General features: G+C 45.4%; 8 protein-coding genes and 1 pseudogene across 11 annotated transcripts; 4 read left to right on the forward strand and 5 right to left on the reverse strand.

Moving 5' to 3' along the window:
* The first annotated feature begins 1,087 nt into the window (after positions 1–1,087).
* On the forward strand, positions 1,088–4,145 carry duox2 (dual oxidase 2). Its single transcript, XM_056282519.1, has 7 exons — positions 1,088–1,239; positions 1,586–1,643; positions 1,764–1,898; positions 2,169–2,376; positions 2,474–2,688; positions 2,848–3,038; positions 3,510–4,145. The coding sequence occupies exons 1-7, from the start codon at positions 1,093–1,095 to the stop codon at positions 3,522–3,524; spliced, it is 969 nt and encodes a 322-aa protein (XP_056138494.1). The 5' UTR covers positions 1,088–1,092; the 3' UTR covers positions 3,525–4,145.
* A 1,373-nt stretch (positions 4,146–5,518) lies between these two features.
* On the reverse strand, positions 5,519–15,573 carry apba2a (amyloid beta (A4) precursor protein-binding, family A, member 2a). Its single transcript, XM_056282459.1, has 11 exons — positions 14,407–15,573; positions 14,042–14,122; positions 13,707–13,746; positions 13,459–13,604; positions 10,074–10,160; positions 9,750–9,935; positions 9,338–9,517; positions 8,876–9,088; positions 8,238–8,357; positions 7,807–7,947; positions 5,519–5,590 (listed from the first exon to the last, which is right to left on the reverse strand). The coding sequence occupies exons 1-11, from the start codon at positions 15,571–15,573 to the stop codon at positions 5,519–5,521; spliced, it is 2,433 nt and encodes an 810-aa protein (XP_056138434.1).
* A 2,348-nt stretch (positions 15,574–17,921) lies between these two features.
* On the forward strand, positions 17,922–28,753 carry fan1 (FANCD2 and FANCI associated nuclease 1). The gene is made up of 13 exons (XM_056282209.1): positions 17,922–19,130; positions 19,213–19,353; positions 19,787–19,988; positions 20,087–20,320; positions 20,462–20,593; positions 22,664–22,772; positions 24,786–24,905; positions 25,057–25,221; positions 25,323–25,485; positions 25,585–25,688; positions 25,774–25,968; positions 27,578–27,706; positions 27,885–28,753. The coding sequence occupies exons 1-13, from the start codon at positions 17,942–17,944 to the stop codon at positions 28,020–28,022; spliced, it is 3,021 nt and encodes a 1,006-aa protein (XP_056138184.1). The 5' UTR covers positions 17,922–17,941; the 3' UTR covers positions 28,023–28,753.
* Positions 28,754–29,802: 1,049 nt separating this feature from the next.
* Positions 29,803–58,983, forward strand: LOC130113810 (disintegrin and metalloproteinase domain-containing protein 10-like). The gene is made up of 16 exons (XM_056281455.1): positions 29,803–29,925; positions 41,471–41,621; positions 43,541–43,659; positions 43,805–43,963; positions 44,533–44,633; positions 44,915–45,073; positions 51,412–51,504; positions 51,618–51,801; positions 52,548–52,711; positions 52,844–53,027; positions 53,389–53,539; positions 53,737–53,920; positions 54,028–54,136; positions 54,241–54,461; positions 54,732–54,858; positions 55,726–58,983. The coding sequence occupies exons 1-16, from the start codon at positions 29,859–29,861 to the stop codon at positions 55,935–55,937; spliced, it is 2,385 nt and encodes a 794-aa protein (XP_056137430.1). The 5' UTR covers positions 29,803–29,858; the 3' UTR covers positions 55,938–58,983.
* Positions 58,984–64,909: 5,926 nt separating this feature from the next.
* On the reverse strand, positions 64,910–70,051 carry LOC130113633 (aquaporin-9-like). The gene is made up of 6 exons (XM_056281192.1): positions 69,835–70,051; positions 69,454–69,580; positions 67,622–67,759; positions 67,273–67,391; positions 66,311–66,528; positions 64,910–65,888 (listed from the first exon to the last, which is right to left on the reverse strand). Exons 1-6 carry the CDS (start codon positions 69,910–69,912, stop codon positions 65,681–65,683), a joined length of 888 nt encoding a protein of 295 aa, XP_056137167.1. The 5' UTR covers positions 69,913–70,051; the 3' UTR covers positions 64,910–65,680.
* A 121-nt stretch (positions 70,052–70,172) lies between these two features.
* On the reverse strand, positions 70,173–90,428 carry LOC130113632 (cingulin-like protein 1). Of its 4 annotated transcripts, XM_056281188.1 has the most exons (19): positions 90,261–90,428; positions 88,157–89,221; positions 87,980–88,074; positions 87,029–87,137; positions 86,812–86,907; positions 86,545–86,693; positions 86,219–86,360; positions 85,874–86,086; positions 85,569–85,775; positions 85,357–85,461; positions 84,484–84,636; positions 84,034–84,204; positions 83,394–83,546; positions 81,019–81,108; positions 80,043–80,126; positions 71,552–71,676; positions 71,156–71,264; positions 70,902–71,065; positions 70,173–70,776 (listed from the first exon to the last, which is right to left on the reverse strand). In XM_056281188.1, exons 2-19 carry the CDS (start codon positions 89,168–89,170, stop codon positions 70,701–70,703), a joined length of 3,255 nt encoding a protein of 1,084 aa, XP_056137163.1. In that variant the 5' UTR covers positions 89,171–89,221; positions 90,261–90,428; the 3' UTR covers positions 70,173–70,700. The 4 variants fall into 4 exon arrangements, with proteins under 4 accessions (XP_056137163.1, XP_056137165.1, XP_056137164.1 ...); XM_056281190.1 differs by lacking the exon at positions 83,394–83,546; XM_056281189.1 differs by lacking the exon at positions 81,019–81,108.
* A 2,272-nt stretch (positions 90,429–92,700) lies between these two features.
* LOC130114423 (transcription factor 12-like) lies at positions 92,701–104,057 on the reverse strand. Its single transcript, XM_056282301.1, has 12 exons — positions 103,989–104,057; positions 101,396–101,495; positions 100,672–100,802; positions 100,481–100,586; positions 100,299–100,369; positions 99,832–99,928; positions 99,629–99,702; positions 99,312–99,485; positions 96,322–96,433; positions 95,961–96,120; positions 93,684–93,913; positions 92,701–92,843 (listed from the first exon to the last, which is right to left on the reverse strand). Exons 1-12 carry the CDS (start codon positions 104,055–104,057, stop codon positions 92,701–92,703), a joined length of 1,467 nt encoding a protein of 488 aa, XP_056138276.1.
* A 3,309-nt stretch (positions 104,058–107,366) lies between these two features.
* LOC130114598 (THAP domain-containing protein 6-like) lies at positions 107,367–115,094 on the reverse strand (annotated as a pseudogene).
* Positions 115,095–121,109: 6,015 nt separating this feature from the next.
* Positions 121,110–136,829, forward strand: LOC130113670 (DNA-binding protein RFX7). Its single transcript, XM_056281247.1, has 9 exons — positions 121,110–121,118; positions 123,553–123,638; positions 124,681–124,803; positions 125,381–125,497; positions 126,913–126,997; positions 127,105–127,312; positions 130,055–130,350; positions 130,483–132,735; positions 132,772–136,829. Exons 3-9 carry the CDS (start codon positions 124,694–124,696, stop codon positions 133,879–133,881), a joined length of 4,179 nt encoding a protein of 1,392 aa, XP_056137222.1. The 5' UTR covers positions 121,110–121,118; positions 123,553–123,638; positions 124,681–124,693; the 3' UTR covers positions 133,882–136,829.
* Positions 136,830–137,247: the final 418 nt, after the last annotated feature.

A 137,247-nucleotide genomic window follows, 5' to 3' on the forward strand; every position in this document is an offset into this window, starting at 1 on the left:
AGATCCATTGAGTTGCGCGAGTTGCCCTTCGAGGAAGTCCGCAAGTCCCGGTGGACACTTGTTGAGGACAGCTACGGTAAGGACGAGGCGAATACCACAACACTTTACAGCCGATTTATCGAACTCGGAGCTGCGTTTTCCATTTTATTTTATTTATTTTTTTTAACCATTCGTGCGGAAGAAAAGGGCTAGCAGTCCAATTCCAGACCAGAAGTCCCGTACCACAGCCCGTACTTCTAACAGGTAAGCGCACGGCCAAGTTTGCCCATGCAGGCTAAGGTGAGCTGGGGGGTGGGTGGGGGGATCGGGACGCTATAGATAGGTAGACGACCCCTTTTGTTCTTTAATCGGAAAAGATGGGTATGGAAACGAAGGCTTACCAGATTCGAGGGTGACGCGTTCCCGTAGAGCGTTCCTGGTGCGCGTGCGGACGGCGCACTGGTTAGAGCGGAGGTGTTGCGCAGCTTATCACGCAGCTTATCACGCAGCTTATCACGCAGCTCCCATTAGGTTAACGGGAATGGCCCATTCCCAGGAAACGCGTCCTCCTCCCTAAGTGACATAACAGGCGCCGGTGGGTATAAAAAAAGAAGTTTACATCCGTTCATCATTTACAATTCCCGTCCCCATTACAGCCAGGTGAGACCCTTCTTCCTCGTCGTTCTTTCCTCTCTCTCACACAGTCGCCAATATTTCGTCATTTGTCTGCACACTTGTAATCATCTTTTTTGTGTGTGTGTGTGTGTGTTTGTATGTGTATGTTTCCATGTCTAGTCTTTGAGGGTGCTTATTTTACATATGGTCAATCAGTTGCGCCGGATCACAAAACTTAACACGTTCACCGTTTTCACTCTCTACCGAACACACTGAGCGACAAGTGCGCGTAAATCTTACATTACGCGTTCCCAGCGCGCAGCGGCGATCCCCGCCCGCCCGCCAGCCCGCCCGCACCTCACCTTATAGCGACCGTAGGTAGGCAAGAAGGGCTGCTAACGTCTCAGTGTCTGGAGGTAACCGAGAGCCCGGGCACTAACACTGTCTTCTCTGTTAACGCCTCTGGTTTCAGCTGCGCCTGTAAGACCCGGAGGGAAGATGACTTTCTACGATGACATTTACCCATTCTACCCCCGACAAAGGACCCCCTTCATCTTCAGCGGCCCCTTGCTCGCCGTTATTCTCGTCTTCCTTGTGTTAGCAGTCAGCTTCCTTCTCATTCTGCCAGGGATACGAGGCAAGTCGGTAAGTGCAGCCCACGAGGCATTGGGGAAATCAATTTAGTAAGACTGCCATAAGTCCAGCGTGCAAAGTAGGGGGACTACAATTTCATGTGCTCAATTAATTGTCTTCACCTTCTTGGTTGTTGACCATTTTCTCTCTTGTCTGTGAATGTTCTCGTCCATCCAGGTCATAGTTACCCAAAGGAATTGAATCAAGGGCAACTGGACTTGGTTATATACCCGTGGAGACGTTTCGCCTCTCAGCTGAGAGGCGAAACGTCTCCACAGGTATATAACCAAGTCCAGTTGCACGTTTTCTCTCTTGTTTTGCGAATAATCGTTTATTTACTGTGTTTCCCTACTTGTAGAGGTTGCTCTGGATGTTCCGAATAATGATCAGCTCCTTCATTGGTGCCGTTATAGTGGGTGAGTCTGACATATCTCCTCTGAAATCATTAGGGGTTGATGAATTGCTTTTCCTTGTCCCCCTCCCCCTCCATGTCATTGCCATGGTTAATGATTCACCTTGCTGTCCTATTTGCACAGCAATCAACTTTACTTGTGACTGGGCTGAGGCCAGAACAACCGCCAATGCAACCTACAAGTCCTTCAGCAATGCAGTGGTTAACGCTGAGATTGGTCTACATGTTGGACTTTATGGCATCAACGTTACACTAAGGGGTAAGTCGTCGTCTGTGATGTGAGGATACTGTGCGTCTGCAATCATCCCCACTGTGTTTCTGAAGGCGTGCATTGTGCTATAAAAGGAGCTCCATTGAGTTGCACAATAAAAGGGTCCTTTTGGTTTCTATTGTAGAAACAATGATACGTTCCCTTTCTGAAAATAAATGCGGTCAATAAATGCAGTCTTAATGGGGCTTATCATATCAGTGTTGCGATAAGCAAATAGACGCCTGGACCATACCCTTAACTTTTCTTTGTTTCACATAGGAAATCCTGTGATGCAATACAATGAGACCATAGACTACAATGAGATGTTTAGTTGGCAGGACAGTATTGAAAAAGACTACGAAGAAGCCTTGGAGAAGGGCTTACCAAACCCCATCCTCTACATTGCTGAGAAATTTACCCTTAATAGCCCATGTGGCCTCATATTCCAGTACAAATACTCTGGACGATATGCCTCTGCTACTCTCTGGTAAATTTGAATTTACATCCATATCCTGTTGGTATCCAGGTTATATCCATATCCTGCTGATAAAACGTGGATTATAAAATGGTTCATGCTTCCACAGGACTGCATTTTGTTGCTGGGTGGTTGCCAATATCCTGCTGTCCATGCCAGTTATTCTGTATGCTGGTTACATGATGATGGCCACTGCCGCCTTCATCTTCTTCTCCGTGGCCTCCTTCTCCACCATCATGAATTTGCACCCGTGCATTTTCTCCATTGGAAATGGCTTTTTTGAAACAGAGTACAGCCATTCATTCTGGTTGGCCATTGCCACAGGTAATAAGATGCCTCCAACAAAGAACTGATCACAGAGCAGCTTGCTTGGTATTGCTCCAGTATTCAACATACAACACATTCCAATGTTCAGCACTTAATACTTCAGCATATAACGCCAACAAAAGGGTGAAGCTTTATATTAAGGCTCATGTCTTGCAGGTGCGCTGTGTGCTGTCATTGGAATTCTGCTGGTGGTGTTTCACTGTATGACACCAGAAAAGGTGAACGAGGCCTTCAGCGTCGGTCTTGACAGTTTCGAGGATGAAGATATGCATTATGGCGAAGGTTACCTGAATTCAGTTTGCTTTGATGGAGTGACCACTGCACCTTCGCTGTCAAGCAGCACTATCGTAAGTGTTTAATGGTACCCTCTGGTAGACGGAGCCACGTGTTGGCACAGTACAACTGTAGCCTTTATATGGAAGTCACTATATTTCTACTGCTTCTGCAGCAGTTATATGTCGTGGACTTACAGGAAGTGGCCGAAAAATTAAAAATCCAGTTCTTCATCGAGCAGTCAGAATGCACAGCAAATTGAACCACGGAAGCGTGTCGGGTTTTGAGCACAAATACCAATTTACTCACCCTTCGTAACGTTTGAAGAGTGACGGGCTGCAGTGGTCATAGCCGTTTTAATTCAAGTGGGTGTGAGATAGACGAGTGAAGGTTTGACTTCGGTGTTAGCCACCACTTACTTCTCAAAGCCCATGCCGGTATCCTTGTTTACTTCACGCAAACCTGTGTGAATATTAAATTTTAAAGATGCATTTTATATCCACCTCTGTTGTTTGTGTACTTGAATAATTTTGTTTGTGTTTCAGGAACACATATCATGAGGCTGTGCAGGAATTCCCCCAGGCAGCGTCTACAGCTCAAACTTCAATTTTCCATCCATTATCCAAACCGCTTACCCTGCTCTCAGGGTCACGGGGATGCCGGAGCCTATCCCAGCAGTCACTGGGCGGCAGGCGAGGAGACACCCCGGACAGGCCGCCAGGCCATCACAGGGCCGACACACACACAAACATTCACAACTAGGGACAATTTAGTACGGCCGAGTCATCTGACCTGCATGTCTTTGGACTGTGGGGGGAAACCGGAGCACCCGGCGGAAACCCACGCAGACACGGGAACTTGAATTTTGTTTTCCTTTTTTCTCTTGCTGAATGTGCTATAGTAGCAACGTCTCTCTGTTCAGATGGCTTGTAATTCTCCATATGAGCCTCTTGTTTCTGTAAATAATGTACATAAAAAAATGCTATAAACTTTTTGTAACCGTTTAATGTTCATTGTTATATTTCAATAGTGCTAAACACCTCATGAAGTCGTATGGGATCCATACGATGGTTTCACATCGATCCATGTGTCTTATGACTCCATCACCGGCCAACTTGCGTTTGTCACAGTGGAGAATGAGGCAAAGCACAAGAAAAATGCCATCATTTGACTGTAACCAACACGACACGGGAAATAAACTATATTTTTGCTAAAACATGCAAATTGTCCTGGTGCAAATTTGTGTCTTCACATGTGCTAAACTTTGCGGCGGGGTTTCGACTCGAACCGTTTGTGACTCCCCTACCGTCCGGCTGTGTAAGATCTGGGCAAATGTGAAAATAAGCGAGAAGGGATAAACGCCATTATTATTTTGCAAAATATATTTGGATAATATGAAATCCAGGCAAACACACATCCTACAGACTATTTAAAAAAAAAATTTGCAAGGGTATCTGGATGACATGAAATAAAGCAACGTCAATGTTCAACAGTAACTTTGTATTCTCAGCGTTGGATATACATTCATTTAGTCATGTACATTTTGATACAATCTTATACTCGATGGTAAAGATGATGATCACAAATATGTCTTGCATGAGTAGTAATATCTTTGGCCTTCAGTATCACCACAACACCTTCAGTTTAGTGCCCCTAAAGTCTTTTAGAGTATTATATCCTTTTAATACTGGACCGTTTGTCGGGTAAGATTGAAATGAAGGCTTATTCAGTGATACTTCAAAATACATTACAGTAATTTAATATAGTAACATGCTTAACTGGTGTAATTATGGCCATCTCAACCAAAACGTTGTGTAAACCAAACTATTTACATAGAATTACAAGTAGAACTTCGTACACATTATAGAAAAAATGAGTAAATAAAAAATAAATGTGCTACTTTATCTCTTCATAAGAAAATAATCACAACCCAACATTTATTTCTCTTCCGTACCAGAAACTCGCACACAGCACCACTGACAGCTTATTCACATCATGAGGCCGTTATGAGGGTGTAATTCAAGATAAAATGTGAAAACAAAATGAACTTTTTAGCGTGGCAACGGGAGGCAACAAAAAAATTTAAATAATAGAAAAATAAGTTTTACTTATCCCAGTGAGCCGCTCTGACCGTCCCGTCCGCCTTGCAAGGAAGGCGTGCAGGGCTGTGGTGGGGGGAAATCCATGTAGAGTCATATAACCCCTTCTGCATACGAGACCTGGTAAAATTTTAAGGTATGCTGATCCAGCTCCAGTTCACCCCAAAGCGACAGACACAGGAGTGTCCAATGGGCCCTTGTGACATCTTTTAAAGCGGGCCCGTTTACGTTTTGCGTTCAGCTTTGCAGACCATGCAGCGCCCCAGAGACAGAGCTGCATGGGCAGAAGCACCGAACCGCAACACTGAGCAGAGCAGAGTCTCAACTCTGATCTCGACCAGAGTTGTTTTACGGGGCCGACTTACCCAGATGGATCCAATGACGGTGACCCTTGACACACACCCCCCCCCATGCTTTTGCAGCTCGCTAGTCCTATGCAAAAGGGGTAAAAGTCTCTATATGTAGATAGGTGTCTCTTGTCCTGTTAGCAGTCTGTACATCACTGCAGGCATGGTCTTCATGTTGATCTAGAAATGGGGACAGAGATGAGAAGAGAGAAAATAGCCCTTATGATGACAACTTTGTCCATTTAAGTGGTTAATTATCAAAATGAAATGGTTAAAAAAAACTTTTTTTGCCCATGACAAATATGCAATAAGCGCTGGAAGTCTTTAGTCGATATGTCATATGAGTTGGGTAACTTATTGACTCAGTGAATCCTAACAGATGGCAAATTAAGCCTCTTAGCTGAAAAAAAAATACCTCATTGTACTGGCAACATGTTACGTGTTTACAGAAATACAGGTTAAGTTCGAACACAGACCAAGGCTGGTTCATTACTGACTTGTCACACACCCCCCCACCCACCCATTATCCAAACCGCTTATCCTGCTCCAGAATCCCCTGCTGTTGCGGGGATGCTTGAGTCTATCCCAGCAGTCATTGGGCGGCAGGTGGGGAGACACCCTGGACAGGCCGCCAGGCCATGACAGGGCGGATACCGCCTGGTCAGTCATTCTGTAATTTGTCACTTAAATTTCTGCCCCTGAATTTGGGATACATCTAATTTTTGGTCGGTCCCTTATCTAAATACAAACCATGGGCTATGGCAAGCCCGTTTAACCTTTATTAGCTTCGACAAGATATCTGCAATGATATAATTTTATGGCAAGCCCTTTTAACCTTTATTAGCTAGTCCCGCCTCCAAGCGATGTAATTACAGATATCTCAAACGTCATTTCTCCTAGTCAAAATAAATGTTTAAAGGGCTTGCCATAATGGGCAGCCACCATAACAGGAATAATACTTTCACTACATGGTCAAGAGTATGTGGACACTTGTTCGACTTACATCTCATTCCAAAGCCGTGAGAGTGAATGAAGACTTGGTCCCTCCTTTGTGGCTACAACAGCCTCAGAGGGTCAGTGAGATTGGGCACTGATGTTGAGCAGTCAGGCCTGGTTCTCTGTCGGGCCTTCCAGTTCATCCCGAAAGTGTTTGATGGGGTTGAGGTCAAGGCTCTCTCTGTGCAGGCAACTCCAGTTTTTCTCATACTGATCTTGACAAACCATTTCTGCATGGACCTTTCTTTGTGCACCAATGTAGTGAATTCAAGGGGAAGCCATGAATCCGCCGCAGCTGAGAATCAAACCCGGATAGCCCGGACCACGGGCGACTGCGGTAACCGGTCAGCTAAAGGGTCCGACCCTTGGGCAGCACGGTGGCCCAATGGTTAACGCTGTTGCCTCACAGCAAGTAAGTCCTGGGTTTGAACCCCAGTGTTGTCCAACCTTGGGGGTCATCCCAGGTCGTCCTCTGTGTGGAATGTGTGCATGTTGTTGCCGTGTCTGCGGTGGGGTTTTCTCCGGGTGCTCCGGTTTCCCCCACCATCAAGAGAAACATGCATGTTAGGGTTTATACTCCTGTCTGTGCCCCTGACCGAGGCAATGGGAAAAGAAGTGGAGTTGGTCCCCGGGCGCAGCATGAAGGCGGCAGCCCACTGCTCCTAGCTACACAGATCACAGCCAGGATGGGTTAATTTGCAGTAAATGAATTTCCCCAAGGGGATTAATATAGCAAACTTAACTGACTTAATTGTCATGCTGAAACAGGTTAGGGCCTTTCCCAAACTTGCCACAAACTTGGAAGCACAGAAATGTCTAGAATGTCATCGCGTTAAGATTTCCCTTCACCGCTTCACTGGAACTAAGGGGGCGAGCCCAGACCAGGAAAAAAACAGCATGGCAGATGCCAGGAGAGTGCTACCCATTCTCAAGGCGTCAGTAACAGCGTTCCCAGTTGACTGGGGCAGCTCTAGCAGGGCAGAAACGTGATGAACTGATTAATTGGACAGGGGGCATCCTATGGCGGTACCGTATTGAAAGTCACTGACTTGTTGTTGTAAAGTATGACCCACTGTAGGGCCAGGGTGCTTGATTTCATATACCTGCTGGCAATGGGCGTGGATAAAATATCCATATCCGCCAATTGGTATGAGTCCACATACTGTTGGCCATGTAGTGTATTTCTCGTAAGCACGTTTCACAAATCCTTTGCAACGCTTTTCAGTATTCTGGCCAATGTTTTTACTCTGGGGTTTCCTTTCAGCACAGGTGAAAACTGTCAGTGTCAAAGAAAATAACAGCCAATTTGCTTATCTTATACATTTTGAGGCAACCGTTCATTGCAAGGTAACGTATGGTGTTGAGTGACACTTGCGACGTCGTTTTACGGTAAGTCTTACCTCACCAACTGCAACAGATAAGGTCTGAACAATCTTCTCGTGGGCCATCGCCACCACACTCCGGCCATTTATTTCGATGATTCTATGGCCGACCCGAACACCACCCCGCTCTGCAATTCCACCCCGCATCAGACTGCATATCTGACAATGTGGTCACAAGATTACTTATCTCCGCAAAGTTAACGCCGAGTATTCTGTACTACCAACACAGAAAAACATAAATTACTGAGGGACAAACTTGCAGACAAGGTGTACATCAGCTCAGATCTCAGGGTTCAGAGGTTTAAACTCACAAACCCACACATATAAAACACATTACTACTCTTTTTAAATTGTGTGCCTATCAGAAACTGACCGATCACCCATTTTGGATTTCAGCCTCAAATTTAGAAACATGATCTTCTACTACGTTGTGAAAAGGTTTCACTCACGATGCCATTCTGAACGCTGAATCCCAGCTGAAACTTGAGGTCCGGTCTCTTGATGAGGACAGTGGTGACAGGAGGGCAGCTGACAATGCTTAGTTTAACCTTCACCTGATTCTTAAGCCCCTGAAATATGGGAAGAAAACATATATATATAAAAAAGAAAACAACATCCTGTGATTTGTATTATGCATGTGTATGTGTTCCTGTGCTCTTGTCCAGATATCTTTCTGAAGGCCCGTTTGCGTTTTTAACTGTGTGAGTGAGGAGATCTTTTCTGGTCCTCACTTCTATAAGGGTCTATTATAGGGTTGACGGTTGGGTTTAGGGTTAAGGTTAGAATGAGGACTAGGTTGAGGTTAGGGTTAAAGTGTAGAGAATGAGTGCAGTCAATGAGAGCTCTCACAAGTGTGCATGCATCTCTGTGTATGTGCACTGATGTGTATGTGTGTCTGTAATATATTTTTGGATGGAATCATGTTCTCTCACTATATATACATATATATACAGAGAGAGAGAGAGAGAGAGAGAGAGAGAGAGAGAGAGAGAGAGAGAGCGAGAGAGAGAAAGGGAGAGAGTGTGTGTGTGTGTGTGCATGTGTGAAGTCATCAGTTAACACAGGTGTTGCTTGATATGCCCTGTACCTTAATGATACCCTGGCAAGTGGCCAGTGGTAGCCCCACTAGGCTGGTGTCATTGATGGACATGATCTGGTCGCCGACACTGAGCTTTCCAGAGCGGGCCGCAGGACCAGTGTTCAGCATGTTGGCCAGGATGACGGTGGGTAGAATGGATCCCCAGCCGGACTCCACTATCACCACACCGAGGCTCTCCCCTTTCTGCTTCTCCACACACAGCTGGGAATGCGGACAAAGGGAGCCATTTTAGCCATTTCAGCCTAAGCTCTGTGTGGCAGACTGGGGTGTGGACCAGTTGTCCCTAGTTAGCTCAGGACAGATAAATTGGTCCCACGCCCCACTCTGCCACACCCTGGTTTTCGAGCAAACCTCAAGTTTTCCTTATTATCTAGAATCTAGATCATCGTCTAGGTTTGCAGCCCAGGCACCAAAGGCCAGTCTCCCGGAGAGAAGAAGAAAGTCTCGCACCTCTTTACAGTTGTCCGAGTTTGAGAAATGGACGAGGTCATCGTTGTACATTTCCTGGGAGTTGATGATGTCACTGTATTGCTTCTGACTCAGGTCCTTAGGATTGATTCCATTGGCTCGGAGGAATTCTCGGTAGGCAACACTAAAAGCCTGACCAATGGATTGTGCAATGAGCTGCGCCTACAGGGAGGGGAAGGTTTGGAGAAAACCAGTCAGCGCAAACGCTATTGCAGTTAGCAAAAGCTCAAAAGCTGAGATAGAAGACAACATGTTGACTCAAGTGACCACAGGACAAATAATTCACCAAAACACGAGAGCCACGAAAAAGCAAAGCTTAAAATGTAGTTAGAATTTTACACTCGTTCACGGTTTGACTGTTGGAGTTTGCGATGTAAAAGCAGGCAACACTCACGTCCTCCGACTCAAACACATAGCAAATCATTCTGTACTGGCTCTTCTCGTCACCGGTGGAGAGAGAGGCTTCTGTAAAGTCCTGTGAAGCTGCCGGAGACATGCGCCTCCGTGCCATCAGAACCACGATACTGCCAATGTCTGCGATGTAGGAGATGGTACGCAAGGCACTGTCCATCATTGTCTCCTATTTGGAGTAAAAAAAAAAAAAAATCATATTGAGTATTATAAATGGTCTCCTGTGTACACGGCTTTACTGAAAGGATTAAATGCTGAAGTGATCAGGGATCTACATTTATCACCAGTATAACCTGGAACTGCTCACCTGTGTGTCGGCATTCAGCACTTTGACAGCCTTAGTGGAGATAAAAAGGTCCACTTCAGTGACCATCTGAGAGTCTTCATCTTGAGCCTGCGAAACCACAAATAATAGAATGAATGACGGTGGCACAGTGGTTAGCACGGTCGCCTCACAGCAAGAAGGTTCTGGGTTCGAGCCCCGGGGTAGTCCAACCTTGGGGGTCGTCCCGGTTCGTCCTCTGTGTGGAGTTTGCATGTTCTCCCCGTGTCTGTGTGGGTTTCCTCCGGGGGCTCCGGTTTCCTCCCACAGTCCAAAGACATGTAGGTCAGGTGAATCGGCCGTACTAAATTGTCCCTAGGTATGAATGTGTGTGTGTGTGTATGTGTGTGTGTGTGTGTGTGTGTGTGTGTGTGTGTGTCGGCCCTGTGTGATGGCCTGGCGGCCTGTGCAGGGTGTCTCCCCGCCTGCCGCCCAATAACTGCTGGGATAGGCTCCAGCATCCCCGCGACCCTGAGAGCAGACTCAGCAGCTCGGATAATGGATGGATGGATGGATGGATATGGCAATGGATTTCAGATTTCAGATTGATTTTAATTTGAACATGCTAAAATAACAAAATAAAATACACAGGCAGGAATACAAGAACAAATGGAAACAATAGTGAACATTTTTTGCAAACTCTTTGTAACAACACAAGTAATAACTGGACCATGTTGAAAAAGGGCGTAGGATGAAGTAAAGAACTTTGCTGGTCCTACCCCTTTCTTATACTTTATCAATCAAATCAAACCAAAACAAAAGTGGGAAAAAATAAAAGCAATGCCAATGCATAGAGATAAAAAAAAAAACAGTACAAGTCAAACAAGGCACCTCACACGTCATGTATCATGTCATGTTATTCCATCCTATATCTACTCAATATGTTATTTTTAAAGAGTTGTTTGAACTTACTTATTGATGTACCCATCTTCATTTCTTTTTTACAGTTGTTCCATAGACCGACTCCTTTGATGGATATACAGTAAAGTTTTGCATTTGTCCTCACTGGTTGTTTTTTGAATATACATATTCCTCTGAGATGGTGTTTACTTTCCCTCCTTCGGAACAACCTCTGGACACTGTTTGGTAACTGCTGATTTTTTACTCTGTACATGATTTGAATTGTTTTGAAGTCAACCAAATCCTTAAATTTTAGTGCTTTCAGTTTGATAAAGAGTGGGTTTGTAGGCTTTCTGTAAGTGGTTTTGTTTACAATTCTTATGGCTCTTTTTTGAAGGATGAAGATTGGATCTGTGTTTGTTTTATGTGTGTTCCCCCACACTTCCACACAGGACCTGATGTATGGAAGTATGAAGGAGCAGTACAAGGTGTATAGTGCTGGTTGATGCAGGAGATCTTTGACTTCATATAGTATTACAATTGACTTTAATATTTTTGCTTTAATATACTTTATATGTGGTTTCCAACATAATTTATTGTCTATTATTACTCCAAGAAATTTGTTTTCTGACACCTTTTCGATTTCTACATTATTTATCATGAGCTTCTTGTTTGAATTTGTTGACCAATTCCCAAATATTGTGAATTTCGTTTTGCTTAGATTTAGTGTTAGTTTATTTGAATCAAACCAACTCTTTAGTTTCTTCAATTCATTTCCTACTGTATCCAAAAGTTGTTCCAAGTTGCCCCCACTGCAAAGCAGGTTTGCATCATCTGCAAATAAAATTATTTTTAGTGTTTTTGAAACCTCACATATATTATTGATGTACAAAATAAACAACAATGGCCCCAACACTGAGCCTTGAGGAACCCCGCACTTAACCTTCATTAATTTTGATTTATAATTATTAATTTGCACATATTGGTTCCTATTATTTAGGTAACTGGATAGCCAAGAAAGAGCTACTCATCTGATTCCAAATTTTTGTAGTTTTATTAATACTAAGTCATGGTCAACCATATCAAATGCTTTTTTTTAAATCTAAGAATACTCCTACAGCATATTCTTTCTTTTCTATAGCAGTTGTTATCTCTTCCACAAAATCAATGGGTGCAGATGATGTAGTCCTATTGGTTCTAAATCCATATTGTTGTTCACACGGTACATTAGGTTTTGTGATAAAGTCACCCAACCTTGGGTAGAACCTTTTTTTTCCAGTATTCTAGAGCAGTGTTTCTCAACCGGGGGTCCGCGGACCCCTAGTGGTCCCTGGTGTAATTGCAAGGTGTCCGTGAAAATAAAATATCTTTAAAAAAAAGATCCTATGACATTTATAGAAATAGGATTATTTTACTCAAATGTGACTGAGATCTTTATCTACCTAAACTATAAAGGGTAACAGGACTTTTTTCTCTAATTACATCTGTTTCACAAGTGTAATTTATTATATTTTAATAAGAGATCTCGCTCCCGTTTGCATTGTTAAAAGTTACTGCATAAAAATTCTGTTGTTACATCTATCTGAAAGTTACTGAATACATATTCTGTTTTGTTACATCTATCTGAAAGTTACTGAATACATATTCTGTTTTGTTACATCTATCTGAAAGTTACTGCATAAGAATTCTGTTTTGTTAACTATATCTAAGTTACAGCTGAAAGCTCTTATTTGTGCCCCAAAGAGTGAATAAATGCTATAATGCAATTTAAAATGCAGTTTCTACTGTTTCTATCAAATTGCAACCCCCCTCCCCCAAGATCAGGTGGAGGGGTCCTCAGGGTAGATCAAAAATACGCAGGGGGTCCAGGACCCCAAAAAGGTTGAGAACCACTGTTCTAGAGAGTTGTGAAAGCAAAGAAACAGGTCTGTAATTTGAGAGAGTGTGTCTATCTCCAGCCTTGTATATGGGTACGACTTTAGCCGTTTTCATTTTAGATGGAAAACACCAGTTTCCAGAGATTGATTGCATACATATGTAAGAGGTTTCACCACACACAATAATATCTTTAACTAGTGGCATTTCAATACCATTGCAGTCTGCTGACTTCTTACTCCTAAATCTTTTGACAATGTCAGCAATTTCTTTTTCATCTGTTCCGTTTAAAAACAAAGATTTTTTTAGCTGTACATCTTTACTTGCCACGTCATTTCTACAGCCAGCGCTTGCAATCTCCCCAGCCAGCCACACACTCACGCACAGCAGTGTGTGTGTGCGTGCGCGCGTGCGCGCGTGTTTAGGTATGCTTGTGTGTGTGCGCGCGCGCTTGTGCGTGCGTGACAGTTTGACGTCACTCTGTTTTCAAACCACACTCAATGTTAAGACGTTGACACGAGTGGAAGTTGAACACAAGTGTAACAGCACCACCGTGTGGTACAAAAGGTATATCAAACGTATGACTGAAAACAGTCTTTCAGGACAAATAAAGCAACCATCCACTTGCATCTGCCAGGCCAAATATGAGGATTACCTTGATACGGTTGACTGCTTCCTGGGCTTGTGACATCCGGATAGACTTGGTGGGGTTCTTATCAGACAACACCATTGTGCAGCCAAGATAGTTTGCAGCGAAAATGATCCCATCAATTAGGTCTTCTGGCTCACAAGGTCCTGGTACTATGCAACAATAAAAAAAAAAAAAAACCAGCATATTATTGGATGTTGTAATAAAGTGTGCATGACAATGAATACTTTGTTGGATTGATATCACGTATTTACCATCCACAAAGCAGGGGAAAGAAGCGGTTTCCTGTGTCCTCTGAAAAAGGTTTCACAATATATTTATTAGTTCGCATCTACTCATACGCTAAATCCACCACCACCTCAAGCACCTACATCACTTTGGTAATAATACTTGAAGGGACATGCTTTACTGTAATTATGGCTTCCTGGCAGCATTACTATCATACAATTGCCATTATCATATCATGATCGCTGTAAACAACAAATATAAGACCTACTAAGAGCTAATGCGGTGCCTACGTGGTGGTACTTATCACTACTGGAATGCTTTGCTGGAAGCAGCTTTTACTGTTATTGTACTAAGTCTGTACCTTGGGTGTGTTGTTGTTGCTGCTGTCCACTTGTGGAACGGACTCGGGGCACCAAGGCCCCTGCAGGGGCTCTGGGAGGCCCTCAGGCAACACTGCTGCACTCGGCATCTCGACCTGCTGCACGCAAACAGTAGCATTGACTTTGCAAAGTTGTATTTAAATGTGTTTTCTAATCCTGCCAGGGAATTCTGTGACGTTTTGAGGATTTCACCACCTCAATGTGGTGTACAATTTAATCAACCATGACAACTTTAATAGAAATTCACCAATTCAAAGGTAGAGCGTCGACTGCGCTGTGAAGTACAGAATAACAGACTAAACAGACTGAGAGGGGCCAAGAGGTGTCTCATTTGTGCATCAGTTACCTCTTGTAGTTCTTCTGTCTGGCTTTGTGTGCCCTCAAGAGGCTGCTTCTGATGTTCTGGATCAGGGAGTGAAGCCGCTGATGATTTTATAATCACAGAATGGCTCTCTTGGGAGTATGGAGAAGTGGTTGGTCTCGGTGCAGTGGGAGTTTCTCTGTCATGCTGGGCTGGCTGGCTGTGAGCTTGCACGGGAGCGTGGTTATGACGTTTTGGAGGAGGAAGATGTGCTTTGCTAGAGCTAGATCTTGGCTTTGTCCGTGTGGTAGCTTTTTTGTAGTCCTTTGTCTTTGGACATGGTTCAGCACTAATGCTCTTGCATCCTTTAATCTCAGAATCTATATGATCAATGTCCTCGCCTGTTCCCCTCCTCCCTCGCCCTTTATCCTGCCTCTCCTTCTCTTTTGAACCCCGGTGAGAGGACTCACACCCTGACTTCTTCCTGGCACCTGGAGCCTCACAGGTTCTCGTGCCACGAGTGGCCTCCTCTCTAACCTTTCCAACTACTTCCTTTCTAATCCTGTCTCTCTCGTTGCCCTGATAAAAGGTGGAGGTATGACCTGGAAGTCTGTCATCTGTCTCTTCTACCAACCTGGCCCCCTCCAAACCCTGTTCCACCTCCCCCTTCACCTCATCCCCGGCAATGGTGTTGGGATGTGAACTGAGGTGATATTCTGACTTGTGAGGCTCCTCATCCGGTTGTGCTACTTCATATACCTGTGCTACCTCATGTCCCCTGGGTTCGAGCTGGTCAACAGCACCGTGGCCCCCGCCGACGACTACTGTACGCTTCAGGTAGCTGTCATCCTCAGGACAGTATTTGTTATAGTACCTCGTACCCATCGTGCCTTCTCTGTCAACATGCGGCATCCCTTCATAGTCCTGCTCAACATCAGAGCCAACATTGTCATACTCGGAGCAGGCGCCCTCCTCGTCGATGTCCTCTGGACTGTGAGCAGGATTCTTGAAATACTGGTTGGCAGAAACGGGAAGGGTCAGCTGGTCATTGCTACTTCCCTTTTCTTCTAAGCTGCCGTGCGGTTCCTCGGACACGTCCGTGAAACCTTTACAGCTTCCTTTACTCTCCTTTGTGGGTCCTGGATGAGGGCAGATGGGAGAGCTGGGATCCAGTGTTCTGGTCAGGGTTCCTGGCCTCTTTCCATGAGCCATGGCTGGCCTGGCCCTGTAAACCCACTACCCACAATCCTGTGTGAGTTATAAAAAAACATATATCAAAATTAGATGTGGTTCTGTAATATAGACTGCAGCTAAACCCGCTAAAAATGCAAACACAGCCGGAAAATTGCAGGTTTTGCAATCTGAACACCTGCACTTGAACACGGCTTGTTTAACCCTCCAGTCGTCCAACCGAGGAAACCCAACTATCTCAAATATCAAGCGACTGCGTCACTCACAGCACATTTTATTCAGTGTTTGACAGGGCGGATTAACCCTGTCCCCCCCCCCACACCCTAACACACACACACACCCCAACACACCCCAACACACACACACACCCCAACACACACACGGTATTGATTTATGAGTAAGGACTGCCTGCATGTATGCCTTATAACCGTTGACTCGGACATGAACTCTCCGTGGTACTGAACGGATCATCTTCCCGGGGGGGGGGTCCGTTGTCTCGGGGCCCATTGTTTAAGGCATTACATATTCCGGCTGTGTCCTTGGGTAGTTTCCGATGGGATTTAAAAAAACAAAAAAAAAACCAAATACGCCAAACTTTTGCCGCAACTGCAGGGGTGTTCGCGTTTCATGCGATCCCCTCACGAACGGGCGCCGCATTTGCGTTAAGAGCGCGACCGCTATGAGCCGTCTAAATGGGACATCTCCCCACCGTCCGCATCCTCCCGCTAACACTCAGCGACGGGGCTCATATTTTACCTGCCTCTAATGTTTTGGGGTCCCCCCCCCCTCAATCCACCTCTGCTTCACCAAATTGGCCTATCGGTTCGCACCACATCGACCTTGATGTTAAACATCAAGACTGCACCATGCCGACATCCTACTTCTGGGCTGGTGCGGTGCCGTAGGCGCTATTGTCTATATCGCGAGCCGCACGGGCTCAGTGTAGCCCATCTCTCACATGATGCTCAAAGCAACCCAAATGTTCCTTTGTGCCACTTACCAGCATAGATGTCGCAGGGGATCCTCCCCTCCGTCACAACGCCCGCGTCCCTGATCAGATATATTGCTCCGGAATGGTGATTTTTGAATAAAAGCTACGCAGCCCTGGAACGTGTGTAGAAAATACACCCCCACCCCTCACACCCCCACCCACCCCCCAATTCTACGTGCTCGCTGGTTTGCTCCCGGAGAATCGCTGCTCACCGGCACAAGATATGGGGGGGGGGGTAGTAAAATAATGAATTTTAAAATGATTATAATCACGCAAAGTTCCTTCCGAATCCACTAATCCTAGTTTCCTCACAATGCTCGGGGATTCAGCCTATTCGCCAGTAAAAACGTGCAAATGGTTTTGATTCCAATCAGAAAATGTAGGACGTGTAAGGGGTGAAGGTGTCCTGATGAGTCTTCTTTAGCTTTTTATTTTTACCGTTTTGCTTTACCGTCGGCGCGTGCGTGATGCACCCCCCCTTTTTTTAATCCAACAACTTTATATTCAAAATACAGTCTAACCGGTTATGGCAATTTTCAGATATACGGTTCGTAAGGTTTCCATATTGTAAATACAAACAAGGGCCAAATGCTCGAGATTATAGAGGAAGCCACTTAATTAAAACATCTCATGACAAAGGATTCCGTTGTTAATAGCGCTGGGACTCAAAGCAGCGCTTCGCTGTATCCAGGTACGATTTATTCATTTATGTATTTATTTTTCAGAGCACATGAAGACACAGGAGCTGGGTTTCTATTGTGAAACTTACTGGAGAGTCTATAGGAAGCGATGCACAACTCTGTAAAGATTGCGGACTCAAGAGACGTAAACGATCTATGCAGGCTGAGCTCGATTAGTACAGTCTAACCCCGGCGCTCTGCGCTCTGCCAGTGAGGCCTGAGAAGCGGTATGTCGCTGCAGGACTGTTGTGCTAAGGCAACGCTGCGGAGACGGCTAGCTGGAGCCTAGGTATGGCATTACTCATTTCATCCTCATGGCGTTGTGTTGATGAATCGCGATTCGCCCACACATGTGTCAGACGTGCGGCTGTCTCCGGTTTAACGGTGGCGCGAATGAGACGTGTCTCTGCGTGGGGTTTAACTAGTTTGGTTCGGGTGACCTCTTAGGGATTTACCTTAGCGTCACCGCCGCACCGCGGACCAACTAACGCCGGGGAGATGCAAAATAAACGAACAAGAAAGACTTGTGTAAACTACTAATAAGCCCCGTTAGCCCCCTAGCTAACGGGTCTGACCCTTTAGCCCGAGCGGTTAGTGAGGTCGCCTTGTGGTGCAGTATATACTCCGTATCGAATCCCGCACCGGGCAAAAAAATAACCGGTCACACTTGTCTGCCCCCCCCCCCCCGGAGAATAACGCTACCTGGCCGTCCACTGAGATGAGTGAAAGGGGAAACCGAGCCAAACGCCGGCGTGTTTTATCGCTGTCCAAGAACAAGAACGGAGGGAACGCGAAGAGAGATGAGGGCAGTGCGGCGACGCCTTCGATCGCCTCGTTCTTCGGTGGCGCCCCTCCGCCGAAGCTCGCCTGCCCCCTGTGCGGCCAGCTGGTACCCAGGTACGGAATCAACGAGCACATTGATCTGCAGTGTGCAAACTTTGATAGAGGCGACAAAGCTGCTGCCTCGGCAGGCGGCAGTGTCGCGCCACGCGTGCCCTTGCCACCCCAGGATAGCCCAATCAAATCCCCAGATCGGGATCCATCGTCGGCCCAACGTGAAGATGCCAAAACCAGCCCGTATTTCAAAAAGCGTAATTCTCAAGCGGTGCCTCGGGAGATGGGTAGTGGGTCTGTGGTCAGAACGGTTGACCTGGGGAAGCTCTCCTCCAAGCTTTCAACAAGACGCCGTAGAAGTCTCGATGGGACGCAGACGCTGGATAAGCATGTCCCCCATCGTACAGAGGAGGAGGGCTGCGAGGCTCTCGGCAGCTCTCAGAAGGAGAATAATGAGCTTGAGAGTCTTGATGCTAAGGGGGACCGTTTCCTCGTTGCTGCCTTGACAGCGGATGTGCTTGAGGACGGGACTCCCAGGAAATTGGCAGATCCGTTGCGTCGAGAGAGAGGGGAGAGTCTTGAATGTGAATCAGCCAAATCGGAGACCATCAACCCAGTGCTTTCTCCTAAGTTACTCTCTCCCTCTTTCAAACCAAAAATTGGGGGAAAGGGAGAAGCTTCTGAAGACAGTTCGTCTACTTTAAGAAAGAGAGCAAGATATGATGAGAGAGGAAAGGAGCAAGAGGAGGTTGACATTAGTGGAGGTCTTGCAGAGACTGTTGATAAAAACCAGCATAGTTTTAAGGAAACTTCCACAGCCTTGTGCAGCACCCCTTGGAATCAAAGCTTGAAGGTGCATGAGGGAAGCACTTCAGCGTTTGACAGTTCTAAACAGATGGAATCTGGTGCTTCTAATGCTATCAAGGATACACAAAACTATCACCCCCCCACATTGCCCTACTACCTCCGTAACTTCCAGTCAGTGCTAAAGGCTGTGCTGGAGAATGAGGATGATAGCATGCTGTTCAACCAAGAAGATCTTGCATACATACGCACCTTTGAAAAGCTTTCAGGTACTCTGAAATATTCCTCAGGCATTGATTTTTACTGCAGGTTATAAAACCCTCTCACTCACAGTTGTTTTCTCTCTCAAAGTCAGTGGACGGAAGCTCTATGTGAGACTCTTTCAGAGGAAACTGAAATGGCTTCAAGTGAATAAACTTGATTATGAAGAAATATGCAGTGAGTTAGGACCTGTTGCTCAAGAGCTGGTTGAGGGTGGCTTTCTACAGTCAGGTAAGTTCACTATGTCAATTCATTTGCCACTTTTGGACTTCACTTTTGCATGGTTAATATTAGCTTGACTTCAGGCTTTGTACCTCCTCCATAAGAATTGCCACTTTGATAAGGCCCTATTTTGTAAATGAAAAATGATTTATTGTCTCTTTAACAGGATTTGCTGCTGACAAAACACTTGACAGCTACACACTTTCATTAGATGTGTACTTTTTTCAAAGTATGATTCCATGGTATTTCTGAGGGTTTTTGGTGCTTTATGGTAGAGAATTAGGAAATATCAGAGAAAGAGGTTGGACGCTTGCACTGTCTTCTCAAATAAATGATATCACCTTATCTTGCCTTGGCATCAGGGCACCTCATGCATGTGTACATTATCTAGTTCTCCCTGTGTCAATAACAACTCATGTAGACAACGCTATGTATTTCACAGAGCAGGATCTCCAGGACTTGAGAGAGGCTCTGGAACTACTGCCTGCTCCAGAACTCAAAGGTCTGGCTAAGACATTCCATCTAGGTGGTTCTGGGACTCAGAAACAGCAGCTAGTGGATGGGCTCCTTCGTTTAAGCAGGCAGAAGTCCCTGTTCGCTGTAACTTCGGGTCAAAACAGCATAGGGGCTGTTATCCTCAAAAGGTGTTACGAATTAAAAATTTCCTCCATAAGTAATAAAAGAAATCATAAATTTTACACTAACATCATGCTTCACATCTTTTCCTTCCCTGTCTTCAAAGAGCAAAGCGGGTTGCCGGTTCCTGCGTGCGTCTGTCCCGCGTCCCCCGAGCTGTCTTCTCTCGTGTCCTTTTACTCTTCTCACTGACAGACTCTGTGGAGGAGGAGGAGATGGCAGCAGGTGGCCAGGGACAGCTCTACACAATCCTGCTGGTTAACTCGGGCCGTTTGGCCTTCCCCGATTACACAGTGCAACGTTGTGCCAAGCTGTTCCAAGACAGAGAGGATCTTATTAGGTGAGAGGCCTTTGAGAGCGACTTCGGACAGTGCTCTTTAAAACAAATCTGTTGTACTTTATGATTCCCAATAGATAAGTGTCAGGAGCCTCCGTCGTTATCATTGAGAGGAAGCGTTGATCTATCCATTCATCATGCCAGGTATGAGGCAGCCATGCGAACCCTGCAGGAGGTTATCACAGCCATGCAGGCAGGCCTGTGGGAAGATGCCCTGGAGTTATACACCGCTGCCAAAACTGCCTGGCAAGAGCTGAGGAAGATATATGACTTTAGGTAAGGACGGTATAAATCATATATGTATATTCACGTTTGTTTGTTTTTGGCAAAAGTATAGATGTATTGATAGCGTCCAGGGTTGGGGTTCGATTGTGGGTTCTGTCGTGGAATCGGTTCTGGGTTGATAAAAAATGCTGATTCGATAAGCTCCGAGTTAAACGAGTCTCTTTTTGGGACACCCCCCACCCCCACCCCAAATCCAGGCCTTTGTTCTTCTGCTGCCATCGGTTGCTGTGGCACAATACAGTTTTTAAAATCGGTTAGACGCAACAAGAACACTGCCACTCACAGCACAGTGTCCTAGAAAACACCTGCAACAGGTAGCTTTACAACTTGGATCATTTTGTCTATTAAGTAGCTTTGATTTTTTTACATAAACCAACATTCTGTTACATAACAATGACACTTTTTAGCTGTATGTAACGTACTACAGTATGTAGTACAGGAATGAATCAGAAATGCTGCCATGTGCTTCAACATGCTTTATTTTTGCCACTTTTTGCACAAGGTATTTTTCCATACAGATATGTAGCAATACTAGTTAACCCTGTCTTCTGCATTTGGCCACAGATTCTCATCCACATTGCACTTTATGTCCTCTCTTGAAATACACCCGAGAAAGAATCTCTTTGCACGCCTGATCCATCCGTAGCAAGCTTCTGCAGACTTGTCCGGGCATCCCGCATTCGGGATGGTGTCATGTGCAAGATGGTCATAAACTTTCCCACTCCATGAGGAATGTATTTCCTCTATGTGGCTGAAGAATGGGGGGAGTAAGGTGGGAGGAAAAGTGATACCATCCTGGGATGGACTGAAAACCACTCTTATCTCTACAAAGGACACGATTTATGACATGATCAGTTAATCATGATCAGCCCTAATCTCATTTTAGTCCACAGCTCTTGGTCTTCCTCTCAGTCATTTTCCACGATGCATAACTACTCCTCTCCCTCTGCTGGCCATTTTTTTTATCCTCTGTCAGCCACTTCTCTATCTCTGGCTGGGTCCACATTAATATATGTATATATATATATATTAAAAAAAATCAAAATCGTGTCTGAGTGGGAAGTCAGATGTGGGTATGTGCCCTGATCGCTGCACTAGTGCCTCCTCTGGTTGGTCGAGGTGCCTGTTCAGGGGGAGGGGGAACTGGGGGGAATAGCGTGATCCTCCCACGCGCTACGTCCCCCTGGCGAAACTCCTGTCAGGTGAAAAGAAGCGGTTGGCGACTCCACATGTATCGCAGGAGGCATGTGGTAGTCTGCAGCCCTCCCCGGATTGGCAGAGGGGATGGGGCAGCGACCGGCATGGAAGATGGGGTAAATGGCCAAGTACAATTGGGGAGGAAAGGGGGGGGGTCATTTCATAGATGTCCCCATATGTATAGAAGACAAAAAAAACCCACCTGGGTAGGTCTTGAGCTAAAATGGGGACTCACCTATGGTTGGTCTTTTTTATTTTTTAGATTTAGAATATATTTCAATACAGTATCATTGTAACAAATTACTGTCTAATGCGATTTTGTGTTATAAGTTTGAGTGAGAAAAGAATTCATGAACTCTGAAAGATGCGGTCATCGAATGCATTTTGTCAAAGCAGTGAAACATGATCCACAGTTGAGTCCATCTACACTGCTGTTGTGCCAGTTGTATGACGAGTTTTGAAAAAGTGAACTCGGTATTGAGAAATGCGTGTAACCGATTGTAAAAACTAAAACCACATACAGTATTATAATAAAAAGGCCATTAAATCTTTACTGTGGTGTCACCAGGGGATGATGCCGCAGGTAAGTCTACGCCCACACAGGCAGCACGCTTATTTACTCCTGACATCATGGTCGATAGGCGAACACGGGCCCAAACCCCAAACATCTGTGAATGAAAAATAATAAACTGCTTTTTTTTTTTACAATTTTCTAAAAATGCTTGATGCGGGACTCAGATATATTTGGATTGGATAAGCGGATTTGATACTGGATTCAGACTCCATAAAATACTATCGAACCCCAACCATAAAAGAGTCCCTAAGGACTGCTTGCTTTTTAACTGCATCATTGTGGTTGGATAGACACCAGGAGGGGCTGCCTGTGTTTCTCCGCTGCTTCACTTCTGGATGGGCCTACACTCGTATCCGGTCTAGGGGAGTGGAGATCCTGCAGAGGCTGCGCCGCTACCAGGTGGGCTCACCTTAACCTTACTTGTGGGATAACCCGCCTGCTGCCGTCAGACAATCAGTCTGTTGAGTCCTTTAAATCCAAATTTGAAACTCATCTTTTTGCCTCAGCTTACATTTAGTTGCCTTTAAGTTGAGTGCTTCAGAACCTGTACTGCATGGCGGGTCGGTTTCTGTCTCAATGAATTTACCAACCACTGTTCTGCCGACGAGATTATAGCGTATAGATTATTGACTGTTGCAAACTATTCTCTTCTCTCACATGTCTTTCCTCTCTGTCTCTGAACGATGTCTTCTCCTTTCTCTTCTTCTGTGTGTGAATCGTGTCACGTGAGTCTCCCTTGTGTGCACGTGCAGTCTGTCCTCCTCTCAGGTTTCCATGGTGACTGGTTGCCACCTGGACACTGCTTGGCATCCCCCGCGTCACATTTTCTTTTATATATACGGTGGCGCAGTGGTTAGCGTGGTCCCCTCACAGCAAGAAGGTCCTGGGTTCGAGCCCCGGGGTAGTCCAACCTTGGGGGTCGTCCCGGGTCGTCCTCTGTGTGGAGTTTGCATGTTCTCCCCGTGTCTGCGTGGGTTTCCTTCGGGTGCTCCGGTTTCCTCCCACAGTCCAAAGACATGTAGGTCAGGTGAATTGGCCGTACTAATGTGTGTGTGTGTGTGTGGTCAATGTTCAAAATTGGGGCCATTTTGTTACAGGAATAGTTAGTGGGTCATGTTTGTAATGTGAATTCCCGGATATAAAATGTTCATCTGCAATTTTCTGTCGTGGTCCCAGTAATATTTGATATTAGTTGTTGAACTGCCCTGAAGAAGGATATCACATGACATGGTTAAGCTATGTTCAAGTTAAAAAAAAAAAAGGTTATAAATGCAGTTGCGAGAACAATACTCTCCATTCATATCTTGGGATGTTTGATTTGAAAGAGAACTTAATTTAATTGTAATTATAACTATTCTAATTATCTGTTAATCCCCCCCCCCGCCTCTTTCATCTGTTTCTATTTGCGGACGTCTTTCATTTTCCTAAGACTCACCCTGTATTGAGTGTTTTGTCAGAGTGCTTATTTGGGGTATTTTAACTGTGTGCTCTCCCTCATGCCTCTCGGTGCATGGGGGGCTGTTTTCTCTGCTACTCCGCTCTGTGCTGGACTGTTACAGTGCATAACCAGATGTGGAAAGAGCGGCAAGGTATTCCGTTCTTAGCATTTCAGTTGTATCCATGAGCCCTAGGATATTCCGTTCATTCATCATCATCGTCATCATTAGTTCCGTAACCTATGGGGGTCATAGGAGCACAGCTGATGCCTCAACGGATTGAGTCATCATTGTGTTCCAGTAGGGGGAGTACCTGGTGGTCCCTCTGTCCTCTCCAGGTATGGACGGCTGTTGGTTCACAGAGGAACTCATCCGCCCTTTGACAGGTTTTGTTTTTAGTCCTGCTGGGTGTCCACACACCCCCCTCACAACAACCCAAGGGTTGAAGTGGGGGTGCCGCCGGTTTAGTCGCCGACGACCCGATGGTTGCAGTTTAACGTCGTGCCCAGGACGGGTACGACGTTAAACTTAGTGTGCGATAAATCTGGAATGAGCTGGAACCACTGCGCCGACTCACTTTGAGAGAGCAACGGCCAATAGGGAAACTCCCACCTCCATGGTTACCAGAGAAGTCGTTGGCTGGCCAACCAATCGTATAACTTCAGCAATGTCGTTGGTCACCTGATCCAGCGGCCCAGTCGTGTAACTTTGTCACTCAGTCACTCCAAACATGATCAACTCAGTCACTCCAAACATGATGAGTCACAGACATTCAAGTTTGTAGGGCTGGCCCGCTTGTCCGGTCCGGTATCTGAAGTCAGCTGCAAGAGTACTATATATCTATATACATGTCTTCCCACCTGCCGCACAATAACTGCTGGGATAGGCCCCAGCATCCCCGCGACACAGAGCAGGATAAGCAGTTTGGATAGTGGATGGAATGGATGGATGTAATGTTTCTATTGTTGTGTTATAGGACGCAGTAGAGGAATTGCAGTCCCTCCTGGCTCAATCAGTTTACTGTCCTGACAGCCGGGGGCGATGGTGGGACAGGCTGGCATTAAACCTTCATCAGCACCTCAAAAAACCTGAGCAGGTTAGTAGCAACATCAGTGAGATCATCCAACTCTACAGAAATAATTTTAATGTTGATCCCCTTTGTGTCAAACTGTGGTTCATTTTAGTTGTAATGTTTGTCTCTTTATTAGGACACTGGGTTTTGTTTTTTTCTTCTTCTCCCCTGCCAGGCTATTTGTGCTATCAGAGATGGGCTTTCAGATCCTCTTGTGCGAACCGGTCATCAGTTGTCTCTCCACCAGAGGGCAGTCAGGATGAAGGAGTCCCCCAGCTTCAAGAAATACCATCTGCAACTCAGAGATCTGCCTGCCATCCACATCCAAGATGTCACACATGTGAGTTAGCACAAGATATTATTTTCAACTTCTATAAAAGTATATTTTCCTGATATATCAAATTAATGAAGTGAACTTTGCGTTGGAATGTGTGTCTCAAGGTGACTATCCGAGGACAACTGTTCCCTCATGAGGGAGGCATGGGGAAGTCTGTTTTCCTTATGCCAGCAAATGAGGAAACAGGAGAGAGTGGTAATGCCACCATAATGTGCTCTGTGGAAGAATTGGCACTAGCACACTACCGCCAGCTGGGTTTTGACCAAGGCAGGCAGCTTTGTTTCATATCAAATACTGGTTATTCTCAATTAATGTTGTGTAATATATGTTTCTGGTATTGAAGAAGTTAATTCTGTCATTTATCAGGGATACACGGAGAAGGTTCCACATTCTCCACTTTGTTCGGCCTTCTGTTGTGGGATATCATTTTCATGGAGGATATTCCAGATGTTTTCCGAAACCCCTATCAGGTACCGTAAGTCCAATACGCTCAGGTTTTGAGAGATGTCTGTGCATCCAGGAAAGCAACACTTTCTCTCTCTCTCCCCCTGACAGACCTCTCCGCTGGACCTTTTCACCGACTGTTTCTATGAGAACAGGAGAGAGGCGATTGACACCTGTGTGCAGGTACTTGGTGAGGCTTCCACGGAGACGCTGCACGACATGTTGGAGGCTGTCTGGACGTCCCAGGAGGGCAAAGTGTGTTCGCTGGTCAACTGGAAATGCTTTTCTTCACTGCAACAGGCACAGGTGTTTACATTTAATCTTAGCAAGGACACACTGTTTCATCGATGGAAAGCACTACTGTTATTGAGTCCAAGCGAGTAAGGACTTTGTGAATATGCATTTTGCAAACTTAGGCCACGTGTCCACCCGGACCTGTAAAGAAGCAGCCTTTGTAGTTTGTATTGTTTTCTATATAAATGTCACACATTTAGGACTAGGCAGCATGGTGGCACAGTGGTTGGCGCGGTCACCTCACAGCAAGAAGGTCCTGGGTTCGAGCCCCAGCGTAGTCCAACCTTGGGGGTTGTCCCGGGTCATCCTCTGTGTGGAGTTTGCATGTTCTCCCCGTGTCTGCATGGGTTTCCTCCGGGGGCTCCGGTTTCCTCCCACAGTCCAAAGACATGTAGGTGAGGTGAATCGGCCATACTAAATTGTCCCGAGGTGTGAATGTGTGTGTGTGTGTGTGTGTGTGTGTGTGTGTGTGTGTGTGTGTGTGTGTGTGTGTGTGTGTGTGTGTGTGTGTGTAATAGTCTGGCGGCCTGTCCAGGGTGTCTCCCTGCCTGCCGCCCAATGACTGCTGGGATAGGCTCCAGCATCCCCGCGACCCTGAGAGCAGGATAAGCGGTTCGAATAACGGATGGATGGATGGACATTTAGGACTCTCGTTACATTAGATTTTGATGTAAAACAAGTAGAAAAACAGATGCCGAATCAATAGGTGCATAAAATGACCGGGGAAACAAGCTAAAAAGGTGAAGAAAATCCATTTTCATTTAATGTAGGCTATACTTGTCACATAACTCGTATGGCCTTTGACAGAAATGCCAATATGTCAATAATTAGGGCTGACAACAGAAAACCTGTGTTTATTTGACATTTTATATGTATATTATGACAACGTGAATAAACAGAAAGCAGAGAGAATATTTTGGTGTAAAACTAAACTCATTGTGTAGCAACAACTACCAAGCATCTCATCCCAGCACTTGGCAGCGCCTGTTTTTCACACATTATCATCTGACCTACCGCTCATCTCTAGCACTGGCAGTGTTCCTTTGAAACAGGTCTCTGGTGGACACATGGCCTTATTCTATACGTGTTCAGTGGGCATGTCTTATGAGATAATTTTTCACAAAAGAGTTGCAAGCAGCTCATGATAGGAGTCCAAATGGTATGAGCCGTCTTAGGGGGATCAAAAAGGAGCTGTTGATTTTTATGTTGCAGTTGGAATTGTTGAGTGTTTTTTTTTTTTTTTTCAATTTCTTTGTCATTTTTAAGCCTCACTGAAGACATTTTAGCGTAAGAGTCCAGTTATTTTGTTTTGTTTTTTTCTTTGTACCCTCCTTCGTTGAGGTAGACTTGCTAACTAAGTATGTGAATGAGCAAGCGAGTAAGTTCCTTTTAAGGTCCATTAATTGTCTCACATCTAAAATGGTTTGTTAGGCAATAAAAATGTAATTATTCCTGTCATTACAGCTGTACTTTGAAAATCAGATGTTTTTCTTCATCCAATTGCCTCTTATTTTTACGCGGTAACAACATGATTGAGTGTGTGTGTGTGTGTGTGTGTGTGTGTGTGTGTGTGTGTGTGTGTGTGTGTGTGTGTGTGTGTGTGTGTGTGTGTGTTGTGCAGAGTCTAGTGTCATGCCTGGGTGGAACCTTTTTAGGAGCAATAATCACACGTATGGCCAAAGACTATAGACACTGCCGAGGAGGTTTACCTGACCTGCTGGTGTGGAGCACCTCCAACAACATCTATAAGGTGAATTAAGATCACAGTCTGACTCTTTGATAGGAAATTTTTCTGTTATATGTCAAGTTTAGTATTTATATGAAGCCTGCCCCCCCCCGCCCCCAAGTCCACATAACTTGGGATGTGCTACAGTTATTTTCACAAGATGCTGTAACACACAAAGACTTAATATGTTTTGTTGTTGCAGTTGGTAGAGGTGAAGGGGCCAAATGATCGGCTGTCCCAGAAGCAGCAGATCTGGCTGGATGAGCTGCAGAAACTAGGAGCCGATGTGGAAGTCTGTCACGTCACCGCTGTTGGAGCGAGAGGAACTTATGTGGAATAGAGGGAAAACCCCACAACTGGCGACGTGGATTTGCTCTTGATAAAGCGGGGTGTTTGATCAAAATGATGAACGCATCAGCAGAAAGACTGTTTTGGGAGAAGGCTTCACGGTGAAGATGAACTTGGGTACTTACCACCGGTTTACTTGGATCAATGAGTAAGGCTATTGTCCATCACTACTGTAATTGACCAAATTGGTCCTCTAAATGAATGACGGTATAAGAACACATTATTTCAAATGCTGCATTTAACTCTTCTACACACTCGAACGTGACCGTGTCAGGTTATATGAAAGGCACCCGTAATACGGCTGACGTTCTGCAAAGTGATGCGTCTTCATCAACCTCGAAAGCAACGGCTTCCAGTGGAACAGGTGCATCGTAGGCTGAAGCTCAGTGAGAGGTAACCAGAGTCGAAGCGGTTACACTAGACGGGAGCCACCCCGTTGCTCAAGTTCACTTTGACGACAAAGGCTGTTCTGGAATCATCCAGTGGCTCAATGATACTGTCACATGAGTTATTACCAGGTCCACACATGCTGTTGTGTCTGGGTTTTGTTTAACGCCGCTGTCATGTAGAAAGTTACCAAACGCTTCCATCTGGTTTTAAGGATCTAAATCTGGGCTATTTTTCCCCTGTGAAAGGTTGACAATGTAACACAAAACGCTTTAATGGGAACTTGGACAGTACATCTGTAAAACTGATTTACAGCCACAGACATTAATGAATAAAAAGGCCAATGTATTTGCCTGGACGTGTTTATGAGCTGGGGGGGAGAGGATTGTCACACGCAAGGAGACTGCCGCTCGCCAGGCCCTAATGTACAGGCTTATGTTCTTATGCATCTGGGGGGGGGGGGGGCGAACTGTGCGTCGTGCGCTGCGTCTGACGTCAGGACGGCGGAGGGAAGAGGAGAGGCAGAGGAAGCTGCAACCATAGTTGCCATGTCTGCTGATTGTAAGCGATTTTAATGTGTTTCCCTAGAAAAGTGGCTTGAAATTATTAGCGGTCGCGTGTTAACGTCCTTTTCTACTCTTTTGCCCTGGATTCAGTCTGTCATTGCTTTTTAGGTGTGTGTCTGTGTTCGGCTGAAAACAGACGCAAGAATGAGTCTGTTCTAGATTAAAGGTAACGTGTTAAACATCTCTAGCTGCTGTGTAATTACAGTCGCTGCATTAAAATACAGCCGGATGTTGCGCCGCGCGGTGCGGTGCTCGTATAACGTTGCCCCCCTCCCCCCATTGCCCCCCCCCATGCCGCAAAAGCATGAAGGAGATTGTACTGACAACAAGGATCGGCCCTGCTGTGGATAGCGACTGTAAAGTCTCAAACTGGAAGTTAATGCACGGAAAAATACATATAAGAGCTTTGTTATTATGATTATTACTGTTATTGATTTACTTCACTGTTATCACCAATGGCAGTAGGCGATTATGGAAGAGTGTAGTGAGGGATATGGAAAAACACAATCTTCCCAAATGGATGTCAGTGGCTAAATGCACGCGCCTAACACGGGGGCTGTAGACAGGGAAAAGTTTGAGAGTCCCAAACACAACTAATGCAAACTAATTGTATTGGAATAAAACGTGATTATCACGCAGTTGTTTTCACTCCTTACACCGTAATCCACTTCGGGAACGCTAACCCGATTAAACGGTGGGTTTAAACAAGACGAGGCGTCGCGTGTTGTGGGCTTTGCGTGCGGAAGCGGAGTTTGGGGGCGAATCGGTTCGACAAGCCGGACTTTCCCCCGCAATATCTGGCAACCCTCCCCGGCCGCAATAAACACAGGGCGTCTGCGCGTATCTAAGTAGGACAATTAAGTGATAACGTATCAATGGATTTATCAGAAATGCTACTCTTAAAAGTCTTCTTTTTCGTATACTTAGTAAATTGCAACCAAGGTAAGTAGAAAACGAACTTGGCGTGTTACAAGCACGTTTGTGTACATGAGTTAGACGAGAGGAGCTGAGGGGGCTACTGCGAAGCTAAGGCAGGCTAGCGAGCCAGTTCGGTCGGCTAGCATAGCGGAGCAGGGCCTGTTTGTTGTGTAGGTGGACTGCGCCCTTTTTGTTGTTAGTTCACGCCAACAGACGACGGACCAACGTAAAAGTTGACTCTCGTCTGTTTAGTTGCTCAAGCCCAGGTGTGTGTGTCCCCCCCGGCTGTCGCTGGGCGCTGTCACCGTTTTCGTTGTCAGCCCCGCGTCGGTGTTGTTACGCCGCGAACAGCGCCGACAGCCATTGTTATGAGAAGACGGAGACGCCGAGCAGTCTAACGTCATGTTAGCTCTCGGCTAACGCTAGCCGCCTGTCAACGTTTGTCAAAGCGGGTTTCGGCGAGAAGCCTTTCGCTCGTCACTCACGCGCGCGTCTCCCGTGTTTTGCGGTTGGCGTATTCTCGTCATTTGTGTTGTCACCGGCCAACGTCAGATGTGTGTTGTTGTCTTTTGAATTTGGTTTCGCTCCGAATGCTGCAACGATAGCCGCTATGGGGAACTTGACCTAGCTAAGTAAAAATTGCAAACCCCCCCCCCCTTTTTAAGTATAAAGTAATAATTGCCTTTGTGCACGTGGATATAGTGACTTGTTTTTTTAGTTACACTGTATTAACTTTGTTAAAATGTGTCATTTCATCACATGTCATAAGTGCATTTTGTATTTTATCAAACATCCAACCAGCTAGTGGTAAACCATCACCCTGTTTTGTCCCATAGGAGACAGTTGTGTTGTTAAAATACAAACAATCTACTTTTTATGAAGTAAAACACGTAGTGTACCTTAATTAACCACCATTGAATCTTGGAGTCGCAGCCCTCTCGCGCTGAAGATTTTAAAGTGGCATAGAACTGATCATGGATCTGTAAGATGCGGTGCCTTTGGTAAATGTCTATTTGTCCCAAGAAAAGAAGGCCTGACCTTTGTAGAAAGTACGCTATTTCAAAACAGTCGTGGCCTCCACTTCTCATAGTCACCCCAATGAAATATTTAATGTTCAGACTTTAATATTTTATAATGTACAAGGGAAAAACTAGGAGAAGCCTGGTCTACTCTTCCAACAGTATCCGTTGAAATATACAGTTGTAAGCATAATTGGTGAAAGCTGTTCAAAGTGTGAGGATTTTTCCGAAGCAGCGTTTGGCTTAATTATCTGCATAACCCTTGAATGACCTTTTTATTTCACGCAAGGGGAAGATACAATTCTCACACACAGTCCTGAATTCCCAATGACTTATTTCGAAAGCCCGTTGTTTTTAACGCTGTTAAAACCCATGTGATTGGTGCCAACTGGAATTTGTATGGCATCTGTGAGACTTGCTTTGAGTGCGAGTTGAATTTAGAATGGGTGGCAATGTGGTGAGTATCACTCTTCTTGTCATTGGTGCCCACAATACCCGCCATTGTTTCTGTCTTGAAATAATTGTGAATTGACTGTTGCACTGTTGTTCACCAAAACCCCGAAACTGGAGCCTATTACTTCAGTAGAATTTTATGATTTTTTTTCTGTACAGTGCTAGTTCATTGTCACGTCAGTCATGTTCATCCTGTCCTAAGAGTTTCTCATATAAGCCAACAGTACCCAAGTCAACCAACTGAAGTTACTGATATTCAAGCTTACTCTCTACAATTGTTGGCAATTTGTCTGTAGGCTATTAATGTGTTGTGTTTTTAAGTCCCCTGTTTGCATTTATTTTTTAAAACTGGGAAAACTACCAGTGTATTTCATTCACACAGATACCTAAATCTGCCGCCGAAAAAGATCTCTCAGGTGAGACCTGATACTGTTGAGCAATTTCGGTAGTCACCTTTTAAAGGGAAATTTTCCCGATGGTTTTGTGTACATGCACACAGCACTGATGAGTAATGCAGTTGACTGACGTATTAGTCCCCAGTGTGTACTAAACTGATGAAAAAATCGGTGTTCTCTTCCTCACAGTCTCTTCCACAGCACCTACACATACCAGAGTGCATTGCGTGCAAGCTTCTGTATTGTCATCCATCCTATATGTTAGTGTTGTGGGATGTCATATCCACCATTGAAAATTGAGCTTATCTAATGTGTTTTTGAACAGCATGTTTAGAGTAGGTTAGAGTATTAAACTATGCTAGTTGGTGGCCAGAAAAAAACTGTTTCACCACCGTCCCAGAGATGCAGAAATGTTCGGGAACAAATGCAGGTGTTTTTCACGCGCTATCCCTGCCACAGATAATAATAATAATCTTTACATTTATTTAGCACTTTTCTAGACACCCAAAGCGCTTCACATTAGCGGAAACAATGATGAAAAACAGGAGATTACCCATAATCGGTGTACAAATGAATGACGCACCCATAGATGCCAAGGGGCCGAACACAGAAATAAGGTTAGAAAAAGGAGAGTTTCCCCTTTAAATACATTTTTTTGGTTCACTTTGAACTCTTGGAATTCAACTAATTGATTTGTGCAAATCAAACCTTGTTATTTTACCTCTTGCAAGTTGAAAATGAAAAATGGAAAAACTCTGCATTAGTCAAGGCATATTTGAACAGGGAAACGGTTTTTTTTTCAAGCAAGCAGTCTAATTGACCTTTCGCAAAGTCCCGCCCCCCCCCTTAGTTACTGTTGCTATGCCCATCAAGCTTTTCAGAACCATCCAGGAAGTAGCCGGAAAACCCCAAAACATGAAGGGAGAAATCAGCGTATTCCCAGATGAAATAAGTGATGTATTTTGGCGTAATTCATCCTTAATATCATCCCGTGAAAGGCAGGAGGGGTTACAGTATGCAGGAGGGACACATTCAGAATATTAAAAGTAAAACTGACCTGCGTGGACTCTGGGCTGCCAGGTGCGACTGTAATGAGGGTAAAGCTTACCGGTCGCAATCAAAGAATGAGAAACCCCATCAACTAATTCTGAGACACACTGTGGACCAATTGTGCTCTTGCACTGTAGGGTAAGTTAAGTATTTCAGCTATTATTGGTATATTTTTGATAATCCATTGTCAACATCCCCGCATTATTGTGTTGATTTTGGCCAAGGTTCCCCATGGCGTTCTTTTATCCAGGCTTTTCCGGGGGTTGTGTATGGGCTCCTGGGGGTCGCAGGGCGGCCAGGGACATGCCCCGGGGCCAGGGGAACCGCCTCTTTTCTTTCCTTTATTTACCCCTTGGGACCAGAACCGATATTTGGCTAACCTGTGCCTAGCATAACAAAGTATGTTAGTGGGCTAGCTATCAGACTAAGCTGGTTACGTTCATCAGGTACATTAATAATGTTATTTTGTTAGTAATATGTTGATATGTTCATAATGGTAATAATCATTGTGTGGGTAATAGTAAAAGTAATAATACGTTAGCTACACTACCGTTCAAAAGTTTGGGATCACCCAAACAATTTCGTGTTTTCCATGAAAAGTCACACTTATTCACCACCATATGTTGTGAAATGAATAGAAAATAGAGTCAAGACATTGACAAGGTTAGAAATAATGATTTGTATTTGAAATAAGATTTTTTTTACATCAAACTTTGCTTTCGTCAAAGAATCCTCCATTTGCAGCAATTACAGCATTGCAGACCTTTGGCATTCTAGCTGTTAATTTGTTGAGGTAATCTGGAGAAATTGCACCCCACGCTTCCAGAAGCAGCTCCCACAAGTTGGATTGGTTGGATGGGCACTTCTTTGAGCAGATTGAGTTTCTGGAGCATCACATTTGTGGGGTCAATTAAACGCTCAAAATGGCCAGAAAAAGAGAACTTTCATCTGAAACTCGACAGTCTATTCTTGTTCTTAGAAATGAAGGCTATTCCATGCGAGAAATTGCTAAGAAATTGAAGATTTCCTACACCGGTGTGTACTACTCCCTTCAGAGGACAGCACAAACAGGCTCTAACAGGTACTATTTAATGAAGATGCCAGTTGGGGACCTGTGAGGCGTCTGTTTCTCAAACTAGAGACTCTAATGTACTTATCTTCTTGCTCAGTTGTGCAACGCGGCCTCCCACTTCTTTTTCTACTCTGGTTAGAGCCTGTTTGTGCTGTCCTCTGAAGGGAGTAGTACACACCGGTGTAGGAAATCTTCAATTTCTTAGCAATTTCTCGCATGGAATAGCCTTCATTTCTAAGAACAAGAATAGACTGTCGAGTTTCAGATGAAAGTTCTCTTTTTCTGGCCATTTTGAGCGTTTAATTGACCCCACAAATGTGATGCTCCAGAAACTCAATCTGCTCAAAGAAGTGCCCATCCAACCAATCCAACTTGTGGGAGCTGCTTCTGGAAGCGTGGGGTGCAATTTCTCCAGATTACCTCAACAAATTAACAGCTAGAATGCCAAAGGTCTGCAATGCTGTAATTGCTGCAAATGGAGGATTCTTTGACGAAAGCAAAGTTTGATGTAAAAAAAATCTTATTTCAAATACAAATCATTATTTCTAACCTTGTCAATGTCTTGACTCTATTTTCTATTCATTTCACAACATATGGTGGTGAATAAGTGTGACTTTTCATGGAAAACACAAAATTGTTTGGGTGATCCCAAACTTTTGAACGGTAGTGTATATATATATATATATATATATATATATATATATATATATATATATATATAATTTTCTCTCTGATCTTTTTTACTTAAGACAAATGGGTGCCGTAATTGGCGCAATGAGAGTCTAGTCTGCTAATTCATGTCTGACAAAAAAAATTAAGCTTAAAATCTGTTCACATTTTAGAGAATGTAATTAATATTGTCCTCATTAATGATGGATTATTTCACCCATCTGAAACACATTCGCTATTACTCGGAATGTTAATTTTAATGACTTGGCCCGCCCATGTATATAACTGCCACGTGCGCATCATTAGCCGAGAAGCAGACAAACACATCGATGTGTCAGTTGTCCAAATGGCGCAAAATCGGAGTAAATTATGTCGTGTTATACAGACTTATTTCGTAGAAGAAAATGGAAAATGAGATCCGATCGAGTTTTCTTTTTGTATCAAGCAGCAAGAAGTTGTATCATGAGGTGTTTGTGTTAATTTGCTGTGTTTTGCGATGTGTCTATTAAGAATAATGCATTTTATCTATATAGCACTTTCTATCGTACTCAAAGACACTTAACATAAATTGGAATAAACTTAAAAGCAACACACCAAAAACATGCAACACAACATTAATCACACATATTGTGCATGCGCACATCGCGATGATGATGCTGAAACGATAGAATATGCAGCCCTACTGTAAAGTAACAAAATAAATCCACTTTAATTAAAGGTGTGCTGGTAAAAATCTGTTATATTTAACCTACACTGTGGAGAACATGTAAAGAACATGATACATCCAGTCTTGCTCGCTTACCTTGCTGGAATGCTGCTCTGTAATGTTGTGCTCAGTGCTACCGTTAGTGGTCAGGGTTATACTTCAACAATAACAGCAAACGGGGTAGAAACGTGCTGCATGCCCCAGTATTTTTTTCTCGCACTATTAAGTGTTTTTACATAAAAAGTCTGATAATATGAAAGATATAGACGACATCATAAGAGAATCATCACCATTTCCTCTAAAATATCATCAGAGGAGTGCTTTAAAAGCTCTCATAATTGACAGGTGTTTTTGCCCATTAACCTACACTCAATAATCCATAATGACAAAGTGAAAACATGTTTTTTAGAATTTTTTTGCAAATTTATTAAAACTCAAAAACTGATCTCTCATTTACATAAGTATTTAGACCCTTTGCTGTGGCACTCCAAATTGTGGTCAGATGCATCTTTTTTCCTTTAATTATACTTGAGATGTATCCAGAACTTGACTGGCGTCCATCTGTGGTAAATTGAATTGATTGGACATAGTTTAGAAAGGCCCACACCTGTATGTATAAGGTCCCGCAATTCACACTACATGTCAGGCCAAAAACCAAGCCATGAAGTCCAAGGAACTCTCTGTAGACCTCCAATAAAATTGTGGAGAGGCATAGATCAGGGCAAGGGTATAAAACCATTTCTAAAGCTTTGAGCATTCTCAAGAGTACGATGGCCTCAGTAATTATGAAATGCAAGAAGTTTGGAATCACCAGGACTCTTCCTAGAGTCAGCTGTCCAACCAAACTTAGTAACTGGGCAAGAAAGGCCTTTCTTGGTCAGTGAGGTGACCAAGGACCCAACAGTCATTCTAACAGGACTTCAAAAGTCCTCTGCAGAGATTGTAGAAACTGCTGGAAGGACGACCATCTCAGCAGCATTCCATCGGGCAGGCCTTTTATGGTAGATTCGCTAGACGGAAGACACTCTTGAGTGAAAGGCATATGACAGCCCACTTGGAGTTTGTCAAGCGGCATTTAAAGGACTCAGAGCATGAGGAAAAAGATTCTCTGGTCTGATGAAAATTGAAACACAAAAATTGAACCCTTTTGGCAGAACTCCAAGCACTACGTTTGACGAACACCAGACATTGCTCCTCGCCTGGCCAATACCATCCCTACCGTGAAGCAGGATGGTGGCAGCGTCATGCTATGGCAGTGCTTCTCAGCAGCAGGGAGACTGGTCAGAATTGAGGGAAGAATGGGGTGTCTGGGTAGCGTAATGGTCTATTCCGTTGCCTACCAACACGAGGATCATCGGATCGAATCCCCGTGTGACCACCGGCTTGGTCGGACGTCCCTACAGACACAGTCGGCCGTTTTCTGCAGGTGGGAAGCCAGATGTGGGTATGTGTCCTGCTCGCCGCACTAGCACCTCCTCTGGTCGGTCAGGGCGCTTGTTCAGGGAGGAGGGGGAACTGGAGTGAATAGCATGATCCTCCCATGTGCTACATCCTCCTGGTGAAACTCCTCACTGTCAGGTGAAAAGTAGCGGCTGGTGACTCCACATGTATCGGAGGAGGTATGTGGTAGTCTGCAGCCGTCCCCGGATCAACAGAGGGGTTGGCACAGCGACTTGGACAGCTCGGAAGAGTGGGGTAATTGGCCAGATACAATTGGGGAGAAAAAAAGGAGAAAAAAGATCCACAAAAATGAATAAATAAAATGAAGAATTGAGGAAAGGATGAAATCGGCCAAATACAGATTGGTCCTTGAAGAAAACCTGCTCAAAAGTGCATGCAACCTCAGACTGGTGTGATGATTCACCTTTCATCATGACAATGACCTGAAGCATACAACCATGACAACGCTATAGTGACTTCGGGACAGGTCTCTGACTGTCCTTGAGTGACTCGCCCAAAGCCCAGTCTTGAACCCCATAGAAATCTGTGGAGAGACCTGAAGATGGCAGTTCACAGACACTTCCCATCCAGTCTGACTGAGCTTGAGAAATGGTATCCGGCCAAGTTCCCCACTCTTCCGAGTCATCCTGGTCGCTGCTGCACCCCCTCGCCAGGGGGACATAGCGTATGGGAGGACCACACTATTCCTCCCAGTTCCCCCCCTCCCCCAAACAGGCACCTCGGCCGACCAGAGGAGGCGCTAGTGCAGCGACCAGGACACATAGCCACATCCGGCTTCCCACCCGCAGACAAGGCCAATTGTGTCCGCAGGGACACCTGACCAAACGGAGGCAACACAGGGATTCAAACCGGCAATCCTCATGCTGGCAGGCAACTTAGTAGACCGCCACGCAACCCGGATCGGGCATCATTTCTGAGCTTCTATTTATCTGACCTGAGCACTGGTGACATCAAGCAAGAAAAAAAAAAGATTTTTGCTAGATAAAATAAATTTATATCTTACCTCGAGAAAGAAATTGCATGTTAAAAATATTTAGTACAAAGTTATTTCAATGTTGGTTTTGCCAACATTGATTCTTAGATGCATCGGGATTCTCTCATAAGATTGTCTCGATGCAGAAAACTCAATAATCAGAAATTTAAAGCTAAATTCTTGACTGGGCTGTACGCTCCAACCGAACCAACTGGATGGTGAAACATAACGGATGTAAAACATATGCGTCATTTTTACGTTGTAAGCTAGGCTACTTCTCCAGTTTTTGTGAGGATGGCCGAGCGCGAGCAACCGAAGTTGGATACAATCCGACCGGCACCCTCTGGCTTAAAAGCCAGCGTATGGAAGCATTTTGGCTTCTATGAAGTTGAAGGGCAGAGGGACCTGGACAAGAGCCACACTGTATGCAAGTTGTGTATAACTAATATAAAATATTTTGGGAACACAACAAACATGAGAAACCATATTTCACATTTCCACGAGTTGGAGGAAAAACAGCCGGTTGTAATTGCTGCCAACCAGAGCACAACTGAACAAGTGATATCAAAGTTTCTACCAAACTCGGAAAGGGCAAAGCGAATCACAAAGTTGATCGCAACTTTTATTGCCAACGATTTGCACCCCTACTCAGTCATTAAGAACCAAGGCTTTCGCGTTATGCTGCACACTTTGGAGCCAAGATACAACATCCCATCTCGACATTTATTCACCGACACAGCGATACCCGCACTATACAACGAAACCAAAACCATCCATCTATCCATCCATTCATCCACCCATTATCAAAGCCGCTCTTCCCAGTCGGAATCGCGGGATGCTGGAGCCTATCCCAGCAGTCATTGGGCGGCAGGTGGGGAGACACCCTGGACGGGCCGCCAGGCCATCACAGGGTGTCATGGAATCACTGAGGAAAGTGGGTAGAATAGCAATAGCATGCAATGCGTTGACATCCATTGCTACAGAATCTTATATCACCGTAACTGTGCACTTTATTACCAATGACTGGCAGCTTGTGTCTCACATGCAGGGGGATATTAGTTACTGCACAGCGGCGCACACTTACACCAGAGCATGTAGACCAACTCCTGTTCTTGCATAAAAACTTACACATTCCAGCATTCACCAGCTAAGCACATTTGCTATGTTGCACTTCTATGCATTTCCATGACTTCATTGTGGCCTATTATTTGAATTTTCGCCATTATTTATTGTTTTACCACATATTCCACAGAAAGCGTTAGTTTTGTATGAGAGCTGGGAAACGTGACCTTTCAGTTGACACATCTCTTCTATTTGTTACTGTATTAATAAAAGATAATGGAAGTAAATTCATCCATTTATTTTAATAATGGTTCATTATTGCTATGTCTTAAAGCATAGCATATGTGTTATGCTGTAAAACATAAGTAAGTAGTCACACAGTGAGAAAAAATAAATCATGTATAGAAATCAAAAATGTTGATGCATCAAGATCAGGAATCGGGAACAATTTGTCATCTCGTTCATGTACTTGCATACACAAAAGAGACGAAATTTAATTTCTCCCAGCCCACAGCAGTGGAACACAAAAGACAAAAACACATATCCAAAAACGACACCACCAAAAACATACAAAAACAGAGAGAACAAAGCAAAAAAACAGTCAACACAGTCCATTCAGTAAATTTGCAACACAATTCAAAAGATGCATCAATAATCGTTTTATAATCGCATCGTAGCCCTCTGAATCAGAATCGAATCATGAGGTGCCTAGAGATTCCCACCCCTAGCACTTTTTTTTGCCTTGACCCCCCCCCCTTTAAATGGTGTGAACTCGTGACATCAGAAGTTGGAAATTTCCAACTTCTATCCAAGTTCTGAGTTGTCTTGAACACAACTTTAATTTCGTGTTGCCAGACCTTTGTCCTATCAAATTTGGGAACCTTGGACAGCTTGATTACACTAGAGTCAGGGGTGGCTAATCTTTTCCAGAAAGGGCTGGTGTGGGTGCAGGTTATTGTTCCAACCAAGCAGTTACACACCTGATCCCACTAATCAACCAGTAGAGTCTTTGCTGAGGAACTTAATTAGGAGACACGGGTGTGTAATTGCTTAGTTGGAACAAAGACCTGCACCCACACCGGCCCTATCTGGATAAGATTGCCCACCCAGGGAGTCTATAATGAGTGTACACTCGGGGAGGATGACGTGTTAGATTATCATCCTCCATCTTTGTTTTGCTTTTATCTGTGGTAATTTGACCCGCGTGCACATGTTCATAGAAACAGGCAGTGTTGAATGTGGTTCAGCCCAGCGCTTATGGTATTTTACCCGCTTTGTCAACAATAAAAATAAATAAATTCATGCCTCTGTATGTCGACTAATATCACATGTATCAGAGGAGGCATGTAGTAGTCTGCAGCCCTCCCCAGACTGGTAGAGGGGGTGGAGCAGTGACCGGAATGGCTTGAAAGAGTGGGGGTAATTGGCTAGATACGGTTGGGGAAAAAATCCGAAAAAAACCCCAAAATACTAAATGCTAAGAAAAAAGACAACAGCTGGAGTTGATATCGGCCAACTAAAAAATGGTGCCTCATGCAGACAGGACATAGAAACTAGATGAAGGAGAAGATCTGGAGCGCGTGGTTAATGGTAATAATATTTTAATAGGTGCAAACAATAAACTAACATTTCAACACGCAGTGTCTCCGTCAGAGTTAAAGTGAAGTGATGACTGTCAAATCACTGCTGCCAAACAAATAAAATATTACTATTGACTGTGTGCTGCAGAACCTTTCCTTCATTGTAATCAAACTGTCAGCAGTTGCTTGTGTGCAGTCATCACTTGAGCCAATACTGAGAAAGTTATCTCAAATAGCTCACGTTATGTTCTCACTCGATGGCCGTTCGCCGTCTCGGACTTCACGTTAGGAATCTTCTCCAAAACGCCACTGTCCAAACGAGGACCAAAACTGTCACGTTAGTTACACACACTGACACTTAGTGCTGGAACAATTAGACAGTCATTGATTGACAGAAAATTCATCGATCGCGATTTTGGTTGTCAGTTGGTTGTCATGAGTCATTCATCAAGTAAAAATACCAAATATTTGTTGGTTGCAGTTTTTTAAATGCTAAGATTTGCTTGCCTTCCTCTGATGTAAATCTTTATGAAATTAATACTTGAGGGTTTTTTTTGACTGTTGGTCAGATTGAACAGTTTTGAGACTCCACTTTGGACTCTGGAAAGTTGATGGATAGACATTAATCAGCATTTTTCACTTTTAATAGACTAAATGATTAATTGATTATTCAAAGAAAAAAAAGGATTAATCCATTATGGAAATAGTTGTTAGTTGCAGCCCTATTTGCACCCCCAGATTTTCAAAGAAAGTTGAATCAGTTCATCTGAACACAACGTTTATCTACAACCGTTTCATCACTCATGAGTGACCTCTTCAGTCTCAGACTGAAGGCGACCATCCATGTCGCCATCTTGATGATGTAATGATGACGTACTCAAGTTGAAAAACGGTGAAGTTTCCTTTTAACATGCATACAACATACATATAAAATAGTTTTTAAACGCTCCGCTCACGTCATTGCAACATGGCTAATAGAATTTGTTTTCACCCTAAGAAATAATTTGAAATGTGTAAATAATGACTGGTTTGTCAGGCTTGGCCTGTCAGTTTTGTCATTTATGTAGATTTGCTCTCTGTTGGCGTTTTTTGCATTGAACATCTGAACTTTTCTGTCTCATTCAAACAGGTCACTATGGTAATCCCCTGAGCAAGTATATCCGTCACTATGAAGGTCTGTCCTACGACACAGACCTTGTCCACAGCAAGCACCAGCGAGCCAAAAGGGCACTCTCCCATGAAGACAAATTCCTTCATTTAGATTTCCATGCCCATGGAAGGTTTGTCAGTTATCTCTTTATTTGATTATATGTGTTGCTTACTCACTCACTCACTCACATATTTTCTCTTTCATCATCTACAGTTGGAGGCAGAGGAAAAACTCCTCCAGAGAGACATTTTCAGTGTTATGGAGAGCTGTTAACATGTCTTTTTTGGTTTTTCTTTTTATGTATTATATTTCATTGTGTATTTTGGAGGGTTCATTTCTCCCTTTTTAAGAGCTATGGTGGCTGTTGGAAAGAAAATATATATTTTCAGTAGCATGGATGACCCATTCAGGACCATCTGGTTGGAAGCTTGGCATATGTAGATAGAGACTCTTCCTGCTTGTAGTAGAGCCATGCTGTTCCTAGGCACAGATGCTCATTAACAGGGATAGAAAAGAATAAGACCTCCACTAGCAAACATTAAATGAAGGTGTTTGTTCTTAATTCAGCTGTTCTTGAATTAAGAGGAATTAAGAGCAAGACTGGAAATACAGTTTCATGCAGGTGTTTTCTTTGCAACACACCATTTACCTTTCTGAATTCAAGGTAAAATGCAAGCACATCTAGTCATGGTGATAGCTCGATAATGAAGTATTGAATTCAGTGGTTCATTTAGGTCCCATGCATTACATCATGTAATCATCATGTAACAGGTCATTTTTAACATCATTTTGAATAACCATCTTGAACATTTTGGCAACATCCAAACAAATGTCCTTTTTCCATACTTTATATTTCTGACATATGTAAGACGATAGCTAATCCCAGCTATCCAAATGTTTTTGTAGTTGGTCATTCTTATGGCTTCCATCAGGCAGGACTTTCCACAGAAACAGCACTTTGCCATTGCAGCCACACACAGAGGAATGAAGTGGGTAGCAGCACACTTGAAGAAGCAAAGTTGTTTTGCCAGAGGTGGACACCCCGGCTTCAGAAAGTAAAAGTCCAACCACGTATTTGTTCTAGCCATTCACTAAACAAGGTGATTTCACTCTGCCTGGCTGAAGAGTTGTGCTAATTAAATTCAGCTGGTGTAGTGTATGGGTGGAACAAATATGTGGCAGAACTTTTACTTTCTGAAGCCGGGTTGTCCGCCTCTGGTTTTGGCTAACCAGTAGATATGACATACTAAGCTTGTAAAAAGCCATTTACCGGTTGGTACCACCTTATCAATTGCTAAAACTCCGTTTCAGCCGTCTCTTTCTATTGAATGATGGGGAAAGGGCTGACACGGGCGGCTTCATTTCAGATCCATCTCTGGGTTTTGATCGCTCAAATACCAACTCTGTAACTGTAGGTGGAAGTGTGTTAAACTAGAAATTACAATTCTCAGGAATTTAGCTTGAACTTTGTTATTGGTGAAGAGGGGGGTTGACGTTGACACATATTGGAACACAAACGACGTTCATGAACAGGCATACAGCTTGATTTTCCTTGCACTGATGCCACATCCGCAGACATTTTGAGTACAATCGGGGGGAACACAAAATACGAAAACCAAAATACTCGCATTTAGAAATCCGACTTGTACTTGTCTTGCACAAGGCCGAGTGTTAAGTCTTCTTGACCAACAGGAAAAAGCCATTGTGTCAGCACATCTTACGTTTTTCCTTTGCCACTTCTGCAAGATAACGTCTGCTGTTTGTTATTCTTCTGTAGCAGCAACAATTAAGATGTATTTTCTGCTGTGTTCACCTACAATTTACTCTTGTTTTTACCCACATTTCTCTCCGATTTGCACTCACCCCCACCCCTTTACCACCAAACTGCAGCTGAATATAGACTACCTCCTACAGTAATGTCAGAAATCTGATACACTCCTAGGTACAGGCTAAGTCACGAGTTAACACTGCTGAATTCATTATCGACACACTCTTGTCTGAAATGGTTGCTGTTGGTTTTGACGGGACTTTCAATTTTGTGCATTTCAGGCATTTTAACTTACGAATGAAAAGAGACACTACTTTGTTTGCCCAAGATTTGAGGGTGGATGTTTCAGGTGAAGAGATCCCATATGATACCTCACATATCTATACAGGAGAACTCTATGGTGAGACTGTGCAGTTTTTGTTGGTTTTTTCCTTTTTGTTTACTCCTGAAGAAGATAAGATGCATTACAAGGTGTTTGTCAAATTGCACATTATCTTGATTGCAATTTGTACTGTGTCAGAAAACTGACCTACGTGTCTCCACAGGCGAGAAGGGCACATTAAGCCATGGTTCCATAGTGGATGGCAAGTTCGAGGGCTTCATCCAGACTTACCAGGGCACCTTCTATGTGGAGCCTGCTGAGAGATACCTGAAGGACAAAAATGTTCCTTTCCACTCCATCATTTACCATGAAGATGACATTAGTGAGTCCACAGCAGACCGTTGGCGACACAAATACTTTTTGCGTTATGTGGTGTATGTTTGATTGAATGCCAGAACACATAAATATGTAGTTGGGAGAGTGTGGGAGCTGGGGAGAATTAATCCTTTTATTTGCCAGCTGAGATGATAAAAAAAGATGGTTTGATTCTCCCTTAGGGGGCCAAGATACTCAGGGTACTCATTAGTTGAGTAACGGGGTCTTTCTCTCTGGCTATGCTGCTCAGTTAACTTGTATTCATACTGTTGGTGCTAGTTGTGGAAATTGAGAACAATTGCTACACAGTTATCCCCCAGTTTCAGGTCGTCTGTGTAGATACAGTATGTAGTTGAAGGGTAGTTTAAACACCCGGATGTTAGACAAATTGCTAATGAGACTGATCGGAAAGTGAGTCTGTACACAAAGCAAAGCAGGGCTCAGGGCTCAAGTGATGTCCATGGACTTCCATTATCTGATCATGAATAGAGCCTGAAATAGAGCGACTCAGTGAGTTAAGAAGCTAAAATTGTCTCCTATAATCTGAACGGTGTTGTATCTGCCTCTCTGACTCAGACTACCCACATAAGTATGGGCCAGAGGGAGGCTGTGCTGACTACTCGGTTTTTGAAAGGATGAAGAAGTACCAAGCCTCTGCAATTGAGGAACCATCCAAGGTGAATTTAAACTGTTCACCGACTTTTGCCCATTACAAGTGCTAATGAATGTGATATTGCGGCTGTTTTTAGTGTGATTCCCTTTTTTTACTGTCCGGAACTCATAAATAATTTATACTTTTTTTTTAACCCCATTTCTGTTCATGAAGAAGGTATTGCATGTTGAAAAACCCCAACTTGAAAATACAAGCTATGAATTATTGAACCAATCTTGTTCCAAGACTGATGTTTTATTTATTTGTCCATTTCCTCCCTTCGTATCCTTTTGCGCACCATGCCAGGAGCTCCATACTGAGGAGACTGAGGCAGGCTCCAGTGACCCCATGCTGCTGAGAAAGAGGAGGATGGCCCAGATTGAGAAGAACACCTGCCAGCTTTTTATTCAGACTGACCATCTCTTTTATAAGTACTACAAGACCAGAGAGGCTGTCATTGCACAGGTAAGTCCCATTCAGGGTCACTGTCTTCACATGAACACTGTAGTGCTCTTTTGCCAGGTCTAGACAGGAAGTGAGATGGAATTTCACATTTGCTATTGCTGATTTCACATTTACCATGTTGTGGGGTTTGTTTGGGGTTTTTTTTTGTCTTTCTTTAAATTGCATTCTGTGTGAACTTATTTACTTTTTTCCTAACTACAACTACTGTGCAGGAGATGGATGGATGATTTTGGGGCAAGAACATACAAACCCAACTCGGAAAAAATTGGGATGGTATGGAAAATGCCAGAAAAAAAAGAAAGCAGTGATTTCTAAATTTAATTAGACTTGTATTTCATTGCAGACAGTATGAACACAAGCTATTTCATGTTTTGTCTGGTCAACTTAATTCATTTGTAAATAAACATCCCTTCCTGCCATTCAGGCCTGCAACACATTGGGAAAAAAGTTCGGACAGGGGCAATTTAGGGCTAGTAATGAGGTAAAATAATTAAATAATGATGTGATTTGAAACGGGCAATGTCAACAGGTGATTGTATGGTTTGTGCAAAAGCAGCATCCAGGAATGGCCTAGTCCTTTAGGAGCAAAGATGGGCTGAGGATCGCCAGTTTGCCAACAAATGAATGAGAAAATTATTGAAATGTTTAAAAACAATTTTCCTCAAAGAAAAATAGGAAGGGATTTGGATATTTCGCCCTCTGTGGTGCGTAACATAATCAAAAGATTCAAGGAATCTGGAGGAATTTCAGTGTGTAAAGGGCAATGGCACAAGCATAAGCTGAATAACCGTGCTCTCCGATCCTTCAGACGACAGCACTGCATTAGGAACCGTTATTCATCTATAAGTGATATAACTACATGGGCTCAGGATTACTTTGGCAAACCTTTGTCAAGCACGACAATACCTAGTTGCATCACAAATGCCAGTTAAAACTTTACTGTGCCAAAAGAAAGCCTTATGTTAACCGCGCCCAGAAACATCGTCGACTTCTCTGGCCTTGTGGGCATCTGGGATGGACCATCACACAGTGGAAACGTGTATTGTGGTCAGACAAGTCAGTATTTCAGGTCTTTTTTTGGAAGAAATAGGTGCCATATGCTCTGGACCAAAGATGAAAAGGACTGTCCAAACTGTTACCAGCTACAAGTCCAAAAGCCAGGGTCTGCCATGGTATGGGGTTGTGTCAGTGCCCTTGGCAAAGGTAACTTACACTTCTGTGATGGCACCATTAATGCTGAAAAGTACATAGAGATTTTATTAGCGACATATATTGCCTTCAGGACAACATCTTTTCCAGGGATGCCCATGCATATTTCAACAGACCACATTCAGCAAAACCACATTCTGCACACATTACAAAGGCATGGCTGCGGAATAAGAGGCTGCAGGTGCTGGATTGGCCTGCCTGCAGGCCTGACCTGTCCCAAATAGAGTGTGTGTGTGGTGCATTTTGAAACGCAAAATGTGACAACGAAGACCTCGTCCTGTTGGCACACTTAAAGACTTGTTTGCAGGACGAATGGGACAAATTTACACCGGAAACCGTTCATTACGCGGTGTCTCCAGTCCCTAAACATCTTTTTTAAGTGCTGTGAAAAGGAATGGCCCCATTACAAAGTGATAAATGCTCTACTGCCCCAATTTTTTTTTTTAATATGTTGCAAGAATCAAAATCACAATAAATGCCTGGCGGCCTGTCTAGGGTGTCTCCCCGCCTCCCGCCCAGTGACTGCTGGAATAGGCTGCAGCATCCCCGCAACTCTGAGAGCACAATAAGTGGTTCATATAATGGGATTGGGGGGTGGGGATAAAACTTGTGAGGTAAAACTTCAAATGATGTGCTGTTGTATTGTTTTGAATGTAGTACAGGTCAAAGATAATTTACAAATCACTGTTTTCAGTTTTAATTTTAATTTAATATACTGTCCCAACATTTTCTGATTAGAGGTTGTATTTCAATCTATATTGTGACATAAGAACACAAAAGCACAGGATACAGGAACAACAGCGCCTCACATTCAGCAAGATGAAGGTGCATGGCGCACTATATAGTGCATATATATGTATTATACATCGTATTTCCCGGTCAATAAGCTGCTGTTTTTTTACTCATCTGGCTGGTCCTGCGAAATATTCCAAAGCCATTTATACGGTTTAATTTTGTCAGAGGAATACATTGCATTTCAACAAAGGCCACGGTCGTCCGGGTGGCATGGCAGTCTATTCCGTTGCTTACCAACACGGTGATCGCCGATTCGAAGCCCCATGTTACCCCTGGCTTGGTCGGGCATCCCTACAGACATAATTGGCTGTGTCTGTAGGTGGGAAGCCGGATGTGGGTATGTGTCCTGGTCGCTGCACTAGTGCCTCCTCTGGCGAAACTCCTCACTGTCAGGTGAAAAGAAGCAGCTGGCGACTCCACAGGTATCGGAGGAGGCATGTGGTAGTCTGCAGCCCTCGCGGGATCAGCAGAGGGGGTGGAGCAGAGATTGGGATGGCTCGGAAGAGTGGAGTAATTGGCCGGATACAACTAGGGAGAAAAAGGGGGGAAAAACAAAAGCCACTAGATAGCACTATTTAATCATGCAACTCTATTGAAAATACTGTACAATAGAGGACTACTTTGGGATTGGGATCCAATGGAAAGCTCACAGGAGCTGGCGGTTTTAACTTTGCTGCAGGCAGGTATGGATGGTCAAAAAATAAACTGCGGGCGCTGGGATTTAGCCAGCACTAACCAGAAGGACGGCATCAACAAATGATGTGTAAAAGAAGCTCAAAGCATGTCATTACAATACAAAAGAAAAGCAAAGCAAGTCTGACATTTGGAAAAATGTCTCAGCTGTTACTGGCAAAGATGGAAACAGACTGGACTTTGTTAGTTGTGACAAATGTGCAAAAGTGTTCTTCTACAACAGGCACAAATCTGGCACCTCTGGGTTGAGGCAACATACCTGCTCCATTTTCCCCGGTCAAAGTAAGCTCCCCTTCAAAGATAAAGCACTTCTTCCTGCACATATTAAACAAGATATTTCGCACGTTGCTGTAGAGACATTCGGCTGTATGACTTGGTCGCCGGGAAAGGTTTTGTTGACAGAATAGAAAGCCTTTACTGTCATTGTACAGAATACAATGCTGATAGTGCATTAACAGACACAGGGAAACGAAACAAATTAAAAGAACCTCAGCAAAACTAACCACCACCGCCAACAACACATGTTCACATGGGCGGCATGGTGGCCCAGTGCTTAGCACTGTCGCCTCACAGCAAGAAGGTCCTGGGTTTGAACCCCAGGCCGTCCCATGTCCTTTCTGTGTGGGGTTTGCATGTTCTTCCCATGTCTGCGTGGGTTTCCTCCAGGTGCTCCGGTTCCCTCCCACCATCATGCATGTTAGGGTTAATACTCCTGTCTGTGCCCCTGACCAAGGCAATGGAAAGAAGAGCTGGAGTTGGTCCCTGTGTGCTGCAGCTGCCCACTGGTTAAATGTAGAGAACAGATTTCATTGTAACTGAACAACTGTGCAATGACGAAATAAATTGGTCTTCTTTCTTCTAAAATAATAGGTAAATAGATAAATACACAATCCTCTAATTGTGTACTGTTCACAGCGGAGGGAATGACCATTCCTGAACCGGGGGGGGGGGGGGGGGGGCTAAGAATACATCTGTCGCCATCTTCCAATGCTGTGATTGCAACCATTCCCAAATCCTTCGTGATTGGTACACATTGCCATTGAAACTCTAGTTAATGCTCATGGCAATTTGCACATGAAACCGCTCGTTTTCAGTTGTTATGCCACTGTGTTGGTGATAAGGGTGAGGATACCTGCAGTCAGTTGAGACTGAAGAGGTCACTTAGATGATGAAACGTTTCTCTCCCAATAAAGGTTGTGTCCAGATTGAACCGATTCAACTTTCTGTGATTTTCTTATCTGGATTATTGAGCATGCATAAAGATGTCTAGATGAGATAATTTTCCAACCTGTGATTGAGTTTACGGAGAAGGCTCGTCTAGCACAGCACGGAGCGTTGAAAATCAGGCAACAAAAGAAGTTCGACCTACTTCCTGCACACCAGAGACATCGGCAGACAACAGACGGGTGCCCTCAACAGCAGACAGAGAGACGGAGACCAGATACACACCGGCGATGTGGACAATTGGGTGAAGAATCTGTCCGACAGACAACTCACCCTGGTGGAGAAAGACATCCTTGCTAAGGGGCTTAATTTTGCTGTCACGCCGAGGCAAATCCCACTAGTGGAATGGATCACAGCCACAGAATCAGCGATCTGTAAAAACACCGTGGACCCAGAAGTGGAGCAACTGTGGACTTAAGTTTCAGCCTGTCTAAGCAATGTGAAGGTGCCGTTGTCCAACATCAGTAGAGACGAGAGGAACGCTCTCACGACTCTCAGTAAGGACAATAACATCATCATCCGTCCAGCGTACAAAGGCAGATGCACTGTTGTATGAGACCAGACAGACTATCATGAGAAACTGATGATGTTACTTAGCGACATGAATACTTAGGAGCCCCTGAAACAAGATCCAGGCAGTGGTTACAAGAAAAAGGTGATAGATTGTCTGAAGCTGTTAGAACAGGACAATGCTATTGACGGACTTTTGTACCACAGATTATACCCAGGAGAAGCTACGCCTAGTCTGTATGGGTTACCTAAGGTACATAAACAGGATGTGCCATCATGGCCTATTGTTTGTATGATTAACTCAGTGACCTACAACATCTCTACGTTTCTTGCATCTATTCTCAACCTGTTGGTAGGCAGTAATGAACATCACATTCAGAACACTATCGATTTTGTGGATAAGGTGAGGGACGTCATTATGGAGGGTGATGAAACAATGGTCTCTTATGATGTTAAGTCTCTCTTCACGTGTGTTCCTGTTGATGAAGCAGGGGAGGTAGTCAGTATGAAATTACAAAACGACCCCACCCTTAGCAATAGGACCACCCGTAACACTGACCAAGTGTGTCTGCTCCTGAAGCTGTGTCTGCTATGGGTTCCCCAGTCTCACCTATAGTGGCCAACTTTTATATGGAGGAAGTGGAAAAAAGGGCTCTGATGTCCTATCCAGGGACACCACCTAGCCTTTGGTTCAGATTTGTGGACAACACCTGGGTTAAAATCTCAGGATGTACCACATATCACTGACCACATCAACTCTCATCAAGTTCACCAGGGAGGAAATTTCAATTGGTGATGGAGGACATTTGATGTTTACTGTTAATCAACACATACTGGTCAGTACTTAAGGTTTGACTCTCATCATCCACTGGAGCACAAACTAGGAGTCATCAGGATGCTGTACCACCGAGCTGACAACATCCCCACCGACACAGCGACCAAGGAAGAGGAGAAATACCACATTAAACAGGCCCTAGTTAAGTGTGGTTATCCTAACTGGGCATTTGTCAAAGCCAGGAAGATGCCCAAACAGTGCATCAGCCGATCGAACGGAGGAGAAGGACAACAGCTGCTTAAGCGTAAACCAGTGGTGATTCCTTATGTGGTGGGAGTGTCAGAAAAGTTGAGACGCGTATTTTCCAAACACCGTTACAGTTGCTTTCAAACCCCAAAACACACTCCACCAGAAATTGGTCCACCTCAAGGATCAGGTCCCCCGGCACAAACCGAGCAATATAGTATACGCTGTTAAGTGCCAGGGGCATTGCCGTGACATTGGGGAAACCAAACAAGATGCTGGCCAAAAGAATGGCACAACACAGCAGAACTAACACGTCAGGCCAAGACTCCGCAGTCTACATCCATCTACAGGCCAGTGGCCACACTTTCAGGGATGAGGATGTGCATATCCTTGATAGGGAGGAACGCTGGTGTGAACGGGGAGTCAAAAAAGAGGCCATCTATGTGAAGAGGGAACGACCATCCATGAACCGGGGGGGGGGGGGGGCTAAAGAGTACATCTGCCATCTTAAAATGCTGTGATTGCAAACATTCCCAAATCCTCTGTAAATAGTACACATCGCCATTATAACTCTAGTTAATGCTCACGCCCATATCTGCATATGAAACTGGTCGTTGGTTTCGGTCTTTATGCAACTGTATTGTTTATGAGGGTGGGATACCTGCAGTCAGTTTAGACTGAGGAGGTCACTTAGATGAGTGATGAAACGTTTCTGTCTCTAAACGTTGTGTCCAGATGAACTGATTAAACTTTCTTTGGTCTTAGGCCAGGCTTATACCACGGTGATTCATAAATGCAGCAGTGGTTAAACCAATGAGATCTTGAATTGTCTCGAGAAAGATTTTCCATTTTCAGTCTGAAATGGTGTTCCATCTTGCTTTTTCAGATCTCCAGTCATGTCAAAGCTATTGACGCTATCTATCAGGGCACAGACTTCATGGGCATTCGCAACATCAGTTTCATGGTGAAAAGGATCAGGGTGAGTGTGAATTTTTAACTTTGAGTTGTGTAAACTGTGTCTCTTACCAGTTTCTTTTTAATAGGAACTATTTCATATGTATGTTGTCTGATTTGGTCCCGTCCCTTTTGCAGGTAAACACTACGAGTGATGAGAGGGATAAGTCCAATCCGTTCCGCTTCGCCAACATCGGGGTAGAGAAGTTCCTAGAGCTGAATTCAGAGCAGAACCATGACGATTACTGCCTGGCCTATGTCTTCACCGACAGAGATTTTGACGATGGAGTACTGGGTTTGGCCTGGGTCGGCGCCCCTGCAGGTACTGAGAGATAGCGTTTTTCTGCTCTTGCTAAAGGGAAGCAATAAGAAAATGAACATTATATATAATGAAAAGATAAAAAGGCGTGGCCAATGTTATTTATTTTCTAGTATACCATTCATGAGGTTTAGATGGGTGTGCATGGCCTCTATGCAGTCTCAGCAAGGAAGATCATTTTTTCTTAACATTTCACTAGTAACAGTAACATAACAATTATTTCATCGTATGCGGAATGCCTGCCGCCCAGTGACTGCTGGGATAGGCTCTGGCATCCCGCGACCCTGAGAGCAGGATAATGTATGGATGTGGCATGCCATGAAAGCATATTGTTGTTCTGCATAAGTAGACTGATATTTTTGCGCTACATGACTGTATGTGATGTATTTTACGGAAACCTCTGCACAATAGACATTTGTGATTAAGTGGGCATGTTAGGAATACACATTTGTTCACTTCTAGAAATTAAAAAATGTTTAGCAGTATTTTACCATGGCTATATTTGATGCAATATTTTTGATTTGCTTTAAAAAAACATTATGACACTGAGATTTTAAATAGAACAATTTCCATACTATTACCCAAGCAATTCTCGTATTACCCCCCCCCTGCCACACACACACACACATAACCCCCAACCCACCTTATCAGATAGATTCTTTATGTTTTTAAATGTTGCTATGTTTTTAAATGCTGCTATGTTTTTGATTGGAAGAGAATTCGCTAGATCTTTTATTTTCCATCAACAGGGAGTTCAGGAGGAATCTGTGAGAAAAGCAAGTTATATTCGGATGGCAAAAAGAAATCTCTGAACACTGGTATTATCACCGTCCAGAATTACGCCTCCCACGTTCCTCCAAAAGTCTCCCATATCACTTTTGCTCACGAAGTCGGCCACAATTTCGGCTCCCCGGTGAGTAAATTGGATGAGCAACACAGCCACCTCTCACGCTGAGAGGGGATTTATTAGGCCAGTACAGTTTGTACCCACTATATTGCTTAACTTAGGGTTCTCTCTCTCTTGCTTGCTCTCTCTCTCTCCCAGCATGACTCTGGGTCTGAGTGTACCCCAGGGGAATCCAAGAGCCAAGACAAGAAGGAAAAGGGCAATTACATCATGTATGCCAGAGCCACGTCTGGGGACAAGCTCAACAACAACAAGTTCTCTGTCTGCAGTGTGCGCAACATCAGCCAGGTGCTGGAGAAAAAGAGAGGCAACTGTTTTGTTGGTAGGTCCTGCCATGGATGTCGACATCCCTGTTGAGATTTGTTTTGCCTGTAGATGTTCCCCAGATTAGACCACTTCTCTCCACCAGTGATCTGATGCCTGGGATTCTTGCTGACATTTGCGCAAGTGGTCCATTAGTTTGGCATTGTCTATTTCATACCGTTTTGAGTTATATTATTTTGCTTTAGTTTTGTAATTACTGTTTTCATGTCTCTCCGGTCTCTAAAATTATGTTTCCTTTAGCGCGCTATCCAAGATGTTTGCCTGTGTGTGTGCGTGTGTGTAATGGAGGGTTGTCAATGACAATTGTGGGGAATCCGACATTATACCTATTCTGTGTATATGCTTGCTTACCAAAACAGAGTCTGGCCAGCCTATCTGTGGGAATGGCCTGGTGGAGCCTGGAGAGGAGTGTGACTGTGGCTACAGCGATCAGTGCAGGGACCAGTGCTGCTATGATGCCAACCAACCTGATAACAAGAAGTGCAAACTTAAACCAAACAGAGTGTGCAGGTAGGCTAGATGATTTTGAAAATGATTCAAATCACTGGATTTGTTTTCCTTAGGTTTTCTTGAACTCAACTGTCATTCATTTCTAATCAAAATTCCAGTTTTTCTGATATGCTGTCCACGTCTGTTTTCATTGGAAACAGATGTGGTGGCATGCATGTCATCATTCAAGAGTTAGAACACTTGTCTGTTTCTCCCAGTCCTAGTCAGGGCCCTTGTTGTACTGCTGAGTGCACTTACAAGGGTCGTAATGAGAAGTGCAGAGACGAATCTGAGTGCGCTCACCAGGGCATGTGTAATGGCGGCACCGCCCATTGCCCCACCTCTGAACCTAAGGCAAACTTTACTGCCTGCCATGGAGACACCCAAGTCTGCCTCAATGGGGTGAGTGGCTAAGGACCCCAACACCTAGAAGATACAGGCATAACCACCCTTTTGTAGATGTACAAGACTGTGTGGTCTCATCAGTCCTCTTTGTTGCTCCCTTGCAGGGCTGCTCTGGCTCCATCTGTGAGAAGTATGGGCTAGAGGTGTGTACGTGTGCTAGCCAGGATGGCAAGGATGAGACAGAGCTATGCCATGTGTGCTGCATGGAGAAAAGTGAGTCCTCTTGCTGCACTCTTTCCTGTCCAATTTTACTCTTTGGCTCCAGATATTGTCACTCGATCCTGTCGTTGACCAACCATCCCTCCTTCCCCTCACAGTGAACCCCAACACGTGCAGCAGCACAGGCTCCGAGCGCCTAGCTCGCTTCTTCAACAAGAAGGTAACCACCCTCCCAGCCGGCTCGCCTTGCAACGACTTCAAGGGCTACTGTGACGTGTTCATGAAGTGCCGTCTAGTGGATGCAGATGGACCACTAGCCAGGCTAAAGAAGGCCATCTTCAACCCTGAGCTTTATGAGAACATTGCAGAGTGGATTGTGGTATGTTTTGACTTCTATCTAAGTTGCAACTTTTTCCTTTATCTGTTTGGTGTTGGCAAGTTGATCGTGATTTTTGGACATGTTTTTGTGGGTTTTGGATATGTGTTTTTGTGTCGCACTGCTGTGGTTTTTGGATGTGTGATTTTGTGTTGCACTGCTGTGGGCTGGGGGAAACAGAATTTTGTTTCTTTTGTGTACGTAGTACATGATATGAAATGACAAATAAATTGTTCCTGATTCCTGATTGGCTGTATTCTTCCTCCTCTCTAGGCCCACTGGTGGGCAGTGCTACTGATGGGGATTGCCCTGATCATGCTAATGGCTGGCTTCATTAAGATCTGCAGTGTGCACACCCCCAGCAGTAATCCCAAACTGCCCCCTCCTAAACCACTCCCAGGTAAACCTAGTCCTTACCAACTAAAGCGAGGCACACCCAGGGAGACGGATTTCCACCAACGGATGCAAACTATTAAGCTAACATTCTTATCCAAAGTGATTTCACAATGTCCACAGCAGTGGATAAGCGTACACAGTGATGAAGGCCAGATGGCCAAAAACATCTTGTGCTTTGCTAGACAGATGACTGTAAATCTGTTGACTGATATATTTCTGAGTGCGACCCTCTCTTCTTTATATATCTTCACGTTGCTAAATCACCGACATTTGATGCTACAAATAAGCAGTGCCAAGGTCAGGGCCTTAGTGTTTTTCCAGTGTTACTGGGGTGTCCGGGTAGCGTAGCAGTCTATTCCGTTGCCTACCAACACTGGGGTCGCCAGTTCGAATCCCCGTGTTACCTCTGGCTTGGTCGGGTGTCCCTACAGGCGCAATTGGCCGTGTCTGCAGGTGGGAAGCCTGATGTGGGTATGTGTCCTGGTCGCTGCGCTAGCACCTCCTCTGGTCGGTCGGGGCGCCTGTTCGGGGGGAAGGGGGAACTGGGGGGAATAGCATGATCCTCCCACGCGCTACGTCCCCCTGGCGAAACTCCTCACTGTCAGGTGAAAAGAAGCGGCTGGCGCCTCCACATTTATCGGCGGAGGCATGTAGTAGTCTGCAGCCCTCCCCAGATCGACAGAGGGGGTGGAGCAGAGACCTGGACGGCTCGGAAGAGTTGGGATAATTGGCCAAGTACCATTGGGGGGGGGGGGGGGGGTACAAAAAAAAGCGACTGGACTTTTTTTCCCAAAAGCAGTCACAGTATTCAACGTAAAGCAGAAAGTGTTGTTTGCTCAGCTAATGAAATGGATGGCTTCACTCTCGACAGGCACTTTGAAAAGGCGGCGAGCCCAGCAGCACGCAAACTCCCAGGTGCAACACCAGTCCCAGCACCCCCACGCCCACCAGCACGGCCACGGTGGCCACGCCGGCCACGGTGGCCAAAGGCAGCCACAGAGACCGGCTCAGAGGCAGGCCCAACCTCAGAGGCACCACCGTCAGCCCAGAGAGAACTATCAGATGGGCCAGATGAGACGCTGAGACACTGGCACCTCCCTCTATGCCTTGGCTCCTCCTTGTGCCTACAATGGGAAACAAAATATAACATCACTCCATCCAAAGAAAAGCTTAACTCGGTCGTCAGTCACAGTCACCTCCTCCATCCGCAGTCAGACGAAACAAACACACGGACATGAGAAAACAGCCAAAACCGTCGACTCACTGGCCATCCAGCAACCCTCTTATTGGCTCCTTGTGGAGTGGACTCGACCATCAGCCATTTCCAGTGCAGTGCAGTGTGGCATTGTTTTTTTCCACCAGTCTTTTTTCTTTTTTTCATTGAGTGCCAAGGAGTGCAGGATTTATGTGTAGCTTTAGTACATCAGTGTGATGTGTGTTTGTTTGTTGTTTCTTTGTTTCGTTGGTTCTTCCTGAGCGACACGCCTTTGGCTGCCCGGTGAATAGTTTTGTGCTTTTCTTTGGCCGTTTTCGCCGGGAATGACACTACGTGAGGAACTGCGGCACTTTTGTGATGTACACATTTCAAACAGCAAAAAGGCACAGGCTCTGGTCTCTGGTGCAGACAGTCTTCTGCATGTGACTGTACAGAATAAGTGTATCATAAGTGAAAACAAAACTATTTCTTCTACTGTAAATGTATAGTTCTTTCCCTTTTTTTTGGATTAGTGCTCTCAGGACTCTTGACACAAATTTAAGGTATCGGTTGTGGTGAGCTCCTTGGACACTTGGTGTTGAGGAAATGATGCCAATCCAGTTCTCTTTACAGTAGTCCAGTCACACGGACCTCTTTCAGTTCTGTTGTTATTATTATTAGATTTGAAATATGAACAAGTTCACCATATCCTGCTTTCTGGACCTCGGTCCCACTTTCTCGGCTTATTTTTATTGCTTTGTTAACATGTTATGATTTCACTACGTAACAAGCTGGATGATTTATGGGGTTGTGGGTGCGGAAAGGAAAGATCACCTAGTTAGAAACACTTTTTATTGTCTTTTACTTCTTTTTTTTTGTTTCCATAATGAAGATCAAATAACCACTAGCTGAAGTTGATGATTTTACCAGTTTATATATGAAGGTAGAGGGAAAGCGGAGGCTTTTTAAGGCTAAATGTAGGGCTGAGAGCAAATAATCATATGACACTAAGTTACTAGGGCCTTAAATGTATCTGAAAATGGCCTGCGGGGTGTAAAAAAAAAGAAAAAAAAGAAAAAAAAAGAAAAAAGCGAGATTACGACATTCTCTTATTCTTCAGATAATCTGTTCTGAGAACTTTTTCATTGTGGGCATGCAGACACATTTATTAAATGTGACTATTAATTGACAAACGTCTGTAATATTTGTATGTCACAACTGATCACCTATACTTTTACACAGACAGCCATTATTTTTAGTCTTAAAACATCTGGAAGGGTTTGTGGAGCAGTGTAAGACAGTTGTGCTCTCGAACGGAAGGGTTTAGGATGAGCAAAAATAAAAATGATAATAATACTCTGCATTGTAAACGGCTTGTACCCCAGGTTCTAACGGGTTCTTCGGTTTTTAAGCCAACGTGCATGTTTCTCCTGGCCAGCGCCTTGTGCCCAGGTCCCCCTCAGAGCTCACGAGTACAGGCCCGGTGTTGGTTTGCGTCAGTGTGCCGTTAACCTTTCGTGAAGATTTAACTTTCTCGACAGCTTTTTTTATCTTTACAGAAGAGCGGGAACGGTCCCCCCAAGCCAGTTTACATGGCGTTCTCAGGATGGAAGAGTTGGGAGTGCTGTCGGGAAACTTCCCTCCTCATCACAGACCCCCCCCCCCTTCAAGGAAATAGCGCTAAATGAAAGAAGTCAAGTCGTTTTTATTTGTGTAGCCCGGTATCACAAATTACAAATTTGCCTCAGTGGGCTTCACAGCAACCACAACATCCTGTCCTTAGACCCTCGCATCGGATAAGGAACAGCTCCCTAAAAAACCCTTTAACGGGGAGAAAAATAGGAAGAGACCTCAGGGAGGGCAACAGAGCAGGGGTCTCTCTCCCGACGGACAACATGCAATGGATGCTGTGTTTACACCATTTAGAGGGGTAGCAGAGTTGTGATGGGAAGATAACCGGTGTCTGTACACGGGATGTGTTGGGGAACTCAGATTTATCAAGCGGTAAATATTGGGCTTGCGGAGCTGGCTTAGTTCAGAGGTTCAGTAGGACTTTTTTTTTGTTTTTTTGGACGTGACTTGTGTTTAACACGGCGCCGCTTTTCTAAATCCTCTCTAGGATGTGCATCACACCCGCTTCCACCCGCGGCCGGGAGGTGAAACAAGCGCACGTGAGCTCTGGAGGGGACTCGGGCGAGGCGCGCGTCTCAGTCACCCGTTCATTTCACATGGCAGGTGAATCTGGGGGAGGCGAACGGTCTCTAACATACCTTAAGGACAACGTCTGTACAAAGCGGAGCCGTTTTTAAAAAAAACAAAAACCATGTCATCCTCCGGGCCGGATCACTCCCGCCTGCCCGGCTTACTCACAAACTTGTAAACTTGTACAGTACTTGGAGAACTTGCGTTTCATTTGAAGATGAAAATTACATTTTGATACGTCTGTTTTATTTTTTTGTATTCCAATTCCAGAGTAACGTGTTCAGAGACGTTCACATGTGACAACTGCCCCTCCTAAGTTATTTCCGTTTATATATGTGCTCGTCGAAGTGGGGTCTGCCGACGATACTCTGCCCCACCGCCCTCGGTAGACGGACGGAACAAGTCAGTGTAATGGACTCAGTGTTTCATCCTCATTTTTGTCTTTGTTATCCTGTGGCATGGTTTGGGTAGACGAGAAGAAGAATAATGCCTGTAAATTTACTTTTAATTTCAATTCGGTAGTCTCTTTTAGGTAAATGTGCACTGAAAATGTCCCGATTTGAGTTGACATGTTGTAGGTTGATGTAGGCCGAAAGATCACTAGATTTAAAAAGTAAATACTACTGTCTGATCTTAATGTTCACTGTGTTTTATACAGTATCGAGATTTTTTTGTTCACTTTGAACATTTTTACTAAAAAAAAAAAAAATTAAAAAAAAGGAGAAAAAAAAAGGGAAAAAAATTCGAATTGTATTGTGCAAAGAAATGTAATTTTTGGAGTACTTGAAATGCATTAATTAAAAGATTCGTTCAAAATAAACCAGACCCCTGTTTACTGTCTGTGGCGTGTCCTGTTCTTTGTGTTCCGGTGCATGGCTGGCGGATATGAGGAGGGGGGGGGGCTTTTCCATATTGATCGGCCTTCACCTTGGCAGAACCTTCTGAGTTTGTCATGTGTTGTGGGAAGTGCTGGTGGTGCTACGCACAGTGAGGGTGCGTCCCCAGCAGGTGGAGCAGCTGAGGTAGGTTGAGTTGCGGGGCTCCGTCTGCCCTCTTGCCCCCCTGGGACACTAACAGGACCACGGGGCAAGTAAAATGTGTTTTCTTTTTAATGTTTCTGCAAATTGATCCACAGATATCCGATGACCCAAGTTCAAACCTACGAACCAAAATCCTGGTTTGAAATGATCCTCCTCACTGTTTGCTGCATTAGACATGAGCTCGCATTAATTCAGTGACAGAAATGGTAGAGACGAGCACAATTGCTGACAACACCTCCTCCAGCATTCAGGAGCTGTGCTATTTCATTTTGGCAAAACTGATCACACCCTTTTTTCATCATTTCTACGTGGTTGCTGGTTTATTCCGTCACTGACTTGTGAACTGTTGATTTCCTTTTTGCATTTGCCGATTAAATATTCTTTTTCATTTCGTTGTTGTGAGGTTGGCGGCACGGTGGCGCAGTGGTTAGCGTGGTCGCCTCACAGCAAGAAGGTCCTGGGTTCGAGCCCTAGGGTAGTCCAACCTTGGGGGTCGTCCCGGGTCGTCCTCTGTGTGAAGTTTACATGTTCTCCCCGTGTCTGCGTGGGTTTCCTCCGGGGGCTCCGGTTTCCTCCCACAGTCCAAAGACATGCAGGTCAGGTGAATCGGCCGTACTGAATTGTCCCTAGGCATGAATGTGTGTGTGTGTGTGTGTGTGTATGTTGGCCCTGTCTGGCGGCCTGTCCAGGGTGTCTACCCGCCTGCCGCCCAATGACTGCTGGGATAGGCTCCAGCGACCCTGAGAGCAGGATAAGCGGTTGGGTTAATGGATGGGTGGATGTGGTGAGGTTTGTTTTTATTGTAAATGATTATATAACAGTAACAGAGTGAGTGTATGAGCAATCGTTGTCATGGACTCTTGGAAACACACGATTAGACATGCAATGGAATGTGGCATTATCGTTATCGATTATCAATACGGATCCTCGTCTGCAGTGGCTAGCTGGGTTGCCTATACACAGTATGAGCACAGTCAGCAGCCACGATAGCACGGGTTTCCCCCCGTCTGCTGGGTAAACCGAGCAGTGATTAGTGCTCCATTGTTTCTGCACTTTTTCCATTTCCAAAGGTTCGGTGTATTTCCTCCAGTCCTGTCCGAGCTGACCTCACTCTGCGCCTGAAACGGTGCAGCAGCAACGTTTGTGGCCCCAGTCGACTCTGCGTGGTGGTGAGCATCAGCCTCCAACACGTAAACAAAGAATCCGCTTGTCTCTCCTCGTAACAAAGCATGACTATATAAGCCAGCCCTGGCCCTCTGAGTGTCGCCCAGACAATTGAGTGGCGATCAGCACCTCACATGTGCACAACTGACCCTGAGGACTCTAAGTGTAAAATATAACAAGCAAATGAGATCTCTTTTTTTTAATTTTTTTTTTTATTACAGCTCTACATCTGTGGGCGGCACGGTGGCGCAGTGGTTAGCACGGTCACCTCACAGCAAGAAGGTCCTTGGTTCGAGCCTTGGGCTAGTCCAACCTTGGGGGTCGTCCTCTGTGTGGAGTTTGCATGTTCTCCCTGTGTCTGCGTGGGTTTCCTCCGGGTGCTCCGGTTTCCTCCCATAGTCCAAAGACATGTAGGTCAGGTGAATCGGCCGTACTAAATTGTCCCTAGGTATGAATGTGTGTGTGTGTTGGCCCTGTGATGGTCTGGCGGCCTGTCCAGGATGTCTCCCCGCCTGCTGCCCAATGACTGCTGGGATAGGCTCCAGCATCCCTGCGACCCTGAGAGCGGGATAAGTGGTTCAGATAACGAAGGGATGGATGGATGGATGGATATCACATCTATGCTTAATATTGTCTCCCTGCTGATCAGAAGGGATCTTGAGGCTCCTGGTACTTTGCGGGTGGCAGTGTATGGGACAGACGGTGTGAGGCAGGTTATGAAAACTCTCCCCTTTGTCTCGCCGACCTCCAGAAAACAGGCCCAAATCCGATTGTCAGACAGCAAAGAATTTCAAGCGTTGCTCCGCTTTTATTTCCACCTGCACCAAAGCAGATCAGTTATTCTTGAGTAAAATGCCAAACAGTTCAGCGACCTTTTTTTTTTGCATGATAGGAAAATGGAAAACAACTTCTTCTTTTTTCCCTTGGGGCTGGGGTTTCTGCAGAAGCACAACTTGAACACAGAGTACGCTTATGTCGTCCAGTGTCATTAAACAGCTGCCTTAGATAAGAAATAGGAGGGCGGAGGAATCAGGGACGCTTAGTTTGTCATGTCATTTCATGCGGCTGCGCACACGAAATGAAACGAAACGTCGTTTCCCCAGCCCACAGCAGTGCAACACAAAGACAGAAACACACATCCAGGAACTACAAGGACACATATATCCAAACTAACACATATCTAAACTAACACATATATCCAAACTAAACAAAAAAAAATCACGTTCCAGGAGAACGAACGCCAGCCAGGATGACTGTCGGAACTTCCGGTCTGCATGGGCTAGCAGTTAGCTTGGGCTAGCAGTTAGCTTGGGCTAGCAGTTAGCTTAGCCCGCCCCGCCTCCGCCTCCTGTCAGGCCGTCTTCGGTGGTTCCTCTTCGGGCGGAGCTCCGGGTAGGGCCGTACTCCTTGGGCTCACCGGACGCGGCAGACCAGCCCCCCCCAGATCAATCCACCGCCAGCTCTCCCAGCCAGGCACCTTCGACACACCTCCCCGCAGTCCACACGGCGACGCTAAAACACAGTCAACGCTAGGCGAGGCCGCCGCCTGACCGCCCTCGGTGTTATCGGAACTGCCGGTCTGCATGAGCTAGCAGTTAGCTTAGCCTGCCCCGCTTTCGCATCCTGTCAGACCGCCCTCGGTGCTACCTCTTCGGGCGCAGTTCCGGGCAGCGCCGTGGTCCTTGGGCCCACAGGATGCAGCAGACCAAGCTCTCCCAGCCGATCCAGCGCCAGCTCTCCCAGCCATCAAACGAAGACAAACTTAGACGCAGACGTGGACAAAGACGCTGCATGGACAGCACCGGGTAAGGCCGCTGCAAACGTGAATTCGCGCCACCATCTTCCCACACCGGAAGCAGAACCAATTTGTACCATATCATACCATACCATGGACTTGTACCATAGCTTCCCATACATGCAGGGAAAAGGTAGTCAGCAGGTGCTACCTTGTTCCACAGCCGACCAGAACGCAGTGTTTAAAACACAAACTGAGACATTGTACCTTTACTACTTCACCTCTCAATCTGGTGTCAGAGATACATCTCTGCAGTCTTAAAAACAGTCCCACAAATGCTGTGCAATTTGGCCTCCCAGATGTCCCTCCACCCAGCGCTACGTACTTGGCAGCCTCTTGTTGGGCAGTGGACAGTATCTTCCCTCCTGCCAGCTTGTTGGAAAGCCTTGGTAGCATGAATTAAAGATTTGATGGCCCACGGCAGTGGGATAGCTTAACTTGGGCATCACCTTTGGCTGCTGGGGTCGGTGAGTCTGTACCTCTTCACCGCCTGGGAGAAGAGCAGTATGGTCATATAGTGTCTGCCCAGCCCTCCATATGCCAACACAAAGTGGTCCGACAAAGTGATGCGCTTCACTACTAGCTTCACACACTTGAGATCAATTTGGAGATGCAGCATTTTACATTAATCCAGGGTTGAATGAGCAGCAGTGATGAAATGAAAGAAAGACTCCTTAATGGTGTCAAATTGGGTTGCTGTCAATTTGCCATGTGTCTGTGGTCACCTCTGAAATCTACAGAGCTGCATCAATAGATTCTCCAGCTAAACCTGCTTTTCTATTTTGCAGGTGAGAAGCAGGCACCCATGTGGATGTGACTCTCAAATCGTAGCAAAGAAAGAAGGTAAACATTGGATGGATATGTGTATACAGTAGATATTTTACAGCCTACAAACCTTGACAACAGCTTGGCATTGTGAGGTCAGGTCATCCTCTGATAACATACACTGCATGGTCAAAACTATATGGACATCTGAACATCATGCCCGTATGTGATTGTTGAACATCTCATTCCAAAATCATGGGCATTAATATGGAGTTGATCCCCCCTTTCCTGCAATAACAGGCTCTATTCTCTTGGGAAGGCTTTCCACTAGATTTTGGAACATGGCTGCAGGGATTCGCTCCCATTCAGCTGCAAGAGCATTAGTGAGGTTGGACACTGATGTTGGGGAGAAGGTCTGGCTTGCAATCGGCCTTCCAATTCATCCCAAAGGTGTTGGGTGTAGTTAAGGTCAGGGCTCTGTGCAGGCCATTCAAGTTCTTCACACCAAACCTGGCAAACCAAACCATGTTGTTATGGACCTTGCTTAGTGCACGGGGGTATTGTCATGCTGAAACAGGAAAGGGACTTTCCCACACTGGTGCCACAAATTCTCTAGAATGTCATTGTGTGCTGTAGCATTAAGATTTCCCTTCCCTGGAACTAAGAGGCCTAGCCCAAGCCATGAAAAAACAGCCCCAGACCGTTATTCCTCCTCCACCACACTTTACTGTTGCCACTGTGCATTCGGGCAGATAGCGTTCTCCTGGCATCCGCCAAACCCAGATTAGTCTGTCAGACTGCTAGATAGTGAAGCATGAGTCATCACTCCAGAGAACATGTTTCTACCACTCCAGAGTCAAATGGAGGTGTGCTTTACGCCACTCCAGTCAACACTTGGCATTGTACATGGTGATCTTTGGCTTGTGTGCTGCTGCTGGGCCATAGAAACCTATTTCATGAAGCTCCTGATGAACAGTTTTTGTGCTGATGTTGCTTAAGCACTCTGCTGTCACATTGTCTTGTGTGGCCTACTGCTTCATGGCTGAACTGTTGTTGCTCCAAGACATTTCCACTTCACAATAACTGACTTACAGTTGACCGGGTGAGATCTAGCAGGGCAGGAATTTGACCGAATGACTTGTTGGAAAGGTGACATCCTATGACAGTGACACGTTGAAAGTCACTGAGCTCTTCAGTATGACCGATCCTACTGCCAGTATTTGTCTATGCTTGATTTTATGCATCTACCAGCAATGGGTGTGGCTGAAATAGCCAAATCCACTCATTAGAAGGGGCACCCACATACTTTTGGCCATATACGTATGGCCCTTTTCCACTACATGATAACGGCTCAACTCGACTCGACTTTTTCATTTTCCATTACTGGAAAGTTCCGGCATTTTGGTAACTGCTACCACTCTTCTGGTACAATCTTTGTCGAGGTTCCAAAAAAAACTGGAGCGGGTACCAAAATCAGTGCAGAGCAGCTACACTGAGGGGGTACTGTTACGGTAATGGAAAACGACGTTCTGCGAGTCGAGTCGAGTTGAGCCGGTACCATGTAGTGGAAAAGGGGCAATAGTGTAGTTTCAAAATGCAGGCAGCTTGTTTTAACCAGTGGGTCAGATCAATTATAGTTAAATAGGTTTACTTGCCCAAAAGGTATTTGCTCGACATTTGTCACTTATTCTGTAAAACTAGAGCTATCATTCAATACTCCTAACCAGCAATTATATCCCGGCTTTAGTTACATAAGCTGCCAGTAGGTAAGAGACCCTTGTACCTTACTGGATGTTAGCTGATAGGCTTTGTAATGGGAAGGTACAATGAGCTCCATATTATTATTATTATATGTAATGTACAAATTCAGGAATGAGACGTTTTGTAGCAATTTTAATGTTGGCAAAACAAAACTGAATAAAAGTAGCAAGAATAGTGAACATGCAAGAGAATTTTTCCATCTCTTGCAAAAAGAAAATAATCAAAAACAACAACAATGCATGCATGTACATTGATTGAGGATAAACTGTGACATACCTGAAGGGAAGTTGACTAAAATAGGTTAAAATTCATCTTCTGGCCTGGTATCTATCATATCCAAAGGATATTCAATGTTTCTCTGATATTTACAACACAATATTTACACATGTATGCTAGAACAGAAACACACAAGACTGAGATCGTAATGTTTACGTGAAATGTAAAGCGTTAAAAAAGTCAAAGTGTAGCGGTACAGAGTCCAATACAGGAGTGAATCGTAGCGTTCTTCAAGGACAGAGCAGCTTTTTGCTTGTTTCCATTATGCCTATATGTAGCACACCACATCAGTACATGTGTGTTGTTTATCGTTTATGGCTAGCTTCATTCTTTTTTCATCATGCAAAAATATTTCATTATATTCATAATTGTAGAGTATTTCATCTAGTAGTTTGGCTGTCGGCAGTTTAAGTGTGTCACCGGTGTACCAGAAGAGTTTGTCTCCGCACACCAGTCAGTCATCAAGTACTGTAAGTATGGCCTATCCCGCTAAAAAGGGTTGATCCACGGCTGGATACTGAGAGCGCAAGCTTGTCCTTACTGCTTTAAGAGGGACTGGGTGTTATTTGCCTGCTTGACAATAACATGGCTGAACCAACATACAAGTCGGTCCAGGGAGCGATGCTTTCTAGCTCATGGTGATCATCTCATATTTGTCCTTAAGACTGCAGTCCTCGTCCTCCTCATCTTCCTGGTCCTCTTCCTCCTCGTGTGGCTTCTCTGGCTCATCGTGATGGTGGTGGTGCAGCTCGATGAGGAGGTAGTAGATGATGGCCCCAACCACACCCCCCACCATTGGACCTGCCACGGGGATCCACCACCAGTAGTCTGCAGTGCTGTGAGCACCAACATACATCAAAATACAATACCGTCAAAAAACTGGAATCCAATACAGTTTTGGCAGTCACTCAGGAACCTGACCGGGGCCACTGTGGGTCACTGGTACTAGCACCAGATATTTTACAACTATCGACTGCATCTGGTGAGTGCACGTGACAATATAACACAACGGTCCTGTTCACGAGCTGAGGTCTGACTGATTACGTTTCACTCAATAGTTTTACTATTGCAATAACAATCAAGAGATGGGATTTAGATGATTTGGAAGATGTGTGTGTTAATTTGTAAGGTATCTACAATGCAACTGCTTTTAGGCCGATTGAGGTGCAAAATTATAAATACGGTCATCTTTTATTCCTAAATGCTCATTCCTAAGTCTTCATTAAGGTTCTCTGCAAGGTTCTGTCATAACGGTTACCTGAAGACCTCCATGCCCCATCCCGCCAAAGCGGTGAACAGCCTGGGTCCCAGGTCCCTGGCAGGGTTGAGTGGGTAGCCGCAGTTCAGCCCCATGGAAACTCCAATGGCCATGATGATCAGACCGATGGCCAGCGGCTCCAGGCCTTTAGGAGCTCCGATGTTCCCCCCATCGATGATGGCCAGGATACACAAGACCAACATTCCCGTCCCTACAACCTGGAGGAGGGGCACACCAGTTGTCCGGCAAACTTTCAGGTAGATTTTTATCTCAATGTGTAGCACTAGCAACCACAGATACAAACTGACCTGCCTGTGAATACAAATCACATTTAGCCATGGTGTGTCACTACAGAAAGAAATTTAAAACCAACAACAGAGAAAAAGGAGGATTAAAATAATAATATGTTGTAGAAAAACTATCCTTCCGAATTGGACAGAAGAGTGGTCGTCCTATTAGGAATCTGTCTTTATGTTATGAAAAAAATATCATAAGAAGAACATTTTAACACTGAAACCCGTGCTGGGACTAGAACATGTAGAGATGAGAAACAAAACCCTGGATTAGCCACTGCTGCGGCCAGTGTGGTCGGCGTTCACCCCCAGTGGAAACACCAACACCGGGATACTGACTTTGGCCTGTCTCTTGGGTTCACCTGATGTGATTTTCAATACGTTCAAGCTGCTAGAAATGTTATTTTTGGATGACTGTCCCGCCTTGCTAAGCAGGCTGAAAAGGGTGTTAATTGACCAGCTAATGAATGGCAGGAAATGGGTCATTGGAGCCCAAACTTCGCAAACGTGGGGTCGTTCCCGGACAAAGTAGGACAATCAATTTGCATTAGCCAGAAATCCCCTGGAAACACAATATTCGGCACTGATGGGAGTGCCGGTGTGTAACCAGTGCAGACATTTGTTTAAAAAAAAAAGGGAGGTCATTTGGTCACCAGGACCGGTTTCTACCTGGTCAGCGAAGCCACCGAGGACCGACAGGTGTCTCGCTGGGTAGGACGCAAAGATGTGAGCGGTTGCATTGATACCTGTTACAGACAGATTCCCGCTGGTGAAGTCCATGAAAGCATCTGCAAAGACACCATGAGGATGATTATATAGCGCTGGCTGACTTTGCACTCGACTTCCTTTGACCACAAAGAAATATTCTAGAAATGTGACAAACACGTGATTTCATTGGGGGAATATAGTATGATACTGGGAGTCGTGTCTTCGTGCGGTGTTGCGTAGACACCATAGTGTTACATATTTGTTATGAAGGCTCAGTGTGTGTTGCTGAATGAAGTTAAGCCGTGTTCACCGTAGTAGAGACCAAACACCGCAGCCGCTCCAGCAAAAGCCCCAAGGAACTGGGCAATGACGTAGAAGGGAAACTTCCATATCTTCAGTTTGCCCAGGACGACCATGGCCAGAGACACAGCAGGGTTTACGTGGCCCCCTGGGTTGGGAGACGGAGCAGAGCGTGAGGGAGGGAGGGGGCGCTGGGTGGAGCATGGCTGAAATAACAGACTCTCCGTCATTAGCAAGGCAGGAACAACATGAAAGATGGCTGAAGGCGAGAAGCCCCGAGGGCGGCACAAGGTTTTGTTTTGTACGTGTGATGACGGAGCCGTGGCATAATGCTCACATTTCATAATGACCATGTTTATCAGACTCAAGCAACACTATGTGTGTGTTCATTAACCTTTGTATGAACTACCCATCATTACTTTGCACCCGCTGTTTAGTTACATATTTTTGCAATACTGCCTCACAGCCTCCATTTTGAACCCCTTCGGCGAGGTTTGCGTGGCCTTTGCTCGGGTGGCGGGAGCTGTCTTGTTGGGCCAGAGTCTGGTCTCTGTCATGGGAAGATGGACGCAGCTTATAATCAATTGTGTGTGCCGGACATTTAGCGCCTGAGGTTACGTATGACCTCGATGAGACCGATGCTACACACGTGCTAGTGGGGGGAAATCAATGGGCGGTTCACTTCCATTGAATTTGGACAGGGGAGCTGACACGTTCTCGCTGGCACCGGAGCCACAGGAGGCACATGGCTGGGCTAGCGGTCACACAGCTTCATTATCGGGAAACTGTATGAATACGACTTTTTATGCAGTTGTTTTGATCACACAACTTCGTTTATATATATATTGCAAACAAGTTTTTATATACATGTATATGTAAATGTTGGTGCATGTTTGTACCAATTGGTTAATTAGAAACCATCCAGCCATCTATTATCCAAGCCCCTTAGCCTAATCAGGGTTGCGAGGATGCTGGAGCCTATCCCAGCAGTCATTGGGCGGCAGGTGGTGAGACACCCTGAACAGGCCGCCAGGCCATCACAGGGACTACCACTGAATAGCTTTCTTTTTAAAAATGTTCCCCCTTTTTTTCTCCTCAATTGTACCCGTCCAATTACAGTAAAGACATTAAAGTCAAAAAATTCCAGGGGGAGTGTGCATTTTCAGAGCAACAGGCTTTTCCCCCCCTCGGGATAACGGGTTAATAAAATATCAATAATGGGGTAACGGAATCATTAATAACAATATTAATGATAATAATAAAATGATAAAGAGGTGAATTGGGTTCATATTTCAGTTGGGAGGTACACTACAGGATGGAGAGCTATAGTGGTGGTTTCTGCATTCTGGTAATTAGAAACCTAAAATACCAAATAAAATCTGTAGTAGTGGATGAGCCACCACAACTGTTTATTATAAGCAAAAAAGAAAAAAGAAAAACGATAACGTGCTTAACCGCCAAACGGTAATATCATCATCAATATCATCGCAAGTTGACATTTCAAGTTGATTTGATAGGACGCAAATATTCAATAGTCAAGTCAAGTCCATTGTATTTGTACAGCCCAATATCACAAATTACAAATTTGCCCCAAGGGGCTTTACAGCAACACAACAACCCTTCCAATAGGAAGGGCTCAAACTGCACAGGCAACATCTTATGCCATGCCCTGTGTTTAAGGGCACCGTTTCATGTTGCTGCTTCAGCTTTTTGGCCCTGCGTCAGACAACTTCTACCTGAGCGGAAGTCATTTCAGAATAGAGAGGGGGCGTCATAAGACCTGCTTGTACGCTCCGTTGATAACAGTGTACAGCTGACTACAGATAGGTCCACCATATTTACCTGACACTCCGCCGGCAATGTACGCTGCCATCATCAGTCCTACCGAGAAGCCGATGTGGATGGTGAGGGGCTCACCCAGGGTGTTGCGACTGAGGACGGTCTGGGCCACGGACCCACAGCCGAACAACTGACGAAACAACAGGGAGAGAGAACCAATATTTCACCCCCGGCTGCCCAGGCGGTTTGAATCATGCACACGAGATCAACCCAAAAACAAACTAAGAGAAAAAACATTTTCCTAGGACGCTCATAAGAAGACCTCCCACTGAGATCAGCAGCGAAGCAAAGATAAAGGATGCTGTGCGCCGCTGAGTAGAGGTTTTTGTGTTTGTAGCGCGGTCCAGTGAAAACACAACTCTGTAATAGGAAACACATACTTACAACCAAAACAAAAGTCCCGAGGAATTCTGCCAGGAATTCCTTGAGTATTCCATGTTTGAGAGCACAGTGTTGCCTCATGCTTCATGGATCACTATACCCCCCTTCTGTTAGACGTGCCAGATTGAACATTTGGGGTTATCCAGGACTGTCATGTCCAACCCCCACCTCCACCCGGCTGCAGCCATTCAGCCTGGACCATCGATCCATTTATCATACCGATTTCCCTTTCTTTTTTTTTCCCCCTCGGAGCAAAGCAAGGTTTTCGGGGCAGAGATGAGGCGAGAGAGTTTAGAAAGTAGAATCTGCAAAACAAATAGTCTTTTCCAATGGTATTTAGACTGTCGTTTTCTTTATTAAGTTGTGTAAGTCACACAAAGCGCGACAAAAAAACAAAAACAAAGCAGCACAGATTATAACAGTCCTGCATAGCATTAGATTAGGAACTGCATAGCATTAGATTAATTCAAGTTTTGAGAATTTCAGTCTGTGTATGAATATGATTGAATGCTAAAATAGCCTTTCAGTACAAGTATTCATGTACAAAAGATGTGCTATTTGCACCATATCGCACAAAGATGCAATAACTTAAGGTAGAAAAAAAAAGGCCATAGACACACAGCCCTGCAGTGATGTGCACTGCTCCAATGTCACTGGTGTTCATCAGAATTGTGCTTGAATAGTGAGGTTCACGTGTCACCACTAGAGGGCAGTCTTGGCAAAACTCATTGGTATCAACAACAGGAAGCATTATGCAGTCACACACCTCAGCTGAAAATAATATAACAAAAGATTTGTCATAGTAATTTCAATGTCTCCTAATCGTGTTCAGAACGGTCCGCCTGGTTTGGCTCTCGGGACAAAGTCGATCAGTCAGACGCCATGTCACCCACATCCTCGTCATCCTCCACGATCCTCATGACTGGAGCCGATTTCTTCTTTCGCCTGGCAACAGAAGGCCAAAAATCACCGTTTGTTTTTGTTTTTTTTACTAACTTTATGTTTTGTATGCTATATTCACTTACACACACACACACACAGATTGCTAAAGTGAGGATATGAGTGGGCACCTCATCTCACTGCGCAGTGCGCTGACTTGGCTGTGGAGCTGTTCATTGGCCTCGATCTGCTCGTCCAGATCTCTCTGTAACTTCTTCTTAGCATGCTCCAGACGCTCGATCTCCTCCTCCGCCTCATCCATCTGCCTCTTCACCGTCTTCAGCCTCTGAGTCAGCTGAGGGGTTCACAAAGCGGGTTACTGACTCGTTTGAAATGACATTTTCCACTCCTCCGAGTTACTTGTGGTGGCTTGAGAGAGGTGTACCTGGTCGCTCTGGCTCAGCAGAGTGATATGTTCTTCGTCCACTTGCATCTTCATCTCCTTCGCCTTCCGCTCCAGTTTGCGGTTTGCTTGTTTCAGGTTATTGTTATCACTGGGAAACACAAGTAACAAGAGATCATGTCTGCACATGGGGTTTTCCGTCATGGTCCTGTAACTAAACACCCTGAGTGAGTTCAGCCCATATAATACCCACAGCCCTTGTATTACAATACGGAGGCAGTGCGATAACAGGGCACGTCACTTGATGACACTAACGCTTATCTGAACTAGATGCATAGCATACAGCTTAAGTAGGAACCAACTAGAAAAAAGTAGATATATAAATGTGGGTCTAAAGGTAAAAGTGGCGTTTCTAATATTTTGTGGTGTAGTGCTCACATTTCCTCTTCTTGCAGCTTCTCCTCTAACTCTTGTATACGGCTGTTAAGTTTGGCGATCGCCGAGTCCTGATTAGTTCTCTGGGATCCTTCCAAATGAGTCACCCTGCCCCTCAGATCTCTGTTCTGGTAGAGCAGAATAAACCAAGACATGTCAAGGATGGGACAACGTTAGGCTGGTCACTTGATGATGGATATGTGTATGGTGCATCGAGCAGATGTGCACAGAAAGGTATTTAGGGAATCCATCCATCCATCCATCCATCCATCCATCCATCCATCCATCCATCCATCCATCCATCCATCCATCCATCCATCCATCCATTATCCGAACCGCTTATCTTGCTCTCGGTCGCGGGGATGTTGGAGCCTATCCCAGCAGTCATTGGGCGGCAGGCGGGGAGACACCCTGGACAGGCCGCCAGGCCATCACGCAGGGCCAACACACACACACACACACACACACACACACACACACACACACACACACACACACACACACACACACACACACACACACACACACCTAGGGACAATTTAGTACGGCCGATTCACCTGACCTACATGTCTTTGGACTGTGGGAGGAAACCAGAGCCCCCGGAGGAAACCCACGCAGACACGGGGAGAACATGCAAACTCCACACACAGAACGACCCGGGACGACCCCCAAGGTTGGACTAGCCCGGGGCTCGAACCCAGGACCTTCTTCCTGTGAGGTGACCGCGCTAACCACCGCGCCACCGTGCTGCCTATTTAGGAAATATGAATGCTAAAAAGAAACACTAAGTGATCAGTAAAATGTATACACATATCATTAATAACAACAATTATAATGCAGCTTCTTCTAGTGCGCTGTTTACAACAGCTGCAATGTGCATTATATTATAAATAAAACTGTATGCAACACCCCCCCCCCTTTTCTCCCCAATTGTACTTGTATCCGGCCAATCACCCCACTCTTCCGAGCCGTCCCGGTCACTGCTCCACCCCCTCTGCCGATCCGGGGAGGGCTGCAGACTACCACATGCCTCCTCCGATACATGTGGAGTCGCCAGCTGCTTCTTTTCACCTGACAGTGAGGAGTTTCACCAGGGGGACGTCGTACGTGGGAGGATCACGCTATTCCCCACAGCCCCCCCCCCCGAACAGGCGCCCCGACCAACCAGAGGAGGCGTTAGTGCAGCGACCAGGACACATACCCACATCCAGCTTCCCACCCGCAGACACGGCCGATTGTGTCTGTAGGGACACCCGACCAAGCCGGAGGTAACGTGGGGATTCGAACCGGTGATCCCCGTGTTGGTAGGTATGCAACAATTTTTAATAAGTAATTAATCAGTAAAAATGAAAAAGAATAAACTATAAAGGTGCACTCCACACTGAATAAACAAAAACAAGCAATTGTGGAGTTAGAAAACAACGAGACAGGAGACGTGAGAGTAGACGTAGTCGAGGTAGTTTACTAGCTCCAACTTTGCATGTCATACGTTCGACAACGACACTGAACTGACTGTGAACCGGAAGCGGAAGTGCATTATCTGACGCCTCGCCTCTTCCCTTAAAGGTACACCGTCCTCTTAGGTGAATGTCTCTCGATATATAGATGTGGGTCACCACACAGGCCCCCCCAGAATTCACCTAAACAAAACAATGCAAAACAGCAAAAGCGCAAGTCATGAACATAAAAATAGACTCTACAACAGAACAGTCAATGACATAGTGCAAAGTCACGGGGAAAACAAGTGACGAGTCGGGGGGCGGACCCTGCGGCCATAACGGCTGCACTTCACAGGAGGGGAAACAGATGGGGCCGAAACCCGGGCCATAGGCGGGGCCGAAGCAGGAACAGAGGCAGGTGCCGGGGCCGACCTAGGAGGGCGTCCCCGCCGCGGGGGTAGGGCCAATTGCATTGGCTCCCCAATGTCCAAGTGAGCGGGCTTGAGACGGTCTATAGCGACCCGCTCCGGCCTGCCCCCCATGTCCACCACAAAGTTCTTATCCCCCGCCTCCAGGACGCGGAAGGGCCCGTCGTATGGGGGCTGCAGCGGGGACCGATGGCTGTCGTGCCTAATGAAGACGTACCTCGCCGATGGCAGATCCTTGGGGACGTAGGACCGGGGGAGGCAGTGTTGAGACATCGGAACGGGAGCGAAGGCACCGGCAGCGCTCCGGGACGCACTGAGGTGAGAGGCGGCCGACCAGGGAGCCGTAGCATCCGGAAGAAACTCCCCCGGAACTCGCAGGGGCTGGCCATACACCAGCTCAGCGGAGGAGGTCTGGAGGTCTTCCTTCGGGGCCGAACGCAGGCCGAGCATGACCCACGGGAGCCGGTCCATCCAGTCGTAGCCAGTGAGGCTTGCCCGCAGAGCGGCTTTCATGTCCCGATGGAACCGCTCACAAAGTCCGTTGCTCTGCGGGTTGTACGCCGTAGTGCGGTGGATCTTCATCCCCAGGTGCTCAGCGACCGCCGTCCAGAGCTCCGAGGTAAACTGGAAGCCCCGGTCGCTCGTGATGTCACCAGGCGTGCTGAAACGGGCCACCCAGCAGCCGATGAACGCCCGCGCTACCTCTGCTGCCGTCGTGGAGGACAAGGGAATAGCCTCTGGCCACCTGGTGGCCCTGTCCACAATAGTGAGGAGAAACGTATAACCACGGGAGGGGGGCAGGGGACCCACCAGGTCAACATTGACGTGGTCAAACCGCCTCTCTGGAACCACAAACGGCGCCAAAGGGGCCTTGGTATGGCGGTGCACCTTGGCGCGTTGGCACGCCACACACGAGCCGGCCCAGGCTCTAACATCCTTACGGAGCCCAGGCCAAACGAACTTGACGCTCACCAGCTTGGTCGAGGCCTTCACTCCCGGGTGGGAAAGGCCATGGACGGTGTCGAAAACTCGGCGCCGCCAGGAAGTAGGCACCAGGGGGCGCGGTTGACCGGTGGAGATGTCACAGAGGAGGGTGGTGTTGGCCGCGTCGAACGTCACTTCCTCCAGCCGTAGCGCCGTAGGGGTCGACCGGTAGTCTTGAACGGTCGCGTCCTTGGCTTGGTCCGCTGCCATAGCGGCGTAGTCGAGTCCCAAGTGAACGGCGTTAACAACTGCCCGTGAAAGGCAGTCGGCGACGGAGTTATCCTTGCCCGACACGTGTTGTATGTCCGTGGTAAACTCGGAAACCGCCGCGAGATGGCGCTGCTGACGCCCAGACCACGGTTCTGAGGTTTTGGCCATACAGAACGTCAGCGGTTTGTGGTCCACGAAAGCGGTGAACTGTCGGCCCTCCAATAGGAACCTAAAGTGTCTGGTTGCGAGGAAGAGACCCAGTAGTTCCCTATCAAAGGTGCTGTATTTGCGCTCGCTCTCACGGAGTTGTTTACTGAAGAACGCCAACGGCTGCCAGCCCCCCTCCACCCACTGCTCACACACGGCCCCCACGGCGTAGTCGGAGGCATCCGTTGTAAGGGCTATGGGGGCGGCAGGCGACGGGTGAGCTAGCAGCGCAGCGTTGGCCAGCGCGGTCTTGGCGGCCACAAAAGCCTCGTCCATCCCCGAAGACCAGTCCAGCTTGTCCTTAGACTTCTTACCCCGCAGGGCCTCATACAGGGGACGCATGATGTGGGCGGCACGGGGCAGGAAACGGTTATAAAAGTTCACCATGCCCAGGAATTCCTGCAGCGACTGTACAGTGCGGGGGCGGGGGAACATGGTGACAGCCTCAACCCTGGCAGGGAGGGGAACGGCCCCCTGTGGAGTGATGTGGTGCCCGAGGAAGGTGATGGACGACTCCCCGAACTGACACTTAGCTGGGTTGATGATGAGGCCGTGTTCGCTGAGCCTGTCGAACAGCTGTGTGAGGTGCGTCATGTGTTCCTCCGCCGACGCGCTGGCCACGAGGATGTCGTCTAAGTACACAAACAAAAATGGCATGTCGCGGAGCACAGAATCCATAAGGCGCTGAAACGTCTGTGCCGCCCCTTTAAGGCCGAAAGGCATACGTAAAAACTCAAAGAGCCCAAAGGGTGTGATGACAGCCGTTTTTGGGACATCCAGTGGGTGGACCGGCACTTGGTGATACCCCCGCACTAAGTCGATTTTGGAATAGATGGCAGCGCCCGCCAGGTGGGTAGAGAAATCTTGTATGTGCGGTATGGGGTACCGGTCGGGGGTCGTGGCATTGTTTAGGCGACGGTAGTCACCGCACGGGCGCCAACCCCCGTCGGCCTTAGTAACCATGTGAAGAGGGGAAGCCCACGGGCTGTCAGAACGGCGGACAATGCCGAGGCGCTCCATAGTCGAAAACTCCTCCCTGGCTATTGCGAGCTTGGCCGAGTCGAGGCGTCGGGCCCGGGCGTAAACTGGGGGGCCCACTGTGGTGATATGATGTTCCACGCCGTGCTTGGCCACCGCCGAGGAGAAGGTGGGTGTGGTGAGCTCGGGGAAATTTGCGAGCAGGCGTTGGTATGGATCCCCGGTGGAGAGTGTGTTAGCGAGGCACAGCGCTCCAGCGCCCCCAAGCGTGCAGGGGTATGACGCAAAAGAGACGGCATCAATCACGCGACAGTTTTTAACATCCACCAGCAGGTTGAAAGCACAGAGGAAATCCGCACCTAGGAGCGGGGTGGATACAGCAGCCATCACAAAGTCCCAGCCGAAACGTCGGCCGCCAAAACACACGTCCACATGTCTGATACCGTACGTCCGAATGGACGTGCCGTTGGCGGCGTCCATCTGGGGGCCGTGACTGTCGGTCATCGTGTCCACAGCTTGTGCTGGTAGTATGCTGCGTTGGCGCCAGAGTCAACCAGCAGCCGCCGGCCCGACAAGGAGTCTCTGATGAACAACAGCTTGCAGTCACGGCCGGCGCCCACAGCCGTTAACGAGCGCCGGCCTTGGCGTTTCCCTGAACCCTGTAACTGCAGGGTTTGCGACACCGTTTTGCTTTTGCCCCAAACCTGGCATGGTAATAATAGAGCCCGTCGTCAGGTTGGCGGCGGGCTGTCACCGCAGCCGCGGTGTCCATATAGTCGTACACAGGTGGTGGTGGGGCGGTCTGGTGGGGTAGCAGGGCATGCACAAACTGTTGCCGGTTGGCCAGGAAAACCCTGTCTGCTTCAGCAGCCAGAGAGCGGTAGTCCTTGGAGGCGGCGAGAGGAGAACTGGCCAGTGCTGTGCGTACAGGTGCGGGGAGCTGCCTCAGAAAAATGTGTGTGAAAAGAAAGGCCGGATCAGCCGATCCCAGCACAGACAGCATTTTTTCCATTAACTCAGACGGTTTGCCGTCGCCGAGGCCATTCGGGGACAGTAAACGGTCTGCCTTCTCCAGCTCCGACAGTTCAAATAGTTTCAGGAGGAATGTCTTTATAGCATCGTACTTGCCAGCAGCTGGCGGAGCTTCCAACAGCGTCATTGCTCGCGCCGTTGTCGATGCGTCTAACGCCGCCACTACGTGGAAGTACTGCGTTGCATCCTGCGTTATCCCTCTCAGCTGGAACTGGGCTTCTACATGTTGAAACCACGGCCGTGGATTATGCTGCCAAAAGTCGGGTAGCTTCACAGTAGCGGTGTAAATGCTAGCGTTAGCAATAGCCATGTTGTTAGCACCGGCGTCGTCGTTGTCAGACATACTCGTATTAGTAGTTAGATCACGTCGGGGTCACCAATGTGGAGTTAGAAAACAACGAGACAGGAGACGTGAGAGTAGACGTAGTCGAGGTAGTTTACTAGCTCCAACTTTGCATGTCATACGTTCGACAACGACACTGAACTGACTGTGAACCGGAAGCGGAAGTGCATTATCTGACGCCTCGCCTCTTCCCTTAAAGGTACACCGTCCTCTTAGGTCAGCGGTCGGGAACCTATGGCTCGCGAGCCATATATGGCTCTTCCGGTGACGGCATATGGCTCCCAGACAATTTTGAGTTGAAAATTATTTTTTTTTCAAAAAAATCAGTTTGGAACTGATTTTAAAATACTTGTGATATTTCTTAATAATACTGTGTCATTTTAAAGTAAACAGAAATTAGTTTTGAAGATAAATTTCACGGGTCACGGGTCACCCGGGAACCAATGGCTCGCGAGCATGTCCGGGTCATTGTAAAGGTGAAGAAATCAATTTTATCAGATAGCCAACTAGTTTATCCGCTTCAACCCTTGTAACGGAAAAGATGGCGAAAAGAAAAAAAGACGATGATTACCGTGCATTCCAGGCTGCGTGGACAGAGGAATTTGCATTTGTGGAGAGAGCAGGATCTGCGGTATGTCTAATATGCAATGATAAAATTGCATCGATGAAACGGTCAAATATAAAGCGGCACTTCGATACGCACCATGCTTCATTTGCATCGAAATATCCAGCGGGGGACAGCAGGAAAAGGGCATGCGAGGAGCTACAGCGGAGAGTGCAGACGAGTCAGCAGCAACTACGTGTGTGGACCAAGCAAGGGGACGGGAATTTCGCTAGCTTTGCGGGGGCTTTGGCAATAGTAAGGAATGGAAAGTCATTCACAGATGGCGAGTATGCCAAAACATTCATGCTTGATGTGGCCAATGAACTGTTTGATGACTTCCCAAATAAAGACAAGATAATCAAACGAATAAAAGACATGCCCCTGTCAGCAAGAACTGTGCACCATCATGATGGCAAATCAAGTCGAGGAAACACAAATTAAGGACATAAACGCCGGGACATACTTTTCTCTCGCGTTAGATGAGTCAACAGACGTTAGCCATCTATCTCAGTGCAGTATCATTGCCAGGTATGCTGCAGGTGACACACTGCGTGAGGAAAGCTTGGCTGTTTTGCCAATGAAAGGGACAACAAGAGGAGAGGATTTATTCATGTCTTTCATGGAGTTTGCTAAAGAAAAAAAACTACCGATGGATAAACTTATTTCTGTCTGTACTGATGGTGCACCCTGTATGTTGGGGAAGAACAAAGGATTTGTAGCGCTTCTCCGTGAACATGAAAAGAGAGCCATCCTAAGTTTTCATTGCATCCTGCACCAGGAGGCGCTTTGCGCTCAGACGTGTGGCCAGGAGCTTGGCGAGGTGATGTCTCTGGTCATTCGAGTGGTCAACTTTATTGTTGCCCGAGCTTTAAATGATCGCCAGTTTAAAGCTCTGTTAGAAGAAGTTGGGAATCATTATCCCGGTCTGCTTTTACACAGCATCGTGCGTTGGTTGTCAAGGGGGAAGGTGCTCAGCCGTTTTGCAGCTTGCCTGAGTGAAATCCGGACTTTTCTTGAAATGAAAGGCATCAAGCATCCTGAGCTAGACAACACTGACTGGCTCCTGCAGTTTCACTATCTCGTGAACATAACTGGCCATCTGAACCAGCTCAATGTGAAAATGCAAGGTATTGGAAATACAATCTCATCCCTTCAACAAGCAGTGTTTGCATTTGAAAGCAAGCTGGAAGTCTTTCTCAGGGACATTGAAACAGGTCGTCTTCTGCACTTTGAAAGACTGCAACAATTTAGAGATGCATGCTTAGCAAGTGACTCCACTCAACATCTGGATCTCCAGCAGCTAGCTGGCTTTACGTCCAATCTCCTGCAGTCATTCAAAGCACGTTTTGGAGAATTTCGTGCGCGCACTGGTCTTTTCAAGTTCATCACTCATCCACATGAGTGTGCAGTGGACAAAATCGACCTGACATGCATCCCCGGGGTCTCTATCGGAGACTTTGAGCTGGAAGTTGCTGACCTGAAGGCATCAGACATGTGGATGAGTAAGTTCAAGTCACTTAATGGAGAGTTGGAAAGTCTTGCGCGACAGCGAGCAGAGCTGGCGAGGGAACACAAGTGGACAGAAATTAAAAATCTTCAACCTGAAGACCAGCTGATTCTTAAAACTTGGAACGAGCTTCCTGTGACATACCACACAATGCAGCGTGTTAGTATTGCCGTATTGACCATGTTTGGCTCTACATATGCATGTGAACAGTCTTTCTCGCATATGAGGAACATTAAGACCAACCTACGCTCACGTTTAACTGATGGAAGCCTCAACGCCTGCATGAAGCTCAACCTCACCACGTATGAACCAGACTACAAGGCCATCAGCAAAACCATGCAGCACCAGAAGTCGCATTAAAAGTAAGACATATTTAATTTATTATACGTTAAAAATACTATATGGCTCTCAATGAAATATATTTAGAAATATTTGGCTTTTATGGCTCTCCCAGTCAAAAAGGTTCCCGACCCCTGTCTTAGGTGAATGTCTCTCGATATATAGATGTGGGTCACCACACAATATACAAAAGCAAACCCAGGTGGGTCAGACAAGACGGGAGATCGGTGGAATTTGCACTGTAAGATAAACACTGAAGGCAGTGAAATGAAAAATATCCCAGAACCTTATGAGTGCACTTTTCTGCAACAGACTGTGTTACTTTCCTGTAATGATAAAAGCCCAAACACTTGACTCTTCATACAAAAGAAAAAATAGAAAGAGTCTGTCCAGGGCGGGCGGTGAGAGGGGTCGGTGTGGTACCTGTCTCTCAAGGCTCAGCTTGTCGCACTCGAGGTCTTGTCTGACCGCTCTCTCTTGAATCAGCTCCGTCCTTATCTGGTCCATCTGCCGCCGCAAGTAAACACCAGGGAGTCGACATGAAGCCGTAGAGGAAGAGGGAAAAACACAGAAACGAGGTTTTGAATTTATATTCACGTGAGACCCGACCCCAGTCTCATAATCAGCAGAATATTTTTTCTTAAAAAGTGTTTCTACGCCGGTCACAAGAAGATTGAAACAGTCATGTCACACTACCGGGTGTGCCTTCAGCTGGAGCGCGTGCTAGTCTGATGGGAATCATATCCACGACTCCGGCGGTCCTGGCTTCATTCACTGAGCATCAAGCGCCGCGTAAGACCAATGAGATATCCAGCCGTACCTTACTGAACCTTACCAAACTGCTACGTGATTACAGGTTCAGTCAAGCGTTTCTAGTCTAATGCAAAAAAACAGGAAATGATGTCTGGTTTGAGAAGCAACACCAGACAGAGGATGGGATTCAACAGATTCTCTCTTCTAATACCACTCGGAGGCCCAGTCGAGGGGCTGTGAATAGACGCTCAGAACAGTTAGCCCTGTTTTTGTCTTTCAAGTGTACCCATAACAGTGTATTGTGTTAGTCTGCACCGCTTTCCTCCCACGAACGATGCCCTACTTTACAGCCCCGCGGATGGCCAGGATATGGGGCGCTTGAGATTACGTTCACGACTGATAAACACACATGAACTCGGTGGCATTCAAGAATATTTCGGGGGTTGGTTAGTTGACCGCGTACAAAAGGAGTCGGTACTTATCTAGCTTATGTAACTACCCGGTCCGGAGGGTTCGATAAGCTGAGTCAACGTCTTCCGGTGTGGATTGGCCGGCACTCGGCCCCGTATCTGTTTATATGAAATCTGACCTCTGCACCAGAGATGGGGTGGGTTCAGTTTGGAATAAGGCGAGCGACCGAACGAACCTGCTCCTTGCTTTTGTCGAGTCTCTCCATGAGGCGGTCAGCACTGCTACGCTCCTCACCTAGGTCCGCTTCCAGCTGACCGATGCGCCCCTTAGAGGAGAACAACAGAGAAGGAGTTAAACGGCATCACGCTCATTAATACGGTAGTACATCACAACACAACATAAAGACACGTTTTATGCTGTTAGAGTGCGGTGAACGGTCTAATGGTGCAAGGCTGAACGGTTCTGTTCTGAGTACGGACCGAAAGCTTTCCGGTGGCCTTTTCATGGGCGAACGGTTTGGCATGGAATGGGTCCAAACCCCTGCTCGTTTCTGGATTTTTAGCACCGTTTGATAACCGCGCTGGACGTGGCCATAACGTGCCGGTGGGAGGCCTTAATGATGTTGGTATTCAACAACTGGATTAACATTCATGTCACATCTGTAGCGTAGCGGTCTATCCCGTTGCCTACCAACACGGGGATCGCCGGGTTCGAATCCCCGCGTTGCCTCTGGCTTGGTCGGGCGTCCCTACAGACACAATTGGCCGTGTCTGCGGGTGGGAAGCCGGATGTGGGTGTATGCCCTGATCGCTGCACTAGCGCCTCCTCTGGTCAGTTGGAGCGCCTGTTCAGGGGGGAGGGGGAACTGGGCGGGGGGGGGTAGTGTGATCCTCCCACGTGCTACGTCCCCCTGGTGAAACTCTTCACTGTCAGGTGAAAAGAAGCGGCTGGCGACTCCACGTGTATCGGAGGAGGCAGGTGGTAGTCTGCAGCCCTCCCCGGATCGCCAGAGAGGGTGGAGCAGCGACCGGGACGGCTCGGAAGAGTGGGGTGATTTGTCAGATACAACTGGGGAGAAGAAAGAGGGGGGGAAAAAGCAACAACAAAAAAACAACATTCATGCCACGTCCAGTGATATTGCATCTGATAAGGACGGAGACGTTCCCCTGAGACAGACGCCACTTTCAGCCCTCCAACAGCAAAAAGATATGACCTTTGACATGGTGCTGCTATCACACAGTGTCATTATTACCCCCTGCAATGATCCTAGAGCCTGTACTGAAATCGCAACAAGCGGGCATTTGTCTTTTGTGATCACAAAATGTTTGGATCCTTGTTGCAGTCAGTGGAGAGGACACGCCGGCGCCGGCACCGCATGTGCATTATGCAGAGGGATGCCGCTGCGTGACGTCACTTGTTATAGTCATTGTCACTTCTGTGGGACTTCCCTAGTCCTGATGTCAGCGTTTCGTGTACGCGACTCCTCGCGCAGCGTGCGTGGCCTCATTATGGCCTCAGCGCAATAATGGGGGGAAAAAAAGGTATATAAGTGAAAACCCGGGGTCCACGGTGGTGTAGCGGTCTAAGCATCGGCTTGGTGTCGATGCAGTTGCCCACTGGGGACCGGGGTTCGCGCCCCGGTCTCGTCAGATCCGACTATGGCCGGACTCGATGAAGCAGCAATAACTGGCAGCGCCGTCTTCGGGAGGGGGGCGGAGTCGGCTTGTGTTCGTCACATGAATGCGTCTCTGGGTGTGTCGGAAAAAGCAGTGGTTCGGCCTGGAGTCGCCTCGTCACGAAAGTGGGGAGGCGACTCCTTCGAGACTGCCGGCCGGAGAGATGCAGTTGGCGAACGCATGCAGTAAGAGGGTGGGTGTTTGAACTGAAATAGGGATCGATTGGCCACTAAATTGGGGGAAAAAAGGGAAAAATCAGAAATAAATTGAGAAAACCCACCCTGGACATGGGAGGAAAGCAGGAGGTGTAATTAGGTTTACAAATTAGACATTATAGAAAATAGAAGTAGGATAAAACCTGTGAAAACAGCGGGAATCAAACATCTAGGACGACTGGTTGTTGCTAGAGGGTATCCGCTCTATGGTAATGTCACACCGATGGGTTGACTCAGGACTTGTGAGCACAGTCAGACAGGTCCGATGACTTCTTTTCAGTAAACATGAGCGTCCTATGCCGATTCCTAGTGTCAACAGTTGTCATTGAGCCGTGTTTTGACATCAGCGAGGCAAACAATGGCGGGGTGAGAGATTTTGCAGCGATACACTTTTCAGCAACCTTGTAACTCGCGGGAGCAAACGACTGCGAACCCTGGCATTTTTATCACTAGACATAAGTACATAAATCTGTTTTAAGGATAGACTGATGAATTTTTCACGATTTCTGATGGTAAAATAAGTAAAGCTAATGTTTTAGACTGATATTTTAGTTATCTATACCTATCTCTATATGACTATGTCTATATCTACATCTACATATACTATATCTACCATCAACATCTATATATCTGTATCTATATGTATACGTCTACATATCTATATCTATTTGTTGAACAACGTTTCTCAATTTGACGAGATCATGTTGCGGAGATGTCACCTCCATGAGCTTAATCTGCCGGGCTCGCTCCTCCACCGTGGATGTGCTCCTCTTTTCCAGCTCCTCCATTCTCTGCTCCAGCTGCCTGCCCCTCAGCTGGGCCTCCTGTTGCGCCCTGCGACACCTCTGCAAGTCCTCCTCGAGAGAAAGCAGCTGAACACGGAGGACCACAGAATAAATGCATACCATGATGTAGTGACATGCAGTATTTATCGACAGGCAATGCCCAAGCAGCACTTTTGTGCGTGATTTTCTTTCAGGACATTTTACTACATTCTTCAGGTCTGGAGGAACATCTAAGCCTACACTGCGTAAGCCGAAATCTTCCAACTGGCATTTATCCCATTCATGGAAGCACATAACCAGCCACCCTCAAACAAACGTTGTCATGTGGAAGCCCCTCTGCTTCTTGACAAATCCCAGAAACCACAGGAAAAAAGAAAGCTGTATGGGGGGGACTCGGTTAATGGTGTTGTGTTTCATGCAACACTGATACCTATTTCCTTTTAGCCCTCGCTTCTTTTCATCCTGGCATTGCTTTTATTCAACTTTAGTAATGTACACGTACAGAGGAATGCTCCTATGGCCGGGAAGGCTGAAACATTCGACTGATGAGTCAGAAGGAGAATGTGAGCCGCACCTCTTCCTGCAGTTTTTTGGCTGTCAGTCGGGATTTCTCCAGCTCCACTCCCTTTTCCTGCAGCTGTTTCTGCAGCTCGGCCAGTTCCCTCTGACTCCTCTCCCTGGCCTCGTCCACCTGGCTCTGAAGTACCTCAGTCGATGACTCGCACTCCTCCATGATATTATTCATCTGGTCGGACAGAAGAGCAATCAGCAAAGAAGCACCGCGGAGAGATAGCGGCACATTCCTTGGGAAATTCAACATGCTATGCGCCTTATCTTTATGGGAGACACTGTTTATCACAACATCCCAAGAAACACAAGCACGCTCCGTTTGTCCCGAGCGGCTTCGGTGTGAGGTGAGTCTAAGATGGATGTCCACGCAAACATTGTATTTCCCCATGAGGCCTGATAAAGCGGCCTTGGTCCACCCTTGTCTCTACCTCCCTCCCTCCACACCCCCACTAACCGTCCTCTGTAGCTGCTCCACAGTACTGTCCTGCAGCATCTTCTCCTCCTCCAGCTTGCTCTTTGTCTTCAGCAGCTCCTCTGTTTGTTTCCTCTCTTCCTCCAGCCTCTCTTTCAGCTCTTTGTGCTTATGGTTGACTCTGGTCAGCTCGCTCTGTCAGACGAACACACGGGGGTCTCTAACAGTGTTCGTAAATAGGTTGAACTGTCCTAATAATATCAATTTCAGCCCAATTAGACTAAAGTCAGATCAAAACTGAAAGATTAATATTTTCCAACATAACTTATTACTTAAATCGTCATGCATTTTGTACTGGCCCTTTCTAGTGGGAAAAAAATGGATAAAAGGTGGAATTCAGTTTTCCTGTTTTCTCTTTTTAAAAGAGGCGCCCCCCCCCCCAATTCAACTTCTTTTAGTCAATATTTTTTTCTTCCTGATACTCATGATGTCACCAGACACGTTCATTTGCATACAGCCTATCAGATCAAGTCATCAAATTATGAAACACCACCCACCCTTATTGCCAGCCCTTGCTGGTACCTGTCACTCAGCAGTCCGCTCATGAATATTTATTAGGGAGGAGACCACTCCTGAACTCCTTGGATAAAGGTACCAAAAAACCCACCCACAATTACTCAATAGTCGTTTACATATAAGAAATTGTTGCTGAAAGTTTTATAATGACGTGTTCAACATTTTTAGCCATGAAAAGCTAAACCTCATTAGTGATTTCGGTGTGAATTTCAAACATTTGCTTTGCACATGCTGGTGCTTTCTGACCCTGGTCTCAGAGGGTCTCACAAGGATCTGATACCTCATACTTAGTGGCGTCCAGGCTTGAATTTCGGAGGAAACTAGTATCCTACCACTTACCTGTACATCTTCCAGGCGTGTGAGCAGGGATTGGTTAGATCGACTCATCTCATCCTCCTTCCTCCTCACATCCACGAGCTTCACTTCAACCCGCTGCTTCTCCCTCTGGGAATAAATAAGAATATGCAGAAGAAGAGCAAATCACATCTCGCTTTGAGCCGAACATCATTTGTTTTAGTAACTTTATTCAGAGTGACTATGCCCCGCCCCACCTCCAGTTGGTCCGCTCTTTGCTCGAGTTGTTTCTTCAAGGCTTTGGACTCCTGGACTGTGTGATGGAGCTTATCCACCTTGGTTTGCAGCTCCTCCACCTGTCCTTTCAGCTGATCTCTCTCCAGGCTCAGTTCTTTTGCTCGGGCTGTTGCTGCCCCTCTCTCCTCCTCTACCTCTACCTTCTCTTGATGAAGGAGAGCGTTGCTCTGGACGGAGAGGAAAGATAAACAAGTGGTACCTCAAAATGCAAAAACAACTTGGACATTAAAAGGGATCAAGGCAAAATTCAAATCGCTCCTGTTACCCCTTTTGCCTGTTCTACAGCTCTCAGGACCTTCTGAACCTCCTGCTCATATTCTTCCTTCAGAGCGGCCATCTCTCTGTCATGGGTTTCCACTTCCTCTTTCAGCGCGCCCTTCAGGGCACTGAGCTCCCTCTCTCTCCGGTGCATCGCCTCCTCCTGCTCCTCCTGCACCTTAAGGCTCTCCTGAAAATCCAGACGCAGCTGGACTATTTCCTAACCCAGACATTGGTCAGAAACATCATCAGGACCTTGACTTAAAATGCAAAGTTGTGATCTGTGTTGATCAGTGCTGCACATCCTTGTGTAAAAAAAAAGAAAAGAGAAAGAAAGTTCTGCGTCCCTTACTTTGAGAAGGACTTCTTTCTCTGTGTTGATCGCCTCGACTTTTTTGGCATGGTCCAGCTCGTCGTGCATCTCAGACAGTTGATGCTGAAGGTCTTTCATCTCTGTTTTCGACCTGTCTCTCTCTGCTTTCATACACGCCAGCCTGGCACAGCACACAGAAAAACAAAATAAGCAACAGGACATTTTTGTTCGGTCCAATATTTCGTAACATTTCCTCGCTACCCCGTCGAGACCCCCTTTAATTTCTTTGACACGCCAGAGTTTCATATCACTGTATTTTGTTTAAGAGCGAACTCGGCCAGATGGTTAGGAGTCCACATCTTTACCCCTGTTTGGTAGACTGAAGCTCTGCTTCCATTTCAGCCAGTCTTTCTCTGAGTTTCGAGAGATCTGTTTGGCATCTGACCAACTCCTCCTGAAGGTTTTTCTTCTCTGTCCTGGCCTTTTCACAGGCTTTTGCTAGAGTTCTTTCATTCTGTAACATAGAAACACACCAGAGAAGAAACAGAATAGAGCAGAACGAAAACTCAAAGTTATTGGATGGGAAGAAAGAAGTTTTTTTTTTAACTTAATGGCGGGACACGAGAGCGTACCTTGGTCTCAACCTGTAGCTGTGTCTTCAACTCACACAGCTCTTTCTCCAGTTCTGTCTTTTTCTCCTGCAAAGCCTTTGCCTCTGCAGCATAGTCCTACAGCATTTGGAGAAAAAGAAGTCCAAAAAAAACAGGGTGTTGTTACAAGTTGATGTCAAGGACATCTAATTGAGATTAACAGTGATGTATAAGGCTACAAGGCTGTCCCGAAGCTTACTTTCTCCTCCTCCTCCTCCACATTTTCAGCGGTCTTCCACTTCAATTTGTTGACTTTATCAAACACCAAATTGACTTTCATTTGGGTGGTGGAGTCGTTATCGGTTGTCCTGAAAAGACAACCAGTTCACCAACGCATGAGTGTAAAACTATCACAACAGCTCTCTGAGCAAAAACAACGACGTCGCCGTTGATAACCATGCATTTCTGTCTGGTTGTGACACTGAAGGTTTGAACGTCCACAATTTGACTGGAACAATATATTAAAAAAAAATGGAAACTAGTGTTGGTGTGTCTTTAAGCAAGACATTATAAAGCCCACAGAGGAAAATGTGTAATCTGTGATACTGGGCTATACAAGTAAATTTGACTTGACTTGACCCTGAACGTCTTTAGCTGGAGTAGCTCAGTAGCCAATGTGGGGGGGGGGGACCTCGACCATAAAAGGCAGCTTAAATGGTGTGGATTATTGTCGGTGCTTAGCAAATTGAAGTGTAACTTCAAAAGAGAAAGGGGGGTTTTGCACGAGGCAAATAAAGGTTTCTTTTCCCTAAGAATATACCTGCAACTCGCTGCGGTGTTTCAAAATGGCGCTGATGTCTCTTCAAAGTATGCAGTGTTTGCTCGGTGTGCGAAAGTGAGAATGAAGACCATATTTCATAAGTGCTGTGCATATCAGCCCGTGCTCTGCATTCCAATCCAGTGTGGGTCTGAGTACACACAGCTGGAACAGCAACATCTTATCTGACTACTTCGCCCGGAGACGTGTGTACTAATCATCAACAGTTGGCTAAAATAAGACAAATAAATTATGTTGAGGATAAACGGAGTTTCGCTTGCTTAAAAGGTCAGCCAAACGAACAGCGTTTCTCGGTTGTGTGCAACTAAAGGTAAATTACAAAGACAAAATGATAACGCTTCAAGTCAGGTTAGCTGAGTTGTCTATACTCACCCATCTTTGAGGTAAGTAAACAGTATCTGTTTTGCTGTGTCTTCGTTTGGGTCAACCGAAAGCTCTTGCTGTCCTCTCAGAATATCAGGAGTGACCTGATAATGAGATATATGTCATATAACACAACTTTTTTTTTGTTAATCGAATTTGATTGTGCTCTGTAGTAAAACCATATACCTGGGCGTCTCGCTCATCAGATTCATCCGTGTGGTTAGTAGATACTGATCTTAACAGAGGAGATTTCTCCACTCTGTTGAGCCTTTTGGCCGGCAGTGTACATGCTGCCTCCTTTCCACACTGCGCTTTAAACAGCTGTGTAGGTGAGTTGCTCTCCTCTCTCCGCTTTGCCACAGTTGGGTCTTGGCTGAAGAACCTGTCTCTGGGTGGTTCAGGGGCACCTGTCCCACCTAAGGTCTTGCTCTTGACATCCGTCAGAGAGAGGGCCACGCCAGGGGGAGAGGAGACTGATGGTTGGTTGCTGTCAACACTGCGTGACCTTTTACGGTCTTCAGCGTTCACCCTGTTCCTTGGACCACGCCTTCCCCTCCACTGGGGACTATTAAACTGGTCTATCAGTTTCCCTACAGATGATATGGAGTCCATGTTCACAGGGTTGGGGGGCCTGGCAGGAATTTTGACACCCATGAAAGGTGCCTGGGTCTGGGCCTCACTTTGGTCTTGTCTTGAACCTTCAGCAGGCAGAGGGATTCTGGTTTTGGACACATTGGCTACCTGGGTTGTCTCAGGTCGGATATTACTGTGTAATTGACCTGGTAGGGAAACTGCGGCTGTTTGTGATGGAATGAGGGGTTCGAGGTTGTTGTTTTGAGGGTCATAAGGTTTGAGTATCTCTGGGTGTCTCTTATAATTAAACATGGAGGAGGTTGTAGTTCTCTGTGACTTCGAGGGAGAATCTCTGCACGAACCCAGTCTATTACTGGATTCCTCCTCCACAGACCTTCCCACTGGACGCCTCATAACAGCTAGGTTGTACTCTGACAGGTGGGCCGAGACATTCTTGTGGCTCTCCTGGCTGCCATTGTTCAGAACCACATAAGAATGACCTTTAATCCCTTGAACTTGCACCCTCACTCCAAATAAGTTGTCGGGGCTGCTTCTGGGGCTGTGCTGCGGCATGCAGCCCCTCTGTAGCGTGGACTCTGAGGAAGAAGTCATTCTGTGATCCTCCATTTAGACCGCCGTGGCTTTACAGAGGACGCCGCTGAGTCGACAACCTTACAACTGCGAAGAGACGCACACATTTACAGACATGCATGCCATGCCACTTGTACAAACAAATTGATAGCACATGAAAAGATAAGTCTAGATACACAAGACTATCCTTGCATGGGAAGAGGGGGAAAAAAGAGAATGCATCAGTCATAGTGGCATCAGGTTTGGACAAGGTGGCTGTTTACAAAACAGCTATAAGCAGGGCCTGGGGTCGTGTGGGACAACGTCATCCCGAGAACACCTTACGCAGCTGCAGTTGCAAGCCAGCAGAAATAAAGACACCGAACGGACACCGTCAACACACTGACACTGCTATGCAACGACAACAGCTCCCTCTGTGCGCCCATGACACCGCCTATTGTACGGTCAAAGTTGAGCCAGCGGGGCATGACGACTTACAACTGGCCTCGGTCACCCGCCGACTGCTGTCATTCACCACATAGCATGACACTCCAGCAAACTTGTCAGACAACTGTGTTACTGTGCTGCCGTGAGGCCAGATGAACAACAGCACACACCAAGTATTGTGCCCTTGACAATACCCAGTTAAAGGCACCAACCCAATGCCCACTTATCCAAAGGAGCTGAATCAAGTGCAACCGGACTTGGTACGGCTGCACTTGATTCAGCTGCTCTGGGTAACCATGACCTGGATGAATGAGAACATTCACACACATCTAATGGCCACTTCAGCGAGACCTGATTAGGGCACAGGGAAGTCAACGTGTTACTGGTTCGGCCTCAATGAAAACCTTTTTTTTTCCAGCTGAACATACAGAAGACGGACGGGGTTTGGAGTTTCGGATATAAAAGATATGACACAACAAACTTGATTTTGCACCTGCATGGTAGACGCGGGGTTGTGACCTGCGTGGCACGAGTTCACGTGCCGCCGCCGTCGCCCCGTTCTGTACGATGAGTGATGTGTGACATAGTGCTCACATCGAGTTGGGCTCGCCCTCCCTACATCAACATTAACCCAAACAGAGAATAATATATATTCTTAAACACGCGGCACATGGAATAGAGGTTATCGGTGGGGATTTACCTTCTTTCTATGCGCTGCGCGTTGTATTTCAGGTATTTTAGGGGAGTCGTCTTGACGCGTAGGTGTTGTAGCAAAATCTGCGGCTCTAGAAAATTGCGACCATCGTTGTCCCGAACGAGCAGAAAGTGCCTCCTTTTGTCACTGGACGGACTACCGCTCCTCCCGGGTCGTTCCCCCTGGCCTTATAAAGCACACCATACCCGCACCTAAAACTTAACCAAGGCGTGGGAGGAGTCGGAGGTGTCCTCCCCTCCGTAGAATCGACCCCCCCCACACCCAGTACTGCGCTTCTTTCGCGTAACCGTAGTCGTAATTTCCGACGGTCGCAGATTTTGGTGTAACACCGCTGCTTAACGGGGCATTCGGCGGTGGGTCAGCGTCACGTTCATACCGTCTAAATTCTAGTAGATATTTGGGTGATTCTTCAGTTAAGGGAGTTTTTCTGTCCCCATGGTGGATTTTCAAGAAAAAAAATTTTATTTTTTGGAAAAAAAATTTATTTTACTTGTTATGTTGTGTTAGCTATGAAAACATATTTGTGTCTCAATGATGACTTTTTAATACTTTTTCAGTATGTTGAAAATTAAAATGTGCCAGCATTTCACTGTTTTGGGCTTGTCCCCAGCCCAGACCTTTTAACTTCCCCTCTATAATAAAGTAATAAAAATGGTTAAATTCATTAAAGCTTTACTTTGCATTTTCTCATAATAATAATTTTAAAAAGACATATTTCAAATTCATATGGGTTTTATATATATGTGCAATTTGCACGTTTTTATAGTTAAATATCGCCGTCCCTCATACATCTGTCATTACCATCACACTGAACATTTTAGAGAGCAATAACTTTTTTATCATACAACAGCGTGGTTGCCATGGAAATTTAAAGAAATTTACTTTTCGTTTTTTCAAAATTTCAAAAGCCAAAAGTGCCCCAAATCGAAGAATCACCCATTTCTGTTTCTCCGCTGATACAGATGATTCATAATAAATGAACACACGCACACATAAGATATTGGAAAAAAAAGACATTTATTGCTACAATATCATTTTAACACATGCCTAAAGGCTACCTAAAACTGTACACATATACATGTTATGATAGGTTCTTTTTTTTACCAGATTATTTGTGTAACATTGCGATAAGTAAACAAGATATCAATGCATTCTACAAAAATCATTGTATTGTTCAGGGCATGAAACATCTAAAATGTAATAAGCAACCGTTAGTAAAAATGGATGGGTCCTCTTGTGCAAAATTTATAGTGATAAAATCAAGTAGAGAAACTATTAAACTCACAATATTTGTAGAAAATATAACTTATATGACTTACAAAAATGAGAAAAAAATCTATCAAAAACTCAAAACATGCGGTGTGCCATTACAGAGCATAGAGACTATACCTGAAAGCTGAAGTGAAATCCAGGGGGTAATAACACTGGATTGAATGTATTATTCTCTATCGGTCAGTGAATCTGTTATTTTTGATCTTTTTTTTGCTTGCCAATATTGCTGTAGCACAAAGTTATGGAGAACAAATGACGCCTCGTATGGGATGTTGACACATTTAGGAACATTCCTGGAGATCTGTTCATTCACAGAATGGTCAAACTCCTACAAGAATCACACACACACACACACACACGAAGAGCACAAGCGTGTCAGGTTACACACTTACATACTGGGGGACAAACAAAATCTGTTACACACACACACACACACACACACTCATACATACATACATAAATGTGGGAATGACAGTCCTCTGAGTTTGCTCGAAACAATAAATACACATAATAAATGATGATATAGTAGCAAAATTAAGTTCATGATATATCTGCCCTTTCCGATCTCAGCCACTAACAGATCACTCTTTGCCACTTGTTTTTTTTAATCCATTTAGATAGAGTCAAACAGAAAGATAATCAATAAATATAAAGTATGTACAAAGCATCTGCAGCTTACAGTTATGATCATGTTTAGGCACAAGTTAAAAGGTCCGTTCAGGAGGTGAGATGATTGTTAAACTGCATCGCCCTTTGCAGACGGAGATCTCTTCCTCTCAGGTCTGCTACGAATTTAAAGAAACGCTGGACGTCCTCAAGGGTTGACTGACCTACTGACCTCCGCAGCTCAGCAGACCTCTTTCTTCTGGGGAGGGGGGGGGGGGTCTTCATACAACATCTGTGTGTGTCAATGATAGTCATATAAGAGATATTTAAAAAATGAGACGTATTTTATAGGAGACACCAAATGCAGATTTACTATAGTTATTTGAAGGTTTTTAATCAAAAGTGCCAAACTCTGGGGATACATAAAGAAAAAGACTCGATTCTTATCACCCAGTATTTCAGAGACCTAGATTATATCGCTTGGGAATGTAATTTGGCACACAATAATTTGCTCTACCGTGTGCTCGACGTAGGCGCTGGTGGATGCTCAGAGGTGACCCAGAGGGTTGGCTGTGTCCGACAGGCCGGTGTTGAAGGCTAGATGCAAGGACTGGGGATCTGTCATGGCCGCAGACACCTTCTCTTCCTCTCTCCTCCGCAAACAAGCTGCCTTGGGGTTCAGGTTTCTCTCTGTGGGGTTCAAAAGTCAACAGCTTTGAGTCGGACTCTGTAGAGAACAACCGAGAAATGTGACAACACTGTGGCTACCAAACAGTTTCTCGTCCAGTTTGACACCTTCGGACTTGAATACATAAATATCTCGGTGGGGCCGCTTCACTTTGTCTATGCACTAAATGCTCGTTCATAATTGTAATTGTTGATTATTGTTATTGCCAACTCTGTTGTTATCCCTTACTGCTGCTACTGGCAGGGTAGTGCCGCAGCCTTCCATGCTCGGATAGAGGAAAACCGAATTGTCACCTGACCAGCTGATTCTTATCTATAACTCCATGCAATTATTAATTAAATGATTTGCACAGTACCCTGCTTTGATTTCATTTCGTTTGGAGGATATATTCATAATCAAATTAAATCAGTTCTGTAATCTCACTAAATCTGTCTCAACAGATTCCCTAGAAACATGACCATGAAACTGTTGAGCAATTACTTATCTGTGTCTTTTTGCTTAGGAGGCACAGAAGATGTTTTCATGGGGAACGAGTCAGTGGGTCCCTGATTAGTCTTTTAAGGGCCACAAGCTGTTAGACACCCGCTAGTTCCTTCCCTTTATATCTGTCATCTTCTACACTACCCCTTACCCCTGTCCGAGGTTGTTTTTTTATCTCGCCCTCACATTCTTCCCTTCCTTTTCATCCTCTTTCCCTCTCTCTCACTTGTCTGACTTGCCAGAAAAAGGAAGAGGCCCCCGTCAGAGTGTCTCCTCTGACAGGGGGGAGGGGGTCAGAGAGGTGGTTATGCAGCAGCCTGCCCCTGCCCGGATGGCCCCGCCTGCCGGGGGGATGTACTGACCTCTGACCTGTTGTTCTAGACTAAGAATGACAGCCACGGCCTGGTGCAGTACCAGCAGCTTGGTCTGCGGCTTCTCGCTCTTCAAATGCAGTTGGCACATGTGGCCCAGCTCCTTAAAGGCTTCGTTGATGTCCCGCACACGCAGACGTTCGCGGGCGTTGTTGGCCATCCTCCTCTCACGCTCGCGCTCCGCCTTTTGCTCGGGACTCAAGTCCTCGTCTTCATGGATACTGCGATGGAACAAACAGGTGGAGAAAGTTAGCAGCATGTTTGTGTGGTCCATTTCCTACTTGTGACTTTGCCGCCCAGTGACTGCTGGGCCAGGCTCCAGCATCCCCGCGACCCTGACAGCAGGACAAGCGGTTTGGATGATGGATGGATGGACGGATGAACTTTGAGATTGGTTAAAGGATAAAAAAAGTGGATCAACTTTAAAGCCATAACACAGCAGCTCCACGATAAGCTATACTGTGGATTCATACGCCACCTGCTGGCCTGGTGTTGAATCTGACATCAGCCAATTTGCATTTGAGGAGGTCTTTTTCTTCTTCTTTTTTACCTTAATTTCCCAATTTGTTCTTTTTAGTGCTTTCAAGCTACCTTCATAAAAGAGCAAAACTACACACAAGACAAATTTAGGTTCAAGTGTGTGTCGATGTTGCTTCTAAAGCTAGAGTCTCCAGCATAAACACACACGTGACATCATCCTGATGAGAAACATCGTTGACACAAACTTTATATGTAGACACACGTTATTTGAGTTTTTACTCTAAAGACCTACACATCAGAAATCTGCTCTCTTATGAACCCTGTGGACAGTATTAAATATTTAATAACGCAAAATGAACACTTGAAAACATATTTTTGAATGAAATTGGGGGGGGGGGCATTCTCCTTTAAGCTGACTGATTTGGTATGATATAGAAAAAATATGAGAGAAAGATGACAGTATGAGACAATCCTGTGCTTTGATGGTAATCTGGCAGCATTGTAATTTCCTAAAGCTGATTTGCAAAGAGTGCATCAGAATCTAAGGGACAATCACACTTTTGGATCTTTTAATGAGTAATTTGTATTCAAAACACAGAGGTTCACTCATGAGCGTTTCATGAAAAACGCCACCAAGATTTCATCTTTTTTTTTTATCTGTTGTATTTAAGAAAAACTTGTTTCCTTTTTTGGAGACAAAGCAAGAGAGGCAAGATTGAGATGGTTTGGACATGTGTGGAGGAGAGATGCTGGGTATATTGGGAGAAGGATGCTGAATATGGAGCTGCCAGGGAAGAGGAAAAGAGGAAGGCCAAAGAGGACGTTTATGGATATGGTGAGGGAGGACATGCAGGTGGCTGGTGTGACAGAGGAAGATGCAGAGGACAAGAAGAGATGGAAACGGATGATCCGCTGTGGCAACCCCTAATGGGAGCAGCCGAAAGTAGTAGTAGTAGTTTGCTATTACGTCATCAGCTGTTCACAGAACTGATGTCAAAACAGTCGCTTTTTAAACGTAGTCGCACAAAAACAGCTGTTTAATTAATGCAGTCGTGGTCCAGCCATTTACTAGGTTTTAACCTTGTCCCCCCCCCTTTTTTTCTCCCCAATTGTATCTGGCCAATTACCCCACTCTTCCGAGCCGTCCCGCTCACTGCCCCCCCCCCCCCCGATTCGGGGAGGGCTGCAGACTACCACATGCCTCCTCCGATACATGTGGAGTCGCCAGCTGCTTCTTTTCACCTGACAGTGAGGAGTTTCGCCAGGGGGACGTAGCGCATGGGAGGATCACGCTATTCCCCCCAGTTCCCCCTCCCCCGTGAAAAGGTGCCCCGACTGACCAGAGGAGGTGCTAGTGCAGCGACCAGGACACACACCCACATCTGGCTTCCCACCCACAGACACGGCCAAATGTGTCTGTAGAGACACCCGACCAAGCCAGAGGTAACATGGGGATTTGAACTGGCAATCTCCGTGTTGGTAGGCAACGGAATAGACTGCCACGCCACCCGGACACCCTGTTTTAACCTAGTCTTGTTTCCAGTTTTACTCCTCTTATTTAACAGTGCAAATTAGACATGCACAAACCACGCACATTTCAGCATTGATGCCCTCTTTAATCTAGCGGGTTAGCGAAGTGGGGATGGCATCTGAGTGATCAGCCCCTGACTGTGTTTTGCAGTATTTTTCTTTTAGTTTCCATGCTGTTACACCGGTGGTATTCAGCAAAGCAAGTTTTTCGCACCAGATTACCGCGTTGCTTTTCCCTCTCGGAGCGAATGAGCTCACCTCGTCCTCGTGCTGCTGTCTCCTTGGTGTTTGAGTTCACCCTCCTCATCTGATCTCAGGCTGTCAGAGCTGTGGCTGTGGTTGGTGTGCGCCATCTCCTCCCTCTCACCTCCTTCCAGTTTAAGGTCGAGGCTAGACAAAACTCCGAGATTACCTGTGGCTGTGCAAAAAAATAAAAAGAAAGAAAAAAAAATCAGAGGTTGCAAAATGCTCATCTGTGACATTTCTGTCTTATTTTACTTAACTTTTGAAATACGAATTGAGTCAAAACCACTGTAAATGATTCAAACGATATGGTGCAGTAGAAAGATGCAGAGGGTATGAGCACAGCGATGGACGGATAAGAATGATTATCCTCTACCTCCTTCGTGCATGGTGTGAAGTGTGGCCCGCTGTCTGGGTGGGTATGGTTGGCCAGTTTGTGTGCGGCTCTGAAACGTGGAGTGATTGTTGTTCATAGAGACGTGTTCAACCTGTATAAGACACAAAAAATAGACAGTATCAAATAAAGGCACTACATGTGGACAGTATTCCTTTGTTCATTAGTCCCTGGTTGGGCATTTACTAAACGAGAAGCCTCTGAATATGAATATTTACTGTTGATGTCGCCCAGAAACCCGTTCAAGACCGCATGCACAACCCGCCAACACATAGACCTTATCTTACCGCTGACAGATCACAAAAATCACAATCTGCCCCATTGTTTATAACATATCCCTAAATAGCCTATCTCTCTTTTGACAGAATGAATTCAATCTCCAAGAATCTCAATCCTTCTCTTAAAACTGCCATATCTACCCTTGGCATACCCCTGCACTCAGTGAGTATAGGAAGGATTCCCTTCTGACACATTATTTGGAAAAACACAAGTCACAGAATTTAATATAGCACCCCGAGGGTTAGATTAAAAAGGCTCCCCCTACATATACATCCAGCCCAGCTGGACTAAAATCCACTAGTCTGAAGGGGAAACATGGCGAAATGAGAGTGCGTGATGCCCACACCCCACCCATCATTACATAGTGGAGTATTAGTACCCAGACAGAGACTTTCCAAATAAGGTCCACTCCTCCCGGGGGGGGGGGGGGGGTGTAGCAGACCAGATTAACCCCCCGCCAAACTGCCTAGCCCAAACCCGGGGCATATTTTGGGCTAGGCCAGACTATACCACTCTAGTCCAGATTATTACTCCCCCCCCCCGAGTTACAGAGGGCGCTATTTCAAAACTCGTAACAGTTGTATGCGCAACTCAGTATTCTGAAGTCATTTCTTGACATGCAGTAGTTTCATCAAACATGGCGAGTAGACATGTAGACAACTCTCGCTCTCTCTCGCTCTCTTGATCACTTATCGATCAAACTATGTTAATGCGTACAAATGTCCTTCAGATTGGTAGGTCCAGGTTAGGAAGGTTCGTAGTGAACATATATGTGTTAAAAAGCAAGTTTTTGCTGTCATTTCTGATGTTTTTAAGATAAAATATTTATTAGCTTAACTAAAAGGGCTAAAAACAGTTGCTAGTTAGCCAAAAGCTAATAGGCTAGGAAGGTGATAGAGATTTGAAAAGTTTACATGTATTTTATAGCCTCCATTTTATTCAAGAATCATCACAGTTCCAGATAGTTGGCACTAGCTGTTGTATGATAGTTTATAAGGTTGTCTTTTCTATTCTACCGACCACTCAAACCACTTTACAGTGTACGCCTCACATTCACCCATTCACACACACATTCATACACTGAGGCTGCCATGCAAGGCGCCAAACTGCTCATCAGGAGCAGTTAGGGGTTCAGCGTCTCACTCAAGGCCCCTTCGACGCGCTCCCTGGAGGAGCCGGGGATCGAACCAGCGACCCTTCCAATTCCTAGACGACGGCCTGTCCAGGGTGTCTCCCCGCCCGCCGCCCAATGACTGCTGGGATGGGCTCCAGCATCCCCGTGACCCTGAGAGCAGGATAAGCGGTTTGGCTAATGGGTGAATGGATTTTAAGAAATTTGATCCAGTAAATTTTAATTGGCCCTATACCAGTATTTTTTTCACGTCATACGAGAACATTTTCCTTATTCAGTATCTTTTTTTTTCTTTTAAGAGGGCTTTTTCCGAGGTGAATATGTCATTTGTAGTTACTACTGTACATGCCGGTAACATTCCCAGATTTGGACTAGCGAGAGACATATTTGTCATGAATCTCACACTGTTCTGTTTAGACTTTCAAGGACAGGACACTGTATGCTATGAAAGTTTGCACGGCTTATTAAAATGAGGTCCCTACCTGTGCTCAGGTTACTAAACATGCGAACGTGGAAAAGCTTGTTAACTTCACTCCCTCCTACGCTTCCAGTAGCACAGCAATACGGGTGGTGCTACGGGGCTAACCAAAGATTCAAGTGGCGATGTCCAGTTCGTGTTTTGGCTGATGTACCATGGTGTACATTAAATTTAAGACAACAGCAGATTTTTTTGCATCTCCTAGCATGTTTTTTTTTTTTTAAATTTCTGATTTCTCCCAATTTAGTGGCCAATCGATCACTATTTGGGTTGAAGTACCCACCCTCGTACTGCATGCATTCGCCAACTGCATCTCTCCGGCCGGCAGTCTCAAAGGAGACGCCTCCCCACTTTCGTGATGAGGCGAATCCAAGCCGAACCACTGCTTTCCTAGTATCTTTTAAGTCATAAATTACTTAGAAACAAGTACAGTAATTTAACAAGACATTTGAAGAGGCTGTGTCTTAATCTTCCACAAAACTGCTTGGCAAAATAACTGATCTTATTTGATAAATGTACCATTTACTGTCTTGATACCAGATGTGTCCTGATGTTTTGCAAGGATTTCAGTATTTGCAAGGCACATCAGAGGGCTTATAAATTCACATGCAAATGCACCCCGCAAGTTCCTACTTTGCATATTTCGAAGAAGAAGAAAGCCATTTCATTTTGTCATTGTAATGTTACAATGAAATGTGTCCTCTGTATTTAACCCATCCTATTGTATAGGAGCAATGGGCAGCTGCAGCACCCGGGGACCAACTCCACTTCTTCTTTCCATTGCCTTGCTTAGGGACACAGACAACAGTATTAACCCTAACATGCATGTCTTTTTCATGGTGGGAGGAGAGCGGAGCACCCGGAGGAAACCCATGCAGACACAGGGAGAACATGCAAACTCCACACAGAAAGGACCTAGGATGGCCTGGGGTTTGAACCCAGGACCTTCTTGCTGTGAGGCAACAGTGCTAACCACTGGGCCACTGTGCCGCCCCCTTTTTTTTATTCTCGAAGAAAGCCACTTTATTTTCCATACACATTACCAAAACCTAACTCCAGGATTTAAAGACAATGGATATTTACCATAGCTGGCATGTGACAGGTGGCTGGTAGAGCACCGGCAGAGCTGTGGCCGTGATGGGTCTGGTTCAGGAGGCTGTGGATGTCATTGGAAAGCCCCATGGTGGGACCCACGGCGTGGTTTCTCAGAACGTGGATCACATCATCCAGTCTGTCCAGCCGGTCCTCCACCTGAGACTAGAGACAGTTTGAGTACGGAGGAGATGTTCCCAGCAAAACAGAAGACATTTTCATTAGAATAACAACAACCTCGGAGACTGGCACATTAGATAACCTGAACGTTAAGGCATATGACATCAAATCGGCTCTGGGGTCATTACCATGGATATAAGAGAAGACTCGTAATTGGGTGAGACCGCAGCTTGAAGTGAAGTCCGAGACCACATGCTGGTGCCTAGGAGGGAGAGAACAACCAAAGCAGACCCTGAGATTTCAGTTGAAAAAAAAAAAAAACGAAACACAAAAACCCAACCATATATTTGGCTTTAAAGAGACTCTCCACAAGCGTGGAGATATCCAGTACCTGTGGGTTCAGCAGAGCATGGGTGCGGAGATGGGGACCCCGCCGGTGTCGATGAGCTGGAAGGGAAGCTGCTGCTGGTGTGATCAGGGGAATAAATCTGGTCACAGACAGGAGGAAAGAGGGGAAAGACATAAGGCCAAGAAGAGTAGCGCATGGATCATTTTAAAAGTACAACTTGTCATTTCTCTAGAGGATTTTACAACCATGGCCACAGCCTTTGGTGACGGCTCGTAAACCAAACTCAACTCATCAATTCTGGTCCTTTTACTAGTCAGCAGCCAATAAAGAGTCCAGCGCTGGCAGTGTGGCTCTGGGCAGATATGCAATGAGTTGTTACAAGGAGGCAAGAGTGGCTATTTCCCTTTTGCATTATGCCGCCTGGGGTTCTCAAGGCTTGTTTTCTTATGCTGTGGTTTGACCAAATGAAAATAACAGCCAATAAAAGAGGCGGGGTAGAGGATACTTACTGAGGCCAGAGCTTTTCCCAAGGCATCGCCTGTCTGTGACCCTCCTGATAGATTGCCTTGGTTCCCTGAGACTAAAAAGAATATCGGTCTTAAAATATCCGAACTATTAAGGGGGTTGTATTGTAAAACAGGAGAAAGAAGAGGTCTTAGAAAGACAGGGGATTTTATTCTCCCGGCCTCACCTGTAGTATTCTCTGTGCGTGAAGACGTGTGGTTGCGGTGGAAAGTGGACATAGGCGGAAGACCCCGATGGATATCAGGAGCCCTCACTGAATGCGGAGAGTAAACCTGAGGAGAAATCAACCCCACAGTAAATCTCCATAGGTCAAAGGTTATCACCGTTATCACCCAAGGTCCTTTAAGCAAATCTCACCAGGTGATTGTGTGACGGCAGACTGCTGTAGCTCCCTGGCTGGGACGGCGTCCCTCCCAGACCACCTTCATGGCCTTGCTGATTCAGTTCATTCGTGGCATTCCAGATGTCGGGTGAAATGTCTGTCCCCTCTAAAAATCCGAGAGGAACATTTCACAGTCTTCACTTCAAAACATGTCAAGCACCAAATCCTGCATCCAGGAATCTCTAGCAGCCTCTGAAGAAAAGCTAAATCCTCTAAGGATACTCCCCACCCCCAACACACGCACACTTTGCTTTGCACTAGTGCAGGGGATGTGTAGTGTACATGTATCTTACAATCTTCTTCCACATTTTAACATGCTACATTGAATTGGCATAGGAATTTCAGCGGGGTCCAGCTTTTCTGGGACACATATGAGCACATCGCATGTACTAAATCAGCGTGACAACATTGCTGAGAGAAAATGGTAATGTTTTTTTTACTTAACATGTGCAACGGTTTGTCTAAGTCCTGTGCTCTGAATCATGTACTAGGACTGACTGGTATCTTGGGAGTGTTAAATAAGCTGCGGTTACTTCATTGTTTGGATGAGATCCAGTCACTGTCGCTGAATTTAAGCAGTTTGAGCATGCTGTCCGATTTAGCGTCAGGAAGAATGAGTGAAGTGTAAAGCAGGGATGACCGTCACTCGGGAAAACATTGGTGTGGACAATGCAAACAGTGTGGATGTGTTGAGCTCACCAAAGAATGTGCCGGCGAAAATATTGCTGGGGACCTTCGTGGACGGATGTAAGGGCAAGTTTTGGTTGATGTCATCATTATTTGGAGACTGTCCATAAATCTACAAAATAAAGGTCAACACCTCAATCAGGGTTTTGTTCAGAGATATGTTCAACCATTAGACAGTTCACAGTGAAACGGTTTTCTAAAACCAACCGGCCCCGTATGACTTAGAATGACCGCGGTCACGCAAACATGGCCCTACCACAACTTAGAGGCCGAGGCAACAGTATAATGAACACAATGCAGAGAGCTGATGCACACACTTAAAGCTATTGTGATAATCCGTAAGCTGCAGATCCATGCACCTCCTCATCCGGATTTAGGAAGCGTTCACCGGGAGAAACCCCCGCCCTAATCGTGACCAAGTTCTGCCGTGCGCAGAAGACTGGGACGGAGTTTCATTCCAAACGCATCTGAAATAAAACGTCCCCTCTGTTCTTAGGGAAGACGCCTGATAGAGAATTTGAAAATTATCCAAAAAATGATGCCCCCCACCCCACCCCACCCCGGTGTAAATCATATATTCATATCAAAAAGATGCAAGGGTTTAGATTCAGCTGGCATCGGCGTTTGTTCTTAAACTAGGTGAGACGTTGGCCTGCGAACGGCACATAATGAACACAAAACACACCACCGCCACATGCTCACGTATCCAAACACACCGAGAGGTCTGGCCTGCACCTGCACCGCCCTCCGCCGCTTTGATGTGCCCCAGGAAATGAAAATAAACCTCCCTGTGCAACATCAACGGGGTGTCAGTTACCCGGACGACAAGTTCTGTAAAGCGGGCCATTAAAGACTCTCTTGAGTATGCTCGTGCACACACCAATATATGTGCATGCAAACAAAACACACACACACACACACACACACACACACACACACACACACACACACACACACACACACACACACACACACACACACAGAGCCACGACCCTGGCTGGCACGAGTCCCATGGTGATTGTGGGCTAGGCCAAACAGAGGAGCCCCCGCCGGCACTGGCCCTGTCTGAGCCGTCATGGACAGCATATGGCGGAGGATAAAGCCAATTGTCCTCCTTACCATCAGCGTAGCAGGCGACCCGTTAATAATGGTCACACCCCCGCCCCAGCACGCCCTCTCTGGCCCCCCGTTGGAGAGGGGGGGGGCGTCACCATGGCATCCTCTTTTTAGCAAGAGCATTGATTTAGGAACCATCAATCACAGCATCGCAAACGATAAGGGACTTTTCTGCCAATAAAGAGTGCAGCGAGATGAGATTTCCATCTCCGTGAAAAACGGTGCCCTAAATTTTGCTCGTCAAAGAAATGTTTCTCGACACTTTTCCGCTGAAGCAACACAAGCAGACTGATTCTTTGCAAATGAAGTTCTGTGTAAAATAAAATAAATAAAAGCAACTGAATTTGATTGCGCCACTGTTCCGCTGCAAACGTGTACGGCGTTATCGCGCCAGATGAGGAACGCCAACTTGCTATTCAAGTCCTGTGCCGTGATCCCACCGTGGCTGACTCCAGCCACATGCAACCAATTTTCTGCTTCTGTGATGCATGATGTCTGGATATGGTTAGTCTCCCACAGATCAAAGCGGCCTTTGATAATGGCTGCAGTGGCGTGGGGACAGCTCCGGCGTAGCAGGCGCAAATCAAATAGAAATGCAGCAATCTGCTTCATGTCAAGATGTGTTCTGCTGCTCGGCCTGACGACGCGGCGCCCGCTTGTTGTGAGGTGGGACCCCGGCCGGCTTAAAACGAGTCGACCTGAGCCAAAAATGGGCAGGATTCGGTGTTAACGTGGCCCATTGAAGTGGCAGATCGCTCGTTAGGAAAACAAGCAAGTTGGAGATGGAGCTGTTATACCAAACTTCAGTGCACTTGAATAAGTTGCGGCCGAGGGAGCAAAGAGATATTCTCAACATGTAGTGAACTGTATACAAACTATATACACAACACTGACACACCCAGCAAAAAAGACATCTTCAAAACACAATGCTCTCTCTCTCTCTCTCTCTCTCTCTCTCTCTCTCTCTCTCTCACACACACACACACACACACACACACACACATGCACACACACACACACACACACACACACACACACACACACAGAGCATAAATCAGCATGTTCTATTAAACCTCAAACAAGCTAATGAGGTAAACTACAGAGCCCACATAGTTTATAAAACTTTGAACTAAACTGAATGCATGTACACGCTGTGTCTCCTATGGCTGCCGGTGGAAGTTTTTGATCGTACCTGTCGGGGGGGAAAATATGTTTTTAAAATAGCTGTGAATAGACGGGGTTTGTCGACGAAGTGGGCGTACAATCTAGCCAACAGAGAGTTTTGTAGAAGTGAACACAGATAAATGCATAAGCACCTGTTTTCCTATCATTACATTTACCAAAAATCCACTAAGAACTCCTATAGACAGAAAGGTCTGTCATCTCTGAGAGAGAGAGGGGGAGAGAGAGAGAGAGAGAGAGAGAGAGAGAGAGAGGGGGAGAGAGAGAGAGAGAGAGAGAGAGAGAGAGAGAATAGAAATGTACTCACCGGTTTCATGTTGTAGCAGTACATCAGTGAGTTGTTGCCTGTCCCGGAGACAGGGTAAGCGCAATACATAACTCTGTCCGATCCAGCAGCACAAGACTCCAGAGTCACCCTACAGTCAACGCAGGTCCTTGCTCTGTGTCCACTGATATTCACATAGTACACATGCACTCCCCTCCACTACCCTATCCTGCTGGTCATGCAGCTACCCGCAGACAACTTATGCAAATGAGGACTGAACCATTCCAGGCAGCAGAGGGGGGTGGCCAAAGGTTGGGGGGGGGGGTAAGTACACAGTCTACAGTGTGTACTGTCTTTTATTCCGGTGCATATCCAGTAAAGAAAAATCAACTGCTTTATTACTTAAACCCGTTTAAAAAAAAAGTAAAAAGGCTGATAAATGATCAGGATAATTAGTGGCGTTAAAGGTGCGCTTGTTGTTGCAAGATGGTATGGTCAAATATGAAAACACAGTAACCAATAATGAACTGATATTTTGGAGGGGTTGTCCTCACATGATCAATCATCTCATCTTGATCAATCAGAGTGAAGATAACATCCCTCAATGAGAGATAGATTTATTTTATTTTGGGGTTTTTTTTTTCCTTCGGTCAACCATCATCCTATTCACAGTCAAAATAACCAGACATGCTGAAATACAGAGGGCAGACACCGCGGTGCCAGCACCAGATTATCTCCAATTATGCAGGTAGAGGTTTCTAGTAAACAGAGAATACCACATCCCCTTTTCTGACCTACATTTTCAATTAGACGCTGATCTTGGTTTGTAAGCACGTGTGGCAGGTTGAGCTCCTCAAGAGGCCGGGCAAAAAGTTATTTATACTGTTTGGTCTGTCTGGGCGCTGTGCAAATCACAGCACCCTTCTACTCGGTGTCCCCGTCTGAGCTATAATCCTTGTCTGCTGCCCCGGGCTTCCTGTCACACCGTGGGGTAGACAATACATACCGGCGCTGAAGAGGTACGGTTCTTGGGACACGGCCCCTATCTGTGTCCACAGCTCTGCGTCTCTGCAAAGAGGTCATGCCCAAGTCCCCCATACTCAGACAAAGACCAGACATGTAACGGCACGTAGTATAAACGCGACAAAGATTTCCGTTCAAGTAACTTAATTTTTCAAATTTAGAAATATCATAATTACAGGATCTATAAATGATACCGTAGCGGTATGTATCGTTTGGAGAAGTGTGCCGGGCAGGAAAATGCTTCGGCTGACACGGTTTGAAAACCTGGAGCGCGGGCGCGCTATCCCGGCACACGGCACGGTGTCCTAGACAAGAGTCCACAAAAAAAAATCCAATCAAACAATTCCCAGTCGGGCAGCTGTGAGGCCCACATCCTCAGCGAACTGTCTCGCTAGACTGTTTACACTCACGCCACAGCGGATTAAACGTAATTGCTGCCGAGCAAATACTGTTATGGAATCTATCCGAAGCACGCCAGGGGAAAAAAGACCAAAACGGGATGTTTGTAGAAGTATTTCGAGGTTCACGGTCAAGAAAAGGCAGGTATACATTTGTAAAACTTCAGAACTGACCAACTGTATACGTACACTATAGAGACAGCAGCGTCCATCATTTTTGAAGTCACCTTTAACCTTGATCGGGGACAGGGGACTTGATGACCTCGAACAAAACGTTCAACGTTTAATATTGCTTAAATTACTGAAGGGTGTCGTACTCATTTACTAAGAGTGCTGGAAGAACTTGTGAATGGTAAATGAACTGCATTTATATATCCATCCATTATCCAAACCGCTTATCCAAATTCGGGTCACGGGGATGTTGGAGCCTATCCCAGCAGCCATTGGGCGGCAGGCGGGAGACACCCTGGACAGGCCGCCAGTCCATCACAGTGCATTTATATAGCGCTTTTCTAATCTACTGACCACTCAACACGCTTAACAGTGTACACTTCACATTCACCCATTCACACACTGATGGCGGAGGCTGCCATGCACGGCGCCACCCTGCTCATCTGGGTGGGATCGAACCAGTGACCTTATGGCTACTAGATGGCCCGCTCTACCTCCAGAGCCATGCCGCCCACTATGAAGGAGACGGCTGTTTGGAGCATAAACCTCAGTTGTTGGCGTCTGTCTTAGGGAGGAGCCAGGCTGATCCGAGCCACGTCAACGCTAACCACTGCTCTGACATCCCCTCGGACCTCTTCAAGGTGAGCCATAAAGTCCACACAGGTTACAAGTCAGGGTCTAATCCTTGCTCCTGAGTATCAACGCAAGCATTAACTGGGTTAGGAGGTCATCTATATAAGTCCCTAAACACGTCTCTTTATCTATACCAGTGAAGCCATTTGTGGATGTTTACTTTACTTATGCAACTGTTGCATTTACAGTGCGGAGGATTTTTTTATTTGCCACTGTGGAAACATTTCCCAGCAGGATTACACTGTAAATGTAATCAGTTTAAATCACACTGAAACAATAAAATGTGGTTGTATTACAACTAACAGGAACAATGACAACGACCGGACGGCCTCTGGCGGAAGTAAACCATATAAGGTCCACTGTAAAAGCGAAAGTAGTCCGACGCCAAGCATTGATTTATACACACCTCGGGAAAATGAGCCACGAGAAAATATATACAGTCCTCTGACCCTGAACTTTGCATCAAACGTAGTTGATTGTAGTCTTGTCAGGAGTCCGGTTATTCAAACAGGTAATGCGAATGTTAATGAGTCCAAATTTGCATATCTACAGCTTTCTTTTGTGTGAATGTCATTGGTTATGAAGTGCCGCAATAAAAAAAATGTCACTCCCGGATGCCCCTGTTTATATGTTGTCTGCAAAACAAAAAAAGGAGCAACTAGACAGTGTGACAAGAAAGCAAACGAGAAGTCTTCTGAATTAGATAAAGATGAGTAAGCATTTGCATCATGTTTGGTAAAAGGATAAATAGATACTCATACAAACATACATGCAAATACCATGATGCACTGCTCAGAAAATTCAAGTCTGGCTCATTTTGGAGAGGAGTTGGTAAAAGGGTAGGAAGTAACTGTATGATTTCACCAAGCTATATAATCCTTTAGAAAGCTCGAAGTTCATCTATAAATAAAATGGAGGGGGAAAAAAACCCCTGATGCAAATAAACCGAGAAAAACGGAGAAAAATACTGCTCTTATTCTTTCAATCATAGTCATCTGGTCACTCTGCTGTAAAGTGCATTTAGCAGCACATGCAATGCCACTGCAACACCTTTTCAAGCATTGTTGACATATTGCTCGTAGTTATGTGCCTGATTTGACATGGCTTAAATCTCCCTGCCAGTGATTGGCATTCACACAAGCAGGGGTGAGTGGGACCGGGGAGCAGATGGTGACATTCCACATGACCAAACTGATCAATCAGCATGCTGGGACGCAGGTGCAGCACAGGCGGGCAGCACCGCGCCATCTATTTCCCCGACTATGGGGCACAAACACATGGGCACTGATTGTGGCACCCTAAGGGTCTGCGTGCTCTTCTATCCCGCTGTGCCAAGGTTGATGACATCAGAGTTTCCCATCCGCTATTCCACAGGACGCTGCAGAAGACAGCGCAATAAAAAAGAAAAAAACCCCAAAAAAACAAACTGCACCGCTATAACTGTCAGCCAGGGATAGGTTGGGGAAGTGACGTCAAAATCAGGGACTCCCATATTTAACTTGGCATAGAAAAACCAAAAGAATGAAAAAAAAAAAGTATATTACATGCACACACTTGGATCGCTGACCAATATTTCGGATTGCTGGCTCTGTTATGAATAACATTATATAAGGACCAAAAATAGGCAACTGATTTCCTTTTCTTTTTTTTCTTTTTTTGCAGTCATAGATGAGTAGTTATGGTGGGTTTTTTTTAATGTTATGCCTTCAAATTTATCTATGATAGAAAAACAACGACAATATTCTGCAATAACTATTTCTGCTCATGCAAAAATCTTATTGCATTGAATAATATGGTTGGAGAGTTACAGAAACAATTACATCTGTGAATATGAGACATCGCTTGTGCCAGATACAAAAAGAATATACTTGGTATTTAATTACTATTAATTTCCGTACAGTTGTGGGAATGCAATTAAAGCTAAAATCCTGAAGATCATCATTTTTTGTGTTAATTTACTGACACCTATAGTGGTAGCGGTAATTGCTGTGTATCCCAGAGACTCATTCAAGATAAAACAAAGTTGCCATGGTGACAGCCGTGTTGTCATGTCAGCACCTTCCTCACCATCAATCCCAAAAAAAAAAATCTGGCTGAACCTGAGTTAGCCGGTGATGTTGTCATATCTGTTGGAAAAGGTCTTTTCTGAGTCAAGGATGTCACACATGCTTGCTAGCCACAACAACCTTGCTTTTCAAAACCTGCCACCACCGGCCTTTTTCTTTAGCATTTGGCCGCTCTGGGAAAGATATAAAAGGCTAGATGGCAAATTATTTCCCATGCAAGTCCTATCCCCAGATAGCATCCGGATGTGGGCCACTTCAGGCAACGATGCGGCACTGACGGCCTTTTTCTGGCCCTGACAAAATGGACGTGAGCCTGAAATGGCCCACACGTATAATAGCATATATGGCCCAAATATGCCAAATCAAATGTGGGCCTTTTTTGGCAAAGATGCGGTGCTCTCGGTAACATGTAATCTGGATGTGACCCTGAAGTGGCCCGTATGGTATATGGTCCAAATATCACAAAACAAATATGGGCCACCTTTGGCAAATATGTGGCACATGCAGCATTGCTATGGCTTGGTTCTGGCCCAGATCTGGCAAACAGGAACGGACCGCCCAAGTGCCATCATTCCACACGGTATGTGGGCCGGATGAAAGCGTCAAGGCGTGGGATGGGTCCGGGCCACAGCAGTTTTGCTATCTGGGTCACAACTGCAACCATTAAAATGAGCAGCTGCAAAAACATTCATGATTTGGGTATTCATGGTTTATGCATGCTCAATAATCCAGGTAAGGAAATCACAGAAAGTTGAATCAGATATTTACGGTTTATTACCCTAACTCGTACCTTTTATTATGAATCCTTTGAAAATAATCAGATATCAAACGTTTTAGTGATTCATAAAACAAATATCCTTTGAATGTATTCATAAATAGGAGTACACATCAGACACCTTGAACAAACATCTTGGCCTGCCATCACTGGATCACTTGAGTCTGGGGTTTGATACCTGCTGGCGTGACTGTGGAGAGTAGCTATCTTGGGGATAAGACCTGGACGTAGCGAGCTGATCTTGGAGTCTGGTTTGAGTGCCAGAAGACGTGGGGGTTGTAAGAGGATTGAGGCAGCCATGGTTGCTCTGTGCACGTGAGACCCAGACTGACTGGCCTCTGTGGCACGGTGACCTCATTGGCCCAGATATATCAGCACCTATCAGGAAAAGAAGGTCAGCTTTAGTTTACCGCCAGTGTAACGCAATATTCTGACAAAACTGGCCCTCTTCAGGCAATCGAAACTCTCCAAACAATGAGTGACACAACCAACAAAGGCGTTGTATAAGGAAAAACAAAAAATGATCAAGTATACACCAAATACGGAGTAAGGTCTTGGGGTAGGTTGCAAGAAGTCTAAATCTAAAAAGCTATGATTGAGAGAGTCAGTATGATAACGTGCATAATCGCATTGAATGAATGAATAAATTGATGCAAACGAATTATAAGCGACGATCTGTTGTCGACACATTGTTGGATCCTCTTAACCATCACATGAAACTGCCCGCAAATTTTACAAATGTAACTGCCCCCCCTCTTTTCCCCCCTAATTGTATCTGGCCAATTACCCAACTCTTCCGAGCCGTTCTGGTCGCTGCTCCACCCCCTCTGCCGATCCAGGGAGGGCTGCAGACTACCACGTCTCCTTCGATACCTGTGGAGTCACCAGCCACTTCTTTTCACCTGACAGTGAGGAGTTTCACCAGGGGGACACAGCGCGTGAGAGGTTCACGCTATTTCCCCCCAGTTCCCCCTCCCCCCTGAACAGGCACCCTGACCGACCGACTGGAGGAGGCGCTAGTGCAGCGACCAGGACACATACCCACATCCGGCTTCCCACCTGCAGACATTGTGTCGGTAGGGATGCGGGACGCCCGACCAAGCCGGTGGTAACACGGGGATTCGAACCGCTGTCCCCATGTTGGTAGGCAACGGAATAGACCGCCACACCACCCGGACGCTCAAATGTAACTTTTTAATCACATTCGTTCACTGTGGTTCGTCACCTCGGTGTGTTACAGTACTCCAATGTGCTCAGACACACAATGCTGTAACCACACGTGCAAGTGTAGCGGGAACCGCCGCAGCCAGGACGCGAACCCGGATCCCCCACACTACGGGCGACAACGTAAATCAGTCGACTAAAGGGTCTGACCCGTTAGCCAAGGGCTAGCAAGTCTATTTATCTGTGCACGTTACACTACCCCCCCACTCCTTCAGGAAGCGCGCATATCAGCTCCCTCACGCCTCTGGGTGCACGCACTTCCGATGGCCTCCCGGTCTCACCATCCCACTTATGACACCAATGTAGCGAATTGACCGTTCGCAAAGTACCGCCCCAGAACGGTGCTTGTCCAATCCTACCTTAGCAATGGTCCGTCAAGCTTTCAAACACACAACAAAATGCTGAAACAGTGTGCCTATGGGATCTGCAAATCGGATACTAGATATCTGAAAAGTTTGGAGGGGGAGTAATTTTCTTTCCCTTCCCGAAACCCAGAACGCAAGAAGCGCAATGTCGGCAATAGATTTGGCAGTATAGCAGACCCCATGGCCAGCTTAATCCATCCAAAATCAACAAAAATACCTGTCTGCTCCAAGCTAAGCTTGCTACTAGCTATTATTGATAGCTAATACAGCTAACGTATTATTACTGTTACTTTTACCCACACAATGAGCTGATTTCTTCCTTCATGTTTTGGTGTTTTCCGGCTACTTCCTGGATAGTTCTGAAATGCTTGACGGGCATAGCAACAGTAACTATGGGGGGCGGGACTTTGCGAAAGGTCAATTCAGGGGGCGTACGGGAACCGCCGGAGCCAGGACGCGAACCCGGGTCGTCTTACATTCGAGGTCTAGACTTTTGAATGTCAATATACATTCTCACTCGGTCAGATTTGTTTCAGGACCGTTCTAAAATTAGACCACTTCGATGGTTAATACAGTTATTGAAATGTTGAAATGGTTTATTTTTTCACTATGAGATGGATAGTCTCAATAGACTACAGTTTATTTTCATTTGTATGCTATTTAAATACCATAAGTCATTCATTTACAAATGTATTTACATTTTTTTATTTAAATGTGACAATTTCATCTAAAATATATTGAAAACATAATTTTATTTAAAAGCAGTTAAACAGACTACCTTGTTTTATTCAATGTGTTTTTATTATCATTATTTTCAAATATAATGTTTTTCTTTATAAAACCAATATTTGCTCTTCAAAAAGTATTTTTCCAAAAAACGAGTCTTGAAAAAGGGGGGGTCGTCTTATAATCAGGGTCGTCTTATATTCGGAACAATACGGTATTTAGCAAAACACTCACTATAAATAAATATATATATATATATATATATATATATAGCTATACACACACACACACACACACGCTAAAATATGATAGAGGCAGAAGCCGATAGTGGCCGTAAAGTCAGCTATTTTAATAAGTTGAAGAAACAATACATGATTAGGCTAAATATATAAACAATATATGAACACATTATATATCTACAGTATATATAACAATATATGTTATATATCAGAGAAAATGAAAATATATATAAATCCCCGCCCCAAACCATATTTACACATGTACAAAGTTGCTTACATAGGTGACCAGTACATTACACACAATGGACAAATGTAAACACTGACAACAACACAAAATATTTACATGTGAGGGTAGGAAGTATACAGTGTGTGTGTGTGTGTGTGTGTGTGTGTGTGTGTATAATAAAGTGGTATAATACTGTAATAATATCGTAATTATATCCAATAGTATGATGTAATAATAAAAAATAAATACAGATATACATATATATTTTAAAGAGAGATAAATATATAAACAATGTAGCATAACAATGTAGGGGAAAAAATAAAAGTTGCTAATTAAAGTTTGACATGAAACCCCTAAAACCCTTGAAAGAGAACTGTTTTGCCATGAAGTCTACTTGAAGATCTGAAATTTTATGAGCAAAAATTAATAAGTCCCCTTCAGATAATAACTAAGGAGTTTAATAAAGAGTGTAAGAATAACATGTACATGAATTTCAAAGCGCTAACTTCGTCTTACCTGAGTAGAATTCAAGCCTCTCGTTGAGCTCTTCATTAATGAGGTTCTTTTCTCTCAAATCCCCCAAAAGACTTTTCACTGTGGTCTTTGCCCTCTTTTCTCTGGCCATGGCATTCTTCTTCTCTCGCTCCAGACTTTCCACTCTTGCCAAGGCTTCATTAAGTCTGGTCTTCAGAGCAGTAGAAGAAGCAGGAAAGGCATAGGCATGATCCTAGTAGAAAGAGGGATGAACATAGTTTGAGCGATGTTTCACTTCACACACATCACTTTGACACCACTAGTGTATGGCCCACATTCTTTCTTATAGTCATCACCTGTCAAAGCCAATGCCAGCACCGTGTGTGTGTGTGTGTGTGTGTGTGTGTGTGTGTCAGGAATGCATGTTCAACATGTCTTTAATTGTGTGTATGGGTTAATTTGTGAGTGTGTTTAATATGAGTGGCAGCAAACAAGTGAGATTTGAATATGTTCCAGGACCATTATGATATGATGTTTAAAATAGAAACTCACATCATTAGGCTGAGGTTGTGGGTGTGAGGTTCTGGGGCATCCTGAGAGGCCACGGACAGGCTCTCTTCAGCTCTTCTGGAGGTAAGTGTAGTCCTTTCCCTTTCCGGCTAAAATGAAGAAGTATAATACTTGAAAAGAATATATATATATATATATATATATATATATATATATATATATATATATACAGGGATGAATATCTCACCCAGCCCTGTAATTGATAATAGAATATTTACATTTATTAATGCTAATAGTCTTATGATGATACACCTACTCTTTGGAGGTGAACCGGGAAGCTGAAGATGGATGGAATAACTACATGTCTGAGTCGGACAATCTGACCTGTCCTATCAAAATCGCTCTGCTTAAAATGCTCACAGCAGAGCACGGAGGAATCACTTGCAGTGAATCCTTCCCTCCTCAAAGACACTACCCACTTCTTCCTCAAAACATTGTCTTTGGGAAACCTTCAAAATGAAAACGGGAGATCTGAGAGAGTCTACACAAAAACATTTTACAAAGGAGGTCACGCTTATTTTTTTCCTTCAAATTTCATAGAACCTTTCTTCAACAAAACTCCTATTTTGATGCATATTTGTTGACAATGAACCAAAGCTGGTGAAATTGTGAATACGGTAGGTTTGTTTGCAAACTATTCTACAGTCAGATGTTCTGTATTTTTAAGTAAGTGAGGTGGGTATGAGACATGAGAGGTAGGAGAACCAGGCCGAAAGTACCACTTTTTACTTTTTCCGAGTTTACTCCGGTATGGTGACAGTAATAGATGCCATATTTTATCTGAAACAACATACATATGTCCCCTTTCAGAAGCAACTTTCCATATGTTTCTCAGTTAAATGATCTGGACATAAACAGACGGAGAACACAACTTGCGCGAGGGTACTTTCGCACCTCCCTTGCGGGACCAAAGTAGCACTGCTGCGGTGCGAAAGTAGCGGCTGTCATAAAGCGTAAGACGCATCGTATAATTATGGTTTTGTATTCTGATCACGTTTACCTTTATCAACCAATCTTGCAGACCCAATTTAATATCTGTGCCAATTCATCAAGGCAATATTTTGAGTTTCATAGACTAATAAATATTCTTAGCGTCAATTTATCAATGTTGTGTAACGCAATTTTGATACAAGCCTCGTATTTTTCAACATTTTCACAAAAACGTCAGTGATAGAGGTTGGTTATTGTGTTTGAATCAGCCATTCGCGCTTTTGTTCATTTCTTTTAATTCACCAATTGCTTTTGCGCTAACCTTCACGCGCACACCGCCATCACGTGGAACTAATTGGTCTTTGTCGTCATTTGGAGAATTGCAGTTTGTGTGAAGGCGTAAGCAAGGTAAGTCCTCAAATAATGAAAAACAATTGGCTATGTAGGCTGAAAAGAATGACCTTAACAGTACTATTCTGTAAGTATAATACAATAAAATACATTAACTTGCTGCTTGCTAGGGAAATCATTTACGTTACTTTCGTCCCTCCCCTCGCTGGTACGTTCGACCCTCTCAGGTCACCTCGCCATTTAGCCTGGCTAGGCTAGCATATTAACTGTGCTAGCCTGTCGATTTAAAACTATTCTGTCATCGAGACAGTAAATGTGCTAACAAAGCAACATAAAGTCATTTACCGGAACTTCTAAGAATGAAACGCAATTCAAGAAAAACCTCAGATCACGTAATTTCACTTACCGCATGAAAAAACAGCGTTCGCTCTATAACTTTTTTAAATAACTGCGTATCGCGCCAGTGTTTTGGGAGAAGGGAGAGGTCTTATAAACACACACACACACTGACTTCTTTGCGTCACGTCCTGTTTTGTTTCCTTGGAAAAAAGCTCTGTGCTAATTTCGCGGCGTGTTACTTTCGGCCCGGTTCTCCCCTATCTTACTGTTGTTAGGGTGGATTACATGTGAATAATACAGTCTGTGCCACCTGTGTAAAATTCGCTGGTCAATATAATACCAGTACGTTAATATTGTTATATTTGTACAATAGCATTCTGTTGTCAGTTGTAAAGTCAGTGTTATGGAATATGACATATAACGTCTCAGTTCATAGCCGGGTGAACACCGGCACTGAGCATAGCCTAGCTAGCTGGCTACGATTTCGCAGTTGGCCATAAATACAGTACAGTAATATTATATTCACAAAATACAACCAATAGTGATGTTCAATCTTACTTGTGAAAAGTAATCCCCCGAGCCCTGTTTTCGACGGTCCGTCGATTGGAGCAGGAGTATGCTGAACAGTGTTCTGGCATCTTTCTCAGTCGTGTATTCTGCTGCTAGGCAACTCGTAGGGTGACCGGTCCAAGATGGCGGCCGTATTTCTCGCGCCCCAACAGCCAATGCGGCGTCTACTCTTTATATGTCTATGGTTACGCTACCCGCCTCCTTCGGGAAGCGCGTCCTCGTGCCTCAGCATATCAACTCCCTCACGCCTCTGGGCGCACGCGCTTCCGATGGCCTCCCGGTCTCACCGTCCCACTTCTGACACCGATGTAACGTTGCGTTGCGGCTAACTCACAGGAAAGAAGGGAGACTGAGACTGTAGTCCCCTTTGGAAGCTCAACTGAGCCCGGATTCAATTCCTGCCGCAGCGGAACGGACTACCCGGAGTTGAAGGTGCACCCGGAAAATAGTAACAGCTGTCCGGTCGACTGATTAACGTTACTGGTCCCGGTCACTACTCGTAGTTTAGCTAAAGGCTAACAGCTAGCATGGCATCCATTTTAGCTCTCCGGAACCATATACTTCCCGAACAACCGCCACCACGCCGTGCAACACCAAAATTCTTCCCCATTCGTCCTCTGGTCCCGCCGCGCTTCCCTACTTGGCTAATACCCGTACGGGGAACACCTCCCTCCAATCAGAAGCTAGAACACATGACCCCCCCCCCCATCCCAGCGTTACACAGTGTTAGGCCACTCACGCAACGCAGTCCTTCCATAACACTACCCAAGAATATAACAAATAACTATTTAACGCCATAACGCACCGAAAGAAAGTAGCATGGGGCACAGTAAATCGCCTGTTGTAGGTGTTGTAGCAAGGGGGACCTAAATCAGTGACACACGAGTGACGTGGCTGCGAATTCGCGGCAAAAGCTGTGCAGCGCTCGTAAACGGCGAAACGTGTTGTAACGCCATCCTTCGGTCACGCTGGCTAGCGCGTTTAAACGTACCAGTTTTGCCCTTGGGTTTGGTCGGTAAAAACGGCCGTTAAATGCCGTTAAATCAGTCGGGAGGTTTTCCATTCGCGTACCATTTCCTGACCTGCCACCGTGTGTGAATTGGCTGTGCCCCTAATGAACTAGTCCTCCAGTAAAAGCACTTAATGGGCAACACTGTGCAATATTGTGCTCTCAAGTATTTAAATTCAAAATGCACGTTCAAATGATATTCTTGCATTCCCTTTTCAAACACTGCTCCATCTTCATTGTGGTAACCAGAGAGGCGAAAAGGTCAATGACAGTTGCTTTAATGACCGAAAACCACTTAAAAAATCTGGAACTAAATGCACATCCAACATAATGTACAGCAAACCCTTAAATATATCCCCACTCCAAGCAGGACGGACTAGAGGGATATGGAGTAGTCAGACAGCGGGGGGGGGGGGGTTTTCTGTTCTTTTCTTTTCAATCAAAATAAGTGTCGTAAAAATACTTTACAATTCGCCCTCTGGATGAGATGGAGACCCCAAACAAGGACATTTGGAAAGTGATGCAGAGTCTTAACATTAAAACGAACAAGCAAGGACAAAGACTGCTGAGATGAGACCTTCTGTATAACCCAGATAAGAAGTGACAGGAGATTGACAGTAAAATAAATCAATGCAGAATAGCCGGGAACAGGAGGTCAAAAATAGAGTGAGAAAACAATGACTAACAAGGAAACAACATTTTTTATTTTTTGAAGATTTAGAAGAGGTGTGGTATTCCACACCTTCAACAGCGTTGGCAAGTCAGCAAATAATATGTGAATCCGTGAGAATATGGAATAGGAAATCTTGAATAAAGCTCTGGAAATATCAGTGGTCAAAATAGGACGTTTGTGCAGCTTCCTTGCCCACAAAGGATGATGCACAACTCCCTATTTATATATTTTTAAAAATTATTGCAATTCCCCAAATAAAAGCAAGTGACGTTTTGGTCATCCAGACCATCAGACCAGAAGCTTGCTTATTCCATGAACCAATAAAGAACACAGTGGATAGTCACGAGTAGTTTAACACAATTACAACCAATGTCTTCATTTAGGAAATATTCTACATCAAAAACAAATTCCAAAATTCCCACTTGGCCCTGTCCCACATATCCTCAATAAGAGGGATTTTTCTTTTTTCTTTTTCTCCATCCTTCAGGCCTATAATGATGGTTGATGTTTTACAGTAGAAATATGTGGCAGGAAAAAGATTGTGATTCTAATAATATATGTAGGCCTTGATTATTTTTCTTGGTTGGGGGGAGTTTAAGGTCATCTTTAGTATCTATCTGTATTGACGATACAGTGGAAACTCAGAAAGGTTTACACTGAACATCACAAAAACACAAGTACAATACACGCTGAAATGTGTCTAACTAGTGGTTCATCTACAGTGGGGAGAACAAGTATTTGATACACTGCCGATTTTGCAGGTTTTCCCACTTACAAAGCATGTAGAGGTTTGTAATTTTTATCATAGGTACACTTCAACTGTGAGAGACGGAATCTAAAACAAAAATCCAGAAAATCACATTGTATGATTTTTAAATAATTAATTTGCATTTTATTGCATGAAATAAGTATTTGATCACCTACCAACCAGTAAGAATTCCGGCTCTCACAGACCTGTTAGTTTTTCTTTAAGAAGCCCTCCTGTTCTCCACTCGTTACCTGTATAAAAGACACCTGTCCACACACTCAATCAATCAGACTCCAACCTCTCCACATTGGCCAAGACCAGAGAGCTGTCTAAGGACATCAGGGACGAAATTGTAGACCTGCACAAGGCTGGGATGGGCTACAGGACAATAGGTAAGCAGCTTGGTGAGAAGGCAACAACTGTTGGCGCAATTATTAGAAAATGGAAGAAGTTCAAGATGACGGTCAATCTCCCTCGGTCTGGGGCTCCATGCAAGATCTCACCTCGTGGGGCATCAATGATCATGAGAAAGGTGAGGGATCAGCCCAGAACTACACGGCAGGACCTGGTCAATGACCTGAAGAGAGCTGGGACCACAGTCTCAAAGAAAACCATTAGTAACGCATGACGCCGTCATGGATTAAAATCCCGCAGCGCATGCAAGGTCCCCCTGCTCAAGCCAGCGCATGTCCAGGCCCGTCTGAAGTTTGCCAATGACCATCTGGATGACCCAGAGGAGGAATGGGAGAAGGTCATGTGGTCTGATGAGACCAAAATAGAGCTTTTTGGTATAAACTCCACTCGCCGTGTTTGGAGGAGGAAGAAGAAGGATGAGTACAACCCCAAGAACACCATCCCAACCATGAAGCATGGAGGTGGAAACATCATTCTTTGGGGATGCTTTTCTGCAAAGGGGACCGGACGACTGCACCGTATTGAGGGGAGGATGGATGGGGCCATGTATCGCAAGATCTTGGCCAACAACCTCCTTCCCTCAATAAGAGCATTGAAGATGGGTCGTGGCTGGGTCTTCCAGCATGACAACGACCCGAAACACACAGCCAGGGCAACTAAGCAGTGGCTCCGTAAGAAGCATCTCAAGGTCCTGGAGTGGCCTAGCCAGTCTCCAGACCTGAACCCAATAGAAAATCTTTGGAGGGGGATGAAAGTCCGTGTTGCCCAGCGTCAGCCCCGAAATCTGAAGGATCTGGAGAAGATCTGTATGGAGGAGTGGGCCAAAATCCCTGCTGCACTGTGTGCAAACCTGGTCAAGAACTACAGGAAACATCTTATCTCTGTAAGTGCAAACAAATTTTTCTTTACCAAATATTAAGTTCTGTATTTCTGATGTATCAAATACTTATGTCATGCAATAAAAAGCAAATTAATTACTTAAAAATCATACAATGTGATTCTCTGGATTTTTGTTTTAGATTCCGTCTCTCACAGTTGAAGTGTACCTATGATAAAAATTACAGACCTCTACATGCTTTGTAAGTGGGAAAACCTGCAAAATCGGCAGTGTATCAAATAGTTGTTCTCCCCACTGTATCTATCTATCTATCTATCTGTCTGTCTGCCTCTATCTATCTTGCCTGTGCCTCTCACCAATTAATTTGTGTTGTTTAAAGCCATCACATCATTACAACATAAACTCAGAAAGGTTTACACTGAACATCACAAAAACACAAATACAATACACTGAAATGTTTCTAACTAGTGGTTTATCGATCTATCTATCTGTCTGACTTGTGGCAGTGTACATTTACTTTGTACTTTTGGCTCTCCTTTTCACCGCCTCCTGATGCTGTAAGGTGCACCTACACGAAATGCACTTGAACTGACATGCACTCTTGGCTGTGATATGATTACCATTTAGCGCTCTGTGATGCCTATTGGTAACAGTCGAGTTTATCTGCTGACTCTTTTGTAAGTCACGCTGGATAAAAATACAGTACATGTAACGGTTAATCTTTTAAGTTTTACCCTTAATCCAATGTCATATAAGCATGAACTTGGATAGAGCAGCACTCACCGAGGCCACCGATGGTATACTCTGAGGAATCGGACTTGAGCTGGATGGTGGGCTGCTCAGGTTGGCCCTCCTCATGATAACGCAAGCGATAACCCTGAGCAAGTACAGATCTGGACGAGATTTGCCAGCGGGCCTTGATGGAGGTGCAGTTGAGAGGCTCCAGCTGAAGCAACGGGGCTGATGGGACTGAGGAGACACAGCAAAAAAATCACAAGATTAAAACACACTCACAAATGAAGGGACATGAACACGTGATCACACAAACTTGGACCCAAACACTGTTATAAAAGCCCCATTCTCAAGCTAATTTTCCACAGATCTGTAAATGCTCATAAACATGTCTCTCGCCAGTAGAGTCGTCTGTGGGTGAATATTGTATAATGGTGACCTGATGTCTCCTGATTTTCCCCCATTCGTGTGCCAATTTTTTATTCTGTTTTTTTTCCTTTTTTTTTTACATGTTCGAAATAAAAATAAACATCGTATATGAACCGGACCGGACGTTGCCTGTTCCTACCAATAGATGGCAGTATTACGTAAACCATGGGCATTATACGCCTTGTTTTGACCTGGTGACTTGACTGCCCTGTGATGGACTGGCCTGTCCAGGATGTCTCCTCGCCTGCCGCCCAATGACTGCTGAGAAAGGCTCCAGCATCCCCCGCGACCCTGAGAGCAGGATAAGCGGTCTGGATGGTGGCTGATGGACGATGAATTGATTGGCTTCGAGTATTGTTTTCACCATTTCTGACCGAATCAGTTAATTATACTATAATAACATACAATAATATTGTAGTTAGTATTCAATAACGAGACAGGTGTGGAAGTAGGATGCAGAGCGTCATTAGACGACAGGAGGAGGCTTGATCTCGCTGTCTCAAACGAAGGTGGTCGGGGCCAAAAAAAAAAAAATCAGCTGTGATGAGAAATTTAGAGGAAAAAAAAATCAATGAGGCCTATCCCCCCTTTTTTTAACCTTACACCAATTCCACACAGTTAATAGATGTTATTGCAGAAATACTGAAATACTAAATTAATACTTAAACACTATAATTCGTTAATATTTAGCTAAATACTATATATATATATTTATATATATATATTTAAAAAAAAATATATATATATATAAAAGCTGTTTACCCGTTATTGTCACTCTGTATCTGATCAAGCGATTTCCTGCGCCTGCGCCCCTACCGCCTGGCAGCAGCACTACCGTCCATAGCTGCTGCAGGCGTGCTATTTGCGGCAGCGGAGTCCTCTGCGAAATGTCTTTTGTATGCCCGAGTGTCTTTTTTTGGTTCCGTTTTGTATTTTCCAAGGGTCAGATCGCAGTCTCGGCAGCCATGCTCTGTTGTCCGTTCAGCAGGTTGACCTAGCCGAGGGTAAGTCGAGTCGCTCAGCACACGGCGGGGTCCGGTGTAATGCACGGCCGGGGAAGCGCTCTCTCCGGGATGAGGCCTACACGTTAAAGCTCCCCGCCGCCCTCCAGACTCATCGTGATGGCTGATGATCAGCAGCAACCTGGTCAGAAGCCCGCGTCGGGATTGGGCTCTCTTCCAACGCTCGTGCCAGGACTCCAGGGGCCCGAGGCGAACGCGCTGCAGTTCAAAATAAAGAATTCAATTTGGTAAGATGAGACGTCGAGTCAACGAGCCAGCGCACCACACTGTCCTTTGCTAGCCGTAGCTTGTAATTAGCGTAGCATTGAAGTGGCCAAGGAGGCTGTGCTGCACAAAGCACCAAAAAAAAGAGAGAAAAAAAGCCCCCCCTCCCCGAAAAAGATAAAAGTGGAGGTGTCATGAGCCACCGTGTGATTATCTAGCGAGACGCAAACAGACGCGGTTAAAGCGTCGTTACTTAAAGGGGTTATTTATCCGTGATAAGGATTATACCAGTTGGGTTTGCATACTGTACTGGCCATAACCGTTAGCAACGAGCCATAGGAGGCCATATTATAGATGACACCGAGTAAGACGAGTGATGCTGATGTTCCCCGTGACGTCCATAACAGGTGACAGCGTAACTGGACGCCTCACGAGACAAGAGGGATGAATGGGTGCCTTATTTACTGCCTCCTTCTCGTGTGCGATAGCGTGTAGTGTACCCGACGGTCCCCCCCGTCGTGTTTTAAAGAAAATATAGCCCCGCTAAACAACAGGGATGTCATTTTTTTATTATTTTTAAAAGTGTCCGAACCAAATGTGTGTGAGAAAGAAATCTTGCGTGTTTGTCGGAAACTGCTTCACGCCACGTTAATCGCCATGTTTGTTTTTGCTCTCTTGCCCAATTTCAGCAAATCTGTACAATCAAAAGTGGACAACATATTGGTGAGTAGCTACCGCACTGCCCCGGCCGAAACGAGCCCCTCTGGTAGATGGGAAGGCTTTTGCTCTGTTTGGGGAGCCACCGAGGACCGTAGGCAGGGTTGGGGTTTTTCAGCCACCTTGTCTCACAGGTGTAAACCGGCATGGCTGGAATATAACAACAGAAGAGTTTTGCTGTTCAGGGTCTTTCTGCATTTTCCATTCATGGCAGGATGCTCCACATGCAAATCAATACGTTCTCTGCACAGGCTCAGTCTCATTTAGTGGCGCTACACATTCCAGTCTAAATACACCTCTAACCAGAACACTGAATGACACCTTTATGCTGCTGTGATACATGGCAGACAGGCATTTTAGGCTAGTGCAACGTTTTTTGAATGGCAGTCTTTAACAATGTGATGACGTAGATTGCAACAATATTCTTTAAAATTACCTTTAATTGTAAAAAAACATAAATGTAAAAGTCACAGAAGACATTCAGACCTGTGCTCCATATGGATGGCCGTTTAGTAAAGTAGCTTTGAAGTTAAAACAGTAAGCATTTAATGACAGCTGTATAATTGAAATGGAATGAATATTTGTGTAGTTTTAAATTTAATGCGAGCGTCATCTGTTCATATGTTATTATACCTAGGTTAGTTTTATCGACCCTGAACCGTCCCACCCTGTGGGTTCATTATTAACTTCATTAGTAACTTCATTGTTACTACACGGTAACATGGCCTTGTTACCGTGTAGTAACAGAAATGTCTACTTTAGTGGGCCTGGCTGGTTCACGGCAGAGACGCTTCCTCTATGTGGGTCGTTAAGTCTGCACCTGAAAGGTCCCTCCTTTGGCAAAACAGAGCATGGTCACGTTAGATACACAACATGTTTTAGCCTTCACCAAATAAAAGATTAGGTGTACTGTACTGGCTCATAGTTAACTAGCTTGATGGCTCCAAGTTTGTTTGTTTTTTTCCTGTAAATGAGACCAAAAAAATGTTAGAGGGGAAGAGCAGAACAAAACACCCTTCTTTTTTTTAGACACAATCATGGCGTCAACTGACGAGGTCACGGACATGTATTTCACTGCTTGCTTGCTGTAGTAATGTTGTGGTGTTATTTCTTCATAGCGCTCAGCTGACAGCTCACACTTCATTCACTGAAGTGTTAATTATAGTAGCAAGAAAAGGCAAGTAGAAAAGGAAAAGGTCAGATGAATCCGCTCTCAGAAACCAATTGAAAAGAAGTTGGACAGGGTTGATCTGAACAAGACTGTTTGCAAGTGTGATACCTAAGTAGAGTTTAGATTTTCCTGGAAACCGTCCAGCAGAAATGCCAAGTAGCTGTAATTAAAGAAAAACAACATACAGCCAGAAATAAGTGTCCTGCCTCAAATCTGAATTTTTGACCCCTAAAAGTTAATATGGTGAGTTTGTCAATCCAGTCAGCTCCTCTGTACTCCGTAGTGTCACGCAAAGTTCGGATTACAAAGTTTTAGATCCAGGATTGGGCTCCTGGACTGAATTTTTCCATCAAACTTAAACGCTTATTTGTTTTCCAATTTTGAAATCACATGCTTATTTAATCAAATGACTGCAATAGTTTCATTTCTCTTGGGTGAACACATAAGACACTTGTTATTTTTATGCAACTTCATCTGGAAACCCATATGGATTCCGAAATACTTTTCTTTTCACCGAGGTCATTGAAGTGTCTCCTCCTCTTTTCCTCTTTCATACTTAATTTTTACAGCAAGATGTTGAGAAGTTTACAGACATCGAAAAACTCTACCTCTACCTTAAGTTGCCTTCTGGTCCCAGCAATGGCAATGATAAAAGGTATTGTTTTCAAAATTTCTTTATAGTTCCAATGGACTTTTCAATTTCACAATGCTAATTTCTCTTTGTCACAAGCATTTTGTCATGGTTCCACAAACACTGTTGCGTCCTACACTTTCAATACCGTTGTCTTTCATAAAGGTGTAGCTTACTACTCTAATACACTGCGAAGTTATCTTTCTTTTTTTATTTGTATTTCTGTAGTTCTTATACAACATAAACTGTAAATATTCTTCTGGCATTCGTTTATCACTTTTGACTCGTTTGTCTAGAGTGAGAGTATCATTTAAGGCGTCCGGGTAGTGTGGCAGTTTATTCCGTTGCCTACCAACATGGGGATCTCCTGTTCGAATCCCTGTGTTACCTCCGGCTTGGTCGGGCGCCCCTACAGACACAATTGGCCGTGTCTACGGGTGGGAAGCCGGATGTGGGTATGTGTCCTGGTCGCTGCACTGGTGCCTCTTCTGGTCGGTCGGGACACCTGTTCGGTAGGGGTGGGGGGGACTGGGGGGAATAGCGTGATACTCCCTCGTGCTATGTCCCTCTGGTGAAACTCCTCACTGTCATGTGAAAAGAAGTGGCTGGCGACTCCACATGTATCGGAGGAGGCATGTGGTAGTCTGCAGCTCTCCCCGGATCGGCAGAAGGGGTGGAGCAGCGACTCAGAAGAGTGGGGTAATTGGCCAAGTACAATTGGAGGGGAAAAAGGGGGAAGATAAAAAAAGAGAGAAAGTATCATTTAGTCATCTATATGTGGGGTTATTATGAAGCAGTGCTATTAACTGTAGTCACTCTCACTAATCTTGCAATTTTGCCATGCTCAGCTGTTTCTTTCATTTGTTTTCCCATACCTCCCATGTTTTGTTTTTTCCCCCCCCCCAACAATTCCATCCCTCCAAAACTGCACGTTAGCATTGAAAATCAGAAGGGGTCGTCTACTCCATGACTGTGGTACTAAAGTTTCTCTACTTAAGGAAAAGTCAACCAGGTTTGTCAGTTAAAGAAATGTCCTAACTATTTTTTTTGTCACCTGTCATTTCAGTGATCAGAGTTCCATGTCATCAAGCCGTACACAACAAATGTATGCATTCAACTGGATACGGAATCACCTAGAGGAGCACCCGGAGACTTCCCTCCCAAAGCAAGAGGTGTATGATGAATACAAGTGAGTATATGACATTCAGGGTGGCACGGTGGTGCAGTGGTTAGCACGGTCGCCTCACAGCAAGAAGGGTCCTGGGTTCAAGCCTCAGAGTAGTCCAACCTTGGGGGTTGTCCCGGGTCATCCTCTTGTTTGGCGTTTGCATGGTCTCCCTGTGTCTGTTTGGGTTTCCTCGGGGGGCTCCGGTTTCCTCCCACAGTCCAAAGACATGTAGATCAGATGAATCGGCCGTACTAAATTGTCCCTAGGTATGAGTGTGTGTGTGTGTGAGTGTGTGTGTGTGATGGCCTCGCGGCCTGTCCAGGGTGTCTCCCCACCTGCCGCCCAGTGACTGCTAGGATAGGCTCCAGTATCCCCACGACCCTGAGAGCAGGACAAGCGGTTTGGATAATGGATGGATGATATATGACATTCATTCATTCATGAGAGACAATGGGGAGCAGATGTCGTTTTTTTTTTTAATTTTTTTTTTATTATTTTTATACACATCATTTTTGTACAAGTATTTTAAAGTAGAAAACGTACACCAGCCAATTTCTAGTGAAATCACTGCATTGTTCTCTTTCTGAAATAATTTCAGGAGCTATTGTGACAATCTTGGCTATAATCCACTGAGTGCAGCAGACTTTGGAAAGATCATGAAGAATGTCTTTCCCAACATGAAGGCGCGTCGACTGGGCATGAGGGGCAAATCCAAATATCCTTTCACTGTGCTAAACTTATCAGTTAGGTCGTCTGTCTGTCAAAGCCTTTGCCGTTATCTGCTTGTGTTTTGCTTTCGATTTCAAAGTCAAAGTCCTTTAATTTGTCACGTGCACAGTATAACAGGGTCATCCTGCAGGTAGTGAGCACAGACACTAGTAGTGAGGCTGAGGTAAACTCTGTAGACCGTATGTAAAAGCATGAATACTAAACTGAGGATAAATTTAAACACAGTGAGGCCTCCGTACAGTGTGGCGGTCTATTTCGTTGCCTACCAACACGGGGATCGCCAGTTCGAATCCCCGTGTTACCACCGGCATGGTCGGGCGTCCCTACAGACACAATTGGCTGTGTCTGCGGGTGGGAAGCCAGATGAGGGTATGTGTCCTGGTCGCTGCACTAGCGCCTCCTCTGGTCGGTCAGGGCGCCTGTTCGGGGGGGAGGGGGAACTGGGGGGAATAGTGTGATCCTCCCACGTGCTACGTCCCCCTGGTGAAACTCCTCACTGTCAGGTGAAAAGAAGCGGCTGGTGACTCCACATGTATTGGAGGAGGCATGTGGTTGACTGCAGCCCTCCCCGGATCGGCAGAAGGGGTGGCGCAACAACCGGGTAGACTCGGAAGAGTGGGGTAATTGGCCAAGTACAATTGGCAAGAAAAAGGCGGGGGGAATCCAAAAAAATAAAACAAAACACAATGGTCAATACATCAATAGCTGCATTTAAGTGGACCCTAATATTCCACTAATCATCAGAATAATATCCCAGTCAGAATAAAAATACGTCATGTAACCGCCTCAGTCAGTCGAGACTGGCCTGATCCGGCCCGATTGGTAGGAATTTTCAATTGGGTCTAGAGGGGTGGTATAAACCTCTGATAATCTGTTCAATAGGGAAATATTAGCACCTAATAACTATGTAAATGCTTAATCCTATCCGTTTCTCTGTGGTTGGAAAAAAAAATTCCTTCTGCACATGTTTGCCCCACGTGGGGGTAACATTAGGTGACGTGAACGAGTTTGTTCCTGTGCTATAAAAGTGACCGACGACATGTCTCCACTTAACCGACCTCTGATTCACGGCCACAGATCACTTTTCATTGGTTTCATTGATAGTTTTTTGTTGAATTAAACTGTCCTTCATTTTCGTTTATCATCACATCTTGAGATGAAAACGTGCCAGTGGAGGCTCTTTTTGCACCCTGTCATACTGCAAAGCCCGGCTTTAACAAGTAAGACCCAAAAAAGTACTGATGTTTGTTGCGGCTGTTTGTTGTGAATATGCTAGGTGGCAGCCTTGTTTCACTCCTGAATTTATGAACTGTCATTGTTTAACACCCTGTGAGATTGTGTAGCATTATTCAGTACTACTCTGATTGAATTTGATTTGCCAAAGCCTTAACTCATTCTCACATATTGTTATAGTGGATTAAGAAAGAAAGCATTTGTACATATGCCATCGCTACCTAACCTGGATCTACAAAAATCTGGGGATGGGGTAAGTTGGTCCTGAAAGAACCTGAATGTTTTTCAATGTCTAGTTAGACTTCTAAACTTGTCTAGCTACTGCTCATCGGCCCGCTGCTCTTTTCTCTCCCGCCGTAGTGTGAGCTGATGGAGCCATCGGGTCAGTCACCCAGTGCTGAAGATGAAATGCGATCTGCTGCCTGTGGTCTTGTGTGTGAGTGGGCCCAGAAGGTTCTGAGCCGTCAGTTCGACAATGTGGAAGACCTCGCTCGCTTCCTGCTCAACAGCCACTACATCGGCACCAAGTCCATGGCTGCCCTCACCGTTATGACAGGAACACCCACAGGTGAAGATGGCCTTTGGGCTGCTGGGGTGGTAACTTCACTGTAGTATAGAGATTTGCACATTTTCTGAATGTTTTCATTCTCTCTTATTCCCACTGAAAGTAAGGGTTTCTGTTTCTGAGCAGGACCTGCAAACATTGAAGGAAAACATATCAGTATTTTCAACATTATATATAAATAAAGCTGAAATTTTAAATGCAACACTTTTTTATTTTAAAGATTTTATGATACTGAAGTTCATAAATGAAAGCACATCACCTGAGAATGATGTTATTGTGCACTTATCTATTGATATCACATAATTTTGGCTACTAATATACCTTGGTTGGTCACAGAAACCCTCCCAAAACACAAGATAGGGTCCATCCATTATCCAAACTGCTTATCCTGCCCTCAGGGTCGTGGGGATGCTGGAGCCTATCCCAGCAGTCACTGGGCGGGCGACGGGGAGACACCCTGGGCAGGCCGCCAGGCCATCACAGGGCCCAAGATAGGGTCATGGAACAGAATTATGAGTCAGCATCTGGTGTGACCACCATTTGCCTCATACAGTGCAAAACATGTCCTTTGCATAGAGTTGATCAGGTTTTTTTGTGGAATGTTGTCCCACTCCTCTTCAATGGCTGTGTGAACTTGTTTGATATTGGTGGGAACTGGTACATGCTGTCATATGCGCCGGTCCAGAACATCCTAAGCATGCTCAATGGGTGACATTTCTGGTGAGTATGCAGGCCTTGGAAGAGCTGGGACATTTTCAGCTGGCAGATATTCAGTACAGATCCTTGCAACACGCGGCCATGCATTATCATGCTGAAACATGGTGGCGGATGAATGGCACAACAGAGGACCTCAGTATCTCATCCCAGTATCTCCGGGCATTCAAACTGCAGTAGATAAATTGCACCTGTGTCCTTTGTCCCTACGGTATGCCTGCCTATACCAAAACCCACCACCTCCATGGGCCACTTTTTTTTTTGTGTGTGGGTTTTTTCCCCCCTTTTTCTCCCCAGCTGTATCTGGCCAATTACCCTACTCTTTTAAGCTGTTCCAGTCGCTGCTCCACCCCCTCTGCCGATCCAGAGAGGGCTGCAGACTACTACTTGCCTCCTCCAATACATGTGGAGTCGCCGGCCGCTTCTTTTCACCTGACAGTGTGGAGTTTCGCCAGGGGAATGTAGTGCGTGGGAGGATCACACTATTCCCCCTAAGTTCCCCCTCCCCCCGAACAGGCGCCCCGACCAACCAGAGGAGGCACTAGTGCAGCGACCAGGACACATACCCACATCCAGCTTCTCACCTGTAGACACGGCCAATTGTGTCTGTAAGGACGCCCGACCAAGCCGAAGGCAACACGGGGATTCGAACTGGTGATTCCTGTGTTGGTAGGCAATGGATTTGGCCACTATGCTACCCGGACGCCCATGGGCCACTATTTTAACAACATCAGCACCAGCAAACCGCTCACCCTCATGGCACCATACACACCACCTTCCATTTGCCCAATACAGCTGGAACCGGCATTCGTTGCTGAAGAGGACGCTTCTCCAGTGTGCCAGAGGCCATCACAGATGAATGTTTGCCCACTCGGGACAGTTGAGGTACCATGCAGCATTCTGGGGTAGACCCTGCTAAAGATGTCAAGCATGCAGAAGAACCTCCCTGAGACAGTTTCTGACAGTTTGATTAGAAATTCTTCAGTTGTGCAAACCAACTGTTTCGTCAACTGTCTGTGACTGATCTCAGACGATCCCTTAGGTGCACAAGGTGGATGTAGCAGTCCTGGATGGTGTGGTCACATTGGGGTCTACAGTTATGAGGGCGGTTGGACGTACTGTCAAAACCTGTGAAACAACTCGGGAGGTGGCTTATGGTAGAGAAATTGACATTTAATATTCTGGCATAAGCTCATACTCCTGCAGTCAGCCGGCAACTTACATGCTGTGTCAACATTTGTGGCATCTCTGGCATGTTGTGCAGCAAAAACTGTACATTTTAGAGTGTGCTTTTATTCTCCCCATCATAACAAACACCCATGTGATGATCATGATATTTAATCACCATGGTGATGTCCCACCTGTCAGATGGGTGAATTATGTTGACAACAGATGAAATATGATGAGATGAAATGAAATGTGTACAAATTTGTGTGCCGAATCTGAGAGTTAAGCTCGTAGAGCACATAGAAAAAAATCTGGGATCATTTACTTCAACTCATGAAAAATGTGGGCTAAAACAAAAGTGTTGCATTTAAATTTTCTCTCAGTATATGTGTGTGTGTGTGTGTGTGTGTGTATATATATATATATATATATATATGTAGGGGTAACACTCTGTTAGTAACCATAAAACTGAGCAAACTACTGTGTCCCTGAAACGTTGACGACCGATGATGTCACTTGTGGACAGTCCTTGAATGTGAAAACTTACTTCCTGGTTTGCTGGTAGGCTGCATTGTATTAGAAAATGCAAATAGCAATACTACATTATACAGTTATATTTAGTGTTGATATTCATATTTTTATATACAATGCGGCCTGCTGGCAAACCATCGTATATGTTTTTCCATTCATGGACTGTCTCTGCCAGTGATGTCACTGGCAGACACTTCTGCATAATTTTGGCAAATTTTCAGCATAAAGAAGCATATTAATGTAAAAAAGGGAATCTGCTCTCAATGGCACATGAATTATCAATTACAAGAAACACTAAGAAGCCCCTAATTGTTCTAATTCCTCACTTGCCAGGAATGAAGACACCCACTCCAGCTTCTGCATTTGTTCCCACGGCTGAGGCCAACTCTTTCCAGCCCCAGGTGAAGACCCTCCCCTCTCCCGCTGTTGATGCAAAGCAGCAACTGCAGCGCAAAATCCAGAAGAAGCAGCAAGAGCAGAAACGCCACTCACCTCTGCCCAGTGAGACCCAGATCAAGAGGACTGAGGCCAGTACCCCTGGTCCCACCATCCCCTGTGGCAGCCCTGCTCTGCTGTCCCCTCAGCCCACAATTGGCATTGTAGTAGCAGCTGTCCCCAGCCCAATCACGGTATGAGGCTTTGGAAGGAAAAATGCCAACCTTTAGCTATTTTTTAACTTATCTTATTTAATTTGGGTTGATGGTATATGGTAGTTGAAAAATATTTATCATGGATGTTTTTTCTCACTGTTCTTCACCCAGGTACAGAGAAGCCGGCAATTGATGACCTCACCCAGTCCTGTAGGGACAGCAGAGGGGAAAGTGTTGCCTGTGAACTTCCAAGTGGTGACACAGTCTCTCAAGCAATCCCCCAAAACCTCCCAGAATATCACAGCCAGTCCTGTGGGGGACCGCATGGCACGGCACCGGTACGCTCAAATTCTGCCTAAACCCTCCGCCAGCAGTGCCATCACATTGCGCTCGCCCCCAACCCTGCTCATCACCAACAGCCCCATCAAGACTGTGATGCCCACTCCTCACGTCAGCTCAGTCAATGTGGTGAAAATGACAGCCATATCTCTAACTCCCAGCAGCAGCAGTAGTAACAGTGGCAGTACGGCCCTGCGGCCTGCCTCAACGGGTGTGGGTGCTATTGTTGCCTCAGAGGAATCCCAGCAGGCTCAGAGTGGGTCCTTGGCCACCCCACAGTCTCCTGCAGTCAGAGCCAGCGCACCAACCTCTGCCCTGTTCCTCCCCAGTGACACTAAATTTGTGTCTGAGGCCGAAGGTGACAACAACCTCACACATGGGGCAGAGAAACATAGCACTAGTCAGGGTTCCGCTGTTGGAGTCAAAGATGAGAGAGTGACAAAGTTCAGGGCTGCCAGTGAACCCAGCTTCCTTGTCAAATGTTCTCCTGGACCAGAAAAAGTAGCCAGGTTAAAAAGTGACTCCATGTCCCCCCCCACCTCCATAGCTGTAGCTGGGACTCATGACAGCAATAACAGTAATTGTCTCGACAGTACTTTGTACCTGACTGTTGATAATCAGAATGCCAATGGCAGCATGTCATCCAATGGCTCCTCAGCTGTTACCCCGTTGTCTAAGGATACCTGTCTGGACTCCAAGAGCCCCAGGAAACGCACAGGCCCAGGTGTGGAGTCCCATGTGATTCCAGTGAAGAGGGTGTTTATTTCCGAGCAGCCACTGGCTGTAGTTGACAATCCTAAACCTGGAGTTGGCATCGCAGTGAAGAGGATCCCCAGACCAGGAACTCCTGCCAGACCAGAGAGTGCCCCCTGTAAAGTGACTGTCAAACACACCTCCATTGGGCCCACACAGATCCTTGCACTCTCTGACTCACCCATCACACACACCGAGGGCTCCCAGACTGTTGTCAAACCCCAGGCCTTGCTGGTGAAACATGAGGACTCCTCTCTCAGCACTGACACCAGCAGCGCAGCACTTGGAAATAGCCCCTCTGATCAGACGTTGCTACAGCAGATCGTCGGAGACCCTCGTGCCATACCAACCAACTCAGGAGCACACGAGGCCTCTGTAATAGGTGACTTAAAGAGCACAATATGGGAGGAGGGACAGCTTAATGAGCTTCGCAAACAGGCCTTTGCTCAACGTGTACCAGCAGAACACAAGCAGGCACCCACAGACCAACTTTCCATCATAACCCAGACCTCCGAGGCCCCAGGCCAGCTCACCCTCACACAGGAGATAGTGGACTTTGCTGGCTCTCAACCTAACATGGACTACTTCCCATTTAATGATGATGACATGACCCAGGACAGCATCGTGGAGGAGCTAGTCCAGATGGAGGAGCAGATGAAGTTAAAGGGTCTGCAGCCTCTGTTTAGTAGTTGTGTTGACATGCCTCTACAAGGCCAGTCTGCTGCCAACCAAGGCTCAGTCCTTGGTGCTCACCAGGCAGGCACTACCTTCTATCACTCTGCCCATAGCAGTACGACCCCTGTCCAAACTCCAACTCCCACACCAACACCAACCCCCACGCCAACCCCCACCTCTGAAATGACCCTTGGGCATAGCTTGACTCGAGAGAGCCCCTGCTCCCGCATGGCTCCCAGCACCCCTGTGGATGGAACCATGGGTCGCCACACCCCTATCAGTACTCCACTCTCCAACTGCAGCAGTAGTGTCCCTCCCAGTCCAGTGGAGTGCAGGAATCCTTTTGCCTTCACTCCCATCAATTCTAGCATGACTGGTTACCATGAAGCCAGCATTGTGTCCAGCAGTCCTGTCAAGCCCATGCAAAGGCCAATGGCCACACACCCTGACAAGGCAAAACTGGAATGGATCAACAATCGCTATAACAATAACAATGGAGGTCCCCTATCCAACCATGGCATTGGCATTCTGCCCAGCTACCAAGATCTGGTGGATGACCAGTTCCGTAAGCCGCATGCCTTTGCTATTCCTGGCCAGTCATTTCAGGCACAGTCAAGACAGGACGCTCACTTTGGCCGCCTGACCCCTATCTCCCCAGTGCAACAGCCGCAGCAGCAACCACAACAACATCAGCAGCAGCAACAGGTAATATGTTTATCTACCCCTACGAAACAGGAGAGCTTTGCCGTGCCTGCCCCGTTAGACAACAAGGCCTCAAACTCATCTGGGTCCAGCACTTTCCGCTGCCGCAGTGTTAGCCCTGCAGTACGTCAGAGGAACTTCAGTGGTAACACTGGCCCTCCGACCACCACCACTACCACCACCACCACCACCCGAGCTGTTGTCTCCCCTTTTAACTCTCCTATCACCTCCGAGGTGCTCAGTATTCTTTCCAACAGCCAGACAGTTAGCTCTGTCCACAGCATGGTCCAGCGCAGCCAGTCTGTGCCTCTGAATGTCATGATGCAGAGTGAGACGCTGCCTGTGCAGGGCCAGAGTAACACCACCAAGATCACCAATGTCCTTTTGAGCAAAATGGATTCGGAGGGGGATGACTCAGTCCGTGGCCTGGGGATAAACAACCTCCCTTCCAACTACACGGCCCGTATGAACCTGACTCAGATCTTGGAGACCACGACCAGTTTTGCTGGGGGAGCTGCCCATCAGACTCAGCTGCCCATCAGCTCCAGCCCTGCTGCCTTTGAGCTCCAGCAGCACGGCTACCTCACCAGTAGCGGTGGAGAGCAGGTTAGCTTCTCTGCCGGGGAAAGCCAAGCACAAGCAGGCCCTACTGACCGAGACCAGCAGCAACAGCAGCAGGAGAACCCTGTGCAGACCCAACCCCAGCTGCTCCTCCAGAGTACACAGCAGCAGGAGGCTGAGGAGGAGCAGCAACAGCTGGATTTCAATAACACTGTTAAAGACTTGCTGGGGGATGATGGCTTGAACCCCAGTTCCCAGCTGGTGGGTCAGGTAGCCTCAGAGCTTAGTGCTGTGGCATCTGACTTTTCCACTGACATCAGACTGACATCAGATCTGTCCAGTAGCATTACTGACCTTAACACGTTAGACACCAACCTGCTGTTTGACCCCAATCAGCAGCAGGAACAATATGAAGACTCAACACTGGAAGAACTGAAGAACGACCCGCTTTTTCAGCAGATATGCAGTGATACTGTGAACTCTGGCTTTGACTGGCTGGAAAGCAAAGACCAGCCTACTACAGTAGAGATGTTGGGCTAATGTTATCTTTTACTCTTCATGGTTTCTGTTCCTATGTTGTTTGTTTGCTATGTATGTAGTATATCTGTTTTTATACTCTAGCTTGTTGGGATTTGTCTGGACTTCGCCATTTGTCCTGTTTAAAGTGCCAGGCTTACCAGAAAATCTCTCCTACTTGTGTTTTTGATCAGTTTTCACCTCTTATCATTTGACACCTTGATTTACAGTGCTTTTACCACATCTCTCCCACATGTAAGGTCAGACACATAATTCATTTCAAGGATGATTGTGAGTATCTGATGGCAGTAGGCATGTGTATAGACCAGATTTCTAAAAACAAGAACTCAAAACAAAAAAATTGTATCTTCCGCTCTATAGCCAGTCAATAATACTATATTTTTGCTCGACAAACAAAAATGAAAGCGAGATGAGTAATGAATTTGGCACAAAAGACCTCACCAAAAATGTTTGCTGTTGTATTTACAAGTGTGCAGAACAAGCTCAACCAAAAGGAAAGACTATTGGAGATGTAGTATATATGCACATTATAATCGTAGTACATTTTCCTGCCATATCTGAATATCAAAACGTGTAGCAGCTGATGCTACCAGGTGCTGAAACTATGACATCATCTTTATACTTTATCATATACCAAATCGGCGTAACGCTGATTCATGTCTGAGCTTTGTCCGAGAATTGAGTTTTTCTTAAAGCCTATACTACTTGTACTGTTGAATATCTTATAAAGGGAGTATAAAAGAATCAGCGAGGAGAGGATGGAACTTCAGGCCACCTTGTGGACGACACGATGAAAGGAATCAAACAACTTGGCTGCCTTATTCCCAAAGTCCAAGGCCTTATGCCATCTTTAGAGAGACTACATAGTATATAATCTTCAAACATCTTCAGAACCATCCAGAGCTTCATCATATCAAGGCAGCTGTTTCTCTGACAATGTTTTCAGTACTATTTCTTATTCTTTTTTTTCTTTCTTTTTTTTTTGCAGTGTTTCAGAGGCATCTTGTATAGGCTAAAGACGACAGACACTCTGTGTGCCCTTATCAGTAATAAATTGAAAATAATCTGTTATGCTGTCATTTCATAAAAAAAGAAAAGAAAAACAAAACAAAACATGGCAGGCACACTTTGAGTTGTAAGACGTTTTGGCATGCTGGTGCCCCCGGGTTCGATAAGAATATCAATGGTATGGAGATGGCTTAGCTACATTGAGGCCCAGGGGCTAAGATGTATTGACTTTTCCTGATTGTGACGTCATCTTGAGATCAAGAAGGGAGTCGCGGGTTATATTGTTTCCGGAGATTCAGCCTTATTTCCATACCAAAGATGATCTGTTTTACTAACATAAGAGATTATTACACATGCATACCCTTCTGGTAACTAATAAGAACAAAGGGAAATGGGCAGTCTTGCAGATATTACTTTTAAAAAGAGTTTTATTGCATTTGAGGGAAAACGATTTAGTTGCAAAAATCTATGTATAGTATGTAAATTTGTGGACTGGTCGCTGTCCTATGTTTCATAGGTAACTATGGACCTGAAAGCATGTTGAGATATCACTGCTAGTCGGGTTAGGCTATGTGATATAGTAGGATGCTTGCTCGAGTTTTTGGCTATTGTCAATGTTGTACAAGTCATGTTAAAGCTCCATCTGTAAATACGATAGATACATAGAAATTGGATGTATCAAGACACTATAATATGGCCATTATCTAGCTAAGTCTATGTGCCATTTGAAAAAAAAAAAAGCTTAACAGAACTATAGTCGACAAGATACTGTATGTTGTGTGTTACATTTCTGGCTCGATATGTTGTACAAGTACTGCTGTCCGTTTGGTCTCTCGCTTGCTGATGTTTTTTTTCTTTTCTCTTTTCAAAGATAATAGGTCTCCGCAGTTGCAGAAGTGATGTGTACTCAGAGCGAGAACAATAGCATGGTATATTGAGAAAAAAAAAGTTGTGATACTATTAGCTGGTTTGCAAACATTTCTGTGACAGACATTGTGCTCAAAAGCCTTTCAGCAGACACTGGAAAATTAATAACTCATATTTCAACAAACTTTGGAGGTTCATATTATTGCACTAAATTTTTATGACACATGGCTTTGCCACAACTTTATGGACAAATGAAATGATGGATGCCCGCGAAAAAAAAAAAGGAAAAAAAAGAAAAAATATTTTTTATGACAAGATGAGTAAGGAAAATTAACTGAATTGTCAGAAAATGATTAATTGTCTTGTAGCAAAATGTGCATTAATCTCAGTGAGATACACACTCTTACTCATTCTCATACATGAGAATATAAAGCATTAAGGAAAAAAAAGTTGAAATAACCTTTTAAAACCTACATGCTCATTATGTTGATAGATGATTGTACGCACGCATGTGTGATAACTTCTATTGTACTTTGTATTCTTGGTAACCACTGTCTTCTGTGATTTGGGCGGGTTCTGTTAAACCAGACTGGCAGTGCTAGTTTCATGAGTTTCATTACTTTTACTGTGTGCTGTTTACCAAGTTAATATTGTTCCGTATGTTATGTTGATGACTGTTTTCTTTTCCGTCGAGTTTGCATATTCTTGTTTCGCGGAATACATTTGTGAAGAAAGTTAACATTTTCTCTCGATTTTTTCAAACATTTAAACAAGGCACTGATCTAAGAATTTGAATGAAGGAAATCGCACCTCTTAAGATGTACAGGAGCTCCATCAAGCAGTGACTCTGATGCTGTACCTTCTGACTGACCTAGAAGCAACTCTGACTAGCAGGTCAGTCCCTACCAGTAGAAGAACCTTCCTCTGTGGTGTTGTCTGGTGTACTGCTTAATGTACAGTCGCTTGTTGATATTGCAAAAATGCATTGTTTCTTTTTTCTTTTTCTTTTTTTTTTCAATGGAAAGTACTCACTGGTGAGATTTTTAAAGTGGTTTTAAAAGCCAATAAACTTTTTTAAAGAATGTGCTCTCTCGCATTTTTGTTCATCGCTCGTGACCTCGCCAGCAGAGAATTCTTCAGCGAAACCAAGCGGCAGGGATAATTTCCTGTAGTAACTGCAATGACTAGAAGTGTGACAACAATTCAGCCTAGGCCAAGCCATTTTTACCCCCCCCCCCATTTCTGTTTCCACACGGGTGTTAATAATGAAGACTTTCGATTTGAAGACAGCAGGGTAGCAGCAACATCTTGGTAGACATGAAGAACTAAACTACACAACTGGACGTGATTCAAACTTCACCTTAGATGTTATATGAGGATTTTCCAAAGCTTTTTTCTTAATATTAGGCATAACCTCTTTTTACTTGTTTATTATTTTCCACCATATATTTAATATTTTGGCAGTCGAGTGTATGCAGAGGCAAAATGTATGTC

This window comes from Lampris incognitus, chromosome 6, assembly GCF_029633865.1.
Source record: "Lampris incognitus isolate fLamInc1 chromosome 6, fLamInc1.hap2, whole genome shotgun sequence".
Taxonomy (NCBI): Eukaryota; Metazoa; Chordata; class Actinopteri; order Lampriformes; family Lampridae; genus Lampris; species Lampris incognitus.

Coding starts and splice junctions, on each gene's coding strand:
- duox2 (XM_056282519.1), top strand. CDS start 1,093: ATGACTTTCTACGATGACATTTACCCATTCTACCCCCGACAAAGGACC. Junction 1,240..1,585: donor CAGGGATACGAGGCAAGTCG/GTAAGTGCAGCC, acceptor CCCTACTTGTAG/AGGTTGCTCTGGATGTTCCG. Junction 2,377..2,473: donor TATGCCTCTGCTACTCTCTG/GTAAATTTGAAT, acceptor ATGCTTCCACAG/GACTGCATTTTGTTGCTGGG.
- apba2a (XM_056282459.1), bottom strand. CDS start 15,573: ATGGCTCATGGAAAGAGGCCAGGAACCCTGACCAGAACACTGGATCCC. Junction 14,123..14,406: donor AGACAGAAGAACTACAAGAG/GTAACTGATGCA, acceptor GTGTTGCCTGAG/GGCCTCCCAGAGCCCCTGCA. Junction 9,089..9,337: donor ACTCGGACAACTGTAAAGAG/GTGCGAGACTTT, acceptor CCGCATTCCCAG/CTGTGTGTGGAGAAGCAGAA.
- fan1 (XM_056282209.1), top strand. CDS start 17,942: ATGAGTGAAAGGGGAAACCGAGCCAAACGCCGGCGTGTTTTATCGCTG. Junction 19,131..19,212: donor CACCTTTGAAAAGCTTTCAG/GTACTCTGAAAT, acceptor TCTCTCTCAAAG/TCAGTGGACGGAAGCTCTAT. Junction 25,689..25,773: donor TTTTCCGAAACCCCTATCAG/GTACCGTAAGTC, acceptor TCCCCCTGACAG/ACCTCTCCGCTGGACCTTTT.
- LOC130113810 (XM_056281455.1), top strand. CDS start 29,859: ATGGATTTATCAGAAATGCTACTCTTAAAAGTCTTCTTTTTCGTATAC. Junction 43,964..44,532: donor TTACCATGAAGATGACATTA/GTGAGTCCACAG, acceptor TCTCTGACTCAG/ACTACCCACATAAGTATGGG. Junction 54,137..54,240: donor TGTGTGCTGCATGGAGAAAA/GTGAGTCCTCTT, acceptor TTCCCCTCACAG/TGAACCCCAACACGTGCAGC.
- LOC130113633 (XM_056281192.1), bottom strand. CDS start 69,912: ATGAGGCAACACTGTGCTCTCAAACATGGAATACTCAAGGAATTCCTG. Junction 69,581..69,834: donor TCGGGACTTTTGTTTTGGTT/GTAAGTATGTGT, acceptor TTGTTTCGTCAG/TTGTTCGGCTGTGGGTCCGT. Junction 66,529..67,272: donor TCGGTGGCTTCGCTGACCAG/GTAGAAACCGGT, acceptor CCCCTCCTCCAG/GTTGTAGGGACGGGAATGTT.
- LOC130113632 (XM_056281188.1), bottom strand. CDS start 89,170: ATGGAGGATCACAGAATGACTTCTTCCTCAGAGTCCACGCTACAGAGG. Junction 85,462..85,568: donor AAAGAGCGGACCAACTGGAG/GTGGGGCGGGGC, acceptor ATTTATTCCCAG/AGGGAGAAGCAGCGGGTTGA. Junction 80,127..81,018: donor TCGACAAAAGCAAGGAGCAG/GTTCGTTCGGTC, acceptor TTGCGGCGGCAG/ATGGACCAGATAAGGACGGA.
- LOC130114423 (XM_056282301.1), bottom strand. CDS start 104,057: ATGTATTGCGCTTACCCTGTCTCCGGGACAGGCAACAACTCACTGATG. Junction 100,370..100,480: donor ACGCACAGAGAATACTACAG/GTGAGGCCGGGA, acceptor TATTCTTTTTAG/TCTCAGGGAACCAAGGCAAT. Junction 93,914..95,960: donor GACAGCAGCACGAGGACGAG/GTGAGCTCATTC, acceptor GTTCCATCGCAG/TATCCATGAAGACGAGGACT.
- LOC130113670 (XM_056281247.1), top strand. CDS start 124,694: ATGTCATCAAGCCGTACACAACAAATGTATGCATTCAACTGGATACGG. Junction 126,998..127,104: donor TACAAAAATCTGGGGATGGG/GTAAGTTGGTCC, acceptor CTCCCGCCGTAG/TGTGAGCTGATGGAGCCATC. Junction 130,351..130,482: donor CTGTCCCCAGCCCAATCACG/GTATGAGGCTTT, acceptor TTCTTCACCCAG/GTACAGAGAAGCCGGCAATT.